We start from the raw sequence: 142084 nt of genomic DNA, 5'->3' as shown, positions 1-142084 counted from the left end.
CGTTCCAGATTCCTTTGGAACGAGAGGGTCGCATCCGCCGTTATATAAATCCCGAGGTATTGGAAGCCCTCCGCTGTTGACATCAGCTCCTCAGGTAGTCTCCCCCACTGGTTGTGTCCCCCCGGGTCATAGAGTACTGATTTGTGCCAGTTTATTTTGTGGCCCGCCATCCCTCCGTAGCGCTCTAGTTCTCGGAAGAGCTCCGGTACCATGATCTCCGGTTTAGTGATGTAAAGCAAGACACCGTCCGCATAGAGCGAGACCTTTTCAGGGTTTAGTGCGGTATCTCCACTAGTTGAAGCCATGGATGTCTGCATTGTGCCGAATTCTGGCCGCGAGCACCTCAATGGCGAGCGTGAAGAGGAGAGGGGACAGGGGACAGCCCTGTCTGGTACCTCTCTGGATTTGGAACTCACGTGAGAGTATCCCGTTCACCCTCACCCTGGCTCACGGGCCAGTATAGAGCAACCGGACCCAGTTAATAAACGTAGGCCCGAATCCAAACCTCTGAAGTACTGCAAACAATAAGGGCCAATGGACCGCGTCGAATGCCTTTTCGGCATCCAGGGAGAGGAGCCAGTGTGGATCACTTCTCCCCTTTACCTCTTGGAGCCAGTTGTGGGCTCTCCTAAGATTCAATTTCGTTGCTCTATCAGGCAAGAAGCCCGATTGGTCCAGATGTACAAGGTCCGTGATGACCACCCTCAAGCGGTCAGCCAAGATGGTTGCCAACAATTTCACTTCCGTATTGAGCAGGGAGATCGGCCTGTGGGAGACACAGTTCTCTCGCGGTTTGCCCTCCTTATATATCGGAACTATCGTGGCCATTGCGAGATCCAGTGGGAGCTCTCCATCTTCGTAGGCGCCAGTGAAAAGGCCCTTAAGATGGCGGGTCAGTAGGTCCGCCGTGCGCTTAAAAAGCTCTGCTGGGAAACCATTCGGACCTGGGGTTTTGCCCGGCCGGAGCCTGGCAATGGCATCTGTGATGTCATCAGATGTTATGTCCGCTTCCAGAACCTCCATGGCCTCTGGGGGAAGGATCGGTAGGGTGGTATCATTTAAGTAGTGGAGGGCCACTTCAGGGGTCGCTAGGTCTCGAGCTGCGTAGAAAGTCTCATAATGGGTAGCAAAAGCCTCTGCTATGTCTGAGTTGGTGCTGACCACAGTTCCCTCAGCAGTAGCGATACTGTCTATCCACCTCGCCGTTCACTCTTTTTTGCTAAGCCAAGCCAAGAGTTTCCCTGACTCGTCTCCCACATCATATAGTCTATGGAAGGTGGCTAAGGATTGGGTCCTGGCCTCGTTGGTTACCAGTTCCCTGTATTGTTTCTGGGCGTCAAGTAACCGTCGCAAGGCATCGTTGGTCTTATGTGCTAAATATTCTCCCTCCCATCTCAGAATAGCCTGTTCCAGAGCCGCTACCTCGGCCTGGAGTCTCCGTCTTTCCTCGCCCAATCTAGATCTAATTCTGTCACATAGGACCGGCTTTAGGGCTTCCCATAGAGTGACCTTCGAGTCCACCGCGCCCTCATTTTCTGCTATATATACCTGAATGTCCGTCCTCACGCCTTTCAGGATTGCCGTGTTTTGGAGATCCCAGGCCGCTAGGCGCCAGGACCCAGTCTCCCTACCTCGGTTGCGGCCCACTCTCATGTATAACGGTGAGTGATCAGATAGGCCTCTGGCCTTGTAGTCCGCGGTATCCCCCACCCTGAGATATTGTCGGGACATAAAAACATAATCTAGGCGCGAGAACGTCTTGTGCTCCCCAGAGTGGTATGAGTAGGTGCGCTGTGTCGGGTATAGCCATCGCCAGACGTCAGTCAACCCTAAGGTGGCCATCTGGTTGCATAGCGCAGTCCTATGGTCCTCCCCAGCTGTGCCTCCAGACCTATCGAGGTTTATGTTCATGACGTGGTTAAAGTCTCCTCCCACCACTTGTACAGTGTCTGCTGTGTCTAAGAATATGTTTGCAAGCGCCGTATTAGTGCGTGTCTGTAATTTGGGTGGTGCGTAGACCAAAATCAAGGTATATGTGCGTCTATTCCAGGTACCCTGCACTCCAGCGTACGTGCCCTGCGAGTCGATCCATGTGTGAGTAATGGAGAAGGGTGGGGATTTTTTAACTATGACTTCCACTCCCCTGGAGTCGGATGTATATCCCGCATGAACCAATACCCTGTACCGGCCTCTGGCGATGAAGGCACACTGGGTACCCTTGAGGTGCGTTTCTTGTAGGAAAATGATGTCTGGGTCAGCCTTTTTAATGTAGGCATTCACTAGCCTCTCTTAACCTTAGAGCCCAGTCCATTGACATTCCATGTCAGGATACTCAACCTCCTGCCTTCCTCCCTCGATGTGTCTACGCTACCTGCCATTGGAAGATGTTGTGACTGTGGATGACCCAACCCCAGCTTTTTTAGGCGCTGCGGAGGCGCAATATGAGCGAGTGACTCTTTACCTGTGTTTTCTTTCTCTCCCAGCTGGTCCCGCCCCGTCCCCTACCCCAACAAACTTGGAAACCCCCTCCTTCCCTCCCCCTCCCCACTTCCCTCCCCTTCCAGATGTGTCCCAAAACAGGACATGACTTTCCGTAGGAGTAGGCCTGTCGCTCACCCACCAAACCCTCCCTATCAAACACCAATACACCCTACAAATGTGTAGAACAAAACATAAGGGGGTGCCAACTTGCGTGCTTCCCTGTGTCAGGCTGCCACTCCAGTTCTCCAAATCCACCAACTTTCACAGTCTCTATCCACATTTCCGTGTACTTAGATGCGTAGTTTACTCTGTGTTCCGGGCCCTTATATATTGGGAATTGGAGTCTTGAGTCTCAGATTTGGGGGCACTGGGCTGTTCTGACAAGTCCTGTTCCAGCACATGGATCTCTTGTACCAGCGGGAGGTCAGATTGTCCCTCTTCTTCTTCCTACGCCTCCGCCCGACGTGCGGCTGTCGGGAGCCTCCTCGTCCTCGCCCTCCGAGAGTGCCGTGGTGCGCAGTACTGCAAATCTCGACCCCAATTTGGCTGCACCTTTTGGTGAGGTGGAACGTCCTTTCCGCTTAATCCCTGTGCCTCAACCTCTGTATGGTGTCGCAGGGGTTTGCCTCTTGGATCTCCTGGATTTCAGTCTCTGAGCCTTCGGAATTTCCCAACGGGTTGCGTTCCTCAAGGATCTGTCTAGCAGATCTTGTCTGGCGATCTCTCTGCTGTTAAGGATCGGCTGCTCCTCCAGCCATTGCCAGGCGTCCTCCGGGTGCGTGAAGAAGAGTGTCTGATCATTGTATAGCACCTTGAGTTTCGCCGAGAACAGTAGCATGTATGCGATTTTTAGGTCTCTTAGTTTAGCTTTCACCGCATCAAAAGAACGTCTCTGCTTTTGTACCTCCTGACTGTAGTCTGGGAATATCATGATGTGTGAATTTTCAAACCGGATCTCTCCCAGTTTCCTCGCCTCTCTCAGTATCAAGTCTCTGTCAGCAAAGTTTAGAAAGCGTGCAATAACCGGACGTTGTCTTGCCCCTGTTGTAGGTTTTGCGAGGAGGGCCCTGTGCGCCCTCTCTATAATGAAACATGGTGAGAACTGTGCCGCGGGGAATGTTTCCATTAACCACGCGTGTAGAAAGGACACCATATCAGACTTCTCAATCCCCTCTCTAAATCCGACAAAGAGCAGGTTGTTGCGACGGGCCCTGTTTTCGGCGTCATCCACCTTCCAGAGGAGCTGGCGATGGGAGGCCTGTAGTTCTGCCATGTCTTTTTGTAGGGTTGTGATTGAGTGTTTGGCCTCACCCATCCGTGCCTCCGCGGAGGTGACCCTTTCAGACAAATTTCGAAAATCCTGTCTCAGGAGTGTCACTTCCGAGCCCACCTCGCCTATCTTGACCACCAATGCCGCCCTGGACTCCTGGATATCCGTGCGTGAAGCCTGGATGGCCCCCATCAGTAGTTCAGTGTCAGAGCGTGGGCCCAGGTCCGCGGGAAGGCCATCCACCACCTGGCACCGCGCGGCAAAGTTGTCCATTGGGCCTTGTTTGGGCCCTTTAGGTTGGATATCCTTTTTCCCCATGGTCTGCAGAGGCGTCGCAACTCGACCACTCCGTAGGCAGTTCGCTCCCCTCCGCACGGGCACTGGACGTGATCTCAAGGTGGTCGCTTGCGTCTCGGGGCCTCCGTAGCCCAGATTCCTCCGCAGATGTTGTTCAAGTCTCCGTCTAGAGGAGCCCAAGAGGACCTTCCGCCTCTCTCCTCTCGTCGGCTCCTTCCCGGCGGCCGGTCCCCGGATTCCCACTTCACACCGCAGCGGCAGCGGTGGCCCTGCCCGCTGCCCTAAGCAGCTCAAGGGTCTTCTCGATCTACCCCGCGTGTTAGGCAGGCCAGCGGGTTATCAAGCACGGCCAGGATATTCCTCCGGACAGCTGCCGCAGGGCTGGGGAGGTTCCGGGCCTCTCGCTCCCCTTAGACCGTTCCCGCTTTGCTCTCGCGTCTCTGTCTCCCTACAACCCTATCGACACTGAGCCCTGACGCGTGCTGGCAGTCCCCAGTGATGCCCAGGTGTTCGGCTGCCTCATGCAGATCTGGCTGCGCCTATTTTAACTTTGCCGCCCATCGCAGCCGTCGGCGCTGCAGTCCCAGGGCAGGCCGACTCAGCAGAGAAGGACCGATGGCCCATGCGCCATATCAATTTGATCCGAACGAGGCCGTCTCATGATGTCTCTGGGCCTCTTTCCACGCACCACTGTTTCCCCTCCAACACTAAGTTCCCTGGAGTGTGTTCATTGTGGTGCCATGCAGCTTGTAAGGATCCCGGGGCCCCGCCAGTCTCCCCCTCCACCACAGTGTTCCTTGCACAGGCGCGAGTGTTCTGCCGTTTCTTTGCTGTTGTATTGTTTTTGTTTCCCTTTGTTCGTACCTCGTTTCCCTTAGGGGGGAAGGGCAGGCCTGCTCGGAGATCCGCCTGCGGCGAGCCGCCACAGTCACGCAGCCCGGCTTACAGTGTTTCGGGTCCAGGGTATTCCGCCGTCGGCGGAAGGGTGGCTCGCAGCGCTTCCCAAGGGTACAGCCGCGTTCCGCTAGGTCCCCCGCCGCCACCGCTCTCTCTACGCCAGCAAGTCGGGGACCTGGACCGTGGCTCTCTGCGCCGCTGGAGCTCCGTCGCGACTCCGGGCGCCATCTTGGTGGAGGTCTTCACGCTGTATTCGGCCCTCGCCGGGGGAGGCTGGCTGGCTCCAGGGTGTGCTCGGGATGTTCGGGCTCTCCGTATTGTCACCCACTTTTAGCAGCCTCAAGCAGCGGGGCGAGGATCCCGCGTACACGGTGTCCGGTTCATCCGAGTGCTGACGGCCGCCATCTTGGTGTAGGCGGGCGCACGAGCGGGTGAATCCGGAGCTATTTCCCCATCTAGAGCGCCAAAATTTCTCTAGTTTCTTGCCTCAATCTGGCGCAGGACACCTTCGGACTCGCCGCCATCAGTTTGGGGATGGTAGAAGTGAGTGTGTCGTCGGATCTGGAGGCAGCTCTGCAGGAGCTCCGCGTTAGCACGTCCTAACCAGCTATGCTGTTGGCCACGCCCCCACATCTTATCATGCTAGCTTTAAATTTATTTGCAGATTGTTTTTAAGGCAGGCCAGTCTAATAGAAGCTAAGTACAAAACCATGCTTTTGTTATCGTTTTTGTTGTTGTTTCTTTTAGGTTTACAAAACCTGTGTACAAGGGCAACAGCTGGCAATCTCCAAACAACAGATCTATGAATAAAAAGCTTGCCATAAAAAAATACTGTCAGAGGAGAAGTAAAGAAAATGCTGAAACTGAAAACTTACAACAATGTTTCTTGTTTTCGTTGACTACTTTAATTTTTGCATATCTTTAATATTGTCTTGTATTGGAATTCTGGGTTCCTCTGGGTGAAGTATGTGTTTTAACTTAATAAAATTAAATATCAATATGTCATTCAAGTCCTTTTTATTTCAATCAGCAACTCATTATGCTAAAAAATAGTATAATAAACTGTACCTCAAAGTCAAGACCCTATTAGTATGGCTGAACGTCACAAGATGCAATGCTGCGTTTAAATACACATTATATGGCCTTTTGCTGGCATCTACTTTTCGCTCAGGTTCATAACACTGTCCATCTTTTTACTGTGAAGATGCACACAATTATATGTCGAAGAAAAAGTTTTGGTCAGTCTGAAAACTGGTTATTTATTAAATAGCTGTATTATACAAAGAAGGAACATTTGTTACCCCCAACCACAATTGCAATTTTTAAAAGGAGGTGGTGCTTCTCCAAGCTATTACTTGGAAGTTAATTTTCAAAAATTCTTCCTGATGGACCCTGGATGGTCAAAGTGTCAAACGGAGAATGTACTCCTGTCACAGAACTCTCAAGGTGATCCAGCCCTCACTAAGGGGCTTATTTACGAGCCCTTGCGTCCCTTTTGCGCCGCCAGTGCGACACTTTTTGTGACGTATAAGCGGCGTAAAACATGCACCTTGTTGCGTGATATTTACTAAGTGATGTCTCTGGGTAGATGTGTCACTTTGTAAACCCCTGCGCCACATTAGACCTGCGCCAGGTATATTGTATGCAGGGTGGGCGTTCTGACGCAAGTAAGCCTCGTAGAAGTGACGCAGTGAAATGTATGAGATTTCACGCCATCACTTCCAGGACGCAAATGCGTCAAAATCTTACGCCTGCCTCACAGCAGGGGTAAGACTGACGCAGTCACATTTGAAATAGGACTTGCCCATGTGAAACGACCCATTGCTGGAGTTGGGTCACTTTTGTGACACACTCCAGCAATGTGTCATTTTTGCGCCTACAGATATGTCAGAAATACTGACGTGTCTGTAACTCCTTGCGACATGATGCGTTATACTGTAAATATGACGCATCCAGCATGTCGCAAGAGCACAATGAAAAGTGACGCATTACTGTTTTCAGTGGTTTATATATATGGGGATGATTCCTTTAGGAGGACAGGGGCTTGAATCAAACTATATTTATCTCCAAACACAATTACCCCTGACACCATTGATCACAAAAATCTTTTTGTAGCAGTAGTCCCTTTTATTGACTCTGTATATATTTAATTATTTTAACTTTTCTTTACTGTTTTTTATATATCACATTTCCAATCTTCCTTATCACTTTACATATGTTTCATTTACAATATTTACAATGTTCTCACTGTACATTCCTATACATAAAACATTCCTATACATACATTTTCATATTGTAGGGCTGTATATTTACAAGTACACCTCTGGCTATACACAGTGTCCTACTTGATTTTAAGCTGACAAGATATAACTTTTTCTTGGTCTTGTCCACCCTTACTGGTGTTGGTCCTATCTCATATGATCAAAGCAATATGTCTTTCCCTTTGTTTTTTTCACTTTTGTGGCACAAAATATATTTCTTTTGTATACCGTGTAAGTAGTACACACTATCTTACTTTTAACAAAGCATTTTTTTGCTTTATAGTTCATATATATCGCCGACGCGTTTCGACCTTGTCGTGGTGGGACCTGCACGTATATTTTATCAAGGTCTTCCTCAGGGCTGCGATTACAATGTTTGTAGGACAATCTTCCAATCCGCCTGGATGTTATTGCTGGGTATTTTGGTCTGTTCTCACCCTGGATATCTTCTGTAGATCTTCCTTGAGGGGATCTGGATTAGACTCTTGTTCTTGTCTGGCAGTATTTTCTTTGTGGATTACTTTTTTACTTGGTTTTCTCCGCTTGGTCCTTTCGCAATTCACTTCCTCGTCCAGCGTCTTTGACAAACTTCCGTGTTTGGGCGTCTTGACGGAGGTGAGTACAGAGGTGTACTTGTAAATATACAGCCCTACAATATGAAAATGTATGTATAGGAATGTTTTATGTATAGGAATGTACAGTGAGAACATTGTAAATATTGTAAATGAAACATATGTAAAGTGATAAGGAAGATTGGAAATGTGATATATAAAAAACAGTAAAGAAAAGTTAAAATAATTAAATATATACAGAGTCAATAAAAGGGACTACTGCTACAAAAAGATTTTTGTGATCAATGGTGTCAGGGGTAATTGTGTTTGCATTACTGTTTTCATGCAGCGGTGCGTCACTTTTCATAAATGAGGCCCTTAATAATGAGTAATTTGGCAATGATCTTCAACTTTACAAACTCTTTTCATGGAATCATTGAGATTCATCACACAGTTGCCGTTAATTCTTTTTAAAGTATTCCATAATAATTTAGGCCGTCATAAACATCTTCTGTTTTCTCCCTCCCCTCGTTTTCTAACGTGTTCGACTTACATTTCTATCCACCACCTTCTGCTAACTTAGAATTAGTTGGTATTGCATTATTGTAACAAAATGCATTAAGACCTCGTTGTGCGCAGAATTGTCAGAGGTTCTTAGTCTATGGCTGCCTGCGAACCGTGGAAACCCCTCTGTGTGACCACACGTGTGGAAATGCTGCTGACCCTGAAGGCAGTCTGGGCATTACTGCATTGTGGCCTTACCCTCTTTGAGTTAGCCTGGTGCTCGAACAGGGGCTCAGTCAACGGCCTGCCTTGCTTTTGCCCTATAGAACCCCCCCTCCTGCCTTGGGAAGCAGGCACGTGGGGTGTAGTGTGTTGTGGCAAAGCAGTGAACAGGGGGTGCCCCTGCTTCAACACAGCCTGGCTCTGCGGGTGAATCACGTTCTCCATTCTGCTCTTCATGAGTGACACGAGCTTGGCACTGATGACACAGCATAGTTTCGGCGTGCAGGGTGTGCTAAGTTGTAGGTGTTGAATGGGAAGGGGGCACTGAATGTAGGAGGGCTCTGGCGGGCCGAGCTCCTCTTGGGGCACTGTGTTCGCTATTTTATACTTGCGGCGCCTCCTATGTCGGATCGGGTTACCCTGGCACAGATGGAGGCCTGCACCCTGGCACATCCCCTGGCCGCTCTTTGGGCGGCATGCACACCGCATGCAGAGAGAGGGGAGACTGGAGGCATGTGTCCGGTGGGAGCTGAAACTAGACGCCGCTCAGGTTACCAGTTAGTACAAACTTGCACGGGCAGGCGACCCTGGCGCAGAATAGGAGTCTGCACTGATGCTGCGGGGCGTGTTAGTGCACACATCCGTCCACCTAGGAAGAGGGAGAGAGATGCTAAACCAAGAAGCAGGCCACCTTAAAGATGTGTGCGTTGATCGGTGCCACCAGTGAGGTGGTGGCCGTGTGTCGAACATGGCGGAGTTAATAGGCCACTCCTATGGTAGGCCTTGACATTCCTGGAGGCAAATTGCTTGGTTTTATGTGAGAGGGTGCTCTGGCATGAGCTGAGCCCCTCTGCAGCTTTCGGAACCATCTCTTTATATCTGTTCTATGATATAGCCATACCATATACTCTTAAGTGCATTATAATCCTCGCGGTTAATGCTAACTTTGGTGTGGCTTTATCAAAACATGTCGTGTAAGGTATCAAACACTTTGGAATACTACCCCCTCACCAATTCTGGTGGCGGGGGTAGCATTCCACCCTTCTAGAGGGAAAAGACATGTAATTTACTGCTTTACCCGGTTAAAGTTAAACAGAGCCCCACCAACACAAAATGGATGCTGCTGAGTCTGACCTCCTGTTGTTGCAGGAAACTCCAGCAAGGGCGGCCTGGACAATAGGTTTCATGTCCAGGGAGGTGCCAGCACCTCCCCAGACAGGGGTTTAGTGTATTGGGGCAGGGAGGACTGCATTCAGTGAATGCATCTAGACACTGCCTGTGGCACACAAGGTGCTCCATGCATAGCCCGGTTCAAACCAGTTGCTGGGGCACTCCAGCCCCGCTCTGGTGTGCAACTGGACAAAGGGAAAGGGGTGTAACCCCCCTTCCCAGGTCCACTCATAGGAGGGGCCTAGTCAGGTAATACAGCCCCCTTTCTTAGTATAAGTATAGGGGCTGTGTCCCCAGGACTTTAGATTATCCTGGGCGAATCTTTGAAAGACATATCTTGGACCTTCGACAATCCATTCTGACTGGAAGACAGAAGACATCTCCCTTGTGGTCAAGGAGTGACCACCCTTTGCGAGCAGGCACCAACAGCAACTTCGCCGGTCTGCAGTTTCAAGGCTCCTGTCGGAACCCAAAAACTCTGAGACTCAAGAACTGGACTTCCAGATTTCTCTGACCCCGACCCACATCAACAGCAAGTCAAGTCAAGTCAAGTCAAAAAAATTGTATAGCGCACTACATACCCAGAGGGTTTCAAGGCGCTTAGGAAGGGGAGGAGGATTATTTGTCAAATATCCACGTTTTAAGCTGCTTTCTGAATGCTAGGTGGTTCTGGGTGAGGCGAAGGTAAGCGGGGAGTGAGTTCCATGTTTTAGCAGCCAGGTATGAAAAGGATCTGCCTCCCATGGTGGTCTTGTTGATGCGAGGTACAGTGGCGAGGGCTTGGCTGGAAGAACGTAGTTGGCGGGAGGGGGTGTAGAAGGACAGTCGAGAGTTAAGGCAATCTGGTCCGATGTCGTAGAGTGATTTGTGTGCGTGGGTAAGCAGTCGGAAAGTGATTCTCTTATTGACGGGTAGCCAGTGGAGGTCTTTAAGGTGACCAGAGATGTGTTCGTTGCGTGGGATGTCTAATATGAGCCTGGCTGAGGCGTTTTGGATTCGTTGGAGTTTCTTCTGGAGTTTAGCGGTGGTACCTGCGTAGAGGGTGTTTCCGTAGTCCAGTCGGCTCGTGACCAGAGCGTGGGTGACTGTTTTCCTTGTTTCGGAGGGGATCCAGCGAAATGTTTTTCTGAGCATGCGAAGAATGTTGAAGCAGGAAGAGGATACGGCGCTGACTTGTCTGTTCATTGAGAGAGAAGAATCCAGGATGACGCCAAGGTTCCGTGCGTGGTCTGTCGGGATGGGTGCTTTTCCGAGGGCTTCCGGCCACCAGGAGTCGTCCCAAGCAGAGGGGGATGTACCTAAGATGAGGACTTCTGTTTTGTCTGAGTTCAGTTTCAGACGGCTTTGTTTCATCCATTCGGCAACTTCTTTCATTCCTTCGTGTAGGTTAGTTTTGGCGGTGCTGGGGTCATTGGTGAGAGAAAGGATCAGTTGAGTGTCGTCCGCGTAAGAGATGATGTTGAGGTTGTGTTGGCGTGCGATGGCCGCGAGGGGGCTCATGTATACGTTGAAGAGGGTGGGACTGAGTGAGGATCCTTGAGGTACGCCGCAGATGACTTCAGAGGCCTCGGACTTGAATGGAGGAAGGCGGACTCTCTGGGTTCTTCCGGTGAGGAACGAGGTGATCCAATCAAGTGCTTTTCCTTGAATTCCGATGTTATTGAGGCGTTGTAGAAGGGTGCTGTGGCAGACTGTATCGAATGCTGCAGAGAGGTCGAGGAGGATGAGGGCGACTGTGTCTCCATTGTCCAGTAGAGTTCGAATGTCGTCTGTTGCTGCGATGAGGGCGGTCTCAGTGCTGTGTTTTGCTCGGAAGCCAGATTGTGAGGGGTCGAGGGATTTGTTGGCTTTGAGGAAGGCGGCGAGCTGGTTGTTGACGGCTTTCTCGATGACTTTGGCCGGGAATGGAAGAAGCGAGATGGGGCGGTAATTTTTGAGTTCGGTGGGGTCCGCTGTTGGTTTTTTCAGAAGGGCGGTGAGTTCAGCGTGTTTCCAGTCTTCTGGGAAGGTAGCGGAGTTGAAGGAGCAGTTGATGACGTCTCGGAGGTGCGGTGCTATGACGGAGTCTGCTTTGTTGAAGATGTGGTGAGGGCATGGGTCTGTGGGTGATCCTGAGTGGATGGAATTCATCAGGCGGATGGTGCAAAGCTGAGACACGTGGCGGACACGAGAGATGTGGGACCGGACATCTTGGACTTCCTGCATTTTGCTACCTGCACTTCTTTCCTGAAGCCTCAGTAAGTTGTGCATTGAGGTACGAGAAGCCCCGGCCCCGAGCACCATTTACACCGAAGCTCAGCCCCCACACTCTGCGAGTGTCCCGTGGGCCCCGCCTTTACATTTGTGCTTGATGGGTCTTCCCGGTTCCTTGCCAGTTGGCTAGTGAGCCCCCTGAAGATGTCATCTTGAATCTAACTTGCTTTCCTGGTTTCTCCAGCTTCCCTGAAAAGGAGAAGCACTACAGACCTTGCTGGTCTGCAACAGAGCCAATCTCGTCATCCTGCATGGGTTGAGGCTGCCAAGGCTTGTTGGGTCCAATGCGGATACCGACGCCGCAGTCATCTAGATCTACCATGGGACAGCTCAAATCCAGCTCCCCAGCTCCTAGTCATCATTGATGCCTCCTGGACCTCCTGGCTGAAGAGACAAACTCACCTTCTTCACCTTAAATCACCCGACATCGCCTGGTTCCTTCCTGGTACCTTCCTGGTCACTGGCCAGTGACCCAGACTCTGTCCCCTCTGCTTTCAGGTCCTTCACATCTCCGATCCACCCTTGGATCCACCCGAACACTTTTCCTCTGGTCGCCTGCAGCACTTCTTTGCAGCTCTCCATTTAAAATGACGACGAAACCGGACACAAAAAGACACCTATGCACCCAGCTTCCCTGGGTAAGGTAACACGAGTACTCCGGTGCTCTCGTGGGTCTTCACTCTCGAAGTGTCCTAGTTTAAAAGGGTGTGGCGTGCTGTTACGCCGAAACATGCGTAGAGACAATTTATGTACCCACTTGGTTGTTTTTTATGATTGCATCTATGTTTTTTACACATGATTAGTGATATATTTGTAAATGTGCAAATCGTTTTATTGTGTTATCTTTATGTATTTTATAAACACTTTTTTATATGATGTATATTTTTAATAAATGAATTACATTATTATTGAAGCCGTATTTGTTAGTTCTTCCTGTACACTGCAGTAGGTTCATTGTGTTGTGCTTATATTTCTTTTGCCATTGTACCTGATATCCTTTAGGACCCCTCAGTTGCCTAGGACTGTTATTTGTATAAACTAGTTTAAAAGGGTTCCATCCGGAAGTGTCCTTAAACTGTAACTTTGTAACTTTTACGAACTCCATAGAAAGTCAATGAGAACCCGCGCCTGTGTTTAGACACTGCACGCGGCTCCCGTGGGTCTCTTACTTCCTAACCTTTGGTTGCTTAGTATATCCCCAGCGATTCTACAGGCCCTAGGCCTGCTTTCTAACTCTCACGTGGTACTTATACCACTTTCTTAGTATATGGTTTGTGAGGCCCCTAGGGCATAACATACACTGTGCAACTTATCGTATATTAACTGTGTGACTTGTATTGTATTTTTACCTCTGACCTCATAAAGAGTGCAGAGGGGTTGTGTTTAGATTAAATACATATATACTTGATATATACACCTTCTGTGGTATCCTTTCATTTGGTATTCAAGGGATTATATATGGTAAAACAACTTGCATAACCCACCTACTGAAGTCTTAGCCTGAAGACTGCTTGTTCGTGCTACCACTAGGATAGCTTTCTCTAAGGTTGACTTTACAACCACCATCAATAAGGGTCGATTAGCATGGTGTAAGGTGCCCACTAGAACTAGTGGACATCATATGCCAGCCTAACTTCACACACACACACAACAGAGGCTCCCAGCCCTCTGGTGTCCTAGTGCCTCACCCCTGGCCTTGTGAGCCCCCCGCTACACCCAGCACGGATCTCCGTGCACACAACAGAGGCTCCTGGCCCATCTCGTGTCCTAGCGCATCACCCCATGCCTTGTGACCTCCCCATTACACCCAGTGCGGATCCCTGCGCACGCAACAGAGGCTCCCGGCCATCTCGTGTCCTTGCGCGTCACCCCTGGCCAGGGGCGGCTCTAGGCTCATGGTAGCCCTGGGCAGGGAGCATAGGTAGGGGGCCCCGGAAGAGGGGGTCCGGACGGGGCGGAGCGTGGAGGCCAGTGAAGAGGGGGGGAAGGGATCAGGGTGTTTGGAAGTGGAACAGAGCCAGAGGCTGCCAAATTCCTGCCAGGGGCCGCCTCACAAATATGTATCTATCCTCAGTGGATTATTATATTAAGGATATATATTGGCGTGGTGGCCGCTGGGGTTTGGTGGTCCTGTGCAGGTGCACAACTTTCACATGCCTAAGGCCGCCCCTGCCCTGGCCTTGTGACCCCCCCACTACACCCAACGCGGATCCCCGTGCACACAACAGAGGCTCCCGGCCCTCTGGTGCCCTAATGCCTCACCCCTGGCCTTGTGACCCCCCACTACACCCAGCATAGAGCCCAGCGCACAGCAGTGTGTTGTGCTCCTGCACGGGTCATGCACTGTATTTACCAAAACATTACACACCCCACAACAGAGGCTCCCAGCCCTCTTGTGTCCTAACGACTCACCCCAGCAGTGTGTTGTGCTCCTGGTCTGGTCACGCGGTGTACCTAACAACTCACACATCACACACCAACACTTCACACACCACACAACCAAGGCTTCTGGTCCTCTAGCGTCCAAAAGCCTCACCCCTGCCCTTGTGACCCCCGCCCCCTCTTGGGGTATCCGCCGGTCTTGGCTTCCACCAACTTCATGGAGTGTAAGAAAAACTTGGTAATCTACAAAAATGTGTGGCAGAAAAATGCAGAAAAACTGTTTACATGCACCCAGGAAATACCATGTATCCAGCTAAACTTCACTCACCAGCGCACGTCTCCCATGCTACATTGCCCTAGAGGTAATGACAGCCCTGGTAATGAGTAAAGTTCGGGGAGTGGGGCTCTGGTAATGAATGAGGTTCGGTGGGTGGGGTTCTGCTAATGAGTGAGGTTCAAGTGAGTTAGGGTCTGGTAATAATTGAGGTTTGGGTGACTGAGCTTCTGGTAATGAATGAGGTACTGGTGATGAATGAGGTACTGGTAATGAATGAGTTTTGGGTGACTGAGGTTCTGGTAATGAGTGAGGTTCTAGGAATGAACGAGATTTGGGTGAGTGAGGCTCTGGTAATGAGTGAAGTATGGTTGAGTTACACTCTAGGAATAAATGAGGTTCTGATAAAGAGGGAGGTTCTGGGAATGAATGAGGTTTGGGTGAGTGAGGTTCGGGTGGGTTAGGTTTGTGTGAGTTAAGTTCTGATAATGAGTGAGATTCAGATGTCTGAAGTTCTGGTAATGATTGAGGTTCGGGTGAGTGATGTACTGATAATGAAAGAGTTTCAGGTGAGCAAGGTTCTGCTAATAAATGAGGTTCTGGTTATGAGAGGTCCGCATGAGTGAGGTCTGGTAATGAATGATGTTTGGGTGAGTGAGGTTCAGGTGAGTGGGGTTCAGGTGGGTGAGATTTTGGTGAGTGAGGTTCAGATAATGAGTAGGGGTTGGGCGAGAGTGGTTCTGGTAATGAATTAGGTTGGGGTGAGGGGGGTTCTGGTAATGAAGGTGGTTCGAGTGAATGCGTTTCCGGAAATGAATGAGGTTCTGGTTAGTGATATTCTGGTAAGGAATGAGGTTCGGCTGAGTGAGGTTCAGGTAATGAGTGAGGTTGGGTGACTGCAGTTCTGGTAATGAATGAGGTTCGGGTGAGTGAGGTTCTGGTAATGAGGTAGGTTTGAGTGAATGAGGTTCTGGTTAGTGATATTCTGGTAAGGATTGAGGTTCGGATGCGTGAGGTTCAGGTAATGAGTGAGGTTCGGGTGACTGCGGTTCTGGTAATGAATGAGGTTCGGGTGAACTAGGTTCTGGTAATAAGTGAGGTTCGGGTGACTGCGGTTCTGGTAATGAGTGAGGTTCGGGTGAGTAAGGTTCTGGTAATGAGTTAGGTTCGGGTGAATGAGGTTCTGGTAATGAATGCGGTTCAGGTGAGTGAGGTTCTGGTAATGAGTTAGGTTTTGGTGACTGCACTTCTGGTCATGAATGAGGTTATGGTTAGTGATATTCTTGTATTGAGTTAGCTTCGGGTGAATGAGGTTCTGGTTAGTGATATTCTGGTAAGGAATGAGGTTCGGCTGAGTGAGGTTCAGGTAATGAGTGAGGTTCGGGTGAGTAAGGTTCTGGTAATGAGTTAGGTTCGGGTGAGTGAGGTTCTGGTAATGAGGTAGGTTCGAGTGAATGAGGTTCTGGTTAGTGATATTCTGGTAAGGATTGAGGTTCGGATGAGTGAGGTTCAGGTAATGAGTGAGGTTCGGGTGACTGCGGTTCTGGTAATGAATGAGGTTCGGGTGAACTAGGTTCTGGTAATGAGTGAGGTTCGGGTGACTGCGGTTCTGGTAATGAGTGAGGTTCGGGTGAGTAAGGTTCTGGTAATGAGTTAGGTTCGGGTGAATGAGGTTCTGGTAATGAATGCGGTTCAGGTGAGTGAGGTTCTGGTAATGAGTTAGGTTTTGGTGACTGCAGTTCTGGTCATGAATGAGGTTATGGTTAGTGATATTCTTGTATTGAGTTAGCTTCGGGTGAATGAGGTTCTGGTTAGTGATATTCTGGTAAGGAATGAGGTTCGGCTGAGTGAGGTTCTGGTAATGAGTGAGGTTCGGGTGAGTAAGGTTCTGGTAAAGTGTTAGGTTCGGGTGAATGAGGTTCTGGTAATGAATGCGGTTCAGGTGAGTGAGGTTCTGGTAATGAGTTTTTGGTGACTGCAGTTCTGGTCATGAATGAGGTTATGGTTAGTGATATTCTTGTATTGAGTTAGCTTCGGGTGAATGAGGTTCTGGTTAGTGATATTCTGGTAAGGAATGAGGTTCCGGGTGACGGCGATTCTGGTCATGAATGAGGTTCGGGTGAGTGAGGTTCTGGTAATGAGGTAGGCTCGAGTGAATGAGGTTCTGGTTAGTGATATTCTGGTAAGGATTGAGGTTCGGATGAGTGAGGTTCAGGTAATGTGTGAGGTTCGGGTGACTGCGGTTCTGGTAATGAATGAAGTTCGGGTGAACTAGGTTCTGGTAATGAGTGAGGTTCGGGTGACGGCGATTCTGGTAATGAATGAGGTACGGGTGAGTAAGGTTCTGGTAATGAGTTAGGTTCGGGTGAATGAGGTTCTGGTAATGAATGAGGTTCGGGTGAGTAGATGTCTGGTTTTCAGACAAGGAAACTCCCAGAACGTATCCCTTCATAGGTCACCACTGATGGCATGGCAATGAATGTTCTCCCAGCCTTGCACCACAGACGGGTGGTAAAGAGGCCAACAGACCACAAGTCCTCTACACGCATCTCTGGTCACCCGGCCAATGTCACAGGGCATCATTTGTACAGCTTTTGTGACATGAAATAATCCAAATTGTCACAACTGTTGCAGTATGATGGTTTGATGGTAACAGTGGTACAGGCACTTTGAAGAACGGCCTCTTGTGAAATACCCTGGGGCCTGCTAATTATGTTTTTGACAAATCAAGTGTCATGGGCAGGGCTAGACTAGGGCAGGCAGAGAACATCTTTTAAACAAGCATTTGCAATGCAATAGGTCTCACATTTACACAAGTTTGAGCTATTGACTTTGCAAATAACAATGCATTTTATATTTGTTTTTGTTTTAAACACATAAATAAAAGGCATTGTCATTTACAATGCCAGTGCTTTAACTCGTTAAGTTAGTGGGATCAATCAGGATGGATAATATGGGAAGTTGAAATTAAGTTGTGCCTAGAGCACTGTCAGCAAGGCGACCACCCATAAATATTATGCACACCTTGAGCAAGGCAAGGCAGCGTATATTGTGGTAATGGCAGCTTCAAAATGTTACCCTACCTAGGACAGGAAGACAGGAAAGTACTGCTTCCAGGCTGGGTTCCTTAAGTAGCCTAAGCAGCATGCCATGGGCTGTTTTCCACTACCCTTGCACCAGTTACTAGCAATTATTATTTCAAAAAGTTAACGCGGCAAGTTTGGTCGTTGCACACTGTAAAGTTAACTATCTGTGTTGGTATTCCAAAAAGATGCACCTAAACATAACACCAGGGAAATGTGTACAGTTGTAATATGTCACCAGGCGTTATGATGACGTCAGACACTGGTCTTGACTGATCGTGCAAATCATGGCACACCAAGACAAAAAAAACACTCAAGGCATGATGCTCGCAATGCTTAAAAACAAAGGTGCATAGACCCAGACAAGAGCCAGTTAATGAAAGATGAAATCAAATACATTTAAGACATTTTGGGCTGATTTTATTTTATTTTTTTACATTTTAGCAGTGCACTAGCAGCCGTTGGCATGGCTTTGCAATGGTCATGGTAACTGAAGGTGAATTGCCATTTAGATCACCTAGGCGTTCATTTTTCAACTGTAATGATAATCCCAATGGGCCCGTCAAAATGAACTGGTGACTCTTAATGATCACCCTAGTGTGAAAGGGTCTTTCTGTAAGTCAGCCGGCTGTAGAGGAAGCACCGCCTGTTCCGTGGCCCTCCTTCAACAACACATGCCAACCCCTCCATATTCCAACAAGCATTTGCAATGCAATAGATCTCGCATTACTGAATGTTTCAGCTATTGGTGTTGCATTATTATTAGCATTGCCAATAGCTCAAACTTTAATATTGCGAGACCTATTGCATTGCAAATGCTTGTTGACTTGGGCAGTCACGTGACGTGCGCGGGTCAGACAGCGCCCCTGTCCTTCTAGCAGCATGATACATGCCTGCCAAGTGTCACACTTCAGGTTGGGGGCTGGGGGTCTACCGTCACAGCCAAGAAGGCAGCGCCCATGGACACAGTGTCTGTTTCAGCCCAGGCTATTGTGATTCCAGGCAGCAGGCATGTTCGCCAGCACTTACAGTACTTCTTAGTAAGTCAAAGACTTGCTGGAGATCGGTGTTTCTGCTAGAGGACTCATCATATAGTAGTGCAGAGGGTTAAAATGCCTTCAGCAAAGAACCGAACTGCATTTTATGTAGATAGCTCAGTGGGTTATTGGTTTTACCAGAGATCATTGGTTTCTTATGGTTCAGCTGCAGCTGAGTTGGGGGAGGAAGTGCTTTGCTTAGACATAACTTATGGGTGTAAAAGCTCCTGCTGAAGAGTTGCTTGTGGGTCCAACAGTTTTCCCACAATAAAAACATGGAAGTTAACTGATAAATAATGTTCCTGTTGGAGAAAGATCAGAGTTTTGCCTAGTAGCAGTTTGTAATCACCATAAAGTAGTGCAGAGGGTAAAATGGATGCTGCATAGATCAGGTGCTTTGCACCAGTTTCAAGATCCTCTTGGAGTTTCTCGTTGCTCAAGTGGGTATCATTTCTGATATGTTTCTTTTTCTATGTACTGCATTGCTTGATTTTGCTCACAAGAGTGCAAGAGAGGTGATTGGAGGAAGCAGTCCATTAGCGCTCTGCGCAGAAGGTAAACAGTAGCACACAGCATTTATGTTTTGTCAAGCTGAGAGGCCGCGATTGTAACAAGTACAATTATCATGGAAGTGGTCATCCTACAAATGACAAAGCTAGAAGAGTGTCTCATCTCAGTGGAAATTTACACACTTACAACTTAGGAACAAAAGGTGTAAACCATATATATTTTTTTACCTTATTGCATTAGCACCCGATTATGCCTGAGACTGAGTGATGGTTTAATCTCCTAGTTACACTTGCTACGCTAAGCTATAAAATTAGCTTTTCGGCTAGCATGCAGTCATGAATGATCAATGACATCTGAGCAGCTGCAGTGCCTGTCTGCCCCCTGTTACTGAGAACTAAAGTCACGCAGTCTGTCTCTGGTGAGTGCACTTCCAATTCTGGGGCCTTATTTATGAAGGACTTGCGCCGCCGGTGCGTCACTTTTTCCCATGTTAAAAGTGACGCACCGGCGGCGCAAGTCCTTCATAAATAAGGCCCCTGGTGTTTTGCAGCAGTTTTAAGATCTTCTTAGAATTTCTTGTTGCTCAAATGGGTGTAATTTTGAATATTTATATGTTTCTGTCCTCTACATTGCTTGATTTTGCTCGTGAGAAAGTGTCACTCATAGTCGTTCAAAAGTCACTCATAATTACACTGAAATTAAGAAAATGTCACACACAGCGATCTGAAACCTTGGCAGCTGTGATCATACATAATGAGAGGAGTAGTACTAGACTGCAATGAAGGTTTTGTTTTTATATATGAGCTGAGCCCTTATTGTTGAGTGTAAGTGAGGCAGAGCGCCGACGCCCTCGGAGACAAACCGACACTGATGCTGTTGCTCCTGAGGGAGAGGTGACATCAGCGCATGCGCAGTTGCTGGTGGAGACACTATCCTTAGCGCAGATGTTACTACTCTTTGACCAGCGCACCGCAGCGGGAGTCCGGATCTGTCTTCATCGCATGCGCATTAGGCCCTGTCTGCTGTTCGCGCATGCGCAGTTGTTAATCCCCTCAAGCCCTCTTTATCCCGCGCTTGTAGTCAGTCCTGGGGTTTGCTTGTGTGTGATGGAAGACAGTGTGGACGTTCCCGGTTGTGTCCCCGCTCGGCTGGACTCTGTACAGGCCGTGTGGTTCCTGCGAGGCGGCGCAATATTTAATGGCGCACACAGTTTCACGGGCTTCGCTATTCTCAGCGCATGCGCGGCCATAATGAGGAAACATCCTGCGCGTGCGCACCTGTGACCCGCGTGTCCTGCGCATGCGCAGCTGCTGGTCACTAGCGTGGCTCTTGTCACGCGGGGCCCTCGGGTGCGCCCCCTCGAACGCACAAGAGAGTAAGAGAGAGTTAAGGTAAGCCATGAGAACTGCAGGGGGCTGTGAATAGGTTGGGGCATTGAATGTGGGGGCGGGGAATGTGGTGTGAATGCGCCTCCTCTGCCGGGGGCGGGGCCTGTGGGTGTGGGGGCGGGGCCTGTCGGTGGGGCGGGGCCTGTGGTGTGAATGCTCCACCTCTGCCGGGGGCGGGGCCTGTGGTGTGAATGCTCCACCTCTGCCGGGGGCGGGGCCTGTGAGTGGGGGCGTGGCCTGTGGTGTGAATGCTCCTCCCCTGCCGGGGGCGGGTCCAGCCGGGCCCAGCTGCGCGTCATTCTTACCACCCACGACGGGTTAGGTTGTGAGCGCGCGGCCGTATGGTTCTCATGCACGGGGCCTGTGCCTGTGCAGGCAGAGTTTGGACCTCGCTTCCTCCGTACCGCCACCTCTTTCCCCATCTTCCGATAACTCTGACTGTTTTGTGTTCTTCACTGGAGACTACTTTGTCCTTCCGCTTCGACTGTGGAATGTGGTTTGCATGGTGTAATTATTAGCAGATTTATACTCTGTAAGTATGTTACGATAATATCTAATCCTATATACTTTGCTCTATTTTAAAGCGCTCTGACACCGCTGGGTAAAGTATGCGCTATCAAAAAATACCTAAATAAATCCAATGCGCTGCGACCTGGCTGTAGGAGACTCGTCGTGGCCTTGGGGCTCCCAGTCACCGTCCTCGACTGTAGACTAAAGACGGTTGCAGCTTGCAACTCAGAACTGTCAATTCCACAGGCCCCAGCGGCTGATTTTGGAGGCTTCACGCATGATTCTGAATGCCGCCATAGTCGCCAAATCTCAAGTTGCACATTCTTACCTTTCTCCTGTGCCACTGCAACCACGGACTTTACCCATTTGCTGACCTTATCTATAAATGATGTTTTTGACACAAGCGTGTCCTCGTGAGCATCTTTTAATTTGGCTGATCTGGGACGTGACCTGCTGCAAATATTTTTAGGTCTCACCTATGCAGCGCGCAACCGCTGCATAGGAGGGACCTCTTGGAGTCTCTCAGGATGTTGTTTAAACTCGTGCATGTTTTGCACTGTTCTGTTTTGGCACTCGTGCACATTTGGCTATTCCCTTTCAGGAGCGAGCAGCAGCGCCATCTGTTTTCAATTATCTTGCTCACGCTTTTGAAACAGATTGCGCCGCTGCTCGCTCCCGCAAGGGAAACGCTGTGCGTGTTAGGTCCCTGTTTGAAACTTTATCTGTGTGCTTTGTCCCACATGGCGGCCCTATTTATCTCTTTTGTTTTTGGTTTTTGTTGTGCGTGTCCTTAATTGATAACCGCAGTACATTTTGTTGCTGGCCGTTCGCTTCTCAGGATGGTCAAATCTGCTTATCGCGCCTCGTTGCTTGAATGGTTTGCGTGGGGTTGGGTCGTTTTTACATGTTCATGTGCTTTGGCTGAACTATGTTTCTGCTGATTAAAAAACACAAAAAAAACCCCTTTTCTTCCGGGTGGCAGGTAACTCGTATTCTGGTATTCCGGAGGGGGTCTGGAGCTTTGCGATATCATGACATCACCACAGCCTGATATTCCTGGTAAGTTATTTTATCTCCTATCTAGGTTCCATTCCACTCTTCCCTCTCCGGCTTGATGTGGTTCCTGTGCCTCCAGTCCCCTCCCCCCGTTCTTGTTTCCCAGTTATAGCCTTCAAAGAAAGAGAACTTGTTGTAAAAAAGAGCTCCTCTTTCCCCTAGAAAAACAAATAACCTCAAATTTATGGCCAGACAACGTTTATCTAATTGTAAGCCTGGTATGCGTTCAGATTGTTACACCACTAATCACTGTCGTTTGAGTTATGTGCTAACAACCTGGTTTGAGATGTTTTCATGTACTTGATCTTTAAAGTATGTTTTCAAAGTGCCTAAGTACTTCAGAAAGAGCCAAAAGTTGGGGTATTTTTGCCTTTGAAAATGATCAGGTTATAAGTCTGCCCTGCTCCATCTTCTTTGCCATGATGGGGTGTGGTCCTTGAACTGACTGGAGAGTATGTTTTGATTTAGAGGACTACGTCATAGGAACAAGGTGACCATGCCTCTGTCTTTTCCTGTTTTATTTGTACGCAAGGCGTGTGGTCTTCATCTATACTGCCATTAATTAGTTTCCTTAATGTATAAGAGAGAGATCTTGGCCGTCGTGTTTTTTGTGTGCGTATTATTAATTTTTCAAATACTTCCCTGACCTTTCCCTCACTTACCACTGAAGGTTATAAACGCTTCCTTTACCGTCTGTACTAATAGGTTTGCTGCCTTTAGTTTCTTTGCTTGTGGTATTCACTTTTTGGTATCATCCCTGGTGTTCACTGCTTTGAACATTTACTTGTTCCACATTCCTATGTCTGTGGCCTTATCCTCCCACCTTGTTTGTGCATTTTGCCTATCTTCTGCTTGACGTTGGAGCTCCATGTTCTATGTATGCTTCAGTGACAATGGGGCTCTCTGTTCTCAGACATTCAACACAGCACAAGGGACCTTCTAGGCAAGATGTCCCTGCCTCTGGGAATGCAGCACCGGGAATTCAGTTAGGATGATGCCCTGGATGACACTGCTCCGATGACCCCTCCTCCTTCAGACGTGCGCTAATAACATCTGGAGGCAGCCTGTTATTCCACAGCGCAAGTACAAGATGCTCTCTAAGGTATGCACATAAGCCTTTTGGAAAGGGGGCCGTATCATTCTGACGGCCGGACTTTCCAAAAACTCCACATAACCACCTACAATAAGTTGAGCTTTCACGATCATTGACTGTCTTGCGTGCAAGACCTTTTGTGGAGTACAGTTTAACAGGATTTTAGCTGGGATCGGGCGCGGAGCTCCGGGCTCACGCTGCCTAACTCCTCGGCATCCAAGCCATGCCATGGCAACTTATTGTTACTAGAACCTGGGCCCTTCTGCTCTACTCGCCTCTGCTTCCCTTGTCGTACCATCCGAAAATGCCAGTCCTACTGGAGGGAATATTTAAGAAAACTCTAGCTAAATATGGGATTCGAACTTTGGGGGGACCTCTACTCCCAGGGCATATTCTGAACCTCGCACCAGCTCTTCACTGCGCTAACCCCCTCCCCCATGGACCTTTTTAAATATATCCGATTACGGCACGGGTTCAAGGAACACACTCCTCCCTTCCCCAATGAGCCACCTGAGGTCGCTGCACTTCACCTTATATTGGCCGAGGATGCGGCACCTCATCTTGTTTCTTCCATCTATCACTCTTTGTACACCACTCAGTCCCCTTCCTCATTCTGCTTCCCCAACCACCTCCAAGGATAACTTGTCTGCAGAATTGCGGCTCAACATAACGGAGGAGCAATGGACTTACTGCTGCGGGCAAACGGAGCATAGCTCCTCTAGTAGCCGCCTCCGTATACTCCATATAAATACCTACACTGTGCATATTATACACCTGCTGGGCTCTATCGCTTTCGGTTGCGGGATGATGATAGGTGCAGTCGATGAGGGGCTGCATGGGCTGACTTCCTCCATCTGGCATGGGACTGTGCTGTAGTACAGGGGTACTGGACTCAGGTATTGGAGGTCCTGGAACAAATGACATCGCTACACCTCCCACACAATCCCCTTTTCGCCCTTCTTGGCTATACTGCAACCATAGCAGTGACACAAAGAACATTTGTCTCCTTTAGCCTCCTCCTCGCCAAACGCCGTATTGCGTGCCATTGGGGCCGAGCGCCTAAGTTTAGGAATAGATTAGAGATATGGTATTCTGGCAGGACCAAATGTACGCCTTTGCTGAGCTGCTCCCACTTCTCTCCTGGCCCCGTGACAACTGGGGACCCCTTACAACATATCTACTAACAAACCCAGTCTCTGAAGTTGACGACACACAGCCGACCACTGTGGCAGCTGCCTGTGCCCCCCAGGCCCTCAACAGGTTGATACACGTACCCCCGTTCCCCCCTCAATCCATTCCTCCTCTAAATTCGCCTACTGACTGAATACTGCTATTATGTGGTCTCTCTCATGATGTTGTCTCTAATGCCCCATTGTATGGATCATTCACTCACCGTGCTTTAATGGCCCTCAGGTCAATTATGTTGGTCTACTGCACCCTCCTCATTTGTACACCTGCATTGATAATCTGCTTTGTATCTTTTTTGAAAAAGTATAAATAAATGTTAAAAAAAAGACACTGGGCAGTTGCCATGGAGCGCTTTAAAGAGGAGGCATCCCAACTTGAATGCACTGCGTTCGACTACCAGAAGCCAATGTAACTTTTTTATAAGAGGGGTGGCATACTGCATTCTTGGCTGGCGATTAATCTAGCAGCCTGGTTTGGCACTAGTTGCAGTCTTTTAGATTGATATGCCGGAATGCCAAAGTAAAGAATTAGTGTAGTCAATGTGAGAGATGACTAAGGCTAAAGCAACTTGGGTAAGAGCTTCAGTAGTGAGACATCTGCTGTTCTCCAGTAATGGGGTATCTTTCATAGATTCACATGCTTGAATCATTCCCCGTCGTCTTAAGTGGGGTTCTCACGCTACATAGGATAGCAATAGCATAGCGAAAGCATAGCTAAAAGAGCAATAGGAAGTATTGTAACAGACGTTTACAAGAAAAAAGTTGTCACTTTAATACCTTGTCCAAGTCATTAGATATGGTACAAACTCCAGCCAATCAGGCAACAGCACCCTCTGGAACCTTCTCCTCAGAGTTTCAGGCTCTCAGATTTTCTACCGCACGTCGTGTGAAGGGAGTCTCCCTGAGCTCTGCTTAGTACCTCTACCTTTTCTCTTCAGAAACTCTCCAGAATATCTTCACTGCTTTGTCTACTACAAAGAGGTCACGCATCCGACACTGTGAGTCTTGTGGGAAACTCCGACTTCATTCCGAAGACCCCCACAAAAAGTGTATCTATTCTCTCCACCTTAAACATCAGGTGAGAGATTGTAAAATCTGCAGGACTTTTCCTCAAAAGACTTTAAGAGACAGAGAGGGACGTCTACTTCTGTGGTTACATAAACTCAAGAAAAAGGATAATCCCTTATCAGATGTTGAGAGTGAATCCTCTCTCAGGACTGTCATCTCTAAGAAGAGGGCTAGTGCGGCTCAGATGGTATCTGCTAAGGCTAAGGTGCTCAAGAAAGACCACACCTCTACTTATGAAGGCCAGACTTCTTCCTCAAAAACGGCTCCTGCTCCTTCTAAGGGACTACCTATGCCCTCTACGCCTCCGAGATCTGCCTCTAAGTCTCATGCGTCTAAGTCTCTTCCTGAGACATATTTGCCTAAAAAAAGGGTCCCTCGTCGACGAAGACTTCCGTCGCCACTGCTACAATGACGACTTCCACCTTCTCCTCTCCTCAACCTACAATGATTATTTCATCCGCGTCCTCTCCGTCGATATTTGTTATATTGTCAGTGAAGCCTCGCTCGTCTTCCACCTCCCTCACTTCGTCGTCGATGAAAAAGAGGACTGTCTCCAGTCGATCGTCGACGGATGCCTCCTCGCTGACGAGACGGTCGATTGCTCTCAAGGCTCTACCTGCTTCGTCAACGGATGCCTTGTCGTCAAAGGTTGCCTCTTCGTTGACGTTTGCCTTGTCGACAGCACAGAAACCTTTCCTTACGGAACTTCAACCACGCTCTTCGTCGTTGACCGCTGGGTCGTCGGTGGCATCCTTGGTTCCGCCCTTAGCTTTGATGTCTCTAGTCCCCTTGAAATCTTCAGCAACACTTTTGCCGCCTTCAGGCACGACAGTTGTTTTCCTACTTCAATGTAGGAACCCTTCTTTGGATCTGTTGCCAATTCAACCATCTCCAAATCTTCCTGTGGAGCTTTTTGACTATGGGGCTAATGAGGAGGATTCGGAAGAGGATGACCGGTTCCGTGCTGCTCGTACTCCTTCCTAGCTTCTCATCAAATGGCAAGATATTGATGATAACCAAGGATATGATTTATTTTTTTAATAATCAATTTTATAAAATTTCCAAAACAGCACCGTTCAGAAGTACACCGGATAGAGTCAGACCAAGATAGCCACAATCCACATCGATACATGAAACGACATAAGTGCAGCCAAGGATATGATCATTACCCTGAGCCTAATGCTCAACCACCACTTGAGAATCCAACTGTGCAGATGCCCATGTCTCTCATCTCTAATTTGCAACATATGATTGATGACTACTACCTCCGGTTTCTTCTGTCGGAGTCGGCCTCATCTGTTCCACAGATGCCTCTTCCTCTGCCTTCATCGGGCAGCCCCTTCCGGTGGCATCGATGTCTCATCACCCGGAGGACACACACACAACTGACGACGACAGAGAAGAAGGGGAGTGGGTGATTGATCCCTCCTTACTGAGTGGGACAATTATTAAATTCAGACTCTGTCACCTACTGACAAAACTGAAGAGCCGACCAGGCACACATCCTTGTGTGCCATCTCTCAGGGAAGCCAGGAAGGGTTTTGCAGCGGTCGAAGCGCCTTGGGACCCTACGGGTAAGTAGTGCGCTATATAAATGCCTATACATACATTCCCATGAACACTGCTAGAGGTATGTCTTACACATATCTCAGGCAGTGAGTTAAAGTTCGCAGATTTATATATTGCAGCTCATCACCAGTGAGGGTTTACAGACGATGTCTATGGGCACCGGGAGATGCAGTGATTAGCCCAGAATCGCAGGATGTTACGCTGAAGCATAGACTTGAACCCGGATCCCCAGTTCCCGAGTCGGCAGCTCTGTCGGCTGCACCGCATCCTCTCCCCCCTGTGAGAGCATATGTGCATGAAATGTCCCTAATGCCCCTGCAATATCCTAGTCGATTCCTGGATATTGTAAGTGACCAGGGACGTCATAGTAAGTACATAGGCTGGACACTCATCATTATGAGTTCGCAGCTCCATGGTGGCTTCACTGAAATATGTGATGTTTGGCACCAAGCATGACCAAGCATGTCAACATAATAAACTTGCGCTGATTCCAGTGTAGATTTTATTAACAGTTGCACACAGAGGGCCCCTTAGAGGGATCCCCTTAAACCTACCAATCCTTAGTGTGGTCATTGGCTGGCCTGAGCCCGCCTGCTACCACCAGAGTGTGTTCTGACCTCAGGGGAGAGTGCCTGCGCACTCTGAGGCTGAGAACAAGGCCATTCCTGGGTGGAGGTGTTCACACCCCCCCTGGGCAGGAAGAGCCATCCGTGGTGGGGAGCTTCAGAGGTCTTGCCTCCTTTGTAATGCAACCCCAGCCTCTCGTTTTCGAAAGAGCTGGCCTCCACCCTGTCCTCACCCCCTTTTTGGCGGCAGGACAGGTGGGTAACCTTTGATAGAAGAGGAGATGTGCCCCCTTCTGCCAACTTCAGCCCTCGGGTGCTGGAGGCTAGGTGAAGTACACTTTTCAGTGCCCACCATCTTGAAGATGATGGGACTTATCCAGTTAGGGCTAGGACTGTGTCCTCCTCTCACAGAAGGTGGGCATGTTAGAGGGCGTAGACACCCTAGGCAAAGGGCCCGTTAGACACTACCTGTCACTCCCTTGTAACACCCTTCAATCTAGTTTTTACGTGGCATCCCCAGCCTCTAAACTTCAGTTCCTGATGACCTAAGAAGAGCTGGGCACTACCGATGTGCACCAGCAAAGGAGATTGCAGAGAACCACTGTGCACAGGTGTTCCAGGACCGTTTGTCTAAAGTAAAATCTGGATCCCCTACGGACTGCTGCCCACCACACGTCCTAAAAGAAGCCTTCACCTTCTCCCGGGTCCAGCCCTTTCTCTTCTGAATGATTACCTATTCCAGGGCTGTGTCCCTGAAGCCTTTAAAGAGGAATTTGTGGTTCCCCGTCTGAAGAAATAAGGGGCAGACCCCCATATCCTGCCTGATGAATTACCACCCAATCTCTTTGCTCCTGTACCTGGCAGAGGTACTGGAGGCTCATGTGGTGAAGTGCCTGTCCAATTTTATTGAACAATCAAACTATCTCGACTCACACCAAGCTGGGTTTCGGCCAGCCGACTCAACCGAGACCGTAATACTGACGGTATTGGACTCCCTGCGAGAGAGGGCTGACAGGGGTACTCCTAAGGCCCTGGTGCTGTTGGATCTCTCGGTCACCTTTGACACGGTTCACCATGGTATCTTGGTGGATCTTGTCCAATAGGCTGGAATTCAGGGCTCAGCCCTTGGTTAGATTAGCTCCTTTCTAGACGATTGCTCCATCTTGAAGATGATGGGACTTATGCAGTTAGGGCTAGGAATGTGTCCTTCTCTCACAGAAGGTGGGCATGTTAGAGGGCGTAGACACCCCAGGCAGAGGGCCCATTGGACACTACCTGTCACTGCATTGTAACACCCTTAAATCTAGTTTTTACGGGGCATCCCCAGCCTCTGATCTTCAGTTTCTGATGACCTAAGAAGAGCCGGGCACTACCGATGTACACCAGCAAAAGAGATTGCAGAGAACCACTGTGCACAGGTGTTCCAGGACCTTTTGTCTAAAGTAAAATCTGGATCCCCTACGGACTGCTGCCCACCACACGTCCTAAAAAAGAAGCCTTCACAGTCTCCCGAGTCCAGCCCTCTCTCTTCTGAATGAGTACCTATTCCAGGGCTGTGTCCCTTAGTCCTTTAAAGAGGAAATTGTGGTTCCCTGTCTGAAGAAGTCAGGGGCAGACCCCCAGATCCTGATCAATTACCGCACAATCTCTTTGCTCCCGTACCTGGCAAAGGTACTGGAGGCTCATGTGGTGAAGTGCCTGTCCAATTTTATTTAACAATCCAACTATCTCGACTCACACCAAGCTGGATTTCGGCCAGCCGACTCAACGGAGACCGTAATACTGACGGTATTGGACTCCCTGCGATAGAGGGCTGACAGGGGTACTCCTCAGGCCCTGGTGCTGTTGGATCTCTCGGTCGCCTTTGACACGGTCGACCATGGTATCTTGGTGGACCATGTCAAAGAGGCTGGCATTCAGGGCTCAGCCCTTAGTTAGATTAGCTCCTTTCTAGACGATCGCTCCCAGTCAGTCTAGAGCGGGAGTCCGCAATGAGCTGACCTCGTCTGGACTCCTCAACGTTACCTACAGCCTCTGCAAGGAGACCCCCTCAACCTTGACGTGCTCTGGTATGCCTTTTCTGACACCAAAGGGCACCCTTGCAACCATCCGTCCTGGGCTTTGGTGAAGAGGACAAAGGGTGTTGCTACGTTCCCGTGAATCAAAACTTTACATGACAGCTTTTGTTTCCTTCGACCGGCCTCATGGCTTGAGCCTCCAGACCTATTCCAACTAGGCCTGTCTTTGATGCTGATGTTTCGGGAAAATGTTTGGAGATGAAATCAGTGGGCAGACATTGTTTGCGGGGTAATTATTTGTTTAAAACACAGACTTTTCAACAATTGTTGCATGATTTTAACACGTTGAGCTACATTGTAAAGTTTTATGGGTATGTTTTGAATTTGTAGATAACCCCTGACGAAGGGCCAAGAACGGCCCGAAAGGCTTTGGGTAATGCAGATTAACCTTTGAGGATTACTTATGCACATTCCGTGCTTCAGAATTAAGCCTGGATGGGCACTTCGACAGCATTTAGAACATAGTGGGTAAGTGTCTCTCATGTGATTGGAGAAAAAGTGATGAATTGAAAAATACATGGATTAAAATGGAATAAAACGTTGAGAAAGTGATTCAACTGAGGTATCCTTGTGATTCATGGAGCAATGCTCTGCGTCCGGTATTGGGGCGTCACCACGCACGACACTTCATTTGATGCTGTGTTGGCATCTTGCAGCCAGGCATCCCTGTGCCGCTGGTGGTGTGGTATAGTCATGGTGCTGCCTTGGACCATGTCCAGTGTTCGCCTCAACCCCCAGAGACTAGTTCCCACAAGCCGCTGTTACTTACCTGTAAGCAGCCTCTGTCCGATTGCCCCAGTCCCCCTTAATTTGTATTGGGTTTCCAACCTTGAACTTTCACCTGCACCTGGGTGCCCCTGTCTCGCTGGTGGTGCACTGTTGGTTCTGAACTGAACCTTGTCCAATACTAACCTTAACTTCTGAAGAATGGTCTTGTAAGTAGATGTTGCCTTTACGTATGTTGAATGTTTTATTCACCCCATAGGTCAAGATGTAATTCCCGGTTCCCCAAAATAAATCTAAGTGTCATTTTATAAATTGGTCCCAGATTTATTCATTGAGTGTGTCATTTATTGCCACTATGTGTACAACAGTGTGTGTCATTTATTGCCACTGTGTGTACAACAAATGCATAACACTACCCTTGCATACGTCTAACTCTCCCCCACATTACCACAAAAGAGCATTAGTATTATCTACTTCAGCCTCTGTAAAACTTCTGGGGATTCACTGGACTCTCTGCACACTATACCTCTTTTTGGTATAGTATAGTCAGAGCTGGCTCCCCACGTTGAAGTACTCACACACACTCAAGACATAGACAGACAGAAACACACACACTCTCTCTCTGTCTCTCTCTCTCTCTCTCTCTCATACACATTCTCACACATACCCACCCTACCTCACATCAGAAACATATATTTAACTTCTAAATGACACCTTCAACTAGGACCAATAGGTTCATGCAGAATTCAAAAGATCCTACTTGTAAGGATATCTGTGCAGTCATCCCCATGTCAGGAAAAAAGAAATACAAAATGAATGAATAGAATGCTTTAGGAGGCTGAGCACTTTTAAAGTAAGAAATTAAAGAAAGATGGAACAGAGAGAAAGAGAAAAAGCAATAAGAACAATAAAAAAAGAGTAAAATAAAGATAATAAAAACAAGAGAAATAGAAAGTACGAAAGAAAGAAACACGGCTCTCTTATATTATATTCAGTAGTACTTGTAATACGGCGGTCAGGATATCCGTCACGTTTGTGTCTGAGTAACCCGGCCAGCAAACTCTAAATCAGGCTCTTGACACTTAGCAATGTTGCTGCTGTTAACTGTGCGAGAAAATAACAAAAAGGGGAGAGAGAGAGAAGGTGTGGATTCGTTCTCCCTTGCCAAGTATATATAAACAATTGGAATCCACAGGTGGGTATGGGTGGTCCCTACAAAGGCCCCTTGGTGTCATGCTTCATCATTGGGGTCTTCACACCCCTCTACAGGATGCATATTGGCTCGACATACCCCCCCCCCACGTTAAGAGGCTCATGAGGCACATTATACTATGAGAATATGTTTGCTAATCGCAGATACCTCCCGTAGAGGGGTGCGAAGACCCCAATGATGAGGCATGACACCAAGGGGCCTTTTGGTGTGTTAGGGGTATTTAAAGAACACTACGTGCTCCCCACCATTGTAGGGACCACTCATACCCACCTGTGGATTCCAGCTGTTAACTGTGCACCATTACTTCCTCAGAAGTCCGGTTCAAGAGACACCTGGTCGCCTGTAATATACTTTTTATAATTACAAGGGTGTGACAACACCGCATAGACAACAAGTGCAGATTAAACCACAGGGTTCAAATAAACCCACACACCGTAAGATTAAACCTGTACTAAACACACAAGCCTCAGTATCTGATAGAGACTACTAGCCGCAGATTCCTTAACATAGAATTATCCCCTAGCGTGAGACTGGAACCGGAAAACTTTTTGCCACAGCATCCCTGCGCGCCTGGTAGACGGCATCACGCGACTCCGCCCAGGCGTCGTCCGCGTACGTGATGTCAGCGAGGTCACATAAGTCCCACCCCGGCGCACCTAGGTCAGTTTTTTCCTTTTCCGCGTGGAACGCGGATTCGGTGTCTGTTCGGGCCTGTTTAGGCCCCTTATTCTTTCATCATTGTGATATCTTTTTTGGTGGAACAGTGTGCGAATTCCTTCGGGCTCTATGACTTGCACGTCGTGTGGGCGCCTTATGTCGACGACGGAACCTCACCTCCATGCATGTGGTGTTAGGGTAAGATCACGGCAACACTGATTGGGAGGCGTGCTAACAGTTGAAGGCGAAGTCGCGGAGGGAGCGCCGGAAGAAACTACTCTCGGCCCGTCTCTCAAGTCGGCTTCATCCCCTCGATCAGCCTCGGCAGACGGTTTTAGAAGCAGCCATCCTCGTCTGCGTCCTCATCCCTCTCCGATGTCGCATGAGCGTCTCTCCCCGGTGGGTAAATGTTACAGCTTGTCCCCGGGGCTGGTGTGGGCCTGCCGGGGGCGTGGGCTCTCAGCGGGTGATGTGGCCCGTGTGTCGTCCTCCTATCCACTGTTTCCCAGTCAGGGGGCGTCGAGAGCCCAGATGGAGACTTATGCGGTGGCTTTGCAGGCCTCACTGGCGTCTCTTCCTGTTTCCCCTCCTGGGACGTTAGCCGATCCCTTGCATTGCGGGGGGCACTCAGCGGCGTCGCCGGCGGCTCCGAGTGGCTCGGCTCCAGGCTTGAAGGATGTGGTGCTGCTGGGGTGTGGCCCTTCGGGGGTCCCTCCTTCGGACTACGGCGCCTCTGCCTCGCCGCGAACTCCTGCTGGAGTCCCCGTAGTGTTGCGGGAGGTCGCCGGGGCTCGGGTCGCATCCCCGAGCCCCGCTCGGCCGTGTAGACAGGCGGCGGCCTAGTCCACGGCTGAGCTGACGCCGTTACGGCTGTTGCCCGGGCAGCGCCACAGGGGTCGGTAGACCCCCTTGTCCCGCTCTGGGTCGAGGCTGGACTGGGACCCTTTGTCCCCCTCCGGGCCCCTCTTGTCCCTCCACGCAGGCGGCTGCCTTGTCGGAGCTCGAGTCGGAGGTTGAATCGGCTCTGGCGTTGTCGCATTAGTTGGCAGACCACCTACGTCACATACGGGCCCGAGGCTGGCGGAGGGCTTCTTGTCACTCCCCTGGTCCCTCTTGTCCCTCCACGCAGGTGACTGCCTCGTCGGAGGTCGAGTCCGTGCTGTTCTGGCACCACCCCTTGGCCACATCGGCTCCTGTCCCCGGCGCTGCGTGACTTGGAGGAGCCCTGTCCGGCGTCTCCTTCGTCGCCAGATGGTGAGGATGTTCTGCCTCAGGCTGCGGACTCTACTGCAGGTGCGGAGTCGCAGATTCGTCTTCGGATGCTCCCTCTTCTCCGGAGGTTGGGTGCCTGCTGGTGTCATCCTCACCAGAGACAGGCCACCGTGTGGTGGCTTTTTCACCGGCGTCATCAAAGGGCGGTTCCCCGTCATTCCCGAGGCCGCAGTGTTTTCCGGAGGTGCAACAGGTCCCCCACTCCTCCTAACTTCCAGGTCTGGCCTTTGTCCGGCCCGCTTGGCTTCGAGGACGGCCGCCTTAGTTTACAGCTGTCGCCCACAGAAGAGCAGCTTTCTCCACCGCGGGCCCTACAGAGGCGGGTGCGGCCTTTGCTCATGCAGTGTCCACGGCTATGGGTGTTCGGCGCATGGGTGACCCAGTTGCTCATTTCCCGGCAGACCATCTTTTGTAGGTTCTCCACCAGGGCTCTGGTGGGAGGGAGCTATTGCTGCCCTTCAGGGTCCGCTCCTTTCCTCCCTGATGGGGACCTGAGGGCGTCCCGCCACGGGCGATCCGGTGCCCCAACACCTCCTGCACCGGCACCTTGCGTGACCCGGCATGTCTTTCCCTCCAACCCTCTGCCTCCAGTCCACTTTTGTGGACTGCTTTTCCCTCGCTGCCGCCACTGGATTTACTCCGAGTAGCCGCCTGGGTGTTAAAGATGTAAAATTAAAAATGTAATTCCTGGAAATACTCGACCTTGGATGACGATGTCGAAACAGATGCAGTCTGGTCCTTTTTGTGTTTGGCGAGGCACACATTAAATCAGTTAGCACATGGCTGCGCCGAATGAGTAAGGAACATGGATGTGGTCACGTTTTATTTTCGGAAGGCCACCTGCAAGACTTGTCGACAGTGATCGTTAATTTTTCTGAGACGGCTTTCTCACCGAGAGCACATCTCCCCTGTTTGACTTCCAGGCACCCGCTAATCTTTTCTCATGAGGGGATGATGGGCCTGAAAGTGGGCAGTGAGGTGCAATATTGTTGGCAGAGTGTGTTTTCGCACGTATCCTGAAGCATTTTATGACTGCCACTTATTGACACTCCGTGAATTCTTCTTGAGAACTCCTCTTGTCTTAGTTAACAACCAGTTCGTCTTCGTTCTGCTGTACAAAGACAAACAATGTTTGCCTTTGTGTCTTTGTATCTTGGAATTGCCCCTTTATTAAGGATTTCCAGAGCAGCTCTTTGCAAGTGGCTCTTATCAGAGCAATATTATCTTATTGTCACCAGGAGTTTCATAAAGTGCCACTTATTTATGGCTGAACAGCTGAATGTTTAAATGGCCCATTGAGTTGCTGGCACTTTCTCTGTGACGCCTTACGGTGCCCAGTATGTGTCAAAACACACTAGGTGCCTTCTAGTGACATTTGCACTTCTGCATGAGCTCATCTCATTCTTTTTTAGGTCGAGCTTAGGCATTGCTTTAGCAATGCTTTTTGGCGAGATATTTAGTGGGGCTTTCAAAAGTGCACCAAAAGTGCGGATTAGGTACAGTGCATGTGAGCACAACCACGCGCATTGTGCACAGCTTCGATTTGCCACCAGTTCTTGGGTGCGCGCTGCGCTCCGCCTCTGCTGCCACTTCAGCTCACCAGACTGCACACCCCTCACTCCTCGCTCGCCAATGTCCCTCCCACCCATCCTTTGATCTCATCGCAAGTTCTTACAGGCTAATGGCCTTCCCCCTCCCCCACCACAGAGCGCGCATCGCTTGTTTACACTCCCAGTTTGTCCACAGCATCACTGAATGCCACAGCATCACTCGTTGCCACCACAACATAACTCAGTGCCACCACAGCATCAATCTGTGCAACCATTCAACAACTGGTTCAAATATGTTCTATCAATGTTTCAAGCTTTATTACAAATGTTACAAAAAGATTTTAATATTTCACTTCTGTTCTTGGGTTTTTGTCACAATAAAATACACTGAACATAATCTTCACAAAAGTTATTTACAAAAGTTTAAGCTATTGCCATTATAAATTACAATAACTTTTATTTAACCCTTTAATTGGTGCCGTTGGCCATTGGCCGACGGCAACACTACCTCCCCAGTGCTGCCGTCGGCCAATGGCCGACGCGGCCCCGCCCATTTTGCGGAAGTGCCGCACTGCGGGAAAATCGGGGCCGCGGTAAACGTGTTAAGTATTAATTATTTTAAAAAGTTAAAAGCCATTGTTATTTGTAATATCAATACATCTAAGTCACGTAAATACAACACATATTGCATTACAAATGCTATAGGTGTCACATTTGCGAAAGTTATAACTATTGGCATTGTAAATGACAAAATTATTAATTTTTCTATTTTCAAAACCAACAAATAAATAAAATATGTATCCTTTACAATACCAATAGCTCAAACTTTCCTAATACGAGACCTATTGCGTTGCAAATGCTTGTTTGTACTTGACTCTCAAGTTAGCGAGGGCGAGCAGTCACAATATTCGCAGCTTTGTATTGTCGACCAGCTTGAACTCGGAGCTCAAATATAGATCAACAGACTTGATTTAATAAATGAAACCACACTGCTTATCTTGCCAAGACACAGGTACTTTTAAAAACTCTTTTTATTGAACTAGTGCTCAATCAATAGTGTTGACAAAGAAATACAGTGCACATTAGTGAGAGTGATTAGACCAAAAAGGCAAAGTCTGCAAATATGGATTGAGTAACAATCTTGTCTTGACACTACCTAGACAAATCCCACTACATAAAAATAGATCGCAAGGATGGTACATATTTCATTTTTACTACTTCATGGCCAGTCACATGGCCTGGTAGCTCTACTATCCCTCCATTATCTTTTCCCATTTACAAGGGCAGCCCCTGCTGAGATACACCCTGTGTCCACCCGTTGACACCAATCAAGATATGCTTCCCAATCCTCCACCCTCGGGGGTGAGCTGGCTCCCCAATCCCGTGCAATATTATGCTTGCCAACCGCTGAAGCCAGGGTCATTCATATTCTGCGAAAACTATGCCGTGCCACCTCACTTGTGATATTCAGGAGGTGCCATTTAGCCCCCACAGGGATCGCTAGTCCCATGACATGGGACATTATTCGCATGAGCTCTACCCAGTAGCATTGAATTACCGGACAACTCCACCCCACATTACAACAACGAGTTCTAATTGTCACCTCCCTGGCACCCTGAATGGCCTCAACCCAATCGCCATCGCCAAGCGTGCCTAGATCCCTCTCCCACACATCCCTCTGCGTCTCCGAGGGGTCCAGGGAATTGTAGATCAACTTCCTATAGATGGTTGAGATTACTTTTTCAGTCAGGGGATTAGTTAGCAGCTGGTCCTCCAGTGGGGGTGCATCAGGTAATTGCTCCCCTTCCCAGATGTGACCTTTCAGAGCGTGATCCACCTGCAAATGTCAGAACGTTTTTTAGTCACCTAATTTATACTTTTGTTGTAGGATCGTGAAGGACACAAGTGCCTGTCCCCTCCACACATCGCCCGGCCGTTCTAAGTTAATCAATCCCCATTTTGTGAAGCCCTGCAATACTCCTGCTGCACTTAGGAGCTTACCATCATGCAGTCGAGTAATTTCAGTCAGCTTACCTTCTCAGCCTAAATAATTAGTAGCCTCTCTCCACACCCTTACCAATGTTTGGGTATGAGTAGGCAGGGTGCACTCATACTTTCTTCAACACAGCACCGGGGTGGGGTAACCTCTCTTACTCATAGCCAATCTACCCGGTAAGCAGGTTCCTCGTGGTCTGCAAAAACCCAGTTGTTGACTGCCACCAGCTGCGTGACCCAGTAATACTTGAGAATGCTCCGGACCGCCGGTCCACCTTAATAAACTCCCCTCTGCAACTTACTCAGCGCGAAGTGCCAACCTCCCACAACAGGAGCTGAAGTTCTCAGTCTACCTTTTGAAAGAAAATGTCTGGTGGGATCTTCAAGGATGTTTTTGCACGATGTACAGGAGACCCTGTAGGGTTATCACTTTAAATAGGGCCACCCGGCCCAGTAAGGAGAGTGGGAGCGCCTGCCAGTTTGGGGTACCCCTGCGACAACGGTCTAATTTCGGGAGTATGTTCCTGCCTGTGGCTCTTGTAATGAACACGCCTAAATATTTTGTTTGAAAACTATTTTTATTTTGTAGGTAAAGAGTAGAACACAGGTCCAGATATACACAGCGTTATGCCCACAACCCTATTTAGGGCCGGCCTCGTACTGTAAGAGAGTCTCCAAGAGTATGGAGAAGCAGTAGCAAAGTAGCTTGAACAAAGCATGCCGCCTACAACCCTTGCGGGGCCGGCCGCTTGACACATTATGTATAGCTATATTGGTATATTGTGGGAATTTGCAGGACCCTTTAAAAAAACAACACTAAGAACACGGGCAAGAGGCCCATAAAAAGTGAGCAGTGATGAGTGGACAGAAAAGTGTCGGAAAGAGAAGAGGTAGTAGGAAAGACAGATTATGCCCAAATATTTAAAGCCGTGTAGTGCCACCTGAACTGTGCACCTAGAGTGCAGCCACAAGGTCCCAGCCTCCAACAGGAATGTTAAGGACTTCTTCCAATTGATCTTATATCCTGAATAATCTCCAAATATGTGAAACATGTGTAGGATTCGTTCACTCGAGAAGGCTGGTTACGTGTCATATAGCAAAACGCCAGCGTAGAGGGAGATTCTCTCATCCCACTCTTGATCAACTGGAATACTTCCAGATTTCCTGTGGGCAACTCAAAAGTATCCAACTTCTTTTTAACAAGTATTAAAAATGTAGTAAAATTTGCGTTCATTTTAATATCCGTTGGTCTAAAACAAACTACCATGGCATGTCTGCAGGTACGAACACCTCTGTCATTACTGCACATATACAAACAAAATGCAAAGTACTTTCGTCCCATAGGTTACATAGTCGGCTTAGATGGTCTCAACCAGGGCACTACATGTTTTAAGCCAGGTAAGTTGCCAAATCGTGCTTTCATAAAGGTGTTTTTGGTTTGTAGAGAACATGGTATTTCTAAATATGGTTGGACCTTAAAACTTGTATATTCCTGGACCAACATCCATGCGTGGGATCTCTTAATAAACAGTTTGTTGTCTTTTAAAAGTGACAAATAGAGGGGGCGGGGCCAAGATGGCGGTGTGAGCGGACGTGTCTCAGTGAGCTCCCGGCGCCGGCCTTCTTCATAGCACCATTGCAGAGCTTCAATCCCCCGTCAGTGAGCCCCATCGGAGAGCGCTTACCGCCGGGAGGGGTCTGCACCCGGAGGAGAGAACCGAACGACGCTGGGGACGCCCGAAATCGAGGGTGGAGTGTCACCGTGCGAGAGTCCGGGTTGGGTCTAGCAGAAAGGAGCCGCGGGGCGTGACCTTGGGCCCCGGCGAGGCAGTCCGACTAAGTGGCCCCTCAGGCGGCAGCAGACTACGCGAGAGCCGATAACAGGGCAACGGGTCTGGCCCTCGCGTTAATAGCGCAAGGCCCCTGGGACGACACTGTCCGGGGGCTACTGCGGATCCGCGACTGCACGGTGGGTTTGGAGGCGGCCGAGGCCAAGATTTCCGACGGCGGAGGTGCGGGCGGCCGGGCGCGGTGGGCCCTGCCGCGGAACACGGTGGACAGAACACAGCACCTGAGACCCCAGGAACTGAGGTGAGGAGCAGCGGGGAAGAACCGCACACGAGTGGTGGCTGAGATAATCGGTGCTTCGACCAGGCCTGGAGGGTTTCGGAGGCACCGAGGAAGAGCCCGCAGGGGAATCGAATGGAGGCGCCTGATTCGCACTAGAGGGGCTACGGTGACTTGTGGCGCCAGGAGCTTGCGTCCACCTTTTTGGGCATCTCGCTGGTCGCCTTCGCGAGCACGGATCTATCCCGTGTGAGGCGCCCTGGAAGTCCGGCTAGGTCCCAACACTGTGAACAGAACACAGAGGTGCTCGGTGGGCAAAGAGAGGCCAGTGTCCGAACAGGAGCAACCGGACGCCAGTGCTTAGCGCCCCGGTAAAACTGCGGAGGCCCTAGGGTTTGGGCAGCGATAGAGAGGAGTCTCCTCGACACTGGAATAGGGGCAGGCGGGTTCCTGGTGTGGCCCTAGGTGAGCTCCCCTGACTAACGGGCCGACCCGTCGAGCTTCCTGGCACCCTCACTGTCGGAGCCCACGCTGTCAGGCAGCACTGGTGGTGTCCGGGCCAGGGAGGCCCCGAGTGTCATGTCCTCGGGGAGAGTCCGAAAAGACAGGGCGATCAAGGATCTATTCCCCCCCCCCCCCCCCAACACAATGGGGAAGCGGCGGACACTGCCACGTCCAGTCAACGGGCTGGCACGGAAAAGAAGACCACGGACTCTCCGTCCTCGGGAAAGGCGGACATCGAGGAGACTATCACTAAGACCTTTCTAGAATCCCTCTGCGCTGGCTTTAGAGAGGACATCCACGCGTTGAAGAAGGAACTACAGGAGAAAATACGGGAGGTCCGACGGGATACGGACGCCATAGGAGAAAGGGTGGCGGACCTAGAGACCAAAAGCGACGGGCGAGATGTGGAAATAGAGGCGCTGCCGCAAGAAATAGTCCGTATTCATGACCAGCAGGTGGACCTCCAGTCGCACGCCGAGGACCTGGTGAACCGCTCCCGGCGGCACAACATCAGGATTCGGGGAGTGAAGCAGTCTCCCGACACGGACGACCTCTTTAGCTTCATCCAGGGCCTCTTCAATCACATCTTGGACCGTCCGGAAGACTCAACGCTTTGGTTGGACAGGGCCCATAGGACAGGCCCGCCCAGGGCGGCCTCGACCCAACCGGCCGACATCTTGGTCTGCGTGCAGGACTTCCGTATGAAGGAGGAGATCCTTAGCAAAGCGCGCCAGTTGGGAACCATCTCTTACGGCGCCCACTCGCCGACTCTATATCAGGACCTCGCCGCCATCACCCTGGAGAAGCGACGGTCATTGAGACCGATCACGGCGGAACTGAGACGGCGCGACATCCCATATAGCTGGGGTCACCCCTTTCGCCTGGTATTCAAGCTGGACAACAAGGTTCACCAGTTGCGGTCTTTTAGGGACGCATGCAAATTGTTAGGCCTCGTGGAACCGACGGAAGATGACGATCCGCCTGGAGGGGGAGCAAATGGCACGGACGCCCCTGGACAGTGGAAACAGCAACGGCGCAAGCCGAGGCGCCCGGCCGCACAGGAGATCGAAGATGGTCGTACTGCTGCGGTAGAAACTGTAGCGCTGGGACTGGCAACCTCTGACAGCGGATAACCATCGATGAGCGGCACGGAGGCTTTTGATGAGATAGGGGGGATTGGGGCCGAATGAGTCGGCGGCGGGGCGGAGGTATTGGACTCCGACACATTACCCCGGAGGTGACCTTGACTCCTCGTGGACATCGGACAGGACTAATTTTTGTAACCTATAAGTTGGGGAACGGGCTTCTTTGACCAGTCAAGACAATGGGGTTTCTGGGCTGGGAGAGACATTTCCCATTCATCTCTGGATGGAGGACTATCAATGTTTGTATCTTGGGTCTGCGGGGGTGGGGGGCTGTCATGGGTTTTGTTCCTTGTGGGAAGGGGGGTGTTGTTGGTAAGGGGGGGGGGGGTACTCCGGATCCGAATGAATGTTGGAATGAAAGGGTATGGCGAATTGCGAAGATCTGAGGGCCCTAGGTGGCCGGGGCAGCTGCGAGGCGGGGCATGGCTGATGTTTCGGCCACCAAAAGTTTTTTCAGTGCGCGTGCCCGCGTCTGAGTTGAGTGTGCTCACGTTAAATGTGCGGGGGCTTAACAACCCGGTTAAGAGGCGGGCAGTGCTGTCCCTACTAGAGAATTCAAAAGCGGATATCTGTCTCCTCTAGGAAACGCACCTGCTAACTAAGGATTGTCATAGGCTTAAATTCTGTCACTTCCCGACACAACTTTTCTCGTCCACGACCACGACTGCTGGGGTGGCGATCCTGTTGTCCAAGCGATTTAGGGGGAAGCTGTTACACCGGGGGACAGAAATTAAAGGGCGACTCCTATTCTGCAGGTTCTCGCTGGGAGCTCACACCTTCACGGTGATTGCGGTTTATGCGCCAAATGAGGGGCAGGAGAAGTTCTTCCACCAAGTGCTTACTGAAGCAGCGGCTGCACCCGATAGACATGTTCTGGTTGGGGGGGACCTCAATTTAGTTTTTGACAACCTACTTGACAGGTCAGCGCAGCGATCCATGCAGGCAGGCACTTTGTCGGAGGGGGGACGGAACAGATTGACAGAACTGGGTATGACAGACTTGTGGCGCTCCCTCCACCCGGGTGACCGGGACTACAAGTATTACTCCAACGCCCACAAAACCTATGTGCGCCTAGACTACTTTCTAACATCTACTTCATTTAGAGCGCTGGCGTCAAGCGTTGAGATTGGAGTGGCGGCACTTTCCGATCATGCACCACTCACGGCGGTGTTCACCTTTCCACTGGTGGGGCGCAGCGCTCGTTGCTGGAGACTGAGGGACACACTGCTGCACAGACAGGGGGTGGTGGCCAAAATCAAGGAGGCTATAACTGAATACCTGGTACACAACAACCCGGCAGACACTTCACATGCAACGAATTGGGCAGCACTCAAGACCGTCATTCAGGGCGAGTTCATTGCCATCGCGGCGGCAGAAAACGCGGAGCGCGCCCGTAAGAGGGATGAGCTCTCTTCCCGCACGAAGGAATTGGAACAGGTACACCAGAGGACGGGGGCGCCGCGGGTATGGAAACAGTTGCGTGTGGCACGTCAACAGTTAGCAGCACTATATCAAGATAGGGCAGAATACGCGGCACTACGGGTATGGCATGCGTACTACACGGGAGGCGACAGATGCGGGAGGTTGCTGGGTCGGGCACTCCGTGAGCAGCAGCAGCGACACTCGGTGCAGGAAATACACACACAAGACGGGGAAACAGTGACAGAGGACGGAGCTATAGCGCAGGCGTTCAGTGACTTCTATACTACTTTGTACGAGGGAGCTGCTCTGGACCCAGCGGACGTGGCGGCCTTCCTAGACTCAGTGTCCCTACCGGCTTTATCAACAGAACAATCGAAACTCCTTGACAGGGAGATCCGCCCTGAAGAAGTCATTGCCGCGATTGCTCGCTTCAAGCTGGCCTAGGCGCCGGGACCGGATGGCTTCACCGCCGCCTTTTACAAAACGTTCTGCCCCAGGTTGCCCCATTACTGACCGCCCTCTTTAATTCCTTCTCAGAGCCTGGCGCCATCCCAAGGGATCTGATGAGTGCCATGATTTCGGTCATTCCCAAACCGGGGAAGGACCGAACGCAATGCGGGGCCTACCTCCCTATCTCGTTACTTAACGTAGATCTGAAGCTTTACACGGGTATACTGTCGAAGCGGCTGGGTCCGCTCATGCTGGGTCTGATTGACCCGGACCAGGCCGGCTTTATCCCGGAGCGACAGACGGTCGACAACACGAAAAGGGCGCTCTATTTAGTGGAACGGCCCTCCAGGGTGAGTTCATGATGTCTGGAAAACATACCTCATTCATTACTTTATTCAAGTTTCCCCATATCCAGTCACCCTGGTAAACTGTGGACTCTCTGTCGATTGATGACATTAAGGCAAACCATGCTCCGCACGAACCATTGTGGGAGAACGGAAAAGGGAAGAAGGGCAGAACTCCCTTCGTCTTTTGATAAGGTGGGATTTGGCCACATACCCAGCAATCTATCGCATTGCTGGTCTGATGAGAACGGTGCAACATCCGAATAAAAGTATTGTTGCGCAGGGCTAGTCGATATGACAGTTCATGGGGTGGCAGATCACTAAATGTATGCTCTACGGTGTCATTAATGGAAGAGTGTATATGTGAAGCAATAGGAGGAAAGAAAACATGTAGTATTAAGCTGACACATATTATAGTGATGCACAGAAGAGACAGAAAAATCAGAGTTACTATACATCTACTACGTAATATCTTGCAGTATTTTTCTCTCATTTTGCTCTTTTTACTATTATTGTCCGCGATCTTATGCATGTCAGAAATCTTGTTCAACCGATTCACCACCTAGTGGACTTAAATGATTAAACGTCGTCTGGCTTTCTAGATCGTAATTTGGACCTGTACTCTTGCTGTGGAGTCTTTTCTAGCAAAGGGGGCTCAAAGTCTGTAATGTCTTTATTCTTTACCAAAGTTCCAGAGTCTCCAAAGTACCGTTTGCAATGATGGGCATGGAGCCATCCTTTTCTCCCTTCGACTTTGATGGCTGTCCTCGTTGTTAGTAACACTAACTTCGGCGCCTTCCAAGGGGGCTTGATCGATCAAAGTTCCGGACGAGCACATAGTCGCCTGGGACTATGGCGTGCTCCTTGACCTGGGTGTTGTCAGGGAAGGCGGCGGCAACCTGTGAACGACAAGAGAGTAGTGCAGACATCAAGGAAGCCAGGTAATCTGTCAGCATGTTACTGTCAACATCAGTTATTTTCTTAGGCATAGGCGTACCCCACATGTTCGGTGGTCTACCGAAAACCACTTCATATGGAGATAGGCCTGTTCTGGAATGGGCTACCATACGCATGTAAAAGAGGGCAACCGGCAAGGCTACCATCCAATCCACGCCTTTTTCTGCACATATCTTTGCTAGTTTCGTCTTTATTGTCTGATTATGTCTTTCTACAAGGCCTGCTGCTTCAGGGTGTCGTACACAATGGAACTTCCAGTTATATCCTAACAGAAGAGACACTTGTTTCATTAATTCAGAAGAAAAAGGCTGACCATTGTCTGAGTAAACGACACGGGGCAATCCGTATCTAGGAAAGAATTTGCGCACCAATTGCCTGGCGGTTGTCACAGCAGTATAATCTGGGACTGGATACGCTTCTGTCCATTTAGTTAGTGCACACACAACTACCAGGACATACTTGTAACCTCTACATCTGTCCATTTGGATATAATCCATCTGGAGGACCTCAAAAGGGTGGTCAGGAGTATGAAATCCGCCTTGTTCCACCGGGATGCCTTTACCTGGATTGAACTGGCAACAGATCATACATGTTCTTACTTTTTGTTTCGCTGCTGCACGCAGGTGCTTGTTAAACCAGATATTCTGTAAGCTGTCTAACATTGCCTTCCCTCCCAAGTGTGCTGGACTATGTGCTGTGTTTATGATCACTTGTACCATTGAGTCAGGGAGAAACCATGTTGCTTTGCCTTTAGTCATCCAACCTTGGTCAGTCTGGACCCCTCCTTGTTCAGTCCATTTCTTTATTTCATCTGAAGTGGCATGTGTCTGTATGTCGAGTACATCTTGAGAAGGATCCCTGACTGTCATACTTTTTGTCAGTAATGGTACCTCTGTCTTTGTCGTGTCTGTTGGCGTCTGGGCTGTAAGTTTGGCAGTTCGGTCTGCCAGGTCATTACCCTGGGAAATGGTGTCTGTAACTTTGGTGTGTGCTTTGCATTTCAGGATAGCTATGGCTGCAGGTAAATGTATTGCTTCCAACAGGGCCTGAATAAGCGGGCCGTGCTGAATTTTGGCCCCATGAGAGGTCAAGAAACCTCTCTCCCTCCATAGTACTCCAAAATCATGAACTACGCCAAAAGCATATTGTGAATCTGTATAAATGTTCACTTTCAGGTGCTTAGCTCTTATGCAGGCTTGTGTCAGAGCGATGAGCTCTGCTGCTTGTGCTGACAGTATGTCTATTCTTTGTGTCTCTATGACTTCAGTAGCAGTGGTCACGGCATATGCTGCCACTAATTCTCCCGCTCTCGTCCTCATGCATGATCCATCCACATAGAGTGTTAGGTCAGGGTCTGAGAGTGCAACATCTGTCAGGTCTTGTCTTGTTTCGTCACTATATTAATTATTTCCACACAGTCATGTGGTGCGGTGTCTACTGTACTTGAGGGCAAAAGTGTAGCAGGGTTTAGTGTGTTACTTCGTCTGATCTCTATGTGTGGTTGAAATAACGTCAGTTCATATCCTGTCAGTCTCGCTACGGTCAAGTGTTGTGTCTGTGTCCTGCTCAAGAGAACTTCCACTGCATGCGGTACCTGGACTGTCAGGGGGTGTCCCAACACTATGGAGTCACTGTGTCTTATGGCTAGGGCTGTTGCTGCAACTGATTTCAGGCACGCAGGCAGAGCCTGGGCCACTGGGACCAGTGTACTAGAAAAATAAGCACAAGGCTTGTGTTTTCCTGCTTGATCTTGTGTGAGGACAGATAATGCTGTTCCATCCCGTTCAGTTACGAAAAGCATAAAGGGTTTGCTGTAACTAGGAGTCGCTAAAACTGGCACTTGACATAAGGCTCTTTTTAATTCCTCAAATGCCAAGGTGTGTTCTTGTGTCCAAGGGAGGACAGTCGAAGACGCTGCCTCCTGTGTTGTCAACTGTATGAGTGGTTTGGCTAGAGAGGCATACTGGGGAATCCACTGCCTGCAGTATGAAGTGAGGCCAATGAAGGCCCGCACTTCCTTTTGTGTCTTGGGCTGTGAAAGGTTAGAAATTAACTGAATACGTTCTTGTGTCAGCTGTCTACCCCTCTTGGACAGCAAGTGTCCAAGGTACACCACTTGCTGTGCACAGAATTGTAACTTTGAAGGGGACACTTTGTGCCCCTTGTCTGCCAGAAAGTGTAAAACCGTCAGTGATGCATCTTCGCAGTCTGGTTGTGATCGTGCTGTAATTAGGATGTCGTCCACGTACTGTATCAGTCCTGTGTTGGTGGGCATATTAATACTGTCCAGCTGTCTTTTTTTTTTTTTTTTTTAAATTTTTGGAAACCTTTATTCGTGCATATTAAAAGAACAAATACGGGCCTACAACCTTCAGGCCGGCCACGGCACAATTAAGCACTGATACAAGCATTACGGCCCCTTTGCTTCAGCGGTCAAAAGTAGCAACGATGTATGAATAATACACTGGAGAGACCCTCGACGCCAGGGGGAGGAGAAGTGAAGGTTAATTTTAAAGTTTTTTAAAGCAATTTTATCAGGGAAAAAGTCAGTGAAAAGTGAGAACCAAGGAGATTCGAGTCCGCACGATATCTTCACCACACGGGAGAGCGGCAGCATCATCAAAACAGCAATGGAAGTAAAGTCTCAGGCAGTGAGGCAATGCAATTCTACAACAGGATAGTCACATCAGCAATTACGCACCCCTCCAATGCCGCCCCCACTCAGACAACCCACACCCGGACCCAGAATCGAAACAAGTATAGCGCAGAAACATAAAAGGGAAAAAAAGGCCCATAGAACTAATTAGAAACAGTAAATTACCCCCCCACCCTACACCAATGCGGAGGCTACGGCCTGCCCCCCCCCCCCCCCAGCATAGTGCCTGTCGCCCAATAAACCCGAAATATAGACAAGAAAGAGAGTAAGAATAGAATAAAGAAAGGTAAGAAAAACATTACACCTATGATAAAGGGAATAAGAAAAGAATAGGACTATTCTAATCTAAACTCCCAAAAAGAAGAAAGTGGGGAGGAGCCTACGTATCCTCTGAACGCTCTGAACCCTCGGCCATCTATGGCTTCCACACACTGAAAACTCACTGCACCAAAAGCGATCGTGTGAAAATGAATTGTCACAACATTAGAGATGAAGGAAGACAGATCGATACGAGAGCGCACAACATATACATACAATTACAGTCCCAGTCCAGCCCATCCATGAAACCATAGCGAAAGAAAGCAGTCTAGCCCTGGCCCGATCGCGGGCTTGAGATTAAGCCAGCCCCTACATGAAGGCCCCGCATCCCGTGTAGACAAAGACAATATGGCCGCCTGGGAGACGATGGTGAAGTAGGATCACAAAATGGCCACCGACCATCTGTAGAGGTCCCTTTGTCCACCACATAAAATCCCAAATCAGCATTTAAAGTACAGGAGTTCCACAGGGAAGAAGACGAAGGACACCGTGAACGAGTCCTCGAGGATGTTAGGTGCTGCCCAGCTGAATACTCTTGCAGACGCGGTGAGGCAGGCAACAATGAAGCAGGCAACAATAAACGGGGAAACAAAGTATCCGCAGTTGAGATGGAAAGCGGTTGATCCTGGGTGCCGGGAAAGCCAGTTGCGGGCACCAGTGTAGCACGATCCCATGCAGTCGTTGTGTCCCCGCAGGAGGGCAAGGGCACTGGCAGACCCACGCCGTGTTGGTGACAAACGGAGCGCTCATGACCCGCAGCCGACAGCATGGAGTCAAACCGCTCACTTAGCGCCTGCAAGCCAGCGCACATTTGTAAACGAAAGTCCCGTAGTACAGCCAGAATGGAGCCGCATGTCAGCGGATGCTGCACCCCCACATCGGCAGCACTCCGGGACGGCACTGTGGAGCTGGTGTCTGGTGGAGGGAGGGCGAAGCAAGTAGCGGGCAAGACCGGGATATCACCCCCCAGCCGCGGGCAGGCAAACAACGCCATGTTTACCGCCGGACGGTACAAAGGCCAGGGGGGGGGGGTCGCAGCAAAAAGTCAGTTCTCCCCAGGTCTGCACCGCCACAGGGAACGCCAACAGTCGCCACCCTTCCCTCGGGTGCCCTTTGCAGCCAGCTAGATAGTAGAAGGAGGGGGTCAGCAGCCTCCCACAGCGCGGTCCACAGATCAGGCAGGAAACCCGTTTCACCGGGGCTTACCCCACAGCCCCAGCCCTTCAGGCGTAGGGTGCAGGAGGTGTCTGGCCGTCCCCCCCCCCAGGCACAGCTGGCGGCAGTCCGTGGTGTAGGGTGAGGTCGGGACCGCGCGGCTCGGGTTGGCGCTAGCGGGTCCGGTGACTGCGGAGCTTCCAGGGGGCCGGCAAAGGCAACAATGGAGCAGGGGTCCAGGGCGGAGAACAAAAGCACCAAGAACTCCGGCATCCGGGCAGGCAGAGACTTCGGGGAAGCGGCGGCGTGGACAGCGCGTCGTCGCACACGTTTCACCTCGAGAAACGGCGAGGATAGTAGTCAGGATGATAGTAGTCAGGATATTACGGGGCCAAGGGCCGACGGAGCCGGGCGCTCAAGCGTCTGCTCCGGTCGCCATCTTGGCTCCTCCCCCCAGCTGTCTTTTTAACGCTTGACTGTAAATGCTAGGACTCTCTGTAAAACCTTGGGGTGCTCTCGTAAATTTAAAACTGCGTCCTTTTAAACTGAATCCGAAAAGATATTGGCTGTCTGGATGAATTGGAATACTGAAGAAGGCATTCTTCAAGTCAATGACTGTAAAGAACGTTGCCTCTGAATCAATAGCAGTCAGTAATGAAGAAATGTCTGGGACCACTGGGTATTGTGGGACTACGCATTTATTCAATTCTCAAAGGTCAACAACTAGTCGATAAACTGGTGGTGCATTAGGGTCTGATTGTTTAAGGATAGGAATGACAGGTGAGTTACACACATTCGAGTCAGTCTCCACCACCACCCCTTGTGCAATGAGTTCGTCAATAATTTTTAATAAGGCCACTTCGGCATCAGGTGGTAACTTGTATTGTCGTATACGTGGTAGTACTACTCCTGCTTTGAGAGTGACCTGGTGTGGTGTTATGTTCATGTAACCTACGTCAGTCGGACCTTGTGCCCATAGGTGCTGTGGTACATTCTGGAGTCTGTGGTCAAAATCTGTCCACACATAATGTCCCTCAAAATCACGTAAGAACAGTCGCACTCCCTCCGGAGAACAACATATAACTGCTCCTAGTTCTTTTAATGTCTTTATACCAAGTAAGTTTTCTGGACATGATTTAGTAAGTAGCAAGTCTGTGGTACGTGACAATGGACCAACCCCGAGGGAGACTGGTTTCGATACTTCATTAACAATAGGCTTTCCTGAAAATCTCGGGGAAACATTCTGTGAGCCCGAGAGAGGTTCCCCTGGAACCTCGTCATGGCTGATGGTAGTTCTGCTCGCCCCTGTGTCAATCAGAAACTTTCTGTCTTGTCCCAGTACACGACTATGTACATAGGGACCCTCTTGATCTACAGGAACCTCAATAAGGGGCAAGCCATCTTCCCTCTCAAGGCTGTTTCATGAGAATGATTGGTATTCTGGATAGTCTGACTGCGTGTACTGATACATTTGTTGTGTGGCATGAACAGGCGGTGGTGGGGGTGGAAAAGTCGCTATTGTCTGTTGTGTGCTCTGTTGGGTGCTATTTTGCCTAGGCGTGTGTGGTCGTTCTTTTGTTTTGCCTGTAGCTATATTGTGTTTCAGGACAGCACATTCCTTTACATAGTGACCTGGTTGTTTGCAATAATTACAGTTCCCCTTGACAGGTGTCGTGCCAATTTTGTTCGTGTTTGCCGGTACCGTTTGGGCAACCAGCACCTTCATTTTTGTCTCTTTCATGCGTCTCTTTTCCTGATCCTGCTCTTCTCTAATCCTGTTCTGGTGATATTGTAGCATCTGCAACATTTGTGAAGGGCTGTTTGCTTGCCAAGTACTCTCAACCTTCAGTACTCTATTCTTGATCTGGGGTAGGGAATTCTCTACTAATTTGCTCACGAAAAGATGGGAATATGATTTGCTACCGGGCTTAAGGCAACTATTAATAGCAAAGCATTTCTCAAATCTAGAATAGAAATCGCTTGTGTCCTCGTCTTGTTTTTGTTACAGGCTGAAATAGCATCCCAGTCTTCCTTTTTAGTAGTCAATAGTCTCGGCAAAACCTGTATTAGGAGTTCAGGTAGTTCTTTAGCTTTGTCACCAAGACCAACCCCCGGGAGCCTGCCTTTATCCTCTGTTTCCAATTCTGCCCAGCGTAACTTTTTCTCTCCCACCTCCCAGTGTTTTTCCTTAAGCTTTTCATAAATGCCTGCTGGCAATAGTGCTTTCAATAGTTTCAGAATGTCAGCGTACGTATAATCTCCGATGCGGAGAATGTCTTTTAATTCTCGGTGAAACCCCCCCGGGTCTTTATCATGGCAGGGCAACATCTTTTTCATTTCCAATATTTCTCATTTCGTCAAGGGGGTGTAAACATACAACCGTTGAAGCTCATTGTTTGCATTTTTGACGGGATGTACCTCTCGTAGGGGGTTCTGTCTGTCTACGTATAGGTGCTTTCTGTCGTGGTGTGGGGCGGGAAGCATGCATGTGGTCAGAAAATGTAAGCACTTATGTCGTTGATCCAGGATAACGTTAATTAATTCAGTACCCAGGCCTGTCCATCTATCTAGAAGTATGTCGTCCAGTAATTTATACAATTGACCGGGATCGGAATGTTGATTCTCATACAACGTTATTAAATGTTGGACCATGTAAATACCGGCCAAACGCTGTTCGTTCGGCGGGAGGCTTAAGAAAGTTTGGGCCACTATATCATTGCTATATATATTAGAATTGGACACCCACTGGGTGGCTGACCGGGCCAACTCCATTTCGTGTGGGGTGTGAGATCGCTTGTTCTTTATCCGTCGGTCCAGTGCTTTTTCAGTAGCTTGGAATAGATTTTCAAGGGAATATCTTTCTTTTATAGCCGGCCCCTGTTTACGGTAGTCGAGGCACTTGGGCCTGTCATACCGTCGTGCATTGCCTACATAATTTATTCTGTCCTTCACCTCGTCTACCTCTTCCGTTGATGACTCATCCTTCTCGTCAGGCTCTACTTTGTGTGTTGCTAATATTTCCTTTCGTATTTTGTTCATCATGCTATCTGTCTGTCCCGTTTTATCATGCCGGCCGGCATCTATGTTATCACTCCATTCTATCAAACCAGGCTTTACATCCCCGTCTCCTTCGTCTTGTTTCCTGATCAGGCAGTTAATAACAAAACGGAGGATGTAGTTCTTAACCCCCGCCTTTCTGTTTTGCATGGCCTGTGCTATACTCTCGGGTCCCTCCCCCGTCCTAATGAAACGGTATATTTTAACTAGGTGTTCTTTCATATCTGGTAGTTTGTCCAAATATGCGACGGCCTGTCTTAGTGAAATCACGAGCATTGAGCCCTTTCCTGGTTCTGGATCGTATATACAGTGGGCGATTGCTACATCTATAGTAGGCCCCCCTCCCCCTACGGCCCCGGGCCCTACGTCGTCTTTCACGAGCTGCTGGAGCTGTTCCGCCGGTGGGGGTGGAGGGAAATCTGCGTTTGCGTAGTCCGGTGGGGACTCTTCTAGATAGGAGGAAATAAACGCCTCGGATGCTGTCGGCTTTATTCTACGTACTCTATAGGGTACAGGTGGTGGCGTTCGCGACCTACGGGGTGTTTCTGAGGGGGTCACTCTAGCTAGTTCTTCTGAGAGGACGGGATAAATACCAGCAACGACGGCATTTCTTTCTCTATCAGCCTGTTCTGCTTTGACCCGTTCCCCCTCCTCCCGCAGTTCTTTTTCTTTGGCTTTTTCAGCTGCTTGTTTAGTTCTCTCTGCTTGGTTGAATTCTTTCTCTGTTCTCCTATGTGCTTCTTTGCGCCATAACTCAATGGCATCTTTCTGAGAGGGTCTTGATTTATTTTTCCATAGCGCTTCCTCTACTCTCATAATGCATTCAGAATCCCACGTTACCGAGGCAGGCCATCTGTACTTCTCCTCTAAATCCTTTGTGTAATCTACCCATAGGTCTAAATACAATATGGCATCTAGCCCGTGCTTATTATACATATAATGACCAGGTGTGTCTCTAGGCGGGATGTTAACTGGCTCTTCTAGTATGCCTTTCCTGGTCCCTATCTGACGTAATTTTGAAAACAGTGGCATGTTGAAACCAACTGAATGAAAACATAATACACACCAAAATAGTCTGACTGAAACAATCGTGAACACTAAAACACTAAAACAGATACAGTTTAACTCCATGTACTTGAAAACAATTAACTTTATGCACTGGAATACAGCACAACCATACCGGTCTCGTAAACGAGACACGTCTTTACCGTGTTCATATAAATGAACCCGTCTTTATCTTTATGCGTTCCCAATAGTGGTACTCACCGGGAAGCAGAACTTGAAGGCATCGGATACTTGATACTGTGCATGCGCGGAACAGGTGGACCTCTGGAAACCTCGGACCTTGCTCTCTCACGGGTTGGGTTCTGGTTGGGATGATCCGCGATCCTCACCGCCTCGTGTGGATGCCTGGTCGCAGTCCGTCTCCTCCGTGGGCCTGAGGGAGTAAGCGGGAAGTCCCGCTGGCGTGTACACTTTTGAAGTCCGTCACGGCTGTAGAAGGGGGCAAGGGCTGGACCTACATCTCCGGCGCGTGGGGAAGGGGATTTGTCCCTATTCGGGCGCCAGATTTATGTGGTAAATAAAGTATTACCCTGTCATAATTTCTATAAATAAACAAAGGGTCATGCATTAAATGAGAGGCAGAGTCCGTGGTGTCCGATTCAAAAGGGCTTTATTTCAATAACTCGAGTTAGGGGAGAATCGGTTCCATCACCACGAAGGTTCAGGAAGGGTCTTCTAAACTTTATTCACAGAGTACAATATTTATACATTCAATTTCGCATAGAGGAGGAGCGCTCCAGGCAGAGCAAGAGAAAGAGAGATAAGAGCATGTGGGCGTGCATGAGGGCGCACATGTGGGCGTTCACTTGAGGAGTCATAGGTGAGTCATAGGTGGGTGGATACATGGAGGGGGGTTGCATGGCCAGCTGGAACCTTTGCCCTACTTGTGTGCGCAACTTGATCATGACGTGCAGCTGACGTGTAACTGGGGGGAGCTGACTTTCGGTCTGGTAGGGAGGCCTTCAGTGTCAGGGCGACCAGCACGTTCGGTATTATCTGATATCTTAAGTCTGGGGATGTATTATCTGAAGCAAAGGTCACTCATCACCAAGAGCCAGTGTGGGCATCTATTTCTTCGTTCATTGCGTGGGGGCCTTGAGCTTTCTATGGACGCGAGCTCTGCAAATCACTTAAACGGAGACAGAAAGGCTAGGCCCTATCTTTGCAGACGGGTTCTGTTTACCTCCTTCACCAGGCAGGAATGTGATTCTGTAGAGCAAGCAGATAACTGTTGTGCAAAATACTGTCTTGGCACCCCGTGCTGGGCCCCTCTCGGCTTAGCCAAAAGTATGCGAGGTCAGGGATACGTAGCTGCAGCCCTCAGAGTGTCTGGAGCCATGAAACCTCAATTCGGGGACTGGCTCAGGCTGAGCCACAAAATGGAGAAATGGGTTCTTCTCGATATATTAAAAGTGCACAATGCAAACACATGGGCAACATGGGCCTCAGTGCAAAATTAACGTTTCTTTTATGGAAGACTTGGTGACTGGCATCCTAATGTGGGACGTAAATGCAGAGGCATCATTATTGCAGGCCATAGAGGGAAAATGCATGGGTGACATGCACGTACACTAAACGTTGGGGTACACGCAGGAGACATATTGGCCACGTAAAATTTATTTTTTCTCAGGAGTCAAGCTATCCAGGCTGAATGAAGGCTGATAGCCAGAAACGGTCCTTGGATGCTTGATTCCGGACTAGGAAAGACATGGCTTGGTAGTTCGGACTGGACTGTTCCCATGGGGCACAGGGTCAGAGCTGATTTGCATATAGCCAGTGTCTAACCCAGGGTGGTGTGGAGTGCAACAAAACGATGGATTTAGGCCCAGATCCTTGTACTGGGGTGAATGTATGACATTGTTCTACATTCTGTCCATCAACTGTGTTTTTTGCAAGTATATGGAACCCATGGCGCAGGCCATGCAATCGCATCCGACTATTAAGGGGATTAAAATCGGGGCTTATATCCACCCGATCAGCTTACACGCTGATGATGTCTTGCTTTCCTTTGCTTCCCCTGCGGCATCCCTGCCGGCCGGGGCGGCCATCCTGGACGCATTTGCGAGGGCCTCTAGCTTTAAGGTGAACATGACGAAATCAGTAGCCCTTGACCTTTCCCTGGAGGCACAAACGCGTGCCTCCCTAGAAGCACAATTCCCCTTTCAATGGGCGGACGGTGCAGTCCCCTACCTGGGCATACAATTGGCGGCCACACTACCAGAAACGGTGCGCCTCAACTACGCTAACCTTAGTCGCACTGTCTGCGCGGAGATCGGGCGGTGGCGGCACCTCCCACTATCTTGGCTGGGCCGAGTGGCAGCAGTAAAAATGACAATTCTCCCACAAGTTTTATACATTTTTCGGGCTATCCCGCTCCGTCCCCTGGGCTGCGGGGAAAAGGGCACTCTGACACACCTTTTGTGGGATTGCAGTCATATACAGGGTTACTGGAAATTGATTCTAAATAAAATTGATGCCCACTTTGAGACGGAGATTCCGCGATTTCCGGCCTATGTTCTACTGGGGCTCCCTAATGCTCTGACCTGTCCTCTAAGAGCCCGTAGGGGTCGGTTGATAGCGATAGCGCTGGGCTCTGCTGTACAGGCCCTGTTATCTCTGTGGCGATCCACGCAAGTCCCCACCCTTCAGAACTGGCTGTGGCGACTCTGGTCTATCCTTGGTGTGGAAAAACTCTCTTTGGTGAAAGCGGGGGAAGGGGCGAAATATGCGGAGCTGTGGCAGCCCTTTCTATCACTGCTAGCCACCGAATTCCGAGAAGTGACCTGTCCTAGGTATTTAAGGTTGCTCCGTTTGTCCCAGGTGAATGACGAATCAGGATGAATGTATGGGAGATGAGTGTGATGTTGGAAGAAGGATCCGGAGGGTGGGAGTGGGGTGGGGGTTTGGGGAATGGGTTCAGGGGATGTGTTACAGTTTGGTGGTTTTTTCTTTTGTGGCTCAATGAGCGCTGGATACACTCTGCTGGTTAAGCTCGAGGCTCCCGAGGAGTACAAGACATTATGACTTTTACTTAGGATGGAGCTCGGCAGATTTTGCTATGCATTGGACGCATTGTTATCTGTAAAATGCCAGGATATTTCCCAGCTGTATGTAAGAGCCTTTTCTTTTTTGTTTTAGTTTCTTTTTTTTCGCAAATAAATAGTCTCTCCTCAGTTTCTTCAGGTTCCTCTTCTCAGTAAATGTTTCTTCTTGTAGTCCAAAGTGATCTAATTACATGAGATCAGGGTCCCAATATTTATACCCAGAAATCCTTTGTTCTCTGAGGGAAGAGGTGCCTTTGCCCAGTCCAAAACAGTTCTGAAGCACTCTGTTCACCAGACTTCCCCTTTCCTTTCACTGTACAGGGCATGCACATAAAACACCCCACAGGAGGTGAAGCCAGCATGGTGGAAGTCAAGTACAGTCAAGCCAGTTTCCTGCATAAAATCTGCCTATTTACGCAGTCAGAGGTAGCTTTAAAATCAATGAAACATAAATATAATGGCTGTTTTTTGTTCGATATTTTTCTATTAAAATTCCCAGTGTTAACACGTTTGTTGTTGTACCTTGACTGTGTACAAAACCTGATTGGCTTGGTGGAATTAAATGGTTTTCATTATCCCAATCAATTAACTCCTTAAGTAGAACCAATGCAAATAATTTAACTTCAATATCTTGGAACGTAATTAATCTGTAATTGGATGGGAGGGACCATTCCCCACTTTTATATACAGGAGAAATTATAGATCGCTTCCATGACTCAGGGACTGTTCTTGATTGGAGAGCATGATTAAATACGGGTTTTCGATAGCTCGACCAATATGATGCTTTCTCCTTATACAACGCTGCAGGAATCGCATTTGGGCCTGGGGCACCATTGGATCTCTGATTCTTTATTAATGTACATGCTTGGTTTTCTGTTATCTCTATTGAGTTATTATTCTTTTCTCCTCCTATTCCATTTACAGCCCAATCAGTAGAATTCACACCCATGTTAGGAGTAGGATTCAAATGTAAATCTATGAACGATACCCATTCAGATTCAGTTACTATTGCTGAAGCAGATTTCCTACGAGATCTACTCAGTTTGTTTACTAGAATCCAGAAGCCTCTTGAATTACTCCTTTTGCAAGCATAAAGAGCTTTTGCCTACAACAATTGCTTTTCTTGCATTTTGTCCTTCCAGACTATTTTCCTTACTACTGTATTTATCTTTTTAAATTTTACTCTGCAAATTAAATTAACTGGGAACTTTTTTACCTATCTCAGGATTCTGTTACGTTCTTTGTTTTATGGCTTTCAAACGAGATTTTCACCAATGAAAATGCTTGTTTTTTCCTCCACTGACCTTTATTAGCATATTATTGAGATTGACTGGTAATTAATTCCTTTGTGAAGAGAGACCATTTTTCGACAGCATTCGAATAATCTCCTTCAACAATTGCCTGCGCAGTGTTTGTAATAGAATCTTTGGTGTTATCTGACCAATAAAGTTTCTTATAATTTATGGTCATTATTTCTCCCGGAAGTGTCGTATAGTTTTCAAATCTTAGGCCATTTAGGTTTAACTCAATTATTTGTTGATCGTGGTTGCTTATATCTGTTCCCTCTATCTGATACGACAACATTTTATGAAATAGATTCAACAATGCTATGGTATAATCTATTCTAACCTATGACCCCCTGCTTGAAAAGTCAATGCTGGTGGTGAATCTTGAGGAAATCGCCCATAAGCACTTTTAGACCTACGGTTTCTAATTCTTTTACAAGAGTCTTGCCGATTTTTTTATTCTTTTGTACCCTCATACATATTGTTGATGAAAAACTTGGAATTGACCATAAGTAATTTTGCTGTTGTATTTCAACATCTCTATCGTAAAACAATAGAATACTCATGTTATAATCACCGGTAATAATAATCTCAGGTTGGGTGTCATTGTCCAGTTGCTGCAATATCATAATTATCAAATTGGTTGCCATTGTTCTTCGTAATTTAATATCGGGGTGAATATATATGTTAATTACTACAAGAGATTTAATTATTTTTTGTTCCTTGTATCATATTTTGACAATTAGATAATCCTTTTGACTTTGGACGTCCATTTCACTTTCCATTTTTAGCTCAGTTGACATAAAAATAGCCAAACCCCCACAAGGTCTGCCATAGTTACTTGTTCTCTTAGCTAATGAGTAATAACCCTTATACCCTTCCAATCTAAAAGGAACTAAAGCCCAAGTCTCTTGTAAACAAATGATATGAAAACAGCACAAAGTAGCTGGTTGGATATTCTGAATCTTTGCTTGAATCCCATTTATATTCCACGAACATAATCTGACCCATTCATTCATAATTGTTGGCCTCTTTAAAGAAACTTCAGATTGTAGATGTCAATCCTTGCCTGACATTATGGAGGTCTGCTGTTAGCCAACCTAATTTGACAGTGTCAAATAATAGGTCTCCTTTTTTTACCTCTAATAATTTTAAAAGATGCCCTTTGGTCATATCTGTGTTTTTTTTAAAATATTGAGTATTTCTTACTATTCTCGGTTCTCATTTGGTTACGATTTTGTAATTTTGTTGAAACAAAAGGGCTAGGACAGGAAGGTTGCAGGGGAGTTGTTATTTTTATTCCCCAGTCCTGAAAGAGATAATGTTTTTGCATAATAGGGCTGGCGGCAGTAGAAGATGTCCAAATTACTAATGTCGATTCTCGATTATTATTCTTGATTGTGAGGAATTCAATTTATTCTATGTCGGTACATTTAATTTTCTTCAATGAGGTTACTTTAATATGTTCCCACGAGTCAACATATCATTATTACCGCTAGATTTATATTCCAGCCTATACATTACCTGCACCACTCCTTCTTTTTGAACTGGGTTATTTAATTTAATTTGTTGCAGGATATTTTCACCTTGAGCATGCTCAATTAACCTTCCATTATGATTACTAACCGTTTGAGACCATGATTGTCAATGTTTATGTAACTGCTTTGTTACAGTTCCCAGATTGTGTGGTAATTTAATATCTTTCCAGGTTTTTAACAAATCTCTATTCGTTTAATCTCCTCTGATACTCTCACTCTTTGCTCTATTTGTTTCCAATTGTGATGGCTTATTTTCCACCTGTTTATTACTTTCCTCCACTTGCAGCATTTCTAAGGACTGAATTGTCCCATTCTCTATCATTTTTATACTATCAGCTTGCTTGTTTAAGCATTTGTTTTTCCTAACTGCTTGCACCTCCGATAGATCCTTATTAAATAGAGGGTAAAAGGGTTTTGTTGGAGACATTTGTTTACCCTCACCTTCACAATATGATATTTGGTCATGGTTCTTCAATCTCACTATATCTGATGCATTTGTATTTTTTATACTTTTAGAAGCTTTATTTCGTGCTTTACCGTTGTTTTTTCCTCTGTCTTTTTGATATATGAACTTCCGGAGCTGCTTCTTTCATTGTTGATTGTGTCGAGCATAGGTTTATCACTTCTTGATCTTTTGTTTTATCATCTATTTTTTCTTTTTTCTTTAACAACAACAACAGTATTGTCTTTCCATTTTATTGTATCTTTAGAGGGGCAGTCGGTCTTGATGGGTTGAATTCCCACTTTAGGAAAATTCCCTTTTACATCGTCAATTATTGTTTTTATAATATCCGGAATGGTAGCCAGTTTGTTAATTAGTGGGCACAACTACACTCTGCATACATATATATTGGCTGAGATTGTGCCCTTATTAGATTATTTAGCGTTGTTATGTTCTGCTCAATTCCGGCAATAGAGGATGCCATAGAGCTCAAGAGATCTATTTGGACCTCCATTTTGTTGAACTGATATGTTAAAGCTTTCAGAGTTAATTGTGAGGATTTGCAGAATAAATCCCAAATTGCTCCCGCGTTCCTACTTCCTGGTACCCGTGCTATGGTATTGCCCATTTATGAATGATAGGTCCTTATACTCCTCTGTGTGTGGTCCTTGAAAATCATGTCCCTCGTCACAAGAACTAATGAATCATGGACTACTATTCAAAACGTCTTTTTGATACGGAGTACTCCAACGCTGCAAAGTTTCTGAGTTGCTGCTGTATTCGCCCTTATTAATTTGAGATCTGTTATTTTGATTACATTTTGGCTGGTCCAGTTTTTGAACGGAATTTATTTTAGGCAGATTAAGATCTGATTGTAGTGGGGTATTGGCTTTCCTTAAAATGTTCACCCCACCATTTAGTTCATTTGGAGCTTTTTGCTCTGGTTGATTTATTTGGCCCAAATTAGATGGTTCCCCTATACCGTTAGCTTTTCTGATTTTTACTTGCACTTCTATTGGCTCTTGCTGCCTAGTTGGTAGTAATTGCATAGTGTCTCCTATTGTTAGATTCATGCATTTTGGGTCCTCTTGTTGTGAGCGACAAGTAAGTGGAATAGTTAACATCTCTAGGTCCGTTATTTGACCCCAATGGTTGACTTGGTCTTTAGTTGAATTTGACATTCGTTCGACTTCAGCTTCAGACTCAGGGTGGCCTCGTTCACTTACTCCTTGCTTAGGGGATATAATATTTGTTCTACTCAGTGGTTTAGTTGGAAATTGAATATCACATGGATTAGTTAGCATAGCACAGGTTGGATCTTTCATAAAATCAAACTTTGACGGTGACTTTCCCAAGTTCCCAAAATGTATGGACCTTAGATTATTTAAGGACTGTATGTCACCTGCCTGTTTTATTTTAAACGTATCTAATATTAGTGTGTGTTGTATTTTTCTTTTTCTTTTGATAGGAGGGAAAGGTGGCCGCTCCTTTCCTGACCTCATAATACACCCTCTAAGGCAGAGGTCTTCAAACTTTTTTCAGTTGAGCCGCCCGCATATTTTTTTATATGTCGGCCCCCCCTCCTGCTCCCCGCCCCCCTACCCTACCGCCATTCGCATATCCGAGGCTCCACCGTATAGACGCCACCCGGTCACATGAATGTCCTAGGTGTCGCAGGGTTCATGAACCTGGCATGGGAATGCCCAGAAGTACAGCAGTATTGGGTTACTGTAGTAGCAAGACTCTGTTTTTTTGCATAAAGTGAGATGCCCATCACTGTGTGGGGTTGGGCACAGGGCCTGGCCGGCGGCCTGCCTCTGGGCCCAAAACCCCAGTGGACACACAACCCCCACAGTGCATTGGCTTTGGCATCCTAATCCCCCATATGTACTCAATCCCATGCACAGCAAAAGCTGGGGTGGGTGCAAGATTGGTGCCAACCACCACTAAATAATAAAATTTAATGTAGCACTATTTCTTCTGAGGTTTAATTTTAAGTTCCTACAGCCATTATTTCATATTGAAGCTTGTGGAAGCACCAGTGGTTGGCCATATGTGTTGCTGGACTTACTCCACCTTTGAACTGGAGTAATTTCCTACGTGTTTGAGTTCCTTTTTGGCCATAGAAAACTTTAGAATTGTATTTTTTGAATAGCAATGGACTTATTTTTTATGGTTGTGTCCAAATCCCTGCCTTCACCCCACCCCTCACCCTTCCTGGACAATTCCTTACTCTTATTCATTAAGTAGTAAGTATGGCCCTTCTTCCTGCCACTCCCCAAGGCCCCTCCCTCCTTATAGATTTGTAGTACTTCTAAATAAACTAGAAAAATGCAGTCTGTGAATAGGCCTGTTCCTACTTGCAAAATGTTTACTTCACCAGAACAGAGCTACTTGTAATTAGGGCCTAAGTTGAGCAGTTCATCAGAATGAACAAGTGCAGACTGAGTGAGTGAAGACTAGGAGTAAGTGAAAGTGGCAACTGCTAAATTAAGGAAACACTTAAAAAAATATTAAGGGAAATGTATAAAGGTAAAGCAAATTCACCCAATCGTAAACGTGGCAACTGCTAAATTAAGGAAACACTTAAAAAATATTAAGGGAAATGTATAAAGGTAAAATAAATTCACCCAAACATGAAAACAAATTCATCCATTAATTTTTAAAATGGCATGTCTCAGGAGAAGTCAGAGAAAAAAAAGAAGAAAGTTAAAAGTGCTATGCAGAAAAATGTATACATCTGCATAGCTGTTGAACCCTGACTAAACATTCCTAAGCGCATCTGAGCCATTAGCGTTAAGAAACACAGCCCTTAACAACCAGGGAAAAAATAGCACCCAGTGACATCCTCAATTTGTTCCTGTCAAATGTGTTATTGAATGTACGTGTGGCCTATACAGCACACAGATTCAGAAGTAATTTATCTCAAACGGTTATTTAAAAGAAAAGAAGACACTATTCACACGTAAAGTGAGTGAGATTTTTAAAGCACTGGAATGAAAAACAAAGAACATTCACACGGGTTGCTCGCATCAAGGCGCTGCTGACAGTAATGTTGGCTAAAATGGGCCCACTTTTACTGGACTTGTTTAGAGCAGATGTCAGGAAGTAAGCATGTTACTGAACAGAGCTCCGCGTAAAGTGTCATCAGTCTAGGCCTTAGGGTGGAGTGCGCGCCCCCCCCTGTGATAGTGTCGCGCCACCATGGGGGGGGACGCGCCCACACAGTTTGAAGAACTCTGCTCTAAGGTGAAGAAGTCTTGCTTCTTTCAGAGAATCAAACGGGCTGGTGACAAGACCAACGGGTGCTTTGATAGGACAAAAACACCTCCAAGGAAAAACACCCCCAAAGCTCACCTCAGTACAGAATACGCCGGTATTGCTGGTTACTTATTAAATATATAAATTAATTAATCGACTGATTAATATCTGGGCTCCAGGTAAGGCTGTATTCTAGGCATGCAGAGTAATTCAGGGGTCGAGGGCTGCTTCAACATCGTCAAAGTCTATTGTTACTTTCCCTTTTGCATAATTTCTCAGATTTTTTATTACAAATTTATTACAGACTCCAATGGTTTAGCGACTTACTGACCGATCAACCTTAACTACTCGCCACACACCTTGCTACTTTTCAATCACAACTCACTGTTCATTGCTTGTTCGTTGCTATTCATCGCTGTCAAGAGTACAAAGGAAAATGCTGGTAATCCTTCAGTAGCAAGAGCAGGATCCAGAGGCAGTCACACTACAGACAGCAGAAGTAGGTACTTCCCTCCACTCCTCGGCTCAGCTCTGCTCAATGCTTGGTATATACGTAAAACCAGGCGGTAGGCCAAGGCTCTTCTGTGCCCCTTGTGCTCCCTTGTACCTCTGTGCCCTGCAGCAGCCGCCGCACCAGCAGCACCGCAGACCAAGGCTCCTTTGACCCCTGCAGCGGCTGCCACACCAGCAGCGCCTTAGCACCGCGGTCCCTGCAGCGGCTGCCCCCGCAGCAGATTCGTAGAACTTAAAGCGCCCATATAACAGGATGCGGGTGAAGCGCGAGTGGGAACCGGTCACAAAAGAAACCCGGGCAGTCGTCCCAGGCACAGCTCCGCTTGTTCGTGAACTCCGGCTCGGCTCCTCGATACGCTCTGCACTCAACGCCGAATCACAGGCTGACGACGACTGTAAATACCAACAGAGGGAAAAATTGTGTGTTCCCCCCAGTTAGTAACAAAACACAGCATAAGTCTTGGCTGCGTCTGCTGCACCCAGAGTCTTTTGCGTCGTTTCAGTCTAATTTTTCCGTCTGGAAAGAATTTGTGTCCTGATATTCTGCACCCAGTAAGCCCAGGTGCAGAAAAACCTAACAACTGATAATCAGATGGAATAAAATGAACACATGATGTGGTATTGGGTTCCCTAGGCCTACATGCTCCGCAGAAATACCCATTTACACCAAAAGAACTGTTGGCACGGAAATTGAAAAGTACAAAAGACAAGTTTATTAAGACCCCATGGGGTGGTGGTACATTCCTACAGCACCCTTCGGCAATGCAAGAAGTATCACACCGAACGTTGGTGCAAGTCCTTCTTTTATACAATTTACAGGCAATAAAAAGATAGGCAGTACAAGGTTACAAAGTTTAGGTACATATATGGTCATTTTTGGAGCACAGCCAACTCATGGGAGGGGTTACAACTCCACTGGTCAGTTTGGCGGAACATTCCTGAGGGGTGACTGGTCAGTTGGAACTGCGCATGTACAGGCTTGACCGTTACTAAAAATAGCCTGTTGCTGGGCAAACTCGAGTGGTCAGCGGCACGGACAAAGGACTAAAGGGCATGCTGACCACGAGGCCGCTCATTCCCTAAAATGGCCGCCGTAACATACAAAATGACGTTTTCGAATAAGGCCAAGCTAAAGGGAAATAACGTGTAGCAAAGCTAAGCGCTAACCCAGCCATTGTCAAATTACGACAGACGACCCTTTTAGCGTTTAGCTGAAGCTACCTCATAGTGAACATAGTCGGGATACTCATCTTCGATATCAATTGACATAATTTGAGCTACTTCTTTATGAAGCATCAATTCATTTTGGGCAAGAGCTCGTCTAGATGGAATACAGGCTGATAAACACATAGAACATAATGCAGGGCCACATTGTATGCATAAACACAAGAAGAATAATATCCCAACTATGATACATAAAATCGTCAGTAGCTTCCAGCCCCATGTACTAAGCATTGACCAGAACCACCCCGAAAGGGTCCAGGTATGATTGTCCAGGTGTATTTCAGCAGCAATTTTGTGGAGTTTTGATATGGCATCATATACAGATGGCGAGTTGTCAGGCACGTACACACAGCAGCTACTTCCGATAACTCTACATGCCCCCCCTCGATCAGCTAGAACCACATCAAGAACCATTCGGTCTGGAGCGTAACAATTCCTGATATTTGAAGCTCTTCCGTTATATTCCCCAATGCAAAAGCGGTATCATTAGCTACAGCCTCAACAACACGGGTCAGTCGTCGTATTTTCCGACTATTCAGAGCAGCCCCCACAAAGGAAAACAAACCCAAATTGAAATCTACATATTGTTGTAGGGCAGTATCGGTCTGGTCAATATCATCCAGGACTACAGCACGTCTAACTCTATTTAACACAAAATCGTGATATAGAATATAATCATTATGGTACATTGGTGGGGCAATGAATACAGGGGGGTAATACGAAAGAGATATAACATGTACCTAACCATCCTAACGGGAGCTGATGATAGCCTTTATTACCACAAATGAAATATGTATTTCAAGATGCCACAAATGATATGCCATTCGGACTGTCAAATGTAAGTGTGGTGTTACATTCACTTTTTCCAACCGGGATAGTACCTTTATTTCGTATACACAGATCCGCCTTAGTATCAATGACATTTATACCAAGAGAACTGGACATATTAATGTTCCTTTGGTTACTGTAAACCCGAGGTGCAGATACATTATCGGGGCGGTACTCCTCCCATTCGAACCGAGTACCTTCAGCCTGTGGATAACCATCCCGGTCATGGTAGCATATTTTATTTAAACGGAACAGCACCCCCCCTTTTGTTGGCCAGCGCAAAGTGAATAGAAGAGTATACCAAGCATTGCAGGAACCGTTATGGGAAAACGGGAGTGGGATGAGCGGTGTGCCCCCTTTCTTCTGATCCCCAGGCAACATCCCACACACCCAACAGTTAGAAGTGTTCGTCATATTATGAGTATGATGCAAGATTTGAATGAAGCTATTATTCAAGTAAGTCTGTCGGTGCCGTTCTTCATGATAGGGTAAGGTGAAATGAAAATGTTCAGACGGAGCCGGGGTAGTTGGCAGCAAATGTTCTCGTACAGGCACCACAAGTTCTACTACCCAGGCTATCACTGCTATCACCACAATTGTCAGTACGAACAAGATAGCACCAAGAATTCTCTTGTCTCGTGATGCAGAAGACGCCATAGTTCAAAGAGTTCACAATGTCTCAAATACACAACAAAAAAAAAAAAAAACGTTAGTGCTGAGCTCCGAGGTAGCCGTTGTTTTCTTCTCCGGGGTCAAGACGGGTGTCGCTACTCTTGGCAGAACTGATCCCCCCCCCTTGAGATTCCCGGCTTCCGTTTCACAAACCCCAGAGCGGTAACCAACCAGTCTCGCACAAAAAAAAAATCTTCTTCCTATCGTGGCCGCAGATCGTAGCGCTGTCGTCTAGAAACAGTGTGGTCCGGGAAGGCTCCCTCAGATTCGGCCGACATCACAGCTGGGCTCTTTTCTTCGTCCAAGATATCTTTGTAGTCGGACAACACAGTAGGATTCACCAGGTCCGGAGAGACGCGACGGCAGTGAGTTGAATGCACCCACCGCTTCCTGTTGGTCACTCGCACAGCCGTTCGAGTTGCTCGGGGCCACGCCACCTCGGTTCCAAGCTGTTCGCTCTCTCAAACGACTTAATCATCACATAATCTCCAGGACGGAGATTGTGAGCCTCTCCAATGGAATTGTCAGGGAGCGCTTCTCGAACCTGTTGGTGAATAGAAAGCAAATCATTTGTTAATCGTGCCAGATAATCGTTCATCATTATACAAGGCACATCATGTAACAATCGCGGCTTAGGAACTCCCCATATATTCATAGGCCTTCCGAACACCACTTCATACGGTGTGAGGCCAGTTCGAGAGTGGGGCACTGATCTAATAGGGAGTAATGCTAGCGGCAAGGCATCCGGCCACTTCAATTACGTGGACGCCACAATCTTAGCCAGTTTTAGTTTCAAAGTAGCATTGTACCGCTCGACAAGACCTGCTGACTGAGGGTGGAACACAGCATGAAACTTCTGCTGGATCCCCAGTCCCTTTAGCACATACTCCACAATTTTCCCAACAAAATGAGGACCATTATCGCGCCACAAAAATTTGCAAACTCCAAATCGAGGGAAGTACTCTTTGAGCAGAACCTTAGCTGTTGTCAAAGCTGTATTATCTTTCGTGGGGAAGGCCTCAATCCATTTGCTAAAAGCACACACCACCACTAAGACATACTTAAGGTTATTGCAACGCTCAAGCTGGATGTAATCCATTTGAAGTACCTCGAATGGTGCAGAAGGTGGAACGAACCCTCCTTTCGGAGTATGCGTCCCTTTTGCAGGATTGTGCTGTAAACATATCAAACAGGTCTGCACTACTCTCTTAGCAGTATTGGCAATCTCAGGATGCTCCCAAACTCGTGTTAACAATCGAGTGATTGCAAGAGCCCCCACATGTGCCAACCCATGTGTCATCTGGACCCTCGCTTGCAAGTAAGCTGCAGGCAATTTCCATCTCTCCATGTCCTTGCTCCTCCAACAACCCTCGTCATCCAGTACCCCTTCTGCTGCCCATGCTACAAGTTCTGCTTCAGCCGCTGATTTTGGGATGTCTAGTATCTCCGCTCTAGCATCATGCCATCGCTCGGCCTGCGACTTCACTACATACATGGGGGAGTCATTTCGAGACATAGCTGTTTGTCTTGCTATACTGTCTGCAAAGGCATTGCCTTGTCCCACTTTGTCAGTGACCTTTTTATGTGCACTGCATTTGATTATCGCTACTTTCTTTGGACAAAGCAACGCGTTTAGGAGATCACGCACTAGTTCTCCGTGCATAATGTGTACTCCATGAGAGGTCAAAAACCCACGCTCTCTCCAGAGTAGGCCGAAGTCATGCACTACTCCGAAGGCGTACCGGCTGTCTGTGTAGATGTTCACACATAAGCCAGCACTCAGTTCGCAGTCTCTTGTCAAAGCTATCAGCTCCGCTGCTTGGGCTGATTTCTGGGGTATTCGTGCTGTTTCTACCACCGTCTTAAGTGTCGTGATCGCATATGCTGCAGAAGTCGTGCCATCTGGCAGCTTCAAACACGATCCATCAACCCACAGTTCCCCATCCACATCTGGAAGTGGCATATCCTGTAAGTCGACACAACCCTTTGTTTGTTCCTCGGTCAGGAAAACACAATCATGCTGTTTTTCCTCCTGGCCCTCTTCAACCGGATAAGGCAATAAAGTGGCAGGGTTCAGGGTAGCACATCTTTTCAGTGTGATATGTGGCGCCAGGAGTGTGAGCTCATATCCTGTTAAACGTGCGCTCGTAAGATATTGAGTCTTTGTTTGATTTAACAGGGCATCTACTGCATGGGGAACTAGCACCAACAGTTTGTGCGATAAAACTATTCCCTCACTCTGCCGTATAGCTACTGCTGTTGCTGCTACTGCCCGGAAGCACCCAGGTAACCCTCGTGCTACAGGATCAAGAATGGCTGAGAAGTACGCACATGGCCTCTGCTTGTCCCCGTGTGCCTGCACTAACACTGATAACGCGCACCCATCTTTCTCGTGCACGTACAATGTGAAAATCTTTGTGTAGTCTGGTGTACCTAACACGGGTGCAGAGCAAAGGGCCTGTCTCAATTGTTCAAAAGCATTTTGACATTCATCTGTCCATTCAAGGGGCATTGGTGTAGTTTTGGACAGTAACGCTAACAATGGTTTTATAATGTGCGAAAACCCCATGATCCACTGTCTACAAAAGGACGTTAGTCCTATGAAGGCGCGTACATCTCTCTGAGTGCGGGGGACTGGTGTATCTAGAATTGCTTGAATTCGATCTGATGTTAATGCACGCCCCTCCTTAGACAAAAGATGACCGAGGTAGGTCACCTTGGGTCTACAGTATTGTAGCTTTTTCTTAGAGACTTTATGATTGTTCTGAGCCAAAAAAGAAAGCAAAGCAAATGTACTCTCCTCACATTGTGCATAGGTGTCTGCAGCCAACAAAAGATCATCAACATACTGTATAAGGGCTTCTCCGGATTGTAACTCAAATGAGTCAAGCTGTCTCTTTAAAGCCTGGCTATAAATGCTGGGACTCTCAGTGTAACCTTGGGGAACACGACAAAATCTATACGATTTATTATTTAACGTAAAGCCAAATAGGTATCTGCTATCGGGATGAATGGGAATGGAAAAAAATGCATTTTTAAGGTCAATAACAGAAAAGGTCGTTGCTGTTGGGGGGACCAATGTAAGCAATGTCGTGATGTCAGACACCACCGGGTATTGGGGAATGACAATTTTGTTAATTTCTCTCAAATCAATAATAAATCGATAGACTTTGTCGTCAGTGTCTTTCTTAAGGATCGGAAGAATAGGGCTGTTGCAGACATTATAAGGAACTTCCTCCACTACTCCTGCAATGATCAAATCCTGAACAATGTGCGTCAGGGCAATTTCACCTTCCCTAGAGATCTTATACTGTGGTACACGTGGCAAAAGTACTCCCTCCTTGACAGTAATTCGAATAGGTGGAATAAGCATCTGTCCCACATCCGTATCTGAGGTTGCCCATAACGTGTGTGGGAGAGAAGCTAATGCTTCAATTTCCTTAATTGTACAAAATCTGTCTGAATCTGGGTAATTGTCGTTCAAAATAACCCGCACTCCTTCAGGAGCGCAGCGTATCGTTGCTTGAAAGTATTTGAGCAGATCAATGCCCATAATGTTATCTGGAGTGTGAGGTGACAACAAAAATGGACAAAAGCTGAAAAATTTGTCAATGCAAAGTGCAAGAGGTTGTGATAATGGGCTAGGAGAGGGTGTGCCATCAAACCCTATACATGTTATCGTTTCGCCAGACAGGGGAGCCCTTGGAACCAAGTTTTTGGACAAAGCGCTACGAGTAGCTCCTGTGTCAACTAAAAACTGATCAGTAGAACCCAAAATGCCCGCTGATACATATGGACCTCTTTGATCTACTGGCACTTCAACTGATTCCGTACCCCATCCTACGCAATCCTATGCATGCACATACTCCTGATGCTCCACGTTCTCACCCTCCGATATCTGGTATTGATTCCGTCTATCAAAAGTATTTCGTTCATCCTGACCACGACCCCTTGCTTCAAACCTACCACGATCACTTCCGCCACCTCTCGCTCCTGAATAACTATTCCTCGACCTTCCACCTCCTCGACCACGCTGGCTACGTTGCTCACGAAGCACTGGACAATCTTCAGCCCAATGCCCAAACTCTTTACAATATGCACATTGGTCCTCAGCAATGTCAGTACGACCGTACGATGCATTACCCCCTCCTCGCCTGCCTCTATCATTCCCTCTAGATTGCGCACCACGAACCTGCGCCAACATCACCTTCGTTTTCAATTCCTTCGTTTTCTTATCAACACTTTCCTTAGCCTCTAATTCCTGCTGCTCGTAATACTGAGCCATAGTTAACAAAGACGCAGGGGTCACCGTGGCCCAGGAACTTTCACTTGTCTTTAACCGCTTTGCAATCTCCGGTAGGAGATTAGCCACATACTTATCAACAGATGCCTACCCGTATCATCTGTTAATGATTGACCACTGTAATCATGAAACTCTTCTTCGAAACGTGTACAGAAATCTAATACTGATTCATCTGGCTTTTGTTTGCACGAAGCTAGCATAGTCCAATCGATCTTTTTAGGAGGAACAAGCGTTTTTAGTTTGTTCAAAATAGCCTCTGGGAGTTCTAAAATTAAATCACATGGTTTGCACGCAGGTTCCCTGTCTAAGTCAGCCTGGCTTATTTTTTTCCAAGTTGCCCCAAACATCGTTTGATCATTAGTCTTACGAATCGACCTCCACATATCGGGCGGAAGAATTAACCCAAAGAAAAGATCTATATCAACAAGAGTCATAACACAAGAGGAAATGGCCCCCTTCACCACTTCATAGAATGCGGCCGGATTCTTACGGAGATCAGGTAAAGCGTTTTTCAATGCCATAACATCTGCTCTATTCCAAGGCTTATACACCCAATTATATACAAAATACCCCTTTGAGTTTGCTGACGTTTTATCATCATCTGTACCGTCCCCTTTAGGGGGAACATACAAAGGTGCAGCTTCACGCATAGGCATAACATGCACTTTAGAATTCTTATCTGAGCCCCGGAGAGAACACTCTTTGGACTGCTCCGTCGACCCCGGCACGGACTCCTTAGCTTTTTTTCATTCTTCCCGCAATCTGGACGCCTCATCCCGTAGCTGGAGCAGTCTCGTGAAAAAGTCATCTGCGTCTGCAAGAACAAATACACCTTTATCCAAATTCTCACGATGGACTGACATATCCTTAGGCTCTAGGGTCTCTGAATGTTTACGAAATCGAGTAATAACTTTGTCTGCAAAAGTATTCAAAAAACACATCAATTCTCGTTCTGTCCACTTATTCTTTTCAGCTACAACTTCTGACACAGTTTTCTGATTCAGATTTAACTTTCTAGCAAAACTACGCAACTCCGCGGCTCTCTGCGCAGATAACCTGACACTCGACTTATCCGTCTTATCTGACTTATCCCGTTCTTCATCACCAGAATCTTCAGTCGGAGCCGTAGGCTGAACGTACGGAGGCGGAGATCGATCTAATAACGAAAAATCATCAATTTCATTATTAAGGACAGGATAAAGCGGTCGCCGAATAGGAAATTGACCGGTCGTTTGTAAATTACGTTCCCGTGCCTCCCTCTCTTTCTTCTCCTGCGCCTCCTTTTCCTCAAGCTGTAAAGCTTTGTCTCGAGCAGCCTTGCGCTGCTCTTTGTCCGCCAAGGCAACCTCACGCTTCATTCGTTCACGCACCGCTTTCTCCCACATTCGCACACAATCAAACATGTCCTGTCTAGACCTGCGCTGAAACAAACATTGCTCCACAAACTGAACCTTTCGCAAATCAAACGACCCATGTAGTGGCCATTGCAACTCGGGATCAGTTCTAGTGTATTTATGCCATAATTTACTGTACAGTATAGGTGGAAGGCCAAATTTCACATACATCTCACGATTGGGAGTTCCCTCTGGGGGAGCCGGCTGAGATTCCGCTAACCTCCATGTGGTACCATTTCCAAGACAGCACATCCCTCGGAGTGTGCTTAAAACAGGCATGTTCAAAAAGTATCACGAAAACGTGACACCGTATAAAAGGGCACTTACAGTACTTCACACAAATGTGCCGCTCAAAGAAAAGAAACAAAGTTAGAGATACATCTCTACATGCCTGCCTATGTGAAGTGCACTACACATATATATTCAAAGTTCACAAAGTCAAAATGTTAGCTAACTCAAATCGTAGTCACAATCATAGAACTTCAGTAAGCGTCCGTAGACTACCTTACCGATCACAAATCTTACCCACTCTCAAATATCCAGATTCCAACTGCCAAGGTCTTTAATCGAATCAGCCAAACGGGCACTGTACAGCAACGCAGACAATCAGGATCTCAGTCGGAGACCGGCGCCACCTGGAAGGTCAGATCAGAAGGAAGGGAAGAAAACACCGTGGGTGCCAAGACTCGGGTCACTCAGTGGCAGCGTACCCGTCCATGGTGAGTTTCCAATCCTTCGTCACGACCTCTCCTTCGGGCATCCGAGTAGCCGATGAGTCCCTTCGTGGTCGCCAATTTGTGGTATTGGGTTCCCAAGGCCTACATGCTCCGCAGAAATACCCATTTACACCAAAAGAACTGTTGGCACGGAAACTGAAAAGTACAAAAGACAAGTTTATTAAGACCCCATGGGGTGGTGGTACATTCCTACAGCACCCTTCGGCAATGCAAGAAGTATCACACCGAACGTTGGTGCGAGTCCTTTTTTTTATACAATTTACAGGCAATAAAAAGATAGGCAGTACAAGGTTACAAAGTTTAGGTACATATATGGTCATTTTTGGAGCACAGCCAACTCATGGGAGGGGTTACAACTCCACTGGTCAGTTTGGCGGAACATTCCTGAGGGGTGACTGGTCAGTTGGAACTGCGCATGTACAGGCTTGACCGTTACTAAAAATAGCCTGTTGCTGGGCAAACTTGAGTGGTCAGCGGCACGGACAAAGGACTAAAGGGCATGCTGACCACGAGGCCACTCATTCCCTAAAATGGCCGCCGTAACATACAAAATGGCGTTTTCGAATAAGGCCAAGCTAAAGGGAAATAACGTGTAGCAAAGCTAAGCGCTAACCCAGCCATTGTCAAATTACGACAATGAAAGTACGCCTTTATTTCATTGCCCTTGATTCATACTCTGGACCATAGTTGAGGGATTGGTCTAGGCATAGTCCTCGCAGCACACAATAGATTTGCTTGAGGCAGAGGCCAAAACTCAAAAGTCAGGATACTAGATACAAGTAGGTGGTAACTCAGTGCAGGGGAAAACGCCTGTTGTCCGTGGAGTGGTCATTCCCGTCCCAGAAATCTACATTACAAATTAATTAATAGTACTTTTTTTTACAAATATCTGTTTGGTGCCAGTCCATATGACTTTAATTTCTGACTGTGGGATTCTATGTTACAACTCCATAGGGTACATGTATCCTTTGTGAGCTTAATAAAATGTTGAAAATTCTACAAATCCTAACTCCTACATCCAAGTACTCTCATGCTACCATTCTAGTCTCTGCTCTGTCTGAAAAACAGCTCAGCATTTTCAAAATTCTGCATTGATTTGGCTTGTAAATTATATTTTTGGAAACTAACATGTATTAACTATATAATTTTAATACTATAGGTGATTGAAATTACAGACGAAGAAAGCAAGATTTAGCACTAGGCAACTGAATGTCGGTGCCATAAGAAGGATTACTTTGAAAAACTGAAGGACATCCAGCATTCTACGTTTAAACAACTTCCAAAAATCTAAGTGTGGAAAGTACTATACCTGTAAGTGAAGTCTCTAACTTTGCATTTCATTAACCCAGAGCAAAGCCATATCTATGCACACAGCATCAGAAATAATGTAGAAAGCCCACTTCAGCATCCTCATCTGAAATATTATCAGAAAGACAAATTGCCTCAGCATGACAGAATAATGTTCATTTAAAGCATCATGTAATTCCAGAGAGGAAGCACACACTGCATAAAAGAAAGTTATAAGAAAAGGTTTCTTCTGCATGTCATCAAAGAAAAGACGCTGAAAGAAGACTCCGAAGCTGACACGTTAACAACCAAAGGATTGGAAAATCACCTTTTTCAACAACCGTTTTTAACCAGTTACGCAAGTTTGAGACTATCTGCCTCTGGATAGGACACCACGACCCACACTGCTCACTCTTGCGAAAACCTTAAACATTCACCACTTTATTGTGTTCATGACCATCTCGGATTGTTTCCTTTTTATTGTGTACTGTTCTGTAATTCTATGTAAATTGCCTCAAAATTATCTGTTGTGCAGGAGTGATATGTAAAACTGTTAAGTATAAAAATAAATTAAAGGAGCACTGTTGCGCTATAGCTACTGTAAATAAATCCTCGTCTTCAGAACTACAAACCTTAACGTTACACCAAACATCGAAAGGGTAAAAGGAGCTGATGTTCTGCGACTAATGATCCACAATAGTACTGTGCACGTTCTACCGCCCTCAGTTACTGCCATTACGTCAGTGGTGCAAAAACGTACTTATTAGTTCATTCATTAAATATCTTACTAACACCTTATTACTGCATTGCTAAGAACCTATGCAAATAGATTTGAGAAAAAAACGTCAGTCACAAAATAAGTTGCTGCCCGCTATAATTTAAAGAATATTATCTGCTAGAAAAATTTCAACAGGGGTTAACAGGGCTGCTTCCAGACATATTTTGCTCAATTCAAGTGTTAAGAAGATTACACACAATTTGTTTTAGAGATAAATGCTGAACATTTTCTAAACAAGCCCAACTCTAAAATCAGATTCACTCTTACCGTGGCATATAAGCAAGAGAAAACTAAACGTAGAGATACTAACTCTAGGAATACACCTTATAAAAACACGGACTGTGAGAACAAATTCAGTGTTCAAACCCGCCTCAATCGAGGCAAAATAACCGAAGTTGGGCAAAAAAGTTATCTGTGCCAAAAAATATACAGCCATAACTCTTATCTCACAGAATTTGACAGAATGCGCACTGGGAAAAAACGCTCTCAGTGCAATGTATGCCAAAAAAGTTTCAGCCGTAAATCTTATCTCACAGAGCATATGAGAATCCACACTGGGGAAAAACCTTATCAGTGCTCTGAATGCCAGAAAAGGTTTAGTGTCAAACCGAGTCTATATCTACATGCATTAACCCACTCTGCGGAAAAACCTTATCAGTGCGATGAATGCCCAAAAAGTTTCAGACGTAAATCTCATTTCACTGAGCATATGAGAGTCCACTCTGGGGAAAAACCTTATCAGTGCTCTGAATGCCAGAAAAGGTTTTGTAACAAACAAAGTCTTTCTCGACATGTAATAAACCACTCTGGTGAAAAACCTTACCAGTGCGCTGAATGCCAGAAATGTTTCAGTGACAAAAACAGTCTCACTCGGCATATAAGAACCCACACTGAGGATGAACCTTATCAGTGCACTGATTGCAAAAAATGTTTCATTGACAAAAACAGTCTCACTCAGCATAGAAGAACCCACACTGGGGATAAACCTTTTCAGTGCACGGATTGCCAAAAATGTTTCATTGACAAAAACAGTCTCACTAAGCATAGAAGAACCCACACTAGGGATAAACCTTTTCAGTGCTCTGAATGCCAGAAATGTTTCAGTTACAAAAGCAGACTCACTGAACATACAAGAATCCACTCTGGGGAAACCCCTTATCAGTGCTCTGAATGCCCCAAACATTTCAAACTTAAATCACTTCTAACTGCACATGTGAGAATCCACACTGGAGAAAAACCTTATCAGTGCTCTGAATGCCTGAAAACTTTGTGTAACAAACAAAGTCTTTCTCGACATGCAATAACCCATTCTGTTGAACAACCTTATCAGTGCTCTGAATGCCAGAAATGTTTCAGTATAAAAAGTAGTCTCACACAGCATACAAAGATCCACGCTTGGGGAAAACGTTATCAGTGCTCTGAATGCCAGAAATGTTTCAGTCAAAAAGGCTGTCTCACTCGGCATACAAGAACCCACACTGGGGAAAAACCTTATCAGTGCTCTGAATGCCAGAAACATTTCAGTGAAAAATGCCATCTCAGGCTGCATTTAAAAACCCACACTGGGGAAAAACCTTATCAGTGCTCTGAATGCCAGAAATGTTTCAGTGAAAAAGGACATCTCACGCTGCATTTAAAAACCCACACTGGGGAAAAACCTTATCAGTGCTCTCAATGCCAGAAATGTTTCATTGACAAAGGAAGTCTTTCTCGACATACAATAACCCACACTGTCGAAAAACCTTATCAGTGCTCTGAATGCCCAAAAGATTTCAAACTTAAATCACTTCTAACTGCACATGTGAGAGTCCACACTGGGGAAAAACCTTATCAGTGCTCTGAATGCCAGAGATGCTTTAGTGACAAAATGCGACTCACTAAACATACAAGGACCCACACTTGGGTAAAGCGTTATCAGTGCACTGAATGCGACAAATGTTTCAGTGAAAAAAGCAGTCTCACTCAGCATATAAGAACCCACACTGGGGAAAAACCTTATCAGTGCTCTGAATGCCACAAATGTTTCAGTACAAAAAACAGTCTCATTCATCATATAAGAACCCACACTGGGGAAAAACCTTATAAGTGCTCTGAATGCCAGATATGTTTCATTCAAAAAATAAGTCTTACTCAGCACATAAGAACCCACACTGGGGAAAAACCTTATCAATGCTCTGAATGCCAGAAATCTTTCATTTACAAAAACAGTCTCACTCATCATAGAAGAATCCACACTGGGGAAAATCCTTATCAGTGCTTCGAATGCCAAAAATGTTTTAGCCAAAAATCTAATCTCACTGAACATGTGAGAATCCACACTGGAGAAAAAAATTATCAGTGCTTTAAATGTCAGAAATGATTCAGAGGTAGAGATGGTACACAAAAACAGGGCTGTAAATTGCTTTTGTACAATACAAGTTAAGCAAAGGCTATTCTTAGAAGACATAATTTATATGAAATAGTCCCTGTATAGTCAATGTTTTGACCATTCCAGTTACTTACCGTGGGCTCATCAGGATGGTAGATCGCCATCTCTCCCATATGCTTCTCACACTATAGTCAATCCAAAATGCCTTCAGTATTGATACAGTGCCTATTTATTCGTTTACGTTTACTTTCCAGTTGGCCCAGTAACATTTTCCTTTTGGGAGGAGGTACGATTTTGATAATTCAAATGTAACTCCTGTAGAGGCGCACATTTCCACAAAGGATATCGCATTCACAGTGTATCCTTCCTGCTACATGGGATATGGGTGTGGCCCGGAGTGTTTTTCAAAATCATCCAATTTTCTTTTGTATATTTAGAAAGCTTCTTTCCTATCCTTGTGCTTGTGAACATGAATTGTATTAAAAATACAAGCCTTGACCAAGCCAATAAACTCTTCGATAGATATTGTTTGCTATGTTTTTCTCTGCCAGGCGCACAACATATAGACTGTTCACAGACTTTCTATAGAATGCTTCGTTCTGCGCAGATCAACTCTAAGCAGCTGGAGGTAAACAGTAATTGTAATGTATTTGCATTTATATAACGCTTACTACCCCTGATGAACACCTTGTTTGTTCCAACCTGAATCTGTTTCAAACCAGGGACAAAAAAAGTTTATCGTTGTCCCTTGCTGGTCAAAAGGGTAAAACAGATTCACCTAACATTACAGTGTACCACATAAAAAAATTGTGATTCTGTGTACAAATTAAAACTAGCATGCATATAGAAATGGGCCCTACACATACTTCTAGCACATCTTATACAAAAAAATGCTAACTACATTGTCATCCGGAAATAGTCATTAGCGCCTACTCAGAGGCAAATGCCACTTAGAATTGTCTGTCACTTCAAGCTAACAAAAGTCAATTGATATAAAAGCAGTATTGAATTTTTTAACATTATGTACTCTTACCAATATTTAGAGCATCAATTTTATATGACACACGATAAAAAAAGGAGTTGTTTATATTTACTAAACTTCCAGAAACATTCGATTAACCAGTTATAAAGTCACGTCTAGCTTAGTTAGTAAATAGTCTTCTTTTTTTTAATAGAAATTATTTCACATTGTTACTGGATCTGCATGGCTAAACACTTATAAGGTCCCAAAGGCGCATGTGTGCAGCGGGTGCGCCAGAGGCAAGCCCGTCTGTGCCCGTCCGCGACCAGCGCCCAGCCATTATGTTGCAACTAATATAATTCCATCTAGCTTTCGTAGATATACCGCTGAGGAACTTATGGTATTCAGAGGTAAAACCTCTTCATCTTGTATTGTGTGCAACTCCCTTCTGCATCAGGATCTCCAAACGATCTCCTGCCCGCGAAGATGATGGTCTCTCTAGGGAGCCTGCTTTCTCAAAGCTTCTGTACATTAATTAATCTCTCTCTTAAGGAAGGACAAGTGCCCAGTGTCTGGAAAAAGGCAATTGTGAACCCTATTCGTAAAAACGCTGCCATGGTCAGACCTGAACAACCTCCGCCTGATCTCCCTCTTACCCCATCTGAGTAAGATGACTGAGAAACATGCCAATACACACCTGTCTAAATACATCGAGGCAGCAGACGGTCTGGACCCTTCTCAATCTGGGTTCAGACAAAATCACAGCACCGAATCAGCTCTCCTCTCTGTGACCGATACCATCCGGATGGCACAGGATAGAGAAGGATCCATGATTCTGGTGCTGTTGGATTTGTCTGCTGCCTTCGACACGGTGACTCATGCTATTCTTCTCAGTCGTCTGAAGAAGGTAGGGATAGGCGGAACGGCGCTAGCATGGCTAGAAAGTTTCATCACTGGCCGCTCACAAAGTGTTCGTTTGGGCTCCCATTTCTCCATCTCTAGGGAGCTCACCAAGGGGGTTCCACAGGGCTCATGCCTAAGCCCCACATTGTTCAATGTGTATGTGGCCCTTTTGGCTGAAATTGTGAGAGAATATGGGTACCCACCAATATCATACGCAGATGACACTCAGCTGCTGTTTCCCTTTCAGACAATGACGCCAGCAGTTAAAAACTCCTTTGCTGCTGGGATGAGAGCTGTATCCCAATGGATGACCTCTAATTGCCTGCAATGTACCGTAGGCAAGACGGAGGTCATGCTCTTTGGAGAGGCCCCGCTCCTATGGTCACCTGAGTGGTGGCCTCCCAAACTAGGCTCTGTCCCTACTCCCAAAGAGGTAGTAAAAAACTTGGGGGTTCGACTTGATCAATCCTTTACACTTAAAGATCAGGTCAATCAGGTGACAGGATCTTGCTTTAGGGTCATTGGACTTCTGAGAAGGGTTTTCCCTTATCTAGCGGACTGCCATAGGAAACCTTTAGTCCAGGCATTGGTAATCAGTAGACTGGACTACTGTAATGGGCTGCTCATCTCTGCCAATGAGTAACAACTTGGTAGACTACAGGTAGCCCAAAATACAGCGGCCAGACTGATCTTGAATGTTCCATCTAGATCCCCGTCACGCCCTCTATTGAACAAATTACACTGGCTGCCTATTCACCAGAGGGTGAAGTTCAAGATATGCTGTACAATTCACAAATGCCTGTCTGGTGCTGGTCCTAAGTACCTATCAGAAATTTTCAGACCTTATGAGCCTGGTTGTTCTCTGCGCTCTCAGACCCAATCTCTGCTCCAAGTACCACGGATTAAAAAGGAAAGACAGGGAGGCCGAGCCCTCTCCTACTGAGGCCCCACCCTCTGGAACTCCCTGCCTCTTACCCTTAGGCAAAATCCTAATTTGGCCACCTTTAGGAAATGCTTAAAGACTTACTTGTTCCTGACCATGTAGATATCTTTTCACTGCTTGATGGTTTTTCTTTCTGGATATAGCTTTGGTAAGAACACAAGCGCGGAGATACCCCTTCGGGGGTCGAATTCCTGCGCTATATAAGCAAATAAATATATAAATAAATATATTCAACTGCCTTAGTTGGGGTTTTAAGTTGGGATCTAATCACCCGAACTCTGCCACACCCTCATCTCGAGGCAGAGATATCCCGTAATTAAAATCTCCCCCTCTAAGGTAGGCAAACATCTCAATTTCTGGAGCATCAATTGTCATTCCCTCGCGAAGAACAAAGCACACTGTTGGACTTGGCCTTTTTCCCCCAAAATTTTTCGCTTTTGACCCCCTTACCTAGAATGTCTCCCCCATGGGATTAAACCTGTATAGGCCATGAGTGGTGTGAGACACCTTGTTGAAAATGTTAAATTACATGTCATAATGTGAGCACTTGTAAATATCCCCCATTTTGAAAATGTACTTGACTAAAATGTACTGTGATTTTAAAATGGATGCCATGGCCCTGGGTAGTGCCACCTGACTGCGTTAGGTTGGCGGTCTAGTTAATATTACCCAGCTACCCCTAGCTTTTGGAGGGAAGGCCTGGCACCCAGGGTGCTCACCCCCTCCCCTAGAACCAGTTTAGGCTAGATGTGCCAACATTCTAGAAGGTCCTGGCACTGTCTGGGAGGAGGATATAAATAGGGGGAAGTGTCACCAGAGGTTCAGTCAGCGCTGGGACAAGGAAGGGAGGGGGACCTGCTGTGAGGTGCTACCGCCACATGGGCCTGTGAGCTGGGCCCTGTACCCCTAAAACTCCCCCCTCTGCTGTCCCCTGGGCCCCTGACAAAGGAGGGCCCCTACCCAGGTCACTGACGCCGTTTTGGACCAGGTACCACGCCAGCGCTGCATGAGAGAAGCGCCCAGGAGGTGAGGAGTGGGACTGTCTACCCCCTCTTGTAAAGCTGTGGCCCTGTGGAAGTGCTGGGTCGTGAGGAGCTGCCTGGGGAGGATTGTGCCCCCAAGGGACTGTGCCCTGTGAATGATGTGGCCCCCGAAGTGCTGTTGGCCCTGAGGACTGTGTGGGCAGAGGAGGGAGTAGTGCGCTGTGAATAGCGCCATTCTCCTGAGGAGAATCACGCTGGAGGAGCCTACCCTCGTTTCAGCGCGCTGTCTGCCTGATTAATAATTAATTAAAAGGGAGCCTACCCCTTATCGCCGCTGGAGATCACCGTCGCAGCCCGGGTGCTGAGGAGACTGTGAAGGGACTTAATATCCAGAAAGGGAGCCTACCCCTTGTCCGGTCCTCGCGCTGTGTGGCAGCGCCGAAAATCACCGCTGCCGCCCGGCGCCGCCGTGAGGAGACCCCCCTGCTGGGGTGTGCATCGTCGCGGCAGCCCCCGATGCCAGGAGGGGGCCGCCGAAGTAGAGTGAGGGCCGCGCTAGGCCTGGAAGCCGTCCAGGCCCGTGTCATGTGACCGGGGCGCCTGGTGGCGTCATTGGCCACGCCCCCGCCACGCCGCGCACGGATTGGCTGCGCGGCCGAGCCCCCGAGAAGGCCGCGCAGGGATTGGTGGGCGGCCGGGAAGGCCAGAAGGAGCTGAATCGAAGCCCCGGGTCCCCGTGAGGTAGGAGGGGGGACCCGGGTGAAGAATCGTTGCAGAGCTCCGATCGGGAGTGACCGGAGCAGGAGCCTACCCTGCCGGTCTGCGCCCTGAGTGGGAAGCTGGGAGGATAGGCGGGGCCGGGGCACACTGTCGGTGCCAGCCCCGCCTCCCCAAACAAAGCCGGGAGAGAGGCCGGCGAAGGAGGCCAGCCGGAGCGGGTGCCCACACTGCCGGTGAGTCCCCCGCCCGGCGCGGGAGTAAGGAGAGGCCTGGGCGGAGGCAACGGAAAGGCTACGGGCCCCCCAGTGAGCTGAGAGGAGCCCCGCGACTGAGGGAACCGCATGCCTGTAGGTAGGCGCCAGAAGTCCACGCAAGGGGCCTGAAGGCCCGAAGATAGCAGGTAAAGCCCCGGGGAGGGCGGAGAACCGGCACAGAAATGGGGCCTTCCTGAAGCAAGTAGGGGGACCCAGAACTGCCCCTCCCCTCAGAAGGACTAGAGACTGGCCCCCTTAAGGTACCAGAACTGGGCCGGGTGCCTATTAAGGATTAACCCCGCGCTGGGGGTGCTGGTGATTGTAAATTCCTAAGGAAAGGTGCCTACTTACCTGATGTTTCCTGCCTGTTGGTTGATCCATGACTATTGAAATGATGTGCAGGTGCTGGTTCCAGGAAATGCTAATTGAGCTCCTTTTTATTGCCTTTCTGGCAGGGGCGGGCTTGGTGGAATGTTTATGGTGAAGCTACCAGGGTCATAGAATTGCACCCCTGTGAAATGTTTTAATAGGGGAAGGTAGGGAGAGGTTGACTACCCCCCTTTGCTCCTGCGGTGGGAGGATTAGTAGTCTAAGCTGCATTGTGATGACATGCCCAGTGTTACGCCTAAGCTAGGGGATCGATGCCCAAGTGCAGTGGGATTCAAGCCTGGTTCAAATGTTATTAATGCCAATGCACTACCTGATGTTTGTGTTGCAGGTTGGGGGCTAAGGAGTCATGTTCCCCAGGTCTTTTCCCTAAGGCTATAGCACTGGGGTTTTGTATGCCCTGGAGAGCTTGCGAAGGTGGCTTAATAGTCCTATGGTTATACCCGCCTGCTAGTGGATGCTGGTATGCCCTGATGTCTTTCCTTACAGGGGTTATGCAGGATGCTGCCTGTTGTAATTACAGCCGCTACCGAGGATGAAGGCCTGAGTTGGCCCTGCCTGACGCATAGTTCCTTAGGTGGAGGGGGGAAGAAACCTGATGTTTTATTACAGGTGTTCCTGCCTAATGTTAATGCCAGGTGATTCCTATTCTTTTTGCAGGAGTCGCCAATGCCAGCTATTTTGGGTTCTTACCCCTAATGTTTGATTGCATGTTTAATGGGCAAATACGCCAAGTGCATTTTTCCCTTATATAGGTGTCACTGATGTTACATGCCAAATGCTAACCCTTTTATATTTCAGCTAGACACTATGGACTATGGACTAAACCCTTTTTGTCCCATGTAAATAATCCCCCACTGAAATACTTGGCATGGGTGCCAGTTGGCGCCATGTTATGATTACCAGTGTATTTTTCCTTTTTACCTTGCAGGTTGGAGATAACACTAAAATTATTCTTTTCCAACCAAAGGTGGAGTTGCGTCTCTTTTGTAGTGTGCCTGGTGTGTCGTTTGTGGGTACTGCGTGAATGCTTCACATGTCCTCGAAGTTTGGCCTGCCCGCTTGATGCCATGCTACCCCCTTTGAGACTTGGGCAACCCCCATTTCCAACATTTGGTGGCAAAGCGGTGGGATAGGACTTGTGTTTGCGCAGTACCACAGCGGCCACAGGTTACACTGCAAATAGAGCTTTGGATGTAATCCGAGCCTTGTTGTGGGGATTATTGTTGTTTGCTAAATTGCTTCCTCCTGAGAGTGTTCTGAATTGTCCCTTTGTTCCACTGGGAGGGTGTGTCCCGGGTGTACCTCGCCACGATGGGGTTGATCTACCAGGAAGTGGAACTGATGGAGTACACCGAACAGGAGGTGATAGACTTCCTCCTGGAGAGAGGGATACCCCCAGTAGGGAACATTAGGAGGAACCTGTTTCTCTATGAGGCCCTCAAGAGGGGAGAGCCCTTAGAGATTGATGGGGACTTATCTGACTACCCCCCCGAGGTGTTGAAGGGTCAGTGGGTTAGAGACCAGAGAGAGGGCTCCCCATCCAGAACCCTGGGAGGTAGTTATTCCGATGAGGAGGAAGAGTTTGAGAGGGCGGAGACGCCAGTAGCTGTGGAGGACACCGAAGATAGGGAGTCTCGCACTGGGTCCAGCCCCGGGGCCACTGCCCCATCCCTTTCCCTGTCCCCAGAAGAGTGGGTAGATAGGAGGGAAGAGAGGGAGTATCAGCTGGCGCTGGCAAAGCTCAGGCATGCAGAGGGCTTAGCGCAGCTGAGGGTAGAAGAGCAGCGACTAGAGACTGAAAAAGTCCTAGCGCTGGAAAGGATGGCGGAGGCGGAGAGGGCCTTCGCCAGGGAGAGATCAGCTCAGGTGGGTAGTTTGTCCCCTGAGAGTGGTTTCAGGAGTCTGGATTCACCGAGGTGGGTGGGATCCAGTGGTGGCAGCGAGTGTAGGTCCAGTGCAAGGTGTCCCACTCCCGAAGCCCAGGAGACTGTGCCTGATTCCCCGGAAGAGGAGGACGGGTTAGTGTTGAGGGGCAGGGGAAAGCTGTCCCATCAGTCCTGGGGAGAGTTCGAGGAGGAGTGTTGGACTGTACTGGAGGATTGGGTGGTGAGGAGAGCAGTGGAGGATTGGGAAGGGCTGTGCCATGCCGTTATCCGGGAGCACATGCTGAGGAGTTGTTTCCCAAGACTGCGTCACCATCTGTTGCAGTGCGGGTTCTCAGACCCCAGGGAACTTGCACGGGAGGCAGACCTCTGGGTAAGTGCCAGAGCGTCTGGGAAGGCTGAGGGGAATGATCCCGAAGGGAGTGAGACGGGGAGGTGTCCCAAGGTGCCCCAGCTGCGGCCACCAGGCCTGGAGTGTTCTTTAAGAGAACCCCAGCTTGGGAGGCTAGGCTGCCCCGATGTGTCATCCAGAGGGAGGGATCCCCTTATGTCAGGAGAACCCGGAGCATCACTAATCAGAGCTCCAGTGGTTCGGGGGACTGACCAGTCACAGGGTCTAGATCTTGGACTGGGGTTCCAGGTTCAGGGGTTGCCTGACCTGAAGGGTGGGGTTCCTGTAAGGCAGGTCCCTACCAAATTGACTCCCAGGGGTACCACTTCCAGTGGGAGGGTGCGGAACTCTGGGAGGGGGTGCAGAGGGAGGAAGGTCTCTTCTCTGTCACCAGCTCAGCCACAGGGCGCAGATCCCGGGTTGGGTGGCCAGGGACAGGAGTTGCCTGCCCTGGTGGGAGGGACATCTGTAATCAGAGTCCCCCCGGAAGTGACTCCCAGGGGTACTTCTCCGGGTAGGAGGGTGCAGAATTCTGGGAGGGGGTGCAGGGAGAGGGAGGACTCGCCCCTGTCACCGGGTCAGCCTGTGGGTTTCGACTCCAGGTTGGGGAGAGAGTGGTTGTGTGAATGTGTCCCCAGGCGTAGGAGATGGAGGAACCCAAGGAGGAGAAGTAGGGGGAGGGGAGCCTCGCCCCTAAGGGCTGGTCATTCTGAGGGTGTAGACCCCAGGTGGGTGGACCAGTGGAAATTTGGAGAGAGGAGAGTGGTTCAAGAGAATTCCAAGCCTGAGGCTAGAGCCTCCCACTCTAGGAAGGAGAAACATCCCACTAGGGAACACCAGTGGGGTGGTTCTGTTGGTGAAGGGAGGGTTGCGAAAGAGAACCAGTGGGTTCCAGAGTGGAGGAGAGACTGCAGGTGCTCCTGTAGTTGCAGGCCTGCGTCCACCTTTTTCCGCCCCAAGCAGGGAAGCCCATCAAGGCATTGATCGGTCTACCCTGGCTTTTGGCTGGGGGGGAGTCGTGTTGGACTTGGCCTTTTTCCCCCAACATTTTTCGCTTTTGACCCCCTTACCTAGGATGTCTCCCCCATGGGATTAAACCTGTATAGGCCATGAGTGGTGTGAGACACCTTGTTGAAAATGTTAAATTACATGTCATAATGTGAGCACTTGTAAATATCCCCCATTTTGAAAATGTACTTGACTAAAATGTACTGTGATTTTAAAATGGATGCCATGGCCCTGGGTAGTGCCACCTGACTGCGTTAGGTTGGCGGTCTAGTTAATATTACCCAGCTACCCCTAGCTTTTGGAGGGAAGGCCTGGCACCCAGGGTGCTCACCCCCTCCCCTAGAACCAGTTTAGGCTAGATGTGCCAACATTCTAGAAGGTCCTGGCACTGCCTGGGAGGAGGATATAAATAAGGGGAAGTGTCACCAGAGGTTCAGTCAGCGCTGGGACAAGGAAGGGAGGGGGACCTGCTGTGAGGTGCTACCGCCACATGGGCCTGTGAGCTGGGCCCTGTACCCCTAAAACTCCCCCCTCTGCTGTCCCCTGGGCCCCTGACAAAGGAGGGCCCCTACCCAGGTCACTGACGCCGTTTTGGACCAGGTACCACGCCAGCGCTGCATGAGAGAAGCGCCCAGGAGGTGAGGAGTGGGACTGTCTACCCCCTCTTGTAAAGCTGTGGCCCTGTGGAAGTGCTGGGTCGTGAGGAGCTGCCTGGGGAGGATTGTGCCCCCAAGGGACTGTGCCCTGTGAATGATGTGGCCCCCGAAGTGCTGTTGGCCCTGAGGACTGTGTGGGCAGAGGAGGGAGTAGTGCGCTGTGAATAGCGCCAATCTCCTGAGGAGAATCACGCTGGAGGAGCCTACCCTCGTTTCAGCGCGCTGTCTGCCTGATTAATAATTAATTAAAAGGGAGCCTACCCCTTATCGCCGCTGGAGATCACCGTCGCAGCCCGGGTGCTGAGGAGACTGTGAAGGGCCTTAATATCCAGAAAGGGAGCCTACCCCTTGTCCGGTCCTCGCGCTGTGTGGCAGCGCCGAAAATCACCGCTGCCGCCCGGCGCCGCCGTGAGGAGACCCCCCTGCTGGGGTGTGCATCGTCGCGGCAGCCCCCGATGCCAGGAGGGGGCCGCCGAAGTAGAGTGAGGGCCGCGCTAGGCCTGGAAGCCGTCCAGGCCCGTGTCATGTGACGGGGGCGCCTGGTGGCGTCATTGGCCACGCCCCCGCCACGCCGCGCACGGATTGGCTGCGCGCCCGAGCCCCCGAGAAGGCCGCGCAGGGATTGGTGGACGGCCGGGAAGGCCAGAAGGAGCTGAATCGAAGCCCCGGGTCCCCGTGAGGTAGGAGGGGGGACCCGGGTGAAGAATCGTTGCAGAGCTCCGATCGGGAGTGACCGGAGCAGGAGCCTACCCTGCCGGTCTGCGCCCTGAGTGGGAAGCTGGGAGGATAGGCGGGGCCGGGGCACACTGTCGGTGCCAGCCCCGCCTCCCCAAACAAAGCCGGGAGAGAGGCCGGCGAAGGAGGCCAGCCGGAGCGGGTGCCCACACTGCCGGTGAGTCCCCCGCCCGGCGCGGGAGTAAGGAGAGGCCTGGGCGGAGGCAACGGAAAGGCTACGGGGCCCCCAGTGAGCTGAGAGGAGCCCCGCGACTGAGGGAACCGCATGCCTGTAGGTAGGCGCCAGAAGTCCACGCAAGGGGCCTGAAGGCCCAAAGATAGCAGGTAAAGCCCCGGGGAGGGCGGAGAACCGGCACAGAAACGGGGCCTTCCTGAAGCAAGTAGGGGGACCCAGAACTGCCCCTCCCCTCAGAAGGACTAGAGACTGGCCCCCTTAAGGTACCAGAACTGGGCCGGGTGCCTATTAAGGATTAACCCCGCGCTGGGGGTGCTGGTGATTGTAAATTCCTAAGGAAAGGTGCCTACTTACCTGATGTTTCCTGCCTGTTGGTTGATCCATGACTATTGAAATGATGTGCAGGTGCTGGTTCCAGGAAATGCTAATTGAGCTCCTTTTTATTGCCTTTCTGGCAGGGGCGGGCTTGGTGGAATGTTTATGGTGAAGCTACCAGGGTCATAGAATTGCACCCCTGTGAAATGTTTTAATAGGGGAAGGTAGGGAGAGGTTGACTACCCCCCTTTGCTCCTGCGGTGGGAGGATTAGTAGTCTAAGCTGCATTGTGATGACATGCCCAGTGTTACGCCTAAGCTAGGGGATCGATGCCCAAGTGCAGTGGGATTCAAGCCTGGTTCAAATGTTATTAATGCCAATGCACTACCTGATGTTTGTGTTGCAGGTTGGGGGCTAAGGAGTCATGTTCCCCAGGTCTTTTCCCTAAGGCTATAGCACTGGGGTTCTGTATGCCCTGTAGAGCTTGCGAAAGTGGCTTAAGAGTCCTATGGTTATGCCCGCCTGCTAGTGGATGCTGGTATGCCCTGATGTCTTTCCTTACAGGGGTTATGCAGGATGCTGCCTGTTGTAATTACAGCCGCTACCGAGGATGAAGGCCTGAGTTGGCCCTGCCTGACGCATAGTTCCTTAGGTGGAGGGGGGAAGAAACCTGATGTTTTATTACAGGTGTTCCTGCCTAATGTTAATGCCAGGTGATTCCTATTCTTTTTGCAGGAGTCACCAATGCCAGCTATTTTGGGTTCTTACCCCTAATGTTTGATTGCATGTTTAATGGGCAAATACGCCAAGTGCATTTTTCCCTTATATAGGTGTCACTGATGTTACATGCCAAATGCTAACCCTTTTATATTTCAGCTAGACACTATGGACTATGGACTAAACCCTTTTTGTCCCATGTAAATAATCCCCCACTGAAATACTTGGCTTGGGTGCCAGTTGGCGCCATGTTATGATTACCAGTGTATTTTTCCTTTTTACCTTGCAGGTTGGAGATAACACTAAAATTATTCTTTTCCAACCAAAGGTGGAGTTGCGTCTCTTTTGTAGTGTGCCTGGTGTGTCGTTTGTGGGTACTGCGTGAATGCTTCACATGTCCTCGAAGTTTGGCCTGCCCGCTTGATGCCATGCTACCCCCTTTGAGACTTGGGCAACCCCCATTTCCAACACACACATATTCGACTTTTTATCTTCAATGATGCCTGATGCTTTGTTTTTGACTGAAACCTGGCTTCATGCCAGTTCAGGCCCAGATGATGCCAGCGCTCTTCCTCCTGGTTATGTCATCTCCACAAGTGATCGATGCATTAAGAAAGGTGGTGGGATCGCTGTAATTTTTAAAGACATTTATCCTTGCAAACTTGAGCCTCAACCTTTCCCAGATTGTGAAGCTGCTCTGTTTAAACTGGCCATTTCTCCTCAAATGACCTTATCAGGTTTGCTTATTTATCGTCCTCCGGGGAATTCTAAGAACTGGTTGTCTACATTTTCCGATTTACTGGCCTCACTTGTTATGAAGGCTGCAAATTTTACTATCTTGGGGGACCTCAACTTTCACCTAGAGGACCGCCTGGACACGGGAAGCTCAACTCTGTTGACTGATCTTGAAGCTCTCAACCTGCTGTTAAACAATCAGGGTCCTACTCACCAGGCGGGTCATTTGTTGGACCCTATTATCTCCAACCTGGCGTGGGACTGTGGTGTACCTGCACTTCCTCTGGGATGGTCTGATCACTATGCCATCTCATTTAACAGCTTGAATGCTACAGTAATTCCCGCTTGGTGCTGAACACTTCAGATTTCCATTGTTCCCGACGAGCTCAGCTCGTCATGAGCACACGACCAGTGTACTGCATGACGAGCCGATACGGTCAATCCGGAGGTGAATTTTTTGATTAACCAGTCGCTTCGTGAGGCCCATGTTCCACATGCTTGGAAGCAGGCCCTCCTACTCCTCTTGCTCAAGAAGCCCACTCTGGACCCATCGCTCCCCGCCAATTACAGACCCATTTCTTTGTTGCCTAGTTTGGCCAAGTTCTGCGAAAAGGCGGTCACCTCGCAGCTTACTAGCTTTGTGACGAAGGCGGTCGTGCTGCATCCTGCTCAATCAGGGTTCCGAGCCGCCATAGCACGGAGTTGGCACTGCTAGAGGTGGTGGAGGCTATCAGGGAATGTTTGGATGCCGGCGGGAGAGCAGCTCTAGTGATGCTGGATCTCTCGGTGGCATTCGATACGGTTCCCCATGCTCTCCTCCTTGAGCGGCTGGATGCCATCGGTATTGCGGGCTCAGCCTGGAGCTGGCTTCGATCCTTCCTTGAGGATAGATCTCAGCAGGTCTGGCTGCCGCCATTTGCCTCGTCTCCATCCCCTCTCTCCACTGGTGTCCCGCAGGGCTCTTCGCTTAGCCCCCTTTTGTTTAACATCTATGTGACTCCCCTGATCTACCGGGCGGAGTCACTGGGGGCTAAGGTGATGGCCTATGCGGATGACATGCAGCTATTGTTCACCTGGAGAAGGGGCGAGGATTCGGTCAGTTCGGCTCAGTGTTGTCTCTCTGCTGTGTTTCGTTGGTTGTCCAACGCGCAGCTTAAATGTAACGAGGAGAAATCTGAGGTGCTCCTTTTCGGAGCTTTTTCTGCAGATTTCAGAGCCAGACTGTGGCCTCCAGACTTTCCGCCCCCTCAATCTGACAAAGGTCTTGCAAAAAATTTAGGGGTCTGGTTTGAGGAAAATTTGAATTTTGCGAAGCAAGTCAAAAAACTCACTGGGACTTGTTTTGGCTTACTGAGAACGCTACGCAAATTTCTCCCCCTCCTGCCTACAGAGGCTAAAGAAACGGTGGTCCGAGCGCTTATTCTTTCCAGGCTAGATTACTCCAACGCGCTTCTAATGGGCTGCCCGGGCTATCTGATAAAAAAACTGCAGGGAGTCCAAAACGCGGCGGCGAGGCTCCTGCTGGGCTTTTCGTCCAGGCAGAGTGTGCGGGTTCATCTCCGGCACCTTCACTGGCTCCCAGTTGAGGCTCGCCTGAAATTTAAAATGCTGGCCGTTGTCCAACGGGCATTGTATGGAGAGGGACCACTCTATCTTCAGAAGAGCTTCGCCTACTATATTCCATCTAGGCATTTGCGGTCCTCGGACCAACTCCTCATACAAAATCCGCGGTTTCTGCGTCATAGGCTGGGGGGCTGCTTTTTCACCCGCAAAGCTGGCCTTGCCTGGAATGAGCTTTCCCTTATGCTTAGGAAGGTCTCGGACCCGCTAGTCTTTAAGAAGAAATTGAAAACACTTTTGTTCTGAGCTCTTTCTTGTGATGCTTTCTTCTTGGCGGGCGGTGGGGGATTCATTGTAGCAGCGCCGGGACACTTTGAGTAGCCGTGCGCTTTAGAAATACAGTATAACATAACATAACGTAACAGCTCGTCATGAGCAGGGAAGGGGTTAAATTAGCCACCCCAGGGGATATCTGGTTGACCAGCAGTGATGACTTATGTAGTAGGCTTGGAAAAACTTAGACTTAGGCTCCCTTAACAATTTGCTAAGGGAAAATTCCCCGGACACGAACTTACCCTGTTGGTCTTTAACCCCTTCCATGCTGGTGACGAACCCCAGCCGTCATGCACTACGGTGCTCGTGTGCTGATGACGGCTGGGGTTCGTCATGACCCGCCCCTGTTCGTTTGTTTACCGCACGGGGGCGGAATCGGGCCAGCAGGAAAGGGGTTAAACATTGCAGTATCCAACTGGCTAGCCAAGTCTATTGACATATGTCTGCCTATGGCAGCAAAACGCAGTTCGACCCACCATCCTCCTGCCCCATGGTTTAATAATGAGCTAAAGGACATGAAATCAAAATGTAAACACTTAGAAAGAAGATGGCGTAAGACTTACTCTTTGAATAGTAAGTCAGACTATAAGGCCTCCTTAAACAAATATCATCTGGCATGTAAAGCGGCGAAAATATCCTTTGTGTCGAATGCCATCTCCACCTCAGTGAATCGTCCTCGGGCCTTATTTTCCATGGTTAAGAAGTTGGCAGGATCTAAAACGACTCCATTGCCTCCAGCCTTAGATGATACCCAATGCAATGATATTGCAAATTACTTTACCGCTAAGGTTGAAACAATATATAGCTCATTAAAGACCCCAAATTCTGTGAATATTGTGAGTTCTCTGACCAAGATGGCAAGCGGGATTCATCATTCCCTAGCAACTAAGATATCTACATGGTTGCCTTTCGATGATGAATCTTTCTTGGATTGTTTAACCAGGGTAAAATCTGTCTCCTCTTTAGATCCTCTCCCCGCAAACATCTTGCAACAGCATTTTCGAGAAGTGCATGGTATTCTCAAAGCTCTTTTAAATGCTTCTTTACGAGAATCCTGCATTCCCCTTGAATGGAAACGTGCAATGGGTGGTTCCTTTGCTGAAAAAGTTTGGAGCGGATCCCACGGTCATGTCAAATTTCCGCCCTATCTCACTGCTGCCGGCCCTTTCTAAGATTCTGGAAAAGCATGTCAACTGTCAACTTTCAGCCCATGTGGATCATTTAGGCTTTTTGCACCCATCACAATTGGGATTCAGAACTCATTTTTCTACGGAAACCACCTTGCTGGGGTTTACGGAGAAGCTGCGCTCCTGCTTGGACAGAGGGGAGACAACAGCGCTCATTTTACTTGATCTGAGTGCCGCATTTGACACAGTGTCACATTCCATCCTTATAAAGTCTCTCCAGTCGGCAGGAGTTGTAGGGCCTGCGCTATCCTGGCTGCCCTCCTTCCTTAGCGACCGCACATTTCATGTTTTCTCTTCTGATTCTTCATCTACCATCAGGTCACTTGCATACGGAGTTCCCCCAGGGGTCCACTCTGAGCCCTGTGCTCTTTAACATCTATGTGAGACCCCTGACATCAATTGTAGAGGATGCGGGTCTATCCCTCTTCTCGTACGCCGATGACACGCAAATCATCTTCTCCCTGTCCTCTACCAAGGAAAGGTCTTCTTCCCTTTACGTGGGTCTACGACGGGTGTTGGAGTGGATGAGTGCTAACTTGATGAAATTAAATGGAGAGAAAACCAAGGTGGTTATCCTAGGCAAACACAAGCATCTTTGGGGGCCCCAAAATTGGCCATTGGAAATGGGCCCTCTGCCTCAACCGGTTACCCAAGTGCGTAACCTGGGGTTTATCCTCGATAACACCATCTCAATACGGCAACAGGTGGTTAGCGTCGCTTCCACATGCTTTACTATTCTAAGATGGCTGTGGAAGATTTTTATTTTTTTTAAAGTTTTATATAGCGCTTGCTAGACCCGGAGGTATCAGAGCGCTTTACATGAGCATCAGACCATAGTTACAGGTTCCATCGTTACAAAGATTACACAGTTCTTAGAGCATGGCAACTTAGTTATTTGTAAGGTCGAGATAAACAATGAGCACAAATACGTAAGGGGAAAAGCAGGCAAGGTGAGAGATTCAGGGGAGGGGGGTTGGAGCAGGGGAAGTAGAAAGATAATGAGGTGGGAAAGAGGAGGGGAGGGTGAGAGACACAGCATGGGAAGAGGAGGGGAAGGGTGACAGGGACATAAACCGGTAGACGAGTCAAGGCAACATCCAAAGTCCAGTAAGCTGTGATCCCAGGGGAAGTGGTATCCCTTCCCTAGCTCTGTTGCGAGAGGCTCCCTTTACGCAGTGGACTTTCTCAGAGGGGTCTCTGAGACTCCAAGACCTACATACTGGATCCTTCCCCAAAAAGGGGAGAGGGAGTGCTTAGTCAAAGGGCACAAAGGACAGGGGGGTAGGCAGAGTAGCAGGCAAGGGGATAGATCCACTAAAAGAACTGTGGTCCAGGCGCTGATCACCTCGCGCCTGAACAACGGGAATGCTCTGTACCTTGGAGGAAATCAAGAGGCGCTGAAGAAACTCCAGGTAGTCTAAAATTTAGCTGCCCGTCTTAAATTTCAGATCCCAAGGAGATCCTCCATCTCTCCTGTTTTGCGGGATTTGCACGTGTTCCACATTGAAAGCCGTATTAAATTTAAGAACTTGTGTCTTATTTTTAAAATCAACCAAGGGTCTGCCCCTCTCTATCTTGAGGAGATTGTCCACCCCTATGTCCCTTTGCGGGCCCTACGCTCAGCCACTCAGGGCAACTTGGTAACACCCAGTTGTCGACTATCCAGAATGGGTGGTCGTTCCTTTGCGTTCCTCGGCCCCAGATTATGGAATTCTCTTCCCTGGTCTATGAAGCAGGAACCTTATTGTGTTCATGACCATCTCGGATTGTTTCCTTTTTATTGTGTACTGTTCTGTAATTCTATGTAAATTGCCTCAAAATTATCTGTTGTGCAGGAGTGATATGTAAAACTGTTAAGTATAAAAATAAATTAAAGGAGCACTGTTGCGCTATAGCTACTGTAAATAAATCCTCGTCTTCAGAACTACAAACCTTAACGTTACACCAAACATCGAAAGGGTAAAAGGAGCTGATGTTCTGCGACTAATGATCCACAATAGTACTGTGCACGTTCTAACGCCCTCAGTTACTGCCATTACGTCAGTGGTGCAAAAACGTACTTATTAGTTCATTCATTAAATATCAGACTAACACCTTATTACTGCATTGCTAAGAACCTATGCAAATAGATTTGAGAAAAAAACGTCAGTCACAAAATAAGTTGCTGCCCGCTATAATTTAAAGAATATTATCTGCTAGAAAAATTTCAACAGGGGTTAACAGGGCTGCTTCCAGACATATTTTGCTCAATTCAAGTGTTAAGAAGATTACACACAATTTGTTTTAGAGATAAATGCTGAACATTTTCTAAACAAGCCCAACTCTAAAATCAGATTCACTCTTACCGTGGCATATAAGCAAGAGAAAACTAAACGTAGAGATACTAACTCTAGGAATACACCTTATAAAAACACGGACTGTGAGAACAAATTCAGTGTTCAAACCCGCCTCAATCGAGGCAAAATAACCGAAGTTGGGCAAAAAAGTTATCTGTGCCAAAAAATATACAGCCATAACTCTTATCTCACAGAATTTGACAGAATGCGCACTGGGAAAAAACGCTCTCAGTGCAATGTATGCCAAAAAAGTTTCAGCCGTAAATCTTATCTCACAGAGCATATGAGAATCCACACTGGGGAAAAACCTTATCAGTGCTCTGAATGCCAGAAAAGGTTTAGTGTCAAACCGAGTCTATATCTACATGCATTAACCCACTCTGCGGAAAAACCTTATCAGTGCGATGAATGCCCAAAAAGTTTCAGACGTAAATCTCATTTCACTGAACATATGAGAGTCCACTCTGGGGAAAAACCTTATCAGTGCTCTGAATGCCAGAAAAGGTTTTGTAACAAACAAAGTCTTTCTCGACATGTAATAAACCACTCTGGTGAAAAACCTTACCAGTGCGCTGAATGCCAGAAATGTTTCAGTGACAAAAACAGTCTCACTCGGCATATAAGAACCCACACTGAGGATGAACCTTATCAGTGCACTGATTGCAAAAAATGTTTCATTGACAAAAACAGTCTCACTCAGCATAGAAGAACCCACACTGGGGATAAACCTTTTCAGTGCACGGATTGCCAAAAATGTTTCATTGACAAAAACAGTCTCACTAAGCATAGAAGAACCCACACTAGGGATAAACCTTTTCAGTGCTCTGAATGCCAGAAATGTTTCAGTTACAAAAGCAGACTCACTGAACATACAAGAATCCACTCTGGGGAAACCCCTTATCAGTGCTCTGAATGCCCCAAACATTTCAAACTTAAATCACTTCTAACTGCACATGTGAGAATCCACACTGGAGAAAAACCTTATCAGTGCTCTGAATGCCTGAAAACTTTGTGTAACAAACAAAGTCTTTCTCGACATGCAATAACCCATTCTGTTGAACAACCTTATCAGTGCTCTGAATGCCAGAAATGTTTCAGTATAAAAAGTAGTCTCACACAGCATACAAAGATCCACGCTTGGGGAAAACGTTATCAGTGCTCTGAATGCCAGAAATGTTTCAGTCAAAAAGGCTGTCTCACTCGGCATACAAGAACCCACACTGGGGAAAAACCTTATCAGTGCTCTGAATGCCAGAAACATTTCAGTGAAAAATGCCATCTCACGCTGCATTTAAAAACCCACACTGGGGAAAAACCTTATCAGTGCTCTGAATGCCAGAAATGTTTCAGTGAAAAAGGACATCTCACGCTGCATTTAAAAACCCACACTGGGGAAAAACCTTATCAGTGCTCTCAATGCCAGAAATGTTTCATTGACAAAGGAAGTCTTTCTCGACATACAATAACCCACACTGTCGAAAAACCTTATCAGTGCTCTGAATGCCCAAAAGATTTCAAACTTAAATCACTTCTAACTGCACATGTGAGAGTCCACACTGGGGAAAAACCTTATCAGTGCTCTGAATGCCAGAGATGCTTTAGTGACAAAATGCGACTCACTAAACATACAAGGACCCACACTTGGGTAAAGCGTTATCAGTGCACTGAATGCGACAAATGTTTCAGTGAAAAAAGCAGTCTCACTCAGCATATAAGAACCCACACTGGGGAAAAACCTTATCAGTGCTCTGAATGCCACAAATGTTTCAGTACAAAAAACAGTCTCATTCATCATATAAGAACCCACACTGGGGAAAAACCTTATAAGTGCTCTGAATGCCAGATATGTTTCATTCAAAAAAGAAGTCTTACTCAGCACATAAGAACCCACACTGGGGAAAAACCTTATCAATGCTCTGAATGCCAGAAATCTTTCATTTACAAAAACAGTCTCACTCATCATAGAAGAATCCACACTGGGGAAAATCCTTATCAGTGCTTCGAATGCCAAAAATGTTTTAGCCAAAAATCTAATCTCACTGAACATGTGAGAATCCACACTGGAGAAAAAAAATTATCAGTGCTTTAAATGTCAGAAATGATTCAGAGGTAGAGATGGTACACAAAAACAGGGCTGTAAATTGCTTTTGTACAATACAAGTTAAGCAAAGGCTATTCTTAGAAGACATAATTTATATGAAATAGTCCCTGTATAGTCAATGTTTTGACCATTCCAGTTACTTACCGTGGGCTCATCAGGATGGTAGATCGCCATCTCTCCCATATGCTTCTCACACTATAGTCAATCCAAAATGCCTTCAGTATTGATACAGTGCCTATTTATTCGTTTACGTTTACTTTCCAGTTGGCCCAGTAACATTTTCCTTTTGGGAGGAGGTACGATTTTGATCATTCAAATGTAACTCCTGTAGAGGCGCACATTTCCACAAAGGATATCGCATTCACAGTGTATCCTTCCTGCTACATGGGATATGGGTGTGGCCCGGAGTGTTTTTCAAAATCATCCAATTTTCTTTTGTATATTTAGAAAGCTTCTTTCCTATCCTTGTGCTTGTGAACATGAATTGTATTAAAAATACAAGCCTTGACCAAGCCAATAAACTCTTCGATAGATATTGTTTGCTGTGTTTTTCTCTGCCAGGCGCACAACATATAGACTGTTCACAGACTTTCTATAGAATGCTTCGTTCTGCGCAGATCAACTCTAAGCAGCTGGAGGTAAACAGTAATTGTAATGTATTTGCATTTATATAACGCTTACTACCCCTGATGAACACCTTGTTTGTTCCAACCTGAATCTGTTTCAAAACAGGGACAAAAAAAGTTTATCGTTGTCCCTTGCTGGTCAAAAGGGTAAAACAGATTCACCTAACATTACAGTGTACCACATAAAAAAATTGTGATTCTGTGTACAAATTAAAACTAGCATGCATATAGAAATGGGCCCTACACATACTTCTAGCACATCTTATACAAAAAAATGCTAACTACATTGTCATCCGGAAATAGTCATTAGCGCCTACTCAGAGGCAAATGCCACTTAGAATTGTCTGTCACTTCAAGCTAACAAAAGTCAATTGATATAAAAGCAGTATTGAATTTTTTAACATTATGTACTCTTACCAATATTTAGAGCATCAATTTTATATGACACACGATAAAAAAAGGAGTTGTTTATATTTACTAAACTTCCAGAAACATTCGATTAACCAGTTATAAAGTCACGTCTAGCTTAGTTAGTAAATAGTCTTCTTTTTTTTAATAGAAATTATTTCACATTGTTACTGGATCTGCATGGCTAAACACTTATAAGGTCCCAAAGGCGCGCATGTGTTCAGCGGGTGCGCCAGAGGCAAGCCCGTCTGTGCCCGTCCGCGACCAGCGCCCAGCCATTATGTTGCAACCAATATAATTCCATCTAGCTTTCGTAGATATACCGCTGAGGAACTTATGGTATTCAGAGGTAAAACCTCTTCATCTTGTATTGTGTGCAACTCCCTTCTGCATCAGGATCTCCAAACGATCTCCTGCCCGCGAAGATGATGGTCTCTCTAGGGAGCCTGCTTTCTCAAAGCTTCTGTACATTAATTAATCTCTCTCTTAAGGAAGGACAAGTGCCCAGTGTCTAGAAAAAGGCAATTGTGAACCCTATTCGTAAAAACGCTGCGCTGCCATGGTCAGACCTGAACAACCTCCGCCTGATCTCCCTCTTACCCCATCTGAGTAAGATGACTGAGAAACATGCCAATACACACCTGTCTAAATACATCGAGGCAGCAGACGGTCTGGACCCTTCTCAATCTGGGTTCAGACAAAATCACAGCACCGAATCAGCTCTCCTCTCTGTGACCGATACCATCCGGATGGCACAGGATAGAGAAGGATCCATGATTCTGGTGCTGTTGGATTTGTCTGCTGCCTTCGACACAGTGTCTCATGCTATTCTTCTCAGTCGTCTGAAGAAGGTAGGGATAGGCGGAACGGCGCTAGCATGGCTAGAAAGTTTCATCACTGGCCGCTCACAAAGTGTTCGTTTGGGCTCCCATTTCTCCATCTCTAGGGAGCTCACCAAGGGGGTTCCACAGGGCTCATGCCTAAGCCCCACATTGTTCAATGTGTATGTGGCCCTTTTGGCTGAAATTGTGAGAGAATATGGGTACCCACCAATATCATACGCAAATGACACTCAGCTGCTGTTTCCCTTTCAGACAATGACGCCAGCAGTTAAAAACTCCTTTGCTGCTGGGATGAGAGCTGTATCCCAATGGATGACCTCTAATTGCCTGCAATGTACCGTAGGCAAGACGGAGGTCATGCTCTTTGGAGAGGCCCCGCTCCTATGGTCACCTGAGTGGTGGCCTCCCAAACTAGGCTCTGTCCCTACTCCCAAAGAGGTAGTAAAAAACTTGGGGGTTCGACTTGATCAATCCTTTACACTTAAAGATCAGGTCAATCAGGTGACAGGATCTTGCTTTAGGGTCATTGGACTTCTGAGAAGGGTTTTCCCTTATCTAGCGGACTGCCATAGGAAACCTTTAGTCCAGGCATTGGTAATCAGTAGACTGGACTACTGTAATGGGCTGCTCATCTCTGCCAATGAGTAACAACTTGGTAGACTACAGGTAGCCCAAAATACAGTGGCCAGACTGATCTTGAATGTTCCATCTAGATCCCCGTCACGCCCTCTATTGAACAAATTACACTGGCTGCCTATTCACCAGAGGGTGAAGTTCAAGATATGCTGTACAATTCACAAATGCCTGTCTGGTGCTGGTCCTAAGTACCTATCAGAAATTTTCAGACCTTATGAGCCTGGTTGTTCTCTGCGCTCTCAGACCCAATCTCTGCTCCAAGTACCACGGATTAAAAAGGAAAGACAGGGAGGCCGAGCCCTCTTCTACTGAGGCCCCACCCTCTGGAACTCCCTGCCTCTTACCCTTAGGCAAAATCCTAATTTGGCCACCTTTAGGAAATGCTTAAAGACTTACTTGTTCCTGACCATGTAGATATCTTTTCACTGCTTGATGGTTTTTCTTTCTGGATATAGCTTTGGTAAGAACACAAGCGCGGAGATACCCCTTCGGGGGTCGAATTCCTGCGCTATATAAGCAAATAAATATATAAATAAATATATTCAACTGCCTTAGTTGGGGTTTTAAGTTGGGATCTAATCACCCGAACTCTGCCACACCCTCATCTCGAGGCAGAGATATCCCGTAATTAAAATCTCCCCCTCTAAGGTAGGCAAACATCTCAATTTCTGGAGCATCAATTGTCATTCCCTCGCGAAGAACAAAGCACACATATTCGACTTTTTATCTTCAATGATGCCTGATGCTTTGTTTTTGACTGAAACCTGGCTTCATGCCAGTTCAGGCCCAGATGATGCCAGCGCTCTTCCTCCTGGTTATGTCATCTCCACAAGTGATCGATGCATTAAGAAAGGTGGTGGGATCGCTGTAATTTTTAAAGACATTTATCCTTGCAAACTTGAGCCTCAACCTTTCCCAGATTGTGAAGCTGCTCTGTTTAAACTGGCCATTTCTCCTCAAATGACCTTATCAGGTTTGCTTATTTATCGTCCTCCGGGGAATTCTAAGAACTGGTTGTCTACATTTTCCGATTTACTGGCCTCACTTGTTATGAAGGCTGCAAATTTTACTATCTTGGGGGACCTCAACTTTCACCTAGAGGACCGCCTGGACACGGGAAGCTCAACTCTGTTGACTGATCTTGAAGCTCTCAACCTGCTGTTAAACAATCAGGGTCCTACTCACCAGGCGGGTCATTTGTTGGACCCTATTATCTCCAACCTGGCGTGGGACTGTGGTGTACCTGCACTTCCTCTGGGATGGTCTGATCACTATGCCATCTCATTTAACAGCTTGAATGCTACAGTAATTCCCGCTTGGTGCTGAACACTTCAGATTTCCATTGTTCCCGACGAGCTCAGCTCGTCATGAGCACACGACCAGTGTACTGCATGACGAGCCGATACGGTCAATCCGGAGGTGAATTTTTTGATTAACCAGTCGCTTCGTGAGGCCCATGTTCCACATGCTTGGAAGCAGGCCCTCCTACTCCTCTTGCTCAAGAAGCCCACTCTGGACCCATCGCTCCCCGCCAATTACAGACCCATTTCTTTGTTGCCTAGTTTGGCCAAGTTCTGCGAAAAGGCGGTCACCTCGCAGCTTACTAGCTTTGTGACGAAGGCGGTCGTGCTGCATCCTGCTCAATCAGGGTTCCGAGCCGCCCATAGCACGGAGTTGGCACTGCTAGAGGTGGTGGAGGCTATCAGGGAATGTTTGGATGCCGGCGGGAGAGCATCTCTAGTGATGCTGGATCTCTCGGTGGCATTCGATACGGTTCCCCATGCTCTCCTCCTTGAGCGGCTGGATGCCATCGGTATTGCGGGCTCAGCCTGGAGCTGGCTTCGATCCTTCCTGGAGGATAGATCTCAGCAGGTCTGGCTGCCGCCATTTGCCTCGTCTCCATCCCCTCTCTCCACTGGTGTCCCGCAGGGCTCTTCGCTTAGCCCCCTTTTGTTTAACATCTATGTGACTCCCCTGATCTACCGGGCGGAGTCACTGGGGGCTAAGGTGATGGCCTATGCGGATGACATGCAGCTATTGTTCACCTGGAGAAGGGGCGAGGATTCGGTCAGTTCGGCTCAGTGTTGTCTCTCTGCTGTGTTTCGTTGGTTGTCCAACGCGCAGCTTAAATGTAACGAGGAGAAATCTGAGGTGCTCCTTTTCGGAGCTTTTTCTGCAGATTTCAGAGCCAGACTGTAGCCTCCAGACTTTCCGCCCCCTCAATCTGACAAAGGTCTTGCAAAAAATTTAGGGGTCTGGTTTGAGGAAAATTTGAATTTTGCGAAGCAAGTCAAAAAACTCACTGGGACTTGTTTTGGCTTACTGAGAACGCTACGCAAATTTCTCCCCCTCCTGCCTACAGAGGCTAAAGAAACGGTGGTCCGAGCGCTTATTCTTTCCAGGCTAGATTACTCCAACGCGCTTCTAATGGGCTGCCCGGGCTATCTGATAAAAAAACTGCAGGGAGTCCAAAACGCGGCGGCGAGGCTCCTGCTGGGCTTTTCGTCCAGGCAGAGTGTGCGGGTTCATCTCCGGCACCTTCACTGGCTCCCAGTTGAGGCTCGCCTGAAATTTAAAATGCTGGCCTTTGTCCAACGGGCATTGTATGGAGAGGGCCCACTCTATCTTCAGAAGAGCTTCGCCAACTATATTCCATCTAGGCATTTGCGGTCCTCGGACCAACTCCTCATACAAAATCCGCGGTTTCTGCGTCATAGGCTGGGGGGCTGCTCTTTCACCCGCAAAGCTGGCCTTGCCTGGAATGAGCTTTCCCTTATGCTTAGGAAGGTCTCGGACCCGCTAGTCTTTAAGAAGAAATTGAAAACACTTTTGTTCTGAGCTCTTTCTTGTGATGCTTTCTTCTTGGCGGGCGGTGGGGGATTCATTGTAGCAGCGCCGGGACACTTTGAGTAGCCGTGCGCTTTAGAAATACAGTATAACATAACATAACGTAACAGCTCGTCATGAGCAGGGAAGGGGTTAAATTAGCCACCCCAGGGGATATCTGGTTGACCAGCAGTGATGACTTATGTAGTAGGCTTGGAAAAACTTAGACTTAGGCTCCCTTAACAATTTGCTAAGGGAAAATTCCCCGGACACGAACTTACCCTGTTGGTCTTTAACCCCTTCCATGCTGGTGACGAACCCCAGCCGTCATGCACTACGGTGCTCGTGTGCTGATGACGGCTGGGGTTCGTCATGACCCGCCCCTGTTCGTTTGTTTACCGCACGGGGGCGGAATCGGGCCAGCAGGGAAGGGGTTAAACATTGCAGTATCCAACTGGCTAGCCAAGTCTATTGACATATGTCTGCCTATGGCAGCAAAAAGCAGTTCGACCCACCATCCTCCTGCCCCATGGTTTAATAATGAGCTAAAGGACATGAAATCAAAATGTAAACACTTAGAAAGAAGATGGCGTAAGACTTACTCTTTGAATAGTAAGTCAGACTATAAGGCCTCCTTAAACAAATATCATCTGGCATGTAAAGCGGCGAAAATATCCTTTGTGTCGAATGCCATCTCCACCTCAGTGAATCGTCCTCGGGCCTTATTTTCCATGGTTAAGAAGTTGGCAGGATCTAAAACGACTCCATTGCCTCCAGCCTTAGATGATACCCAATGCAATGATATTGCAAATTACTTTACCGCTAAGGTTGAAACAATATATAGCTCATTAAAGACCCCAAATTCTGTGAATATTGTGAGTTCTCTGACCAAGATGGCAAGCGGGATTCATCATTCCCTAGCAACTAAGATATCTACATGGTTGCCTTTCGATGATGAATCTTTCTTGGATTGTTTAACCAGGGTAAAATCTGTCTCCTCTTTAGATCCTCTCCCCGCAAACATCTTGCAACAGCATTTTCGAGAAGTGCATGGTATTCTCAAAGCTCTTTTAAATGCTTCTTTACGAGAATCCTGCATTCCCCTTGAATGGAAACGTGCAATGGGTGGTTCCTTTGCTGAAAAAGTTTGGAGCGGATCCCACGGTCATGTCAAATTTCCGCCCTATCTCACTGCTGCCGGCCCTTTCTAAGATTCTGGAAAAGCATGTCAACTGTCAACTTTCAGCCCATGTGGATCATTTTAGCTTTTTGCACCCATCACAATTGGGATTCAGAACTCATTTTTCTACGGAAACCACCTTGCTGGCGTTTACGGAGAAGCTGCGCTCCTGCTTGGACAGAGGGGAGACAACGGCGCTCATTTTACTTGATCTGAGTGCCGCATTTGACACAGTGTCACATTCCATCCTTATAAAGTCTCTCCAGTCGGCAGGAGTTGTAGGGCCTGCGCTATCCTGGCTGCCCTCCTTCCTTAGCGACCGCACATTTCATGTTTTCTCTTCTGATTCTTCATCTACCATCAGGTCACTTGCATACGGAGTTCCCCCAGGGGTCCACTCTGAGCCCTGTGCTCTTTAACATCTATGTGAGACCCCTGACATCAATTGTAGAGGATGCGGGTCTATCCCTCTTCTCGTACGCCGATGACACGCAAATCATCTTCTCCCTGTCCTCTACCAAGGAAAGGTCTTCTTCCCTTTACGTGGGTCTACGACGGGTGTTGGAGTGGATGAGTGCTAACTTGATGAAATTAAATGGAGAGAAAACCAAGGTGGTTATCCTAGGCAAACACAAGCATCTTTGGGGGCCCCAAAATTGGCCATTGGAAATGGGCCCTCTGCCTCAACCGGTTACCCAAGTGCGTAACCTGGGGTTTATCCTCGATAACACCATCTCAATACGGCAACAGGTGGTTAGCGTCGCTTCCACATGCTTTACTATTCTAAGATGGCTGTGGAAGATTTTTATTTTTTTTAAAGTTTTATATAGCGCGTGCTAGACCCGGAGGTATCAGAGCGCTTTACATGAGCATCAGACCATAGTTACAGGTTCCATCGTTACAAAGGTTACACAGTTCTTAGAGCATGGCAACTTAGTTATTTGTAAGGTCGAGATAAACAATGAGCACAAATACGTAAGGGGAAAAGCAGGCAAGGTGAAAGATTCAGGGGGGGTTGGAGCAGGGGAAGTAGAAAGATAATGAGGCGGGAAAGAGGAGGGGAGGGTGAGAGACACAGCATGGGAAGAGGAGGGGAAGGGTGACAGGGACATAAACCGGTAGACGAGTCAAGGCAACATCCAAAGTCCAGTAAGCTGTGATCCCAGGGGAAGTGGTATCCCTTCCCTAGCTCTGTTGCGAGAGGCTCCCTTTACGCAGTGGACTCTCTCAGAGGGGTCTCTGAGACTCGGCCTACATACTGGATCCTTCCCCAAAAAGGGGAGAGGGAGTGCTTTGGCAAGGGGTGCCATAACATGCCTCAAGTGTGAGTGGCTCCCTTGGCGCAGTGGACTCACTCAGCATGTTCGCTGAGACTCCAGAGTATAAATATTGGATCTTTCCCCAACAAGGGGAGAAGGAGTCCTTAGTCAAAGGGCACAAAGGACAGGGGGGTAGGCAGAGTAGCAGGCAAGGGGATAGATCCACTAAAAGAACTGTGGTCCAGGCGCTGATCACCTCGCGCCTGAACAACGGGAATGCTCTGTACCTTGGAGGAAATCAAGAGGCGCTGAAGAAACTCCAGGTAGTGTAAAATTTAGCTGCCCGTCTTAAATTTCAGATCCCAAGGAGATCCTCCATCTCTCCTGTTTTGCGGGATTTGCACTGGCTCCACATTGAAAGCCGTATTAAATTTAAGAACTTGTGTCTTATTTTTAAAATCAACCAAGGGTCTGCCCCTCTCTATCTTGAGGAGATTGTCCACCCCTATGTCCCTTTGCGGGCCCTACGCTCAGCCACTCAGGGCAACTTGGTAACACCCAGTTGTCGACTATCCAGAATGGGTGGTCGTTCCTTTGCGTTCCTCGGCCCCAGATTATGGAATTCTCTTCCCTGGTCTATGAAGCAGGAACCATGTTATCTTAGGTTCCGGCGAGATCTTAAGACCTGGCTGTTTTCTCAGTGATGAGTTATCTAGTTATTCAGTCCTGTCCAGGGTAGCTGTGCGCAATATAAAATTAATTAATAATAATAATAATAATAATAATAATAAGGTGAGACATATTGGCTAAGACAATGCTTTTTATTGATTGATCAGTGCTCTGAATGCCAGGAAAGGTTTTGTAACAAACAAAGTCTTTCTCGGCATGCAATAACCCATTCTGTGGAATAACCTTATCAGTGCCCTGAATGCCAGAAAGGTTTCAGTATAAAAAGTAAATAACCAGTGGCATTCCTTGTCTCAATTCAGGCCCTCAGTGCCTTGTGATTTTGCTCCTTTTTGGTGATTCCTGCTGTGGAAATTTTAAACTTTTTGCAGAAGCTCTTGAGCTGCTTGTTGGTGTAGCTTTCTAATTTCTCTTCTTCCCAATCACAGTCATCATATGCAACGGAGGCTGTCCCCTCCTCTCTGACTGAACCAGGCATGATTAAAAAATGGAGATCCCTGGCAAAAGCAAGTATCAAAAGTACCTGGTTGCGTTATGGTCTGCACTCACTAAGTAGTGTTCACCAATCACTGTACATGCTCCACAAAATTCAAATTCGGATTTCTTTCCGCTGCCTACCAATGTTAGGTAGGTACATGTGACAAGCAGGGACCCTCTCCTCTAGTCAGGGCAAGGGAATTACCCTCACAAAATAACCCCTGCTCACCCTCTGGGTTGCGTGGCGCGAGCAGTCAAGGCTTATTTCAGAGGCGATGTAAGTTAAGCAGTTGTGACCACATACAGTAACCCAGTGACAACACTACAATTGGACACCACACAAAGTTTTATATCAAAAATACGTATACTTTATAGAGTTACCACAAGACCAATAAAAGACAAAAAGAATTCACTGTACTATTAAATTTCAAGAGTTCTGGATAAAAAGGTGTAAATCAACTTTCTGTGCGAGTCAGTAGCCTCGTCCAGCTTTATCGTGCTGAAAGAACAGAGACTAACAAACCCAGCGGACCGTGGCAGTCCGGGCCTACTCAAATGTCGGCAGACTCAAACACAGTACCTTTTCCTTGGGGCGGCCGGCACGGATGTGCGAGAGGTTCCGGGGATCGTCGCGTGTACAAAAAAAAAGTGTTGCAGGTCACGGTGTCCCTTCCGTCGCGGTGCAGGCTACAGCTTGTTGACGGCTTCGGTGAGTTCAGAGCTTGCGTTGTTCAGGGCGGACGTTGCTCGTTGCGGTGCTTCCAGCTTTACGGTGCGGCGTTCGAGCCAGAGTTCGGGAGCTGGCGTCGATCAGTCCGGACAGCGGTGCGAGTCGGGTGGTGCGTCGCGAACTGTGCGGGGCGGTCCCAGGACTCGAAGTCAGCAGCAGTGACTGCGTCGGTCAGACCAGTTCGATTCGGTGTAGCGAGGCGTTGCACGTTGTGGTGTCCTTCCAGTCGCGGTGCAGGCTACGGCTCGTTGACGGCGTCGGTGAGGCGGACGTTGCTCAGTGCGGTGCCAACAGGACACCGGGCCGGTCGGGAAAGTCGGTCACAGCTCCCTACCTCTGTAGCCACTTGTTTCCAGCAGCAATTCACAAAGTCCACTGGTCCTGGGACTTCAGTCAGGGGGCAAGCTCTCTTCCAAGCCCTTGGAGATCTTTTTGCACAAGTTGAAAATAAAGGTAAAGTCCACAAAGTCTTTCCTCCTCTCTAGGCAGTTCAGGCAACCACTGCAGGCCAATCTCCCAAGCAGCACTTCAGCTTGGGAATAGTCTCTCCTCAGTTTCTTCAGGTTCCTTCTCCTCAGCAGAGGTTTCGTCTTGTCAGTTCCAGGAGTGATCTAATTTCATGGGCTCAGGGTCCTAATACTTATACCCCATAAACCTTTTTTCTCTAAGGGGAGAGGAGCCTGTGCCCATTTCGAGACAGTCCTGAAGCACTCTGCTTACCAGACTTCTCCTTTCCTTTCACAGCACAGGGAAGGCACATCAGACTCTCCACAGGAGGTGGAGTCAGCATTGTGGAAGGCAAGTACAGTCCAGGAGCACTTTGTTGACAGTCTTCCTCCTCTTCTTTCAGTGTGCAGGGCAGAGACATCAGACACACCACAGGGGATGGAGCAGGCATTGTAGAGGAAAGGCGCAGCCCTATTCAGGTCTGAGGTGCAACTCCTCCCTCCCATCTTGGATGCAGATCTCCCTATTCACCACCGGTGAGCCCCATCCTGTCTCCTGGAATTCCCCAGTCCTGTCACACACAAACCCAGACAAGGAATACACAACCTAGCAGAGGCGGGCTCAAATGGTTAGGGAAGTAAATACCTACTTTCTAAAAGTGGTATTTTCAAACACAGAAAATTAAAATAAACTTTACTAAAAGATATATTTTATTATTCTGAGTCCAGGCATACTAAACTCGAATTTCTACCATGTTCTCTGGGTCTGCTGGGATCATTAACATGTAACAATGCAGCCCATTCTCCAGTATTAGGGGTGTCTTTCATAGATTCACATGCTTGAATATTCCCCGTCGTCGAAGTGGGAGTCCCACGGTACATAAAATAGCAGTAATATATGCATATATAAGTAAAATTATTATAATTCTAAAAAATACATATACATATATATAAAATACAGTAAACTCAAAAGTACCATAGAACTGAATAGGCCCATAGAAAGCCTAAGGGAGAAAACACAACTTGGTAACATATCAGTGTCATTATGTTTTGGTCCAAATTCCAGCCAATCAGGCTGCAGTTCCCTCTAGAACCTTCTCCTCAGAAGCCCAAGACCTCAGATTTTCTACCGCACGTCGTGTGAAGGGAGTCTCCCTGAGCTCTGCTCAGTTTTTTTCTTCAACTCTAGCTGTTATTTCTTCAAAAATGTCTTCAAGTAAGAAATCTTTGTTTAAAGCCTGCCCTTCCTGTGGTAAACTGCGCCTTTTCCATGAGGATCCTCACAGTAAATGCATTTACTGTCTCTACCCAGACCACGAGGTTAAGAACTGTAAGTACTGTCGCACTTTTCCTCCCAAGACTCTGAGGGATAGAGAGGCCTGTCTCCTTCTGTGGCTACAAAAGTTGAAGACTTCAGAGTCTGTGGTTTCTGATGTGGAAAGTTTTTCTTCAGGCATTTCTAGATCCTCTCAGAAGCGTGGGTCTGAAACTGAGGTTCCATCTCCTTTTCTTAAGAAGAGTAGACTGTTGGAATCCTCCAGGATTGTTTCCCCACAGGATTTGCTTCAGGGCACGTCTACGGGACCTGGTTCTCTGACGTCTGCGCCCAAAGCCTTGCCTTCCTCTCAGAAATCCGGCATGGGCTCGTCGACGGGCTCGTCGATGCGCCCGTCGACGTCTTCAGCGACGACGAAGTCTGTAACCTCTACGTCGACGACGACATGTTCTATGTCATCCACTGCTGCGTCGGCGACGATCACCTCGTCGACGACAGCCCAGGAGACGAGACCCATTACGTCGATTGTTAAGATCTCGTCGACGAGTGTCAAGTCGATGCCGTCGACGAAGAAATCATCGTTGACGCTCCCATCGTCGACGCGAACACCGTTGACGGTTCCGTCGTCGAAGCAAATACCGACAACGAAGACCAAATCATCTAAAAGAAGCTCGTCGACGGGTCCATCAACGTCGACGACAGCCTCGTCGACGGCCATCGCATAAGCGACGACGACTCCATCTACGGCTAGCTTGTCGACGGTTACTTCGTCATCGACGACCAAACCTTCAATACCGTCGAAGGCGAGCAATAGGGCAACTTTCCACGTCGACGAAAATATCTTCAATTTCTCCGTCTCAGGTTAGCCATACGACTACTGCTGTTACATCAACAGGCTCGTCGGCATCTCATCCTCCTCCTGCCTCAGCTACCACTTTTACAGTGATTACTGCTTCTACCTTGAGGACTGTGCCTCTCATTCAAATAAGTCCAATAAGGAGTGGAGCACGTCTTCCTGAAAAATTGTTTCAATCAGGTGGAGAAGAATCCGACCATGAATCGGAGGTGGAACAACTGTTCGAACAGGCATCTAGTCCATCTGACTTGCACATTAAGTGCCAGGAGTACAGTGATGAGGGTGACGAAGAGGAATACGTCGAAAGTGGGAATGATTTATTTCCTGTTGACGAAGCAGAGACAGTAATTTCAGAACCTGTTACACAAATACCTTTATCTTTAGTCAAAAATTTACAGCACATGCTTGATGACTATAACTGCAGGTTCCCTCCATCTACACCTGCCTCCCCAGCATCACAACCTCCTCCCCAGCCTCAACCTCAACCCCTACAAGCACCTGCTCCGGTTCCACCCGCGTCTCCGGAAAGAACTCGACCTGACACTGACAATGAGGATCCTGCTCCTCACGGCACTGATGACGACGATGATGTCGATATGAATGAGTGGGACAATTACAGGGCTCAAACACCTTCCACTCCGCCCACCTCACCTCTTGCATCGCCTCCAGTGGACATTGCAAACTTCCATAATTTAATGGTCCGTGCACCGAAACGCTTTCATCTCACTGTCAAGAAACAGCAACATGAAAGTGAATGCTTCCTGTATGATTTTAAGGACGTTTCACAATTCCACTTATTGACTTTATTTGGTCAGAGGGACTTAAACTCATGGAACATCCTAACTCAGTACCTGCAGTCTTGCCCAGATTAGACAAAAAATATAAGGCTCCAGCGTCCGCTCCAGCCTGTTTAGTGTCACAACCAAAAGCAGAGTCGGTTATTACTCAAGGCAGCACAGAAAAGATCTCGTAATCCGGCTACACCACTCACCTCTCCTCCTGATCAGGAAGGCCGCAAGTTGGACTCTATAGGAAAAAAGTTTACTACGATGGCGGCCACTACTGTCAGAGCCGCAAATACCTTGGCAATTCTGGGCCGTTACGACCGCCAAATGTGGTCCGAGATTGCCGCACTGATTCCTCAAATGCCTGAGGCCTTCCGTGCAGAAGCGCAAGCTATCATCCAAGAGGGAGAGGTAATTTCGTCTGAAATTATCGAATGTGCGCTCGACATTTCATCCACAGGCTTTCGCCAATTAGCTGGGGCTGCAGTCTTGAGGCGTCAAGCCTGGCTGAAATCTACAACATTTCGCCCAGAAGTACAAGCAAAAGTCCTCGACTTGCCATACGATGGAGAGTCTTTATTTGGCAAGCATGTAGACGATGCTCTTGAGGCGATCAAAAAGGACACTGACACCGCAAAGTCCTTGGCTACTCTCCAATATGCCTCGTGCCCCTTTCGGGGGGGCACGAGGTAGAGGCGGTGGCTCCTCTACTTTTCGTGGATCAGGCCAGTATCGCTCATACAATACCTACGGCGATAACCAGCAGAGAGGTTCTTACCAAAACCAGAAACGTCAGTCTTCCGCCAGACCATACCAACGGAAAACAACTTATAGAGGTGGCGCAAACAACAAAAAACAGTGACAGTCTAAGTTCCTTTCGTCTGCCGACTTTGCATCTTGGAGGTCGCATCTCTAAGTACTTTTGCAAATGGTCCGAAATCACCTCCGAACAATGGGTCCTGGACGTTATCTCCAAACGCCATACCCTGGAGTTCACAAAATTCCCTCCCATTCGTCCACCTTCGGGGCCACCCTCCCCCCACCTCAAAGAACTTTTGGCCCAGGTAAAATTAATGATCCAAAAAGGGGCCATCGAGGTAGTGCCGCTAGGTCAACGCGGCAAGGGATTCTATTCCCGGTTTTTCTTAGTAAAGAAAAAATCGTGAGAATGGCGTCCAATTTTGGATTTACGGGCCCTGAACAAATTCATCATTTGAAAAACCTTTCAGATGTTAACTCTGCTTCAAATCCTGAATTACCTCAATCCAGGGGAATTCTTCTCAACGATCGACCTCCAGGACGCATATTTCCATGTGCCAATTCACCCCAGACACAGGAAGTATCTGCTCTTCACAGTCGGACACCTGCACTTCCAATTCAAGGCCCTACCATTCGTCCTCCGTTCAGCACCGAGGGTCTTTACCAAGATCATGGCCCCGGTAGCTGCCTTTCTACGCCTACGAGGCATACAATTTTATCCATACCTGGACGATTGTCTCATAAAGGCTCCGAATCTTCAACTGGCAATCCAGCATACACAGTCTTGCCTCTCCCTGTTTCAAGACTTGGGCCTTTTCATCAATTGCCAAAAGTCACACTTTCGCCCATCTCAATGGCGAGATTTTCTAGGAGCCTCTCTAGATTCTCATATGGCAATGGTTTTTGTCTCCCAGGAACGACAAGACTGTATGCTCCAGATGGTACGATCCCTCCAGTCAAAACTGTACGTTTCAGTCCGGATGTTGAAATCATTCCTCGGCATGGCTTCTTCTGCCATACAGTTGATTCCCCACTGCAGACTACATATGAGGGCCATCCAAGAGGAGTTAGACAAGCAGTGGAAGCAGATTTCAGGATCGTTCAACGACAAGATCCTTCTTACGCCCCGCATCCAAAAGGCTCTGGAGTGGTGGGCTCACCCTCCAAACATTTCAAAAGGTCGGTCTTTTCAAGACATTACTCCAACTCTGACGCTTACAACCGATGCATCCCCGGAGGGCTGGGGAGCACATCTCGAAGGCCTGTCAGTACAAGGAAAATGGACTGCGGTCCAACGCACTTGGCATATAAATCGCCTGGAGCTTCTGGCGATCTTCCTGGCCCTGAAGTCTTTTCAACGGATCGATCAAGGTCAATCTCTGCTGGTGAGAACGGACAACACCACCAGCATGCATTACCTGAACAAGCAGGGCGGCACCAGGTCCCTTTTGCTTTCCCAACAAGCACAGGAGATATGGAATTGGGCGATTCGTCACCAGATTCATCTCACTGCCATACATGTGCCGGGTGTTTCTAATGTTCTGGCGGACACACTCAGCAGGTCTTTCTCGGACAACCATGAGTGGGAACTCAATCAACCAACTCTGGAGTTCATTTTCCGCCAGTGGGGCCATCCGCAGATAGATCTTTTTGCGACTATCACCAACAAGAAATGCCAACGCTTTGCAAGTCTTCATCCCCACAGAGAGTCGAGCGGAAATGCATTTTCGATCAGCTCGTTGAACGCATTCAGCTACGCTTTTCCTCCGCTTCCTCTGATTCCACTCTTGTTGCACAGGATGAGGCTTCAACCCTGTCAAGTCATCTTGATCGCACCCAAGTGGCCGAGGCGCCCATGGTTCCCGGACCTTCTCTTGTTCTCCCAGAGCGAGTCAATTCCGCTTCATCCGTTGCCTCACCTCCTCACGATGCAGCAGGGGCGGATTTGCCATCCGGATCCAGCATACCTCCAACTTCATGCCTGGAACCTGAGCACCATGAATTTGCGCGTTTGACCATCGACGCAGACTGTAGAAAGCTGTTAGCGCATGCCCGTGCTCCTTCCACCATTAAAACCTATCAGTTGAAGTGGAAGCATTTCTGTGTCTGGTGCCACACCAAGGCCTTGGATCCGATGACTGCTAAACCAGAAAAGATTCTGCCTTTCTTCTTATCCCTTGCGAAGTCAGGACTTTCCCACTCCACTCTGAAGGTCTTTCTAGCGGCTCTATCCCGCTTCCGTCATGAAGGCTCTTCCTCACTATATTCGTCTAGAATTATTAAACAGATTTTCAAAGGTCTCTTCCGAACGTTTTCACCCATTCGACGTCCTCCGCCTACTTGGCGCTTAAACCTGGTCTTGTCTCGGCTCCTCCTACCTCCTTTTGAACCCATCCATTCAGCAAGCTTAAAGTTCCTCACGTGGAAAGTTGCCCTATTGCTCGCCTTGACCTCATCTAGGCGTGTCAGTGACATTCAGGCATTCACAATTCAACCTCCTTTTCTCCAGTTCTCAAAGGAGGCTGTTACACTATGTACTAATCCTACATTTATTCCGAATGTTCCCAGTGATTTTCATCTCAATGAACCGGTCATTTTAAAGACTTTCTTTCCGGATCCACAAACTCCTGCGGAACGTTCATTACATTCCCTGGATATAAAACGTTGCCTCAAGTTTTATATTCAGCGCACTGCATCCTTCAGGAAATCTGATCAACTGTTCGTGGCCTATGGCCCGGCCTCTAAAGGACAACCTGTTACCAAACAAACTATTACTAGATGGATTTCTTCCACTATTGCATTTTGTCATCAGCGAGCTGGCAAGCCTCTTCCAGCTCCAGTACGTGCTCATTCAACTAGAGCTGTGTCAGCTTCTACTGCCCTTTTTGCGGGGGTACCTCTGCGACACATCTGCAGAGCTGCTACGTGGTCGAGCAGCCATACTTTTACGAAGCACTACTGTCTGCAGTCAACAGATGCCGCAGATGCAGCAGTAGGACAAGCGGTGCTGCGGAATCTTTTCCATTAAAGGTGAGCCTCTGTTGCTACCCACCTCCTGTCATAAAGGTTATCTCTCTTTAATATGATATGTCTATTATATGCTTGAAATTACTGCTACCTTTATGACTTATATGATGATTACTGCTTTCTACTCTTATTCAAGCATGTGAATCTATGAAAGACACCCCTAATACTGGAGAAGAACATAAGTTACTTACCTGTAAACTGTGGTTCTCCTGTATTGGTGTCTTTCATAGATTCACATGCGACCCTCCCATCCTCCCCTCAGAGGCTCCCTTCTCCTCAGGCACTTTGGGTACTCTGTGCTACGAAAATCTGAGGTCTTGAGCTTCTGAGGAGAAAGTTCTAGAGGGAACTGCAGCCTGATTGGCTGGAATTTGGACCAAAACATAATGACACTGATATGTTACCAAGTTGAGTTTTCTCCCTTAGGCTTTCTATGGGCCTATTCAGTTCTATGGTACTTTTGAGTTTACTGTATTTTATATATATGTATATGTATTTTTTATAATTATAATAATTTTACTTATATATGCATATATTACTGCTATTTTATGTACCGTGGGACTCCCACTTCGACGACGGGGAATATTCAAGCATGTGAATCTATGAAGGACACCAATACTGTAGAACCACAGTTTACAGGTAAGTAACCTATGTTCTTCTAGCCTATGAAGAACAGGTAGCCTTGCAATAGTGAAAAACGAAAATGGCTGTAATTCACTATAAGGACATGCCACGCTCATCGGGGCTTGTCCTACCTTATACTTACAATGCACCCTGCCCATGGGCCTACATAGGGGTGACTAATATGAAGAAAAGGGAAGGTTTAGGGACTGGCAGGTGGGTGCACTTGCCCAGTCAGCATGACAGTACCAGACTTCACGCAGGGTCTGCAATAGCAGACCTTAGACACATTTTACAAGGCCGCTTCTGTGGGTGGCACAACCAGTGCTGCAAGCCCACTAGCAGCATCTGGATTTACACGCCCTGGGCACACTCCGTGTACTGTACTAGGGTCTGACAAGTAAACCAAATATCCAATCATGGAACCACTAATCAATACATCAATTTACAATAGGGAGCACTCGCACTGTGTCACTGGACAGCAGTGTTACAGTGCCCAAAGCATCTAACACCAGAAAAACACATGAGGCAACAGCAAAAATGGAAGGTAGACCCACGCCAATGGTGCCAGGTCTAACAATTCCTAGTCCGGAATGTCTGCCAAAGCGCAGAATTTCCCGGATAAGGGGATCCAAATTACTCTGGGGGTTGCGTACATATAAAATCGTGTCATCTGCATACAATGATACTAACAATGGGCCGTTGGTGAACTGTAAACACCTATGAAGGTGTTTCTCTTGGAAGTGCTGTATTAGTGGGTCCATGGCAAAAATGAACAACAGAGGCGACAACGGGCAGCCCTGTCTCGTGCCGCGTGAAAGTGAGAAGGGAGCCGTCAATGTACCATTTAGTCGGAGTCGGGCCAGTGGTTGACTGTATAGCAGGGCAGTCGTGACAATGAAACCAAACGGCATCCCCATGCGCTCCATGATGGATAAAATAAAAGGCCATTCAAGGGAGTCAAATGCCTTTTCTGTATCAAATAGGATTAAAGCAGCAGGAATTTCCGGGTTAATTCTATGCAGAGTGTTAAATAATGTGCGTAGATTGAAGGCTGCCGAGCGATGGGGTATGAAACCATACTGGGCCGGGGGAAATGATAGATTCTATTAAGAGAGACAGGCGACATGCCAGACCCTTTGCCAGTATTTTGTAGTCTAGGTTTAAGAGTGATAACGGTCGATAGGAACCGCAGAGCAGGAGGTCCTTGCCAGGTTTGGGGAGAAGAATGATGACTGCCTCACGCAGGGTGGGAGGTATCTGCCTCTCCAGGGCTTCTGCATATATTTATTTATTTATTTACGGATTTTGTAAAGCGCACGGCTACCCCCAACGGGGGTGTCCCGGCGCTAAAAACTGTCAGCAGGAGGAGAAAGAGCAATCTAAATAGATGAAAATAGCCACGTTTTGAGGCGTCTACGGAACAAAGCTTCGGATGGGGCAAATCTAAGGTCGATCGGTAAGCTGTTCCAATGTTTGGCAGCAAGGACAGCAAAGGCTCTGCCACCCATTCTTGAGCGACGGAATCTAGGCACAAGCATGAGACGCAGGTTGTTAGAGCGAAGGTCTCTGACTGAGTGGACAGTCTCAATCTTTTTCTTAAATAATCTGGGCCAGTACCGTTCAAAGCTCGAAAGGCAAGAACAAGAGTTTTAAACTTAATACGGTTGGCTATAGGCAGCCAATGGAGTCCTTTGCGAAACGCTGAGATAGGGTGTCTGTATGGAATATTGCCAATCAGTCTTGCTGCAGCATTCTGAACTACTTGCAAGCGTTCAATTTGATATAGAGGGGCCCCAGCATAAAGACTGTTGGCATAATCCAGATGAGCGGTAATTAAGGCCTGAGTGACTGTTCTGCGGGCCTCCATTGGCAAAAATGGAAAGATCTTTCTCATCATTTTTAGTTTACCAAAGCAGGCAGCAGTAACCTTGTTGATTTGAGGGCTGCAGGAGAGCGTATCATCAAATATGAACCCCAAATTGCGGGCAGAGTGGACCGGGATTGGGGGGGGGGTTGAGTACAGTTGGCCACCATAATGGGGGTGGAATGGTCATTTTTTGATTAAAAAACAAAACCTCCGTCTTGTCGGTATTAAGCCGCAGGTGGTTCGAGGACATCCACGAACAGATTTCGCCAAGACAATGGCGGAAGCTAGAGAGGCTGGAGTCAGAGTGATCTCTAAAAGAAAATATCAGCTGTGTATCATCAGCATAAGAGATCACTCTGACTCCGCATGCCTCCACTACCTTGGCCAACGGGGCCAGGTAGACATTGAAGAACAGAGGACTCAACGCTGAGCCTTGTGGGACTCCGCGTACAAGAGGTTTGCATCCAGATTTAAACGGTCTGAGAAGAACCCTCTGTGATCGTCCTTGAAGAAAAGAGCTGATCCATGCCAGGGCAGTGCCGCTCAGTCCAATCTGCTCCAGTCGGTCTAGGAAAATTTTGTGGGACACCGTATCGAAAGCGGCGGATAGGTCGAGGAGGACCAACATGGCCTCCTCGCCCTTATCCACACATTCTCGCACGGTCTCCGATACCTCTAGCAGTGCGGTCTCCGTACTGAATCCAGCACGGAAGCCGGATTGGGAGTCATGTAGCAGAGAGTTGGTCTCTAAATATTCTGCAAGTTGTAATTGGACTGCCTTCTCCAAAACCTTCGCTGGTTTCGGAAGGAGGGAAATGGGCCGATAGTTACTGAATTGCATGGGGTCAGCATCAGATTTCTTTAGGATAGGCACAAGCAGGGCCTCCTTCCAGGCAGAGGGGAATTGGCCTAGTTGTAAAGAGGCATTCTAGATGGAAGTGAGTGGCTCTAGCAATAAGGTAGTCAGTTCACTCATGATTTTAGGGGGAACTGGGTCCAAAGGGGAACCAGATTTGCACTGTAATAGTAATTTAAGTGCAAGGTTAGGAGTGAGATCCTTAAATGCCACTAATGTAGGAGCAGTATCATGGGTGTTTGAGGCCGGGGAAAGGGAAAGGACAGGTGCTTCAACTGGAGGAAAGGAGGATGCAATTTTTTCAATTTTTTCTTGAAAGAAGTCTGATAGTCCGTTGCAAAGAGACTGATTGGCTAGATTGTTAGGGGTCATAGCCGGGGGTTTTACAAAGTCTTTTGCAATTTTAAACAGTGTCTTTGCAGAATTGTCTGCGTCTTTTATTTGGGAGGCAAAAAACTCTCTCATGGCAGATTTTTTTAGTTTAATAAATTTCTTAAGGGCCGTTCTGTAGATAGTTTTTGCCTCAGAATCATATGTTAGTCTCCAGCTGCGTTCTAATTTTTTGCAGTAACTTTTTTCTTTACGCAGAGCAGCTGAGAACCAAGGAGCAGAGGGGCGAGATCTTGCGGATGAAACAGATACAAGCGGGGCAATTTCATCAACCGCAGCCGATAAGGCCGTATTAAACTTAGTAACACAGGCATCGATATTTTCTACTTTAGAATCCAAAGGGCAACTAAATATCGGCTCTAGGGCAGTGCAAGTGATCTTGTGCCATTTTATCCTGTAGTCTGTTCCCAATTCCACCGGGGTGGGTGCCTGAGGAAGTGGAATGTCGACCATAAGCAGGAAATGATCGGACCAAGTGAGGGGAAGGGGGGGATAAGTAGTGGTCCCTGGGAGGTTGGAAAAAAAAAGATCCAATGTATGGCCAGCCACGTGCGTCGGACCGTGGATTAGTTGCGTTAAGCTCAGGCTCTGAAGAGAGTCGAGGAAACGAGTGGCTTGGGTGCAGGTGGGATCATCTACATGGAGGTTGAAATCTCCTAATACAATAAAGTGCGGGTGCTTGAGAGATAGGTCCGTGATGATGTGCACCAACTGTACTAATGCGGAAGGAGATGCTTTAGGGGGATTGTAGACTAAGATGCCGGTGAGGTATACTGCCGCTGAGTCAGCAATAGCAAAATACATGGCTTCGATCAGTCCAATGTTAGTAATTTTTTTAATGGTAATATTAAGGTGGGATTTGAACAGGATGGCCAGTCCACCTCCCGTTTTTCCCTCTCGGTTAACACCCAAGAAGCGATAGTCCGGGGGGGTGGCTAAGTAGATATCCGGGTTAGAAGTATCTTTAGTCCACGATTCTGTAAGGAATAGGATGTCCCAACTGTAAGTGGTCAGAATCGACCAAATTTCATTAGCGTGACGGGGGAGGGATCTACAATTAATCAGTGCTAGTTGTAAAATGCGTGCAGCCGGGGCGGGAAAGATGGGTAGGGTGCGTTCGCTCCAAGGGGGAAGAGATGTGTTGCACTGAGGACAGTTAAAAGCGTGGCCATCTAAGTTGTTAGGAGGGCAACGAACAGATGTAGAACAAGAGCCCGCTCCTATTTGTAGCAGCTGTTCCCTGGTCCAGCTTAAGCGGGTCTCGGTAGTTGCCTGGGCAGGGGGACTGGCCCTAGGCATATACTTTAATGAGATGGGGAATCAATAAATCTTTATAGGCCTTATAAAAATTCGCAGTGAAACCGTCAAGCCCCGGGGCCGAGGAACTCTTCAGGGCAGAGATGGCCTCATCAATGCTCTCCTCGGAGATAGGCTCAGCAAGGAAGTCCTGCATAAACTTCTCTAGATACACTAAAGCGACCTCAGACAAATAACTCTCCTGCTCCGCCCTGTCTTGACCCAATCTAGTCATAAATAATGTTTTAAAATAGGACATAAATTCCCCTGGATATCCAGTGGTCAGTGATCTGCTGTCTCTGCGAAGTTCTCAACTCGGGGATGTATGCCTGAATATAGGGAGGTCTAATCATCTGTGCTAGGACTCGTACCGGCCGCTCACCTTCACTGTTCCGGGCTTTGTAGTATTTCCCCATAAAAAGGATCTCTCTCTCTGGTATTTTTGAATTCTTTGAGCAGGGACAACTGTCACTTGTCTAATTCAGGACCTGTCGCCTGGCGTTGTTCAGAGTCTAACGACCCTCGGTCCTTTTCCAGGCAGGCTAACGTACTTCGCAAACCCCGCAATAAACCGGCATTTTTGGATATACACTTGTTCCTCATGTATGCTTTAAAACCCTCCCATAACATTGCCACAGTGTCTACTGACCAGTGTTAATGACGAAGTAGTCCTCTATCGCTTCTTGTAATTCCTGTCTAAAATCTTCATCATCTAATGCGCGGCTGGGGAATCGCCACTGCCGTTCTAAACCCTCGGGTCACGGGACCTTCAATGTTAATAATACCGGGGAATGATCAGAATATGTGCGAGGAAGCGTCCGGATCACATGACACCAGCTGATAAGTTCTGGGGATACCAGCTAATAGTCGAGCCTCATCCATGTGTTATGACTGCCAGTGTAGTGAGTATAGTCAGTGCTATGCGGGTTTTGCGTACGTCTTATGTCAATTAAGGAGAATTGATCGCAAAGCGAGCTCAATGCCTTTTGTGCTCACAGTTTAGGATCTGGTTCTCTTGAAGTGGTGTCAAGTGACTGGTCCTGGACTATTTTAAAATCACCCCCCAGTAAAAGGGGAACTGGGCCTAGCTGCGCCAGTTTAGAGAGTAGGGTATAATAAAGTCCAGGGAGTCGCTATTGGGGGCCATACACACAGACCAATGCTACCCTGTGACCCATTAACGTGCCCAGGAAAATGATATACCTGCCTTCACTGTCAGGTATTACAGAATTCAAATGGAAGGGGAGTCATTTATGTATAAGAATGGCAGTGCCCCTTGCGAAGTTGCTAAATTTCGCAAAATATCTGTGTTCCCCGATTTGCAGCAAAGCTAGGAGGCAGATGAGTTTCCTGTAAGAAAGCTACATCTACCCTGTGACGTAGTAAATACTGTGTTTTCTGCCTTTTCTTGTGAGTGTTTTTCAGGCCGCGGATGTTCCATGTCGCCAAAACCACCTCCAAGGGGCCAGAATTACGCCCTAACTGAGCCATGGCAGTGGTAAAAATTAGTGTTTAATGAAAATCAACTGTGTGTACTTGCCACTTACATCCAAGTGTGTACCTAAGAATGTCCCAGTGTTGCTAAACAATGTCCCAGCCTCACCCCCCCCCCCCACCCAGCCTCCCCACCCAACCAGAGAGGCAAAACCATTAGTATCCAAAAACAGTGCAGTACCAATAGTTCCTCTGCATCGCTGAAAAACAACAATAAATAGTACTTACTAAATTCACACAACAATTGTAAGGGGAACACCATTAGGGGGGGTGGCAACGGCCCTACGGCTACGTGGCAATAAGAAAATTATACTGTAAAGTGATTGAATGAAATCCCAACTTATTAAAGTCTCCATGTAAAGTAAGGACATATTAACAGTTCAGCTGTGCCCAGATCCCGAGAATAATTCCATGCTGGCGTCTGAACCACTCTGCAATTTACCATTGCGCCAGTGACCCTTAACGATCGCGCACGCAGCAATATAAGCTTGTTTACCCCCAATTGCGGGCTGTGCTGATCCGTCAGTATAAATTATACATTCATACTTCTCTAGAGGCAGAATTTCAGAATGCAGAGGACATTCGTTTTCTTATTGTAGAAATTCTTGTGTTTTCAAATAAGGGTCAAAAACGTATTCAACGTCTGTTGCAGCAAGAGAATTACCCATTGTATCCATCTTGGATGTAAAGCTTTAGCATTCGGAATACTTGCTTTTGTCACTGCCTCTAGGGCAGGTACAGGTGTAACGCCCATAATGCATTTACGTTGTGCTATTGTATAGCGTTTTAGGACCGCACTTAGAGAGAGACGCTGTCTTTTCTCCTGCCGAGAAATCCAGCTCCAGTGTTTCCAGGCTACCCTTGCGGGTTGCTGGGAAATCGAGTCCTGAGAGAGAGATACCAGACCTCCTTCGTTCTAAAACCAAGGTACGGAGCTGATTAGACCCTTAGAGATTTCTTGGCAAAAAGAATACTACATTTATGCTACACCTTACTTACTTTCTCTCTCGTACTAAGCTTAGGTTAGGTACATCGGGGTAGGCGTATTTTAGAAGCACCAGTTGAGTACTTTTAGTCATTTATATTTATGTATGTTATTTTATATGGCTTAGAAATCATACCATGCTTTTACAGTATTATTATATAATACTGTTCGTACTGAACGCACTGTACTTTACAACCAGTGTTACAATTGTAGCAGCTCATTTCTTATGCTTGAGAAAGAAGACTGTTCAATAAATCCTTTTATTGAAATCGCCCGTCTATCTATTTCTCTGCACCTCTGGTGAAACGAAGCATGCATGATTGACTGAGTGAAATATCTATCTATTGTTTCCACAACTCTGAAGATCAGTTTTATCTTGAGGAAACAAAGTTGTCATATTTATGCGGTTGTCAGAAACTAATCCCTTCTTGTTTATTTGAGAAAGTTTCTAGTGACCTCTGAGCTAGCTGGCACACACAATTAATTTTGGTATATTGGGTAGAGACCTGGTCGACCTCAGTCCTACGTCTAAACTACAGGATATACTATTCCAATGCGCAGAGCCTATGGGGAATATAGGAACTACAGTACAGTGCGAGGGCTCTCTCTTGTAAATGTAAATGTATATGTCAAGGTATTTGTAGAGCGCACTGTCACCAAGCGGTTTCCTGGCGCTATTACTCATACCGCTGTGGAACCCCTCCTGGCTTTCACTGTGAAGTATCCACTCCTGGGCACCCCCAGGGTGAAGCCAGGCATCCACAGCGCTGTTGGGGCCGGTGTGGAGGTTAAGCAAGCTATTGCCCAGAGTTGCAGCGTGGGACCCATGATTAGAATAGGCACCGAGGCGAGAAATCAGGTCAGAGGAATTATGAGCCCAAGACCCGCTGAGGCGGGAATTGAACCCTGGTCCCGGACCAGAACTCTGCATCAGGGTCTGCCGCTCTAACCATTGAGCCACACTCCTCCACCTTATGCTACTGCAGTTCGAACCGCTGTCAGAATTTGTTTCTGTAGAGGTGAATTTCATTTCCGCTTATGTGTACAAGTGTGATTTGTAAGCTATTGGTACTTTTTCTCCTTCATTAAAGGTTAAGTACTTGTATCCGCATCTTCCTGGAATGATTCGGATCACTAAGTTGCGTACGTTTAAGCATGTCTGTAAATGTTTTGTTGCTAACATGTCTGTTTGCAAAGAACGCAACATTTCTGTATGTTTTTGTGTCGAATTAACCATTTTAAAATCAGGTTTGATTAGTTCGTAGAGAGGTTTAACCCTTTCTGCGTAATTTAGAATGTAAGTTCTTCTGAAGTTTAGGAAACCTAGAATCAACTGTAAGTTTTTCAGCGTTTTGGAGGTCGGACCAGCGCACATTTTTCTAAAATGTTTGCTGCCAGGCTTTTGCCTTCACTTGATAACTCGTATCCCAGAAACAGGACGTTAAGGTGGGCAATTCTAGATGTCTTAAAATTGAATTTATACCCTTCAGAGGCGAAGCCAAGTATAATGGTATTCACTCCGTTCAAGTGCCTGTCCAAGTCATCGTCTGTTAGATAGATGTCATCCACATATGGTAAAGCTTTGTCATCATATGTTTGTTGTAACTCTGTAACCCTGGCGGAAAATAACCCTGGACTATTCTTGAATCCCTGTGGGAGACGACAGAAGTGGCGCTGTGTCCCCATAATTGAGAAAGCGGTCAGATACCTGCTTTCATATGCAATGTTTTGACAGAAGAAACCATTAGAAATATCTAATGTGGTTATATATTTTTTACGCACAATGTTATTCATTAGTGCTGCACTGTGTGCATTTTGTACAGCACATGTTTTGCAACAAGAGTTTAAATGTGTGTAATTCAATACTTGACGATATGTATTGTCTGGTTTGGAGACAGGAAACAGAGGATTGTTCTTGGACGAGGTGCATGTTTCAATCACCCCTTGGTATTCAAGTTGATCCAAGATCCCCCTGACCTGTTTTTTATCTTGTTACTTAACTGTATACTGCCTTTGTGCAGTTGGTTGAGTTTTCAGTTGGATTTCATGGTTAGAAGAATCCTCATCCCTTCCTACATGATTTTTGTATAATGCAGTAGCCTGGGCTACTGCCCATTTCTTGGCATAAGTATATTTTAAATGAATTGGAATATGATTGAAGAAGGCAGGCATAACGATTTCTTCGCCATGTGGGCATTCCCTGACAAATTCAAGTGGCCAGTCTTGTTCAGCTAGAAGAATGTCATAAACCTGAGAGAGTCGCTGCCAAATGAGTGCTCTTATTTTTCTTGTTCTGTCCCCCTCCATCTGGAGTGTTACTTCATGTAACTTGTGTGGGACACTAACCCTGGTATCTTCAGTTTCAACTTGGATGTACTCATTCAAGTCCACTGTCTCCAGATGATCCTTCAAGTTCTTGCTAGATATGGTGACTTCTGCTGCGCTGTCCAATATCGTTTTAGGCCATTCCCCGTTCTTGAGTTGTGTCCTCAAGATCCTCGGCATGTCTGATTTTTAGACCTGCTACCTTGTTTTTGATGAATTGAGTTTTCTTATTTTTCAGAACGTGTTGATCGTCTTTGGACTTCATGCGTTCTTCCTTGTGTTCTGACCGGCATCTTCTTTCGGATTTCTGTGACGAAGTCTGAAAGGTACGAGAGCAACGTGTATCAGTATCTTGATATCTATCAGGTTTTCTCAAATTATCCCCATTCCTTAGGTTATACCTCCTTTCAGAGGGCTCCTTTTGAGGAGACCTACCTCTGGATTGAGAACGCTTCTCTTTAGAAGTTTGTTTAGTGTTATCCCACTTCTTTTTAGGAGGAGCAGGAGTGTTTTTAATAAAAACCTTCAACTGTGTAATTCAATTACATTTTTTATATTACTAAGTAATTATTCATCCAACATTGCTTCAATGTCAGGGTCAGGTCTGTAATTGGCTAAAGCTAGCCATGTTGCTCCTGGTCTGCCTAGTGGACCGAGCCTGGTAATGTGATTTATATGTTTTAGGGCACCTTTAAACCAGAGCGCATGCTCTTGGTATGTTAATGGAATTTTAATGTCCTCGAAAGGAATGTATTCCATTGGTGGAGCATCTTCTTTGTAGAAGTGAAACACTTTAGTTACTGGATTTGCTTCAGGGAAGATAATCCATGAATAGAATACCTCTGTCTGGTGATATTCTTGTGCCTCTATCACAAAAACTACCCTACCACCTGTTGATGATAGGCCATTTCATATAAGTTTTATAGTGATGGCTTTCCTTAAGTTTTCAGGAATGCTTATAGCATCATCCTCTGCTTCATTAAAGCCTGTTATGTCAAAAGCTGCAGCGACTGGATAGTCCGCAGCTCCACCGTTCACGGTGTTGTCGCCGTTATTCGACATTGTTTAATGAAAGTTTGCAGGGCACGTTTCAAAGAAACAAAGATAAGGTGCACGATATTTTGGAACACTGTATCCTTCAACGTTAAACAAACCAAAAACTAATACATAAGATTTTTTCATCCTACTCAGCTATGGAGGATATTTGATCCCTTTACCCACTCCAGACGTCTATTGGAGTATTATTGAAAAGTACGACTGAGTTACTTTAGTATTTAGCGTTAAATTAGTGCCTTTCCAAACATTGGGTGCCATGTAGTGTAGTTCCTATATTCCCAATAGGCGCTGCGCATTGAAATAATATATCCTATAGATTTGACGTAGGACTGAGGTCAACTGGGTCTCTATCGGATATACTAAACTTAATTGTGTGTGTGCCAGCTAGCTCAGAGGTCACTAGAAACGTTCTCGAATATACAAGAATGGGTTAGTTTCTGACAACGGCATAAACATGACAACTTTGTTTCCCATGAATAAGAATATATCTCTCAGAGTCGCGGAAACAATAGATAAGTATTTCACTCAGTCAATCGTGCATGCATAGTTTCTACAGAGTTGCAGAGAAATAGAGAGACAGGTGTTTTCAATGAAAGGTTTATTGAATAGTCTTCTTTCTCATGCAAGAGAAGTGAACTGCTGCAATGGTTAGGCAGACTGCAAAGTATAATGCGCACATCGTAAACAGTAATATGAAATAATATGAAATAATACTTTAAGAGCATTATATAGTTTCTAAGCCATATAAAATACATACATAAATACACAGGCTAAAATACTCAACTGGTGCTTCTAAAATATGCCTACCCCAATGTACATAACCTAAGTCTAGTTCCCGGGAAGTAATAAGTATTGTGTAGCATAGGTTTTAGATTTCTTTGCCAAGAATCTACCAAAGGTTTCTCTAGGTTCTAATCAGCTCCATACTTTGGTTAGAATGAAAGAGGTCTGGTATCTCAGTCTTGGTACTCGATTTTCCAATACCCCGCAAGGGGAGCCGGAAACACAGGAGCTGGATTCTCGGCATGAGAAGGGCAGCTTCCTGATCAGTGCATCAGCTGGAGAGTCGGCTTCCTAGGGCACTTGCTGTAGCGAGCTGCGTCTGGCAAGTAGATAGTCGAACTGCTCTGGACCACCGTAGTTTGCCACAGCAAGTGAAGGTATATTTATACCTTGAAGGTGTTTAGGAATGCCATAGTTTGACGTAAAGTCGGGCATATGATAGTCATAATGAACCCCTGGGGAAAAGTTGTTGATTGCAAGTAACTGAGTTCTTGGAGAAATCAATATTCAAGCATGGGGAAGTTCCCTAACTGTCTAAGCCAGTTTTCAAAGAAATCGTTGTGACGTTTGGTACGGGTGGAAGTAGCCATGCCTGTATTTAGGTAGCTTGGGCTATGCCCAAATAAGGGCTTGATTTCTATGCCTATATAAGGGCAATGTGAATTGTACCTATATAAGGGCATGAATTGGGAAAATTCACTCGGAGCCTAAAACGCCAAACAGTCCTGCCCCAAGTCCATTATTTCAGAATAAAAGAAGGAACAAAGGGTGTAGTGATGCTTCGCTTTCTGTCACAAATTCACCCACCTGTACTCCGGTTTGTTCCCTCCTTGATGCTGCTATTACCCAACTCCCTCTGAACTTCACCAAGAGGCTAGGATTCACCTTCCGCCCTGATCGAACCTCGGGGGAAGGGGTAATAGGGACGAGAGACAAGAGAAGACCCACTGGATTCTTGTAGACTGACTTGACAATTCAGTCGTGTAGAATGTCTCTCGAGAAAGGCAAAGTGTTACTGGGATTCAGTTTTCAGCTCGTATATATTATGATAAATGTACCCAAATAATCTGAACACCCTAAATCACTTCTTTAGGTCAAACATATGCTTTGGAACTCTTAATTGTGTATACCTGAATAACCCTTGACCTTTTCTCAAAAGGATTCATGAAACTAAAAGAAAGAATAAACCAAAAAAAACACTAAAGGTGCACTAATAATCTGTGATTGCTCAAATTATCACAATAGTTACTGATTTCCTTTGCAATATTTGCTCTGTAATTTCACATTAAATATATATAAATAATAATAACAATCGAGCTCTCTATCCCCTTTCAGTCTTCTAATCAGACTCAAGGTATTTACACAAATGTCCGTTTTACTTTAACATTCTTCACTTACTCAATGTCCTTAAAGTCCTTGGATTGTTTCAGGAAGTTTCAAAACGTTCACTTGATTTATAGAAGGTCAAGAGGTCTGCCACAGTTTTCATAATGTTTATATTCTTACAGGTATGTGTTCAATCATTCTAACGCTTTACCATTCAGAGCGAGGTGTTGCTTGGCAACCCTTTGTTGATTCTCTTTTCTTTTCTCTTTTGCAGGAAATCGGAAACAGTGCCAGGAGAGGATTTGGAGCCGGAAATTCAGAAACAGGAAGGGACGTCTGAAATGTGCTATGGGCAGCAAGAATATAGCCGAAGACACTGAGTGAAGACAGGGAAGGAAGCAGGGTGGAGTGCTGAAGAGCTTAGGATAATCTGCCAACCAGGTCCGGAGTCAGGTGAGTGTTTAGGCACAAAGCGAAGCATCGGGAACCAAGCGGCTGGGGTTTAACCCCTTCGCTGCTAGGCCTTTTCCCCTCCTGTGCTAAGCCTTTTTTTGGCTAATTGGGGTAGTGCACGCTTAGGCCACTGTAACTTTTTGACCACATAAGGTATCCATGCCAATTTTGCGTCCTTTTCTTCCAACATCATGGGGATTCTAAAGGTACCCAGGGTTAGTGGATTCCCTTGGAGGGGTCCCAGAAATTAAGCAAAAGACAGTAAAAATGTTGTTTTTTCCAGAAAAATGGGAATAACGGTCTGCACATGAAAGCCTCTGGGTAATTCCCTGCAAATGTTATCAAAAAAGGGTTTGTGGTGCTGAAATCACCATTTTCCCAGCTTTTAGGGAATGACAGTCTTGTGTCAGAAAACCAACATTTTTCACACAGTTTTTGCATATTTCTGGGACATAGCCTATTTTTGCTATTTTTAGTGCTTTCAACCTCCTTCCAGTTAATGGTAAAAATGAGTATGAAAGCAATAATGGATCTTGGAAAGCTATACATTTTAGAAAAGTAGACAAAATGCAGAATTTAGAAGGGGGTCATTTGTGTAAATCCATGAAGGTTTCTTTAGAGAAACTAACAGTTAAATATTCGAAAAATTGAAAATTATTTGAAAAAACAGCCTTTTGTCTTAATTTTTTTTACCTGTAACTTCCTGTAGTTATGACAGCTCTTTGGACTGTTCTGGTTGTGAGGATATATAGGACTTGTAGGTTCACCAAGAACCTGACAAACCCAGAGCCAAAAACTGAGCTGCAACTTGCAATGGTATTTTATTATGTCCCGGGTATAGAGCAATTATTCTGGGAAAACGTATACATGGAAAAATCGGTATGAAAGACACCTATGTATTTCTGAATTGGGTACAAATTATAGTGTTTAGAAACAGTTCATATTTGCACATTTTCAAAAATGGGAATACTCATAGTAGCATGAGAATTATTGGTCATTTTTCAAAAGGACTTTTTTTAACACAATGTCTTTCATTTGGAAGGGAGAAATGCATGAAAACTCAATAGGTAATAACAGTTGATTTACAAATCTGAATTACCCTAAGTCTCCCGATGAAAATGGCACCTCACTTGTGTGGGTCGGTCTTGTGCCCGCGACAGGAAATGGAGCCAAATGCAACGTGGTCACACCTTCATTTTTGCAGTGAAAAATGACCCTTTTTTGGTAAGGTGCCTAGCTGTAGTTTTTGCACCCTAGCTCTGCCGGCACCTAGGGAAACCTTGCAAACCTAAAAAAGTGTACAAAAAACACATTTTTCCTATATTTATGTGGTGGAAAGTTCTGGAATCGCGTGGATCCACAAATTTCTCACGACCCCGTATTCCCCAAAGTCTTCAGAGAAAAATTGGACCCCACTTGTGTGGGTCGGCCTAGTGCCTGCGACTGGAAACGGCGCAAAACGCAACGTGGTCACGCCTCAATTGCGCAGTGACAAATAACCCTTTTTTGGCAAAGTGCCTAGCTGTAGTTTTTTAACCCTAGCTCTGCCGGCACCAAGGGAAACCTAGCAAACCTATACATTTTTGAAAACTAGACACCCAGGGTAATAAAGGATGGGGTGACTTGACTGCCTCTCACCAGGTTCTGTTACCCAGAATCCCTCGCAAACATAAACAATTGACCCAAAAAACTATTTTTCGCCACATTTCTGTGGTGGAAAGTTCTGGAATATGCGTGGATCCACACATTTCCTTCCACCCTGCATTCCCCAAAGTCTTCTGAGAAAAATAGTACCCCACTTGTGTGGGTCAGCCTAATACCTGCTACAGGAAACGGCACCAAACGCAACGTGGTCACACTTCAAAGTCGCAGTGAAAAATGGTCCTTTTTCGGTAAAGTGCCTAACTTTTTAACCCTAGCTCTGCGGGCACCTAATAAAACCTAGCAAACCTATACATTTTTGAAAACTAGACACCCAGGGGAATCCAGGATGGGGTGACTTGACTGCCTCCCATCAAGTTCTGTTACCCAGAATCCCTTGCAAACCTAAAAAATGGAGAGAAAAAAACACATTTTTCTCCACATTTAAGTGGTGGAAAGTACTGGAATTTGCGTGGATCCCCAAATTTTCTTCCACCCTGCGTTCCCCAAAGTCTTCCGAGAAAAATGGTACCCCACTTGTGTGGGTCGGCCTAGTGCCTGCGCCAGGAAACTGCACCAAACGCAACCTGGTCACACCTCAAATTTGCAGTGAAAAATTACCCTTTTTTGGCAAAGTGCCTAGCTGTAGTTTTTTAATGCTAGCTCTGCCGGCACCTAAGGAAACCTAGCAAACCTATACATTTTTAAAAACTAGACACCCAGGGGAATCCAGGATGGGGTGACTTGACTGCCTCCCATCAGGTTCTGTTACCCAGAATCCCTTGCAAACCTAAAAAATGGACAAAAAACACATTTCTGTAGTGGAAGGTTCTGGAATCTGCGTGGATCCACAGATTTCCTTCCACCCTGCGTTCCTCAAAGTATTCCGAAAAAAATGGTACCCCACTTGTGTGGGTCGGCCTAGGGCCTGCAAAAGGAAACGGCGCCAAACGCAACGTGGTCACACCTCAATTTCGCAGTAAAAAATGACCCTTTTTTAGCAAAGTGCCTAGCTGTAGTTTTTTAACCCTAGCTCTGCCTGCACCTAGGGAAACCTAGCAAACCTATACATTTTTGAAAACTAGACACCCAGGGGAATCTAGGATGGGGTGACTTGACTGCCTCCCACCAGGTTATGTTACCCAGAATCCCTAGCAAACCTAAAAAATGGACACAAAAAAAACATTTTTTCCACATTTCTGTGGCGGAAAGTTCTGGAATCTAGGTGGATCCACACATTTCCTTCCACCCTGCGTTCCGCAAAGTCTTCTGAGAAAAATGGTACCCCACTTTTGTGGGTCGGCCTAGTGCCTTAGACAGGAAACGGCGCCAAACGCAACGTGGTCACACCTCAATTTTGCAGTGAAAAATGACCCTTTTTTGGCAAAGTGCTTAGCTGTAGTTTTTTAACCCTAGCTCTGCCTGCACCTAGGGAAACCTAGCAACCCTATACATTTCTGGAAAGTAGACACCCGGGGGCTTCCAAGGAGGTGTGGGTTGCGTGGATCCCCCAACGTTTCCTTACCCAGAATCCCCTGCAAACCTCAAATTTTTTTTTCAGGATGAAATTTTATTATTTTCTTTTTTGAGAGAGATTGCAAGAAAAATGCAGCACTCTCAACACCGGAGGAGCTGTGAGCATATAAGCAAAATGCACTGAAAAGCAATCAATATAATAATTCAAAGGAGCATAATTACCACAACTCTCCCACCCCCCTGCTCCCCCAGTAGCTTCTCCCTCCCGGATCCCACCCTATCCCCTTGCACGATGTCTACATATTCCTAAGAAAGAAATCAATTATGAAACATTCAATGTATACTCTCCCTCACCCAAGATATAAGGGCATCTGTCCTGCATCCATATCATGTTTGGCTGGCGGCTCCAGCCACAGTCCCCTGTAATCTGCCCATCTCTTCCAAATTTTATAGTGCTTCCTGGGGCAGCCTTGGGCCTCAAACACTGGACGCTCCAGCCCCATGTAGTAATCTAAACCCTTTTTCCACACTCCCACCGGGGGGGGGGGGGGTCCTGGGGTCCTTCCAGGCTCGAGCCACATCCCTCTTGGCCACGGTAAGGCCAAGAAGCAGTAAATGCCGTTTATAAACGTTACCACCCATTTGTTCCATTACATGGAGAAGGCCCAGCTGCGGCGTATGGGGAAGCTCCCAACCTAACACTTCGGACAAACAGTCCCAAACACCTGTCCAGAATCTCTCCAGTGCCCCACATGACCATACTGTATGCAGAAAAGTGCCCACCTCCCGACCACATCTCAGGCATTCAGGGGACGCAATCAAGCCCGCTCGCCACAGCCTCTCTCTAGTATAGTAAGCTCTATGCAAATATTTGAATTGGATAAATCGTAGGCGTACGGCAACGGCCGCTCCCCTGGGGGCAGCAAGGGCTTCTCTCCAATCCTCTTCTTCTAGCTCACCCACGTCCCCCTCCCATGCGGTCCGCAGCTTATCGAGCGAGGTGGAACAATGTGTAACCAACGACTGGTATATGCGGGATATCTTCTTATCCTCGAATTCTCCCATGAATACCTTAGCCTCCAGGGGGCTGAATTCAGGCAAGGAGTCTAGGCCCGCTAGGGCGGGGGAGATGGCATGTCGGAACTGTAAATATTTAAAGAACTGGGTTCGGGGCATGTCATATTCGTCCCTCAGCTCTTGGAACGATTTAAGGGTCGTGCCTTTCATAACATGGCCCAATGCCGAAATTCCTATCGTGTCCCAGCCGCGTAACCCCTGTAGGGACGCCAGAGCCGGCAACCGACCATTCTGCCACAATGGGGTTTCCTCCGTCAGTCTGTTCCACCATCCCATGCGGCGTAGCGCCTGTCGCCAAATCTGGAAGACCATCTGGGTGACCACTGGGAGCTTCTTCCTCTTCCCAGCCGAATACAATATAGTATGTAGGGTGTCCGGCTCCATTAGATACCTCTACAGGGCGTACGCTGGATCTCCCCGGTCCCCATACCACCACTCGTTCAATATCAATAGGTGGGACGCCTGATAGTAGGACAAGACATCTGACTATGCCAATCCACCACAAAATGTGGAGAGGAAACAGGTACGGAGCGCCACTCTCACCGCACCCCCGGCCCAGAGGAATTGGCCTAATGCCGAGTTGACCTGGCGAAACCACTGCGGCGAAATAGGGTAGGGGTGGTTCTGCAATTGGTATAGTAGACACGGGTGGGCCACCATCTTGAAAATGGCCGAGCGGCCATAAAGATTCAGGGGCATACGGGACCATGTTTTCATCTCCGACCGGACCCGGTCCCAGACAGGAACGACATTGCGTTCCCAAGAGACCCCAGGTAAGTCCGTCAGGAATACCCCAAGATACTTAAGACCCCCGCTCGCCTCCTGCAACGCCGACGCCCAGGACTCCAGCTCCGTACGGTCCCCCAGAGTCCACAGTGTGGACTTCCGCAAACGCAAACCTTAATTTTAGTTGAAATAAATCCGTTTTTTCACACATTTTTTGTGGGAAAGCGTGGCATCACTGGGCTCACACAAATTTCCTACCACCCAGCGTTCCCTCAGGTCTCCCGAGAAAAATGGTGCCTCACTTGTGTGGGAGACCACTCATGGAAACTCCCAAAACTTCTTTTGCCTGTGGTACGCTCTATAACAAGCAGGCACACACAGACCAGGGTTAGAAGGACACCTGGGGCAGAAAAGGCGAGTCTCCTTCCTCAAACCTCTTCGCCAACAGACTCTACATCTTCTAGTGGGAAAATATTTTGTTGATGTGGGAGGAATGTAATCAGGAAAGTGGCGATCTTTCAATCTAGCCACTTCCTCCACCACTCCAAATCTAGGAACACTTACCTGATCCACAACAACAAGGCTAGCTATCACAGAGTGCCGAAACTGAAGAAATGTCAACTTGGACGCAGGAGAACACTCCTTGAACACAATAAAAGCATTGAAACTTGCTAATTCGAAGAAATGGATGGCCAACTTCTCATACCAAACATAAGCCTTCTGAATAGCAGTGTACGGTTCCAACCTCTGATCTACTCTGTTAACACCACCCATGTGCTTATTGTACTCCTGAATGCACACAGGTGTGTGCACTTCAGCAACCTGACCCCAGACTGGCACAGGTGAATTTCTCTCATCATGGATGGTAGTCAGCATGTACACATCCCTCCTGTTCACAAATTTCACAGCTAGTAGTTCATCACTACGCAAGGAACTGCACTGACCCCTCTGAAGTTTTTTGCAAACAAGCTCTTTGGGATAACCTTTGCGGTTAGAGCGGATTGTGCCACATGCAAAAGTGTCCACTTTAAACCATTCCTTAAATAATTGCACAGCAGTGTAGAAGTTATCAAGGTACAAATGGCGGCCTCTGTTGAACAGTCTTCTAGCAAGATCCCACACAATTTTCTCTGAAACTCCAAAAGTGGACGGGCAACCTGGGGGGTCAATAGTGGAATCTCTACCAGTGTACACACGAAAATTAAAAACATATCCTAACCTACTCTCAGACAACATATACAGCTTAATTCCATAGCATGCCCTCTTGCTAGGGATGTACTGCCTAAAAATCAAACGACCCTTGAACAAAACCAAAGACTCATCAATAGATATTTCTTTCCCTAGAATGTATATCTCTGAAAATCTATCAACAAAGTGGTCAAGAACTGGCAGAATCTTAAAAAGACCGTCACTATCAGGGTGACTATGTGGCAACGCCACAGAATTATCAACAAAATGCAGCATGCATAGCAAAAGTAAATACCGATCATGAGGCATAACTGCAGCAAATATAGCTGTTGCCATCAAGGGGCTGGAAGACCAATATGAAGCCAGGTTCGGCTTCCTTAGCAAACCCATCAATAAAGTTAAACCCAAAAACTTCTTCAGCTCTTCCAGATTTGTGGGAGTCCACCGGGTAGCTCTAGAGTGGGGCCTAAGTTTGTCACTGTTGTCCCTCAAAAGCTGTTCAGCATACAAATTAGTCTGCTCAACAATCTCACCCAAAAATACATCATCCATAAATAACTGAAAGTAATGTATAGGCAAAAAATGTTCACAATCCACTCTACACCCTGCATCACCGCTAAAGGGAGGCAACACCGGCTGCACCATGTTTGGACCAACCCAGAGTCCAGCACTTCCAGTAGGAAGACCAGCAGCCTCAGGCTGCAATCCAGATGCCTCGTGCTCCATCGGCACAGCAGTATCCTCCTCTAAAACAGGCCCTTTATCTGCACTGGGAGAACCTTCATCATCCGATGATTCCATGTGGAGAGAAAACATACTGCCAGAATCTTCCCCTCCCTCCTCTTCCTCAGGCGCACTGTCAGTCTCATAATCCGGCTCAGAGGAAGATTCAAGAAGCATACCTACCACCTGCTGAGCAGTCATTCTACGGCTAGCCATAATGATTATGGATAAAGCTAACTTGTCAAACAAATCAACAACAACAAACACTTTGTAAAATAGTAATAAACAAAATGAACCTTTATCCATAATACCAATACACTCCAAAACAATACCACTCACTTGCCACAAGCAGCTAAAATCACCACCACGTACTCTGCACAGACACAGTATGGATCAACAATATCCCACTAAAAAAGAAAGGGAAAAGAAAATTACACAAAAGACAATCCAAAACACATCACAAAGTTTTTCATGCTCAAAAAACTAACCAAATAGGCTGCCACTATGATACCACTGACAAAAACATGCATCCATACATTACAATATTACTAATTTGGAGTACATACCACAAAAAAATGCAACTACGCAAACCTGCAGAACAACCACTGTCGAAACCGCAAACAGGATTCAAAAGCTGTACACTAGGTTTAAAAGGAGGAAAAAAAAATCCATCACATATGCCAATATTGCACCAGTGCACCTGCAAAGCTAAGAGGGGTAGGTGGACCGAACAGTACAAATTAAATATTCACCCCCGTAAAAGGAGAGTAACCTTGCCCTTGAGGCCACCCCCCAAAACAAAAATTAACAAAACTCTGGCATCTAGTGGGCAGAGAGGGCAGTGACCCAGGTCCAAGGGGCGGCTCCCAAACATAAAAATAAACCCTGGTGGCCTAGTGGAACCACAAAAAAAAGAACTAAACTGCCCCTCAAGGCGATACCAAAGGACTGTTCCCATGAGGCACAGGGTCAGACTAATTTGCATATGGCCATGTCTGAACTAGGGTAGTGGAGTGAGCTAAAGCATGAAGATTGATGAAAAATTCAATCTACCCCCACCCCCAGGGGACAGACAAAGTCAAAAGGGCGACCCTTGCCAAAACCTAACATCATGGGCCAACTAAAAGGATACCCAAAGGTGAGTGACCCTTGCCCTTACCACCGACTCTACTGCGGAAAACAAAGTTCGGAGAGTGTGCACAGAGCTACATAAGGAGATTTAATTTACCAACTTGGGGGGTGATTTAGATGCTCGTCGCAAGAAAACCGCGGACAAACTTTTTTTCACAAACCCAAGTACTACTATCGACGAAGTACCAACAACATCCAACATTGGAACAGAACTAAATCTACAGGCGAAATTGACTGCATTAGAAAGACTGTACAAAGAGGAACTCTCAAAATGGTGGGAGGCGGAGTCCCTTCAAAGATATATTGAAGTTAAAAGAGTACCTAGGGGACTACGCATCTTTACCGTTCCCACCTATGAGGACCCGGACGTGGACATGCTCCAGGAAAGCACAGACAATTCAGCAGCATGTTCCATTACGATGATGCGTATCCTGGTGAAATATGCCCTGAAGGACAGATCTAAACTTTTGGCAGAAATAGAACAATTAATTCAGGAGATTAGTCAACTCAATTCCAAAGAAGCATTGGAGGAATTTCTCAAAAAATTAACCAACAAAATGGAGAAATTAGAGGAAGAGATTACTGCCAAAAAACAACGCAAATTCATCAGGGACTATAAAGACTATCAATCTGGACGAACCCTCACTTTCCAAAAGAAATATGACCATCTTTTCGACAAAAAAACTGGAGCAGCTGTAGTTAAAACTACTACACCCAGTACAAGTCATGAAGTTACTGAGAGTGATATATCGGATGATAATGTCTCAGATGCCTCTATTGTAGAAGCGAACCAAGACGCAGTCGTAGATCCATCAAAATACCCCACTTTTTTATTACAGTTCCAAATGATCAGCAAAAATCGGACAGAAATGTATCAAACGGGGGGCCCACAAAGAGGCCAAGGACGAGGCAACAGAGGCGGAATTGCAGTAACAAAGAAGCCAAAAAGAGGAGGCGTCAGCGGAAAAAAAGCTCCAATGGGAATGGCAACACGGAGCAAAAATCAAAAATAAATATGACTGTTGTAAATCTATCTGAAAGGATACTCTCCAAGGAAGAGGAGAGCACGCTGGCTCTTGGATTGTCGTTCTGTCCATCCAACAACATGAACTTTGCCGAAACCCGAATTGCTTTGTTCCTGTTTTCAAGGAAACTTAAGCTGAAAAAGTGGTTTGAGACAAAACCGAAGTCAGGGGAAATTGTGAGTACTTCTACCACTATTTGTAATCTTGACACGAATGATGTGGAATTAATGCATATAATTGACTCTGATCCTGCGGATTTTACCACAGCAGATTTGGACATGTTTGGTACCAATGTGGGGGTTAATCCTGGATCCACTTTTAAACCTAAATCGGTCTTCCTACCTGCTATCCAATGTGATGCGATTGACGTATTTGAAAGGGGCGTCTACGCAATCAGAAATTAACACGGATTAAGAAAAACTTGACCAGTGATCAAATCACAGCCATTGATAACTTAAAAACGGATACCAGTATTGTCATCAGACAAAGTGACAAGGGTGGTAATGTGGTGGTACTAGATAGGACTAAGTACTTGGAAGAAGGTCAGCGCCAACGGAATGATGGAAATTGCTACTGTGAAACCAATTGTGATGTACTATTAAGATCTAATATGATTTTTAGAGATCTTTTATTAGAGTGGAAAGATAAAGGTCTATTGGAGAATGAAGAATATCAGTATTTATATTGTGCTCATCCCAGAATACCGGTCTTGTACCTTCTCCCTAAATTACATAAAGACCCCCTCAATCCACCGGGGCGTCCAATAGTTTCCTCAATTGGTTCATTATTGGAGCACACTTCCAAATACATAGACCATTACCTTAGACCATATGTGATGTCTCTTCCATCTTACATCAAAGATACCACACACTTCCTCACAGTCATCAATGGAATTCATTGGGAGGAACAGTACACATTGGTTACATTAGACGTAAGCAGTCTTTATACCAGCATCCAACACCAACATGGTTTAGAGGCAGTTAAACATTTCCTCAAAACACGGTCAGTTTCTTACTCACAACATTCAAAAATGATCATTGACATGATCGAATTCTGTCTCAACAATAACTTTTTTTTCTTTAACGACATCTTGTATCGACAGTCACAGGGCACAGCCATGGGGACCTGCTTTCGCCCCCAGTTACGCAAATTTATTCATGGGCTGGTGGGAGGAGCAGGTCGTCAGGGAAATGGCAGAATTCGATCAGGTTGCCCTGTGGCTTAGATACATAGATGATATTTTTTCCATTTGGTGCGGAGATGAGGTGTCAGTGCAATCATTCATTAACAAACTGAATCACAATCACCTTGAATCTAAAACTGACAGGACATATCCGCGATCGAATGATCGAATTCCTGGATGTAATTGTGGAAGTTACAAATAGCCAATTGAACACCAAATTATTTCGCAAAAAGACTGCGGGTAATAGTATTTTGAATGCTAACAGCTGTCATCCCCGCAGTTTAGTGTGTAGTATACCTTATGGGGAACTATTACGTGCAAAACATAATTGCAGCACACAAGAAACATATCAGGATGAGGAAAGGGTTATGCGTGACAGATTCCGAAATAGAGGGTACAGCCAAAAAATTATAAACACAGCTAAAGAACGAGTGGCTGTAAAGAACAGGGAGGAACTACTCAACCCTCGTAGTGAGACAGACGAAACAGACAATGTGAAGTAGTGTGGCTCACCGGTTAGAGGCGGCAGACCCGAGAGCAGAGGACGGCCCGGGACCAGGGTTCGATTCCCTGCACGGCAGGTTTCTGGACCAGGGTCAGCGGACTCGATAATTCTCTCGCCTCGGTGCCCACTCTGATCAGCGATCACACTCGGCAACTCTGGGCATTAGCTTGCCTCATCTTCACTAACGGCCCCACCAGACCGCCGGGGATGCCTGGTCTCACCCTGGAGATACCCATTAAGGGACCATCTCTCAGGGAAGCCAGGAAGGGTTTTGCAGCGGTCGAAGCGCCTTGGGACCCTACGGGTAAGTAGTGCGCTATATAAATGCCTATACATTTACATTTACAATGTGAGATTCATAACCACTTTCTCTGGGCAAGCACATGAGGTGCGTAAGATCTTCAAAAAGCATTGGCATGTCCTACAAATGGACAGCCATCTTAAAAAATACCTTAATGACAATCCCCAAATCACATTCCGAAAAGGGAAATCATTAAGAGATGAACTTAGCCTCAACTACATAACCTCTACAACAGGCTCAAAAAAGGAAGGAGATATGGGTTTCAGATGCTGCCGCAAATGTAAAGCCTGCTAGTTTAGCAATGATTGTAAAACTTTGACTGTTCCAAACACCAAGAGAGAGTTTACGATTCGCAAACGGCTGACATGCAATACTCCATACAGCATATACATACTGATTTGTCCCTGCAACAAATGGTACGTGGGCAGCACCAAACATACAGCAAAGAAAAGGGTGTTAGAACACTTACGTGCCATACATAATAACAACAAACAATACCCGGTTGCAAGACACTTCTCAGCCATGCACATGCAAAATGAACAACTGGTGCAGTTGGTAGTAATTGATAGTGTTGATCTTGGAGTAAGAGGAAGCAATCGAGAACTGTCCCTCAGAAAATTAGAGTCTAAATATATTGTAGATTTTGAATGTTTAACACCAAAAGGTTTAAATATTACAGAAGAACTGTCAATTCACTTATATGAATGAATATTGACTTGTAGATATTGTCTGCGGTTTCTTGATTTTAATGTCAATAATTTTATTTTTAGATTTCACACATCACGGGGAAGCGGAAGAACATGGATTTGTACGCGGAATTATATGCATGGTCGTTAATGTTATGATCTAGCCTGTGGGAGATATACAACAAGCTTTCTTTTTGGTTTATGATCATCCATGAGCCCATTTGGGCAAATGTACCATTTAAACTCAACAACGTGATACTGTCTAACAACAACGCGCTGAATCGCCCACTGGGGAAAGATGGAGGTAGATGTAGAATCATTGCCCACTGGGCCTAGACTACTGTAAGGGTCAATGCCAATCTTTTCATAAAAAGACTAGATTGTACGAAAGCGAGTAACTATGAAGGTGTCACTTTGTATGTTTCCTAGCAAAGACATTGCAACCAATATGATACAAGCGTGTTTGGTAACATCCAATCAGAAGGTTGAACTTATTGATGATGATGTTTATTATATATTTTAACTATATATTGATAACAATGTGTCTAACGATACAAATCATCAATTGTGTATTAATATCCGTGTTGCACATAGGGCATATTACCCAGAATGAATGAAGAGACTCAGATTTATTCCTTAACACCTTGGTTGCTAATGGTTTTCCCCTCCTGTGCTGATAGATCTAGAACCCTATAGTTTCATGACGAGCTCAGCTCGTCATCAGCACAGCTCAACCGTGCCTCATGACGAGCTGAGCTCGTCATGAGCATCGAAGGGGTTAACAATGTGGTATTATCAGAAATAGATGCCTTTTTAATCTTATTATACTTTTTGGTTAAAAAAGCTTATAATGTCATCAAAATGTACGATTGACCTATGTATAACCGTGTTACAAGATGGCCGCTACCTTTACCGTGATAGAAACTAAGTGCACTGGGGTGTTGGGTTTAAAAAATGGCTACCAATACCACGAGATGAGCGTGACCAAGCCGTAATGGCGAAACGCGTCGTGGAGATTTGTTCATCTGCCAAATAAATCCTCGAACTGAAGCTCTGGGTGTCTTGTTTTCTTCATAATTTTGAAGTTTCTTGGAACGAATATATATATATATATATATATATATATATATATATATACATATATATATATATATATATATATATATATATATTACCTACTGGCGGTCGCCAGTAGGTATATATAGTTAGGATTTTTTTCCTATGAGAGTTCTGAAAATTCTATGTCGAATAACTTTGGCATTTGTGGACGGAATTGGCTGAAATTTTCAGGATAATGGCACATTTTGTTTCTGAGCAGTGCCTGAGTATTTAGGGGGGGTTTCGTCAAGGGGGGGGCGAGAAAAAAGGGGGGTCCCAAAACGCGTTTTTCCCATTCATTTTTCCATAGGGCGGTTGGAATCACTTTTAGCTCGAACGGCTGAATGGATTTACATGAAACTTGGCAAAATTGTAGATTTGGTTTGCCCGACGTGCCTTTGCTATGTCTCGATATATGTGGTCCAGTGGATTTTGAGAAATTAACATTTTAAAAAACAGATATATCTGTGACAGCGTCCCGGTTAGCGCCCCGGTTCGCGTACCTGACGCGTAACGGAACTTCACGAGGAGAAGCGGATTGGCTCCCCGGTGACTGTCAACATTCTAAACAGTCCAGAGCGGCCGCCATCTTGTGTCTCGGTAGGATCGAGATACAAGAGGTGGAAAAAACAAAGTGGGAAATGAGCATAAGGGGGCAGAGTACATCCTCCCTGACCCCCTAGGTTTGATGAGGGAGCTTTAAAAGGGCCCCATGGGTAAAAAAAAAAATAATATATTATTGTTTTTTTTGCAGGGGGAGCGCTCGGTACGCGCACCGGGAAGCGGTCCGGGAAGCGTAATATTGGGAAAATGGGATGAAAGAATGTTCAAATATTGTATGTTTTTTGATTGTTCTTTTTGGTTTTTTTGTTTGTTTTTATTTAAGTACCACGATGTAGGTACCAATGCAGAGTCTAAAAATAAAAATACACTGTTTTCTTTGTAAATATCTTGCATGTTGTTTCAGAAGTTATTGTGGTATATGGAATTCATAGCGTAGTCTGTCAGGAAAGCAGAAACACCATGGAGGCAGGAGATGATAAAGAGATTTTAAATACACTTTGGAGATAATATAGTGGAAGAAAGGAAGTAAATATGAGCAAACTTACTATGTAACACAAAAAAGTTGCACAGTATATTTAAAGTCTGATTTTACATTATAATCAATTTGCTACTAGTTTACAAAATACATATAAAAATGAATAATGTCTCAAACAATTTTTGAATTATTAAATAAAAATTTATTTTTCTGATTCGTTTTCAAAATTAAGAACTTCTAATAATTCATTGTCAGATTTTTTTTCATTTTCAATTAGGAAATCTACTGATTCCACACATTGCAAAAGTTCAAAATCCCGTGATTCATCATAGAATTCAGAGTCAATTTCTGTATCTGTGTTGCTTCCTGCAACAATTTCCAAGTTAGTTTTGTTCTCTCCTTCCATTTTTTTGCTGTAAAACGAATTTAAAAAAAATATATCAGTACAGATAGGGCACTGTTGGGTTTAAGTACAGACAGGTAGTTTGTTTTTTAAACAGTGATTTTATCTTTGGGCAGTGTATGGTATCAGACTGGAAGTAGAAATATCAAAAAATGTATGTGATAAAGCCTAAGTTAATTCTTAATTATACAAGACAAGCCTAACTCCATCCATAACTAAAACAGAGAAGTCTATCTTATTCTATAACTATTACAGAGGGATAGTATATAACTATCAGAATCATTTTTCCTAATTAACTTAAAGTGCAGAACATACTTCAGTTTTTAAAATATCATCTTACCAATCAAAAAGAAGTTTAAGTTCTCAGTTGAAATGCACTTGATATGTACTTCAGGAAGTAGTAGTCAAAATGGCTGTGTTTCTCTCTCTTTCTTTATATATATTCAGGTACATAACCAATCAAATGTCATGAAATAATAGAAGATATTGAAAGTAGCATTTTGATTGGTTGTCAATTCTAACACTTCATAAGTGTTTTTGTTAGGTAATTTACCTCAGGATATTTAGTCAGGCATACAGCATAATTTTCTCAATGGAATTCCATCAAATTTGGGTAAATGGTAGGGACTGCTATGTAGTAGGCCCTATTCTATATTTGATGAAAGTGTCTGTAGTAGTTTTTCTGTAAATTACTTTCCCACCTTTTTTTATCGAGCGCTTACCAGTGCGCTCCCCGGTACGCGAACCGGCAGCGTTACGGGAGTCCTCCATTTTGTGTATCGGTAGAATTGAGACATAAGATGGAGGACAAACAATGTACGGAATGGGTAGAAGGGGGCACGGTAGACACTTTGTGACCCTCTAGGTTTTCTGAGGGGGTATTAGGACGCTGATATATGAAAAAATAAAAAAATAAAATTTTTGTAAATTTCGCGGGGGAGCGCCCGGGACGCGCACCGGTAAGCGAACCGGGGAGCGTACTTTGGTGAAGAAAAAAAAATTTGAAAAAGAAAAACGTTTTGAATGATCAGAGGTAGGGTAGCTCTGAAAAGAGCTATTGTGTTCTGTGGCTAATTTAGGTACCCACAAGTAGGTTCCAATGCACACTTTTAAATAAAGGACGAATATTCTATTCCCTTCATCGGAGAAGTGCACACCATCTCTTCTGTAGATGTGTTGAATGTTGGAACGCAAGTTATTGTTGTATATTAAACCCATTCCATAGTCTCTCATGTAAGCAGAAACAGATTTATTCACATGTTTCTGTGCTTTCTCAAATTGTGGAAAAAATTGATTGGACCACTTACATTTTTGTCTTTGACATATATTGGAATATACCAAGGCAGTTTGTGGGAAAAAGTGTCATTTAAAAGAAGAATACATTTTACAGCTTTTGATATTTGCTATTAATAAACCATTGAAATTCACTGAAAAAACCATAGGTTATAGACCATATATAGTTAGGAATTAGCATTTACAAAACCTTGAAAATTCATTGAAAAAACCATAGGTTATAGACCATATATAGTTAGGGATTAGCATTTACAAAACCTTTAAAATTCACTGAAAAAACCATAGGTTATAGACCATAAATAGTTAGGGATTAGCATTTACAAAACCTTATTTTACTCGCACAAAACCATTGAAATTCGCATATATAGTTAGTTGCACTAACTATATATCGCGCACCCGCAATCCACTGCTAATGATGTCACATATTACATCATTCATGACATGGTCAGTGACATCACTGATGACATCATTGATGACATCTCAAATGACATCACTGATGACATCTCATTTGACATTACTCATCACATCACTGATGATATCATTCATGTGATAATACGATGAACCTCTTCAGATTCTAATATAACCTTAGATGCAATCAGTGTAAGCAGACACTCACAGACTGTCACTCATCCATGGAGTTACTGACACACCTAGTCAGTCATGCAAAGAATCAATCACACCTCCATTTCCTCAACTATACAGTTATACACACCTTACTTATTCAAACATATACTAACACACTCTCTTTTATACAATCCTTGATTGAAGTTCACAATGATCTATACAGCCACTCACACATTCACTGGCTCTTATGCACAGTAATTTATATATGTCAACTCTCACATGTATTGTGTTTTACATATGTACTTACTTTGACATGTAGCCCTGAGATATCCATTCACTCACCAATACACTCATGCACACAGTCAACCGCCCATACAGCTGTTTCCACCTACAGTTTAGAACCCATACATCTAGTGAATCAACTGCTCACACATCTATGCACAGAGTCATATGGCTGAGATACCCGCCACCCCCTCTCAACACGATCCCAAAAGGAGGGAAACCGGAAACAGTCTTTAAAGTTTTTGGA

General features: G+C 46.9%; 1 protein-coding gene and 1 long non-coding RNA gene across 2 annotated transcripts; both read left to right on the top strand.

The window, feature by feature from the left end:
* The first annotated feature begins 20473 nt into the window (after positions 1-20473).
* LOC147737023 (uncharacterized) lies at positions 20474-73375 on the top strand. Its single transcript, XR_015309184.1, has 4 exons — positions 20474-20583; positions 22073-22149; positions 30038-30175; positions 72662-73375. It is a non-coding gene; the product is annotated as an uncharacterized LOC147737023 (long non-coding RNA).
* Positions 73376-73800: 425 nt separating this feature from the next.
* Positions 73801-125423, top strand: LOC147737022 (uncharacterized). The gene is given in 5 exon segments (XM_086922615.1): positions 73801-75917; positions 93062-95188; positions 95190-95238; positions 107651-108074; positions 125318-125423. Coding segments are annotated over 5 exon segments (4593 nt in total). The 5' UTR covers positions 73801-74030.
* Positions 125424-142084: the final 16661 nt, after the last annotated feature.

This window comes from Lissotriton vulgaris, chromosome 1_1, assembly GCF_964263255.1.
Source record: "Lissotriton vulgaris chromosome 1_1, aLisVul1.2, whole genome shotgun sequence".
Lineage (NCBI taxonomy): Eukaryota > Metazoa > Chordata > Amphibia > Caudata > Salamandridae > Lissotriton > Lissotriton vulgaris.
This window is presented reverse-complemented; position numbering and strand designations above follow the sequence as displayed.